The sequence below is a fragment of the Lepisosteus platostomus genome, chromosome 3 (genome assembly GCF_059453375.1).
Source record: "Lepisosteus platostomus isolate fLepPlt1 chromosome 3, fLepPlt1.hap1, whole genome shotgun sequence".
NCBI lineage: Eukaryota > Metazoa > Chordata > Actinopteri > Semionotiformes > Lepisosteidae > Lepisosteus > Lepisosteus platostomus.
In genome coordinates, this window is record NC_142613.1 from 53,298,275 (window position 1) to 53,420,170 (window position 121,896).

General features: G+C 42.5%; 4 protein-coding genes across 11 annotated transcripts; 2 read left to right on the plus strand and 2 right to left on the minus strand.

Annotated features, from left to right (window-relative positions):
* Positions 1-46,140: 46,140 nt before the first annotated feature.
* LOC148675068 (uncharacterized) lies at positions 46,141-56,768 on the plus strand. The gene is made up of 6 exons (XM_088626049.1): positions 46,141-46,207; positions 47,657-47,710; positions 50,982-51,329; positions 51,748-51,822; positions 52,576-52,698; positions 53,487-56,768. The coding sequence occupies exons 1-6, from the start codon at positions 46,171-46,173 to the stop codon at positions 53,831-53,833; spliced, it is 984 nt and encodes a 327-aa protein (XP_088482175.1). The 5' UTR covers positions 46,141-46,170; the 3' UTR covers positions 53,834-56,768.
* Positions 56,769-58,508: 1,740 nt separating this feature from the next.
* supt7l (SPT7 like, STAGA complex subunit gamma) lies at positions 58,509-66,222 on the minus strand. Of its 2 annotated transcripts, none has more exons than XM_088626048.1 (5): positions 66,130-66,222; positions 64,257-64,700; positions 62,104-62,350; positions 60,663-60,900; positions 58,509-60,061 (listed from the first exon to the last, which is right to left on the minus strand). In XM_088626048.1, the coding sequence occupies exons 2-5, from the start codon at positions 64,664-64,666 to the stop codon at positions 59,793-59,795; spliced, it is 1,164 nt and encodes a 387-aa protein (XP_088482174.1). In that variant the 5' UTR covers positions 64,667-64,700; positions 66,130-66,222; the 3' UTR covers positions 58,509-59,792. The 2 variants fall into 2 exon arrangements, with proteins under 2 accessions (XP_088482174.1, XP_088482173.1); XM_088626047.1 differs by having other exon boundaries at positions 62,026-62,350.
* Positions 66,223-66,574: 352 nt separating this feature from the next.
* slc4a1ap (solute carrier family 4 member 1 adaptor protein) lies at positions 66,575-82,473 on the plus strand. The gene is made up of 14 exons (XM_088626046.1): positions 66,575-67,506; positions 68,788-68,992; positions 69,700-69,828; positions 70,557-70,617; positions 71,274-71,413; positions 72,821-72,981; positions 73,809-73,878; positions 74,412-74,601; positions 75,344-75,452; positions 75,577-75,790; positions 76,678-76,776; positions 78,045-78,121; positions 78,977-79,049; positions 81,686-82,473. The coding sequence occupies exons 1-14, from the start codon at positions 66,607-66,609 to the stop codon at positions 81,733-81,735; spliced, it is 2,478 nt and encodes an 825-aa protein (XP_088482172.1). The 5' UTR covers positions 66,575-66,606; the 3' UTR covers positions 81,736-82,473.
* Positions 82,474-84,395: 1,922 nt separating this feature from the next.
* On the minus strand, positions 84,396-121,496 carry LOC148675071 (uncharacterized). Of its 7 annotated transcripts, none has more exons than XM_088626052.1 (6): positions 114,946-115,401; positions 114,736-114,814; positions 99,054-99,135; positions 96,837-97,321; positions 92,837-92,890; positions 84,396-86,051 (listed from the first exon to the last, which is right to left on the minus strand). In XM_088626052.1, the coding sequence occupies exons 2-6, from the start codon at positions 114,802-114,804 to the stop codon at positions 85,935-85,937; spliced, it is 807 nt and encodes a 268-aa protein (XP_088482178.1). In that variant the 5' UTR covers positions 114,805-114,814; positions 114,946-115,401; the 3' UTR covers positions 84,396-85,934. The 7 variants fall into 7 exon arrangements, with proteins under 7 accessions (XP_088482178.1, XP_088482180.1, XP_088482176.1 ...); XM_088626054.1 differs by having other exon boundaries at positions 99,054-99,172; XM_088626050.1 differs by lacking the exons at positions 114,736-114,814; positions 114,946-115,401 and adding an exon at positions 121,396-121,484.
* Between the last annotated feature and the right edge of the window lie 400 nt (positions 121,497-121,896).

Sequence of the window (121,896 nt, forward strand, 5' to 3'; positions counted from 1 at the left end):
TGATAGACAGGTAGATGGTAGATTCATGGGGATATAGAACAGCCTGTCAGATACAGCACCTGTCCTGTAGATGTAAGTGCTAACCCCTCAGCCATCATTTCAGACCTAAGACTCCCAACATAAAGGCGAACTAGCAGTCTGTGAAGTGCACTGCAGTTAAAATAATTGCCTTTCTTTTCATTTATAATACTGTTTTAACAAATTAATATTATATATTTTTCTACAATGCAGAGTATTTAATAGCTGTAGGAGGAGGGCTTTTAATTAAGCCCAGTTTCATGACTGATATGTTTGTATGTATATAGTGGTTCTCAGCGAATGCTTTTAAGATCACAGCGGTACTACAGCTACGTCCTAGAATCCTAATCAGTTTTGAAATAAAGATTGTCACTGGCCTGACATTGGACAATAGGAACGAGGACTGTGGAAGAGCAATCCAGGCAGAGAAAAAGAATTTGATTTGCAGGGGATCAAAGACAGTTCAGAACCACGGACAGAGACTGATTGTAATCAATTGGAATTGACTGTGCATGAAATCCAAAGCATACCTTTTCTTCTGTCACTGTCGTGGACTAAATTGAAGTAGTTGTTTTTATTTTATAGTGTTCATACAAACATAGGCATGGTGTCGTGTAACAAACTGCAGGCCTAGTAGCAGAGCAGTCAGATGAAGAAACTGATTGATTCTCATATTTTCAAGCATATTCAATTTTACTCAATGTAATTCCTGATGTATTTGAACTGTTCCCCAATCTTATTATTGGAGAATTAAATTTAAGAAACATTGTGACTCAAAGGAAAAAAGGTTTGGCCTAGACTTTTCTCTTTGGCTCGATAACTCTACCTACAGTATATTTTGTTTTTATCCCCAGCAGTTCATTTTGCTTGCAGTATTTTGTCAGATCAAATATCTTTGGTTACTTTTTCAGTGAAATTGGGCCATATGTACTCTTACCCTAAGCCATTCTTTAATAGAATGTCCTATGGCTCCTTTCAATTTCTAATGTCACCTTTCCTCTAAGTCTCCTCTCTCCTTTTTTATTGCCACAGAAACAACTACCCCAGTCTATCCTGTAACATCTTACAAGCTCTTATGCATCCTGTGGAGCTGGTGATAACATTCCCTGAAAAGATGTTGCCAGTACTGCAAACAGGAGCAATGATAATAACAAAGCAGGACAAAGCACGTACGCAAAGAAATTAAATAAGAACACGCTGCCAGGCGGCTTTTGTGGATGATGAAGCTCCTGCAGAGTTTACAGAGCACTGCTTAAGTAGCAGCCTGGAGAAATATATTCTTAGTTGTAGTGTCGCAGCGCTGAGCATTTGCAGGAAGTGTTTTCAGCGGGAGATTGCAGTTTCAGGGCTTGATTCATGCTTTCTAATGCAGAATCCCATTTAGCTCTTAAGGTGCATCACAGGACTTACTCCATGACAATGTAGAGGTAGAGGTAGAGGCAGAGGAGTTTATTGCCATATGCACATGTACATTGGGATTTTTATTCTCACCGATCTCTCAGGACATGCACAGTACAACAGATAATACCACACAATGTAGGCATCACATTACAAAATGCCAGCAGCCATATCACCCTGCAACTCACAACTGGAAACCCACTGAAGCTATACAGGTGGGAGCCTGGTCAGTACCTGGATGGGAGACCTCCTGGGAAAATAAAGGTTGCTGCTGGAAGAGGTGTTAGAGGGGCCAGTACCCTGTGATCTGTGTGGGTCCTAATGCCCCAGTATAGTGACAGGAAGCTATACTGTAAAAAGGCACCGTCTTTCAGATGAGACGTGAAACCGAGGTCCTGACTCTCTGTGGTCATTAAAAATGCCAGGGTGTTTCTCGAAAAGAGTAGGGGTTTTGCCCCAGGATCCTAGCCAAATTTCCCATTGGCTTTCACCAATCATGGCCTCCTAATAATCCCCATGTATGAATTGGCTTCATTACTCTGCTCTCCTCCCCACTGATAGCTGATGTGTAGTGAGCGTACTGGTGCACTATGGCTGCCATCACATCATCCAGGAGGGCTGCACACTGGTGGTGGTGAAGGGAAGACCACATTACCTGTAAAGTGCTTTGAATGGAGTGTCCAGAAACAGTGCTATGCAAGTGTTAGGAATTATTAAAATGTTAAATTATAAATAGTAACAATAACAATAAATGCGTTGCAGAGACTAATAATATAGAGAACAATAAATATTGTTGTATTGAAAAAAATCATGGTAGTCAAGGTCAAAAGTGCATAGTGAAAGGTGCACTTCTCTGAGTTCTGAGGCATTATACACATTAGCTGTTTGTAATGCGCACTGCCGTAAAGTCGAATGAGCTGTAGACTAGGGCAGCAGCTCAGGGTCTATAACCATGCAGCATTTTCTAGTCCATTGCGAGGGTCGGCTGATCTCTCCTGGTACCATTCCTGTAAGATGTGCTTGTGAAAAAGATTAATCATTATACTATTGTTTCACTTGCTCTTGGACATAAAGAAGTACTGTACATGTAACAGAACAGAAGAAGTACTTTCTTTTGAGTGTTACAGTCCTCCTGTTAAATGAGATGTTGGTCTGTAACCCCAAAACACTAATATGTGAGTTAATTTTGTGTTTAGCTAAATCAAATTAACTGTGTTTTCGGTTGTAGAGTTAATTACTTGCAATGCATTTTTTATGACAATGTGACCTTCATTAATATCACTCACTGGGCCGAAATAACCAATCCCTTGCCATGGAGGGCCATAATCCTGGAGGATTTATGGATAAATCGTTAATCTTATTGTCACAATCGCCATTTCTCCTGTTAAGGGCGCTCCGACCCTTTTGTGTTTTAGTTGATTACGTACACCTGCCCCCTCTTTTGTCTGTTATTATTAAAGCCCAGCGCTCCCGCTATTCCTGGCTCAGCATTGGAAGATGCAAACCCGGAAGCCCACCTACCAGCGGGTCCAGGAGAGACCCGACGGCATAGGCTTCAGGACAGCGTCCTGACTGTCTGAGACCGGGGCTTGGAGCGTCTGGCCTCGTTATCTTGTTTTTAACTCCCTGTTCCGGATCCCATTTCAGATTTTAACTTTGTCTGTCTTGGATGGTTCTCTCGTCACCTGGACCCTGGACTGCGCCTCGGATTTCCCCCTTGGACTGTTTGGACTTGTTTGCCAGCGCCACGCCCCCCATGCACCGGATCACCTACATCACACCCCCTGTCTGTCATCCCGTCCTGATCCTCAACATCTTTTCCCTGTTGTCCTTCTCCAGTTACTTCCGGATTATACCGTCTGCATAGGGTCCTAACTACGTATCTCACGGGAGCCAGGACCAGCTTTCATTATACTTATGGATCATTCTTAATGCTGTTTTTCTAAAACATGTAAAAACCATTTTGCTTTGAGTGTTTTTGGTGATTCATTCAGCTGTTGAAAACTAAGTTAGAGACTTGGAATGAAAATATGAAACACCTCCAGCAGGACCAGCGCTTGCCTCTGTAGAACTCAGTCAGCCCTGGATCATTAGTGTTAAGAAAGCTGTCAGAAAGCTGGCAGCTGTTGTTGGACTGGCAGTCACAAATTCTTATGAAAAAGTGCGTGGCATTCTCAAACAGCTGGACTTCATAATACGCATTCTGTGCAGAGTTTAAAAAGATTCCCATATGATGTTTGCCCTTTAACATGCTATGATTAAGTGCATGATGTGTCTTTGCTCTGAACATGGCATATTCTTGTTTACTGTGTAACGAAAGCGTTCTTTCCAGACCCTATGCGGACAACACAATCCAGGGTTGAGTGAGAATACACGAGGGAAAAAAGGCATGCGGGAAGCAGGGATGAAAACAGGGGGGTGTGTCCATGAAGCGATGGTGGTTGGAGGAGGTGTGGCCGAGGCAAACTATCCAAAACAGAGTCCAATGCTTAATCCAGGACAAAAGCAAAAGGTCCAAAGCCGAGCGGTCCATCCGAAACTGACGGTTAAAAATGGGAACCGAGTCGGAACCAGCAGGGGGAACGGGAATAGGAACAGAAAAAGAAACTTAAAACCATAACGGCGCATCCAGGTCCCGGACTCGCATGATGCGGAAACCAATGCAGAGCCCCGAACTGAGTGGGCGTCTGGCTTTTAAGGGGGTCTAGAAGGAGGCTGGAACAAGGGGCAGGTGCAGGTCCGAAGTGAAAGAGCCGCAGCGCCCTTAAGGGGGAGGGACTACAATCGTGACAGACTGGGTCTGTGCCTGGTTTCTAGAGTGGGTTTCAGAGTAGACTCTCTGCTCTCTCTGGATGGCTGTCCATTAGTATATTTAATTCAGAACCACACAGATATACGTGACCTTCATCCCTTCACCTCTCCTCGCTTGATCAAAGAAATGTCTTGTTAAATTGGGCTAAAACACATTTTTTCAAGTTGATAATGAAATACTGTGAAAAAAACAACTGGCTACGCTGTCACACTCATTGTCAAAGATTAGTCACCCCTGCCATGCTAACCAGCGGTAACACTATATTCCAGCAAAAACAGTTCCCAGAAAATGGTTCTCAAAACTGATTACAGACCATAGGACAGCTTTGCACTTTGAAATGATTCTCTGATATGTTACCACACCTAGTTTTCTCAATTTCCTGACTGAAAAAAAAAAATCTATATTAATAAAAATATTTTTCAGGAGATTCTGTCCTGACATTTAATTACCTTAACCAATTACAAACTGAGCTGCAGAAAACGTAGTAATTGTTGATTACATAGAATCCACACTTTATTAGAAAGATATTATAAAACAAATGTCAGCAAATAAAGATTATGTGAACTATTTCTTCCATTGCATTGATTTTAAAATGTTTTTTCAAAGGCAGAGCATAGTTCAGTATAGTTTAAAAGTAAGTTTATTAATGTATGGCCATCCAGAGAGCATAATAGACATATCTTTACCCATTCTGATCTGAAACATATTTTAGAAACCAGATACAGCCCGTTCAACCTGTTGTGTTACCATAAATGTTGTGTTTAGGACACAAATAATTCTGAACATATTGTATTAGAGCTCTCTCTATAGAGAAAGAAGGTAAAGAGCATGGTTTTATCAAGTGCACAGACATAAACTATAGAGTATCATAGAATGCAATATACGGAACGGTTGTAGAATATTTTCCAATCAGGTTAAAGAAAAAAAATCATATTTTCTGTGTTAATAAAACAAAACATTTTTATGTCTTCTCATGTTCAAGAACTAGCAATCTTTTTCATTTCTGTACTTTGTTGGATTATTAAATCCTCTCCAAGATTTGAGTTTGGAATGATCCTCAACAGGAACTGGGAAATCCATGTTTTGTGCATTAGTATTCACAGGCAACTGAGCCTAGCAGACGGCTTCTTCAGATGGATTAATTAGCTACAGCAGAGTCTCTGCAGAAGCAAGAGAAAGCTGGAGTTAAATCATGACACATGGTCTGCTCCTCACACAATACAGCTCAGCGTAAGCATGGCTGGGGATTGCAAAAGCACTGCAGGTTTAAGGGGTGTGCTGAAGCATGAGAAAGCAAATTAAATTGAAAAGCTAAACCCGAAACTTTGCAGGATTTTTTTCTATAAGGAAAATGAAGGCCCTAGTGCTCTTGGGCTCAAGAATGGCAATTAAAGCAGGAACTATTTGTTCAGAACTATTTTGCAATGTAGGTGATAACAAAAAAGGCACAAAATTGCATTGAGGTATGCAAAATGACAATGTGCCTAATCCTTTCCTCTGAGACTTTAAAGTGTTTTACTGATGGAGATGACATTTGTAACACTGGCTTCTCTGAGCAGAGATGCTAACCTCTCATGCAGCTCTTGCTCTGCCTCTCCAGACAAATGGTGAATTCAAGTATCTACAGCCTGTATCACTAACACCTGAAGCAGTCTGGCGTGCCTACAGTATTTGAGACTTATACTATCTGAGGCAAACCTCCCTTTTATTAATATTTAAGGGACCCAATTCCCAGAAACACCCCATGTTCAGCCTTAAAGTATCTACAGCCCGTATCACTAACACCTGAAGCAGTCTGGCGTGCCTACAGTATTTGAGACTTATACTATCTGAGGCAAACCTCCCCTTTATTAATATTTAAGGGACCCAATTCCCAGAAACACCCCATGTTCAGTCTAAAGCAAAGGAAATGAGTCTCAAACACAGCTGTAACACGGCTCAGTAGCCTGGGGGGAAGATCAACAACATGCTGAACTGCATCTAACTGGCACTCAGCTGGTAGTGCAGTCTGATACCATGGAACCACCTTTTCGTAGGGAGGCTGGTGCTTCTGACAGGTGCTTAGTCCATGAACAGGAGGACCTCCTGTGGGTTGTAATAGAGGTGCACTGAAACCTCCTCAAAGCAAATCGAGGGGTGGTCACAGAAGTCAGAAAAACACAGGCCCGACAACAACTGCTTGATTTGCTGAAGTAACTCTTGTGCAGGAACCTATTAACAAAAGGAGAGAAAAAAAACATTCTCCCACTGTCACGGATGTCGGAAAGGACAAACCGTGGAATGACAGGTGAGCGAAAAGACCCTATGCGTAGCGGCGAGACTGGGGTTAGCCCGGGCTCAGCTGTTCAGGGAATGCCGTATAGAAACCTATGCCCTCAGGTAGCGGACGTAGGGTGACCTGGTGCTAGGCGGGTTTCAGGACATCCGAACATCAATGCTGAGCAAGTAGCAGAGCAGAAGCAGGAAATAAATAGGCTACACAGCAAGACACACCAGAAAGACAAGAATAATCACAGAGAACTAGGAACAGAAGAGAAGTAGAGCGCCCTCTAGGTGTACTGGGCATGATACCCACTGCTAGTTCAAACTAGCAGTTTCAAGTAATCTGCAAAACATCAGGCTGTGTTACAATCGCACAGACAAGACTAGACAAACACTTACTTGCTACACCAGGAGTGTTATGTTAACTTCTCAGAGCTCCTCCCCCAGCTTCTGTTGATGAACAGGAAACCTCCATTTTCACCAGAGGTGAGTCACCACATGGTGGATCAAACAGACAAGGACGAAACTGTGGATCTACAACAGGGCAGACAGATACCAACACTCAATTAATTGATTCACTTATTTACAATTATTTACATTATACCAAAGTACAAAGAAAACAAATTTGTTCTGAGAAGGACAATAGGCAAACAAGAGAAGGTTTATGATAGAATGTGCACCAGCTCTTTACTATGCTTTGATCGACTGCTGAAACATATCCTAACCCTGTCACACAATGTCCGCAGGGCAGTGAGGAGCAGTTTAGCAAGATTTGGAAGGTGAGATCTGAGATTAGTCAGCTCTATGGAAACTGTTGCTCCACCTCCACCATCAGTGAGGAGAACAGTGTATTCACAGACCCTTTAATGTTATCACTGGCTACCATCAGCTGCTTCTGAGATGCTGAGACATTTTCCTTCATAAAATAACTTGGGGGATTGCAAACTGAGACAATGTTGCTGAGCCCTCAACATTGCACCTAAAGATGCTGAGAAAAGTTTTAAAATGACTCAGCACAGTATTGTGTGTAACCTATAAATAAACAGGAGAATACCCAAAGGTAGACTGCATACAGACGCTCTAGTACAAAATAAGTCTGCTTTGTGCTATCATAAGCCCCTTACTATTACAGTGGATAATGATAATGACAGACCCCAATCTCAGTAAAGTGGGTCTGAAAAATGACATAATAACTTTAGAGATACAGCAAAAGAGTGTTTAAAGAAGAAAATCTCAGCTGACATACACACAGTCTGCTACACAAAGCCTGACCACTACTAGCAGTGTGCATCCTTTAGACAGCAAACAAACCCTTAATTAACCCTGTATGCGAATGTGCAATTCTCTCTAATCACCAATAATCTATTAACAATTCTATTTGCAGAACATAGAAATGCTTTAGCGGCCTCTAGTGGCAGTCTGTGATTGCAGTCCCTCGTGGCCGGGCCTGCCACAAATGTACTACAGTATATAAAACTCAGTCCATACTTTCTGTTCACATATAACACTTCCTACCATGTAATCAGTGAATTCAGGGTCACAGAGGTTTCCAATTACAGTGGTTGTAACCTCTTGTCCAGTTGTCTGAAGTGTCTGTTGATATTAGAAGTGCGAAGGACTCGGAGATGTTTTGAGCAATATGAATTTATATAACAATATAATATAATAATATAACATCACTTTATTAACCCTTTACAATTTCTTGCATTAGGAATGATCTTTTCACATACCCCAGCTTGCTCTCCATGAGACACACAGACAGGGCTATTTTCATGTTTTCAATTATTATGGCCTGGTCTCCACAGGCCATCTGTAACACTGTGACTAATTTTCAGTCCCTTTTAGCATTCATTATCCAGCAGTGCAATTGTGCAGTTGAGGAAAGAGTCCAGGTCCAGTTTCTGTTGTTTTGTTTGACTCTGCTTTGTTTACTTAAACACATTGCTGTTTCCCATCAGTCCTCTCTTATTCTTTACAGTTCTTATTGTAGGGTCAATGCATGCCAGTCTGACAATGACTGTCCTGCAGCTTGTCTTTAATGATCTGCGGATGCTGAGCCATCAGTTCCAAGAGAATGAGCTTTTCAACAGGAGATCTCTATCTGCCAGATGACAGAGGCCTCAGCAGATTTCTCACTCGGGGACCTGTGTGACTTGCCCTGGGACCAGATAAGGTGGGAAACCCTCCGTCAGGAGAGTATTAAGCACACAAGTGTTGTTGCACACACAATATTACTGATGTGAACCACTGGAGATCCAGGATACCTCTTTTCCACTACAAATACATCCTGCACATCTTTAGAACTCCAATACAGAATCTGTTTCCCCTGTAAACTACTCCTTGGTCCATTGATCTGTCCTTGTGAGTACTGGCTGTGTAGAGCAGAATATACAAAGGTTTCTGTTCTGTCTCTTATCCTCTGAGGATCTCATTTCCCCTCTCCTTAAAATGAACATGGGCTCCGTTCTTGAAATGTTTTCTTCTCTTTCCCTTGTATCAAGACAAGCCATTGATCATTTTTAAATCGAAATTTACAGACTCCTCACTGTGGGCATTGAACTGTCCTAAGAGGAGCATTATTGAACAGCGCTTAAGATTAGCTATACATTTGCTTCTTCCTGCTTTTAAACAATTTTCTGGCAATGTGTGTTTTTGTTTTGTTGTCGACTTTCCCCCTGAATTTAAATGAACTAAATCCAATTATTTCTTCTTTATGGAATCTGTGCTGACAAAGCCACGCTAATCTCTTCCTAAGTGAGTGACATTCAAAACACAAATTGCTCGAATGTGCAAAGAAAATGCCCCATTTATACTCTGCTTCATTTTCATTGCTGTGATCACGGAGGTCTTTAATTTGCTTGTCATTTTGAAGGGCTCGTTAACGGCACAAACAATGACAGCAACAACGCACATGAGGTGTAAAAGGCAGATTGTCCTCACAATCCACTGTGCATCTGTGCAGACTGACCTTTGAAGTACATTAATCCTTTAAAATGGTGCGTTCAGAACGAAAGACTGATTTCTGTGAGTGACTGAGCCACAGAAATGGGAAGATGAATATAATGCAAACCCAGTGTGCAATTAAATAAAAAGCTCAGAATTGAAGTGTTTTTGAGGGACCTTCCTAACCTACCACAATTACAGTATATAAACCTCTGCACTGTGTGCAGTTACTTAATCGTTCTTCCTTAATATTTTTACATGCACCCGCAAAATTGTTTTCCTAGGCATGTACTACTTTTCATTTCTTCCTTTCACAGTCGTTGCCAAGACATGTCTTCCAGGCCTTTTCATGGTATGACCTCCACTTAGTTTCGTTTGCAGAACTGTGCCTGCAGCAGTGTGGCTATCACGCTCTCTTTCTGTATCAGTCTGTCAGATATCAGTGTGCTCCCATCCCCCATCATGGCATGCCTTAATGGCAATTAAGCACTTACAATTCTATTTTTTCAATTGAGAATTTTGAAAATAAACTGCTATTTTTCTCAGTCACTGGTCAGCAGATAAAAAACGAAAAAGTAATCCATCCAATTTGTAAATCACTTGATCCAGTCCTAGCACCCAGTACCTAGACTGCTTAGCACTACAGAAACCAGGACGAGATCTGGAGTGGACTTGAGCTTTACCTTAAGATGTGTTTAAAGGGAAGAATGATCAGAAAACCCTTTCAATTAGATTCAGTCTACCCATTCACAAGCTGCCTCAGGTTTAAGACCTGTCTTGCCGTGGTTCATATGGACCAGGACAAGGACAATCACAAAGACCAACAGGGTCTACAGATGAGAGATTGTTGGGTGGACACCATCATCCCCCGTGCCAAGATTTCCCAAGATTCCTCCCTGCAGATGTCCACCATGACATCATGAAGATGAATGCTAAACTCTGAGGTGTCCTTTTGGGACTGGGATGAGCACACGCATGTCCTACGAAATGTTTTTCCTATCTGTCCAGAGTCAAATCTGATAAAAATGCTTCTCACACAGCAAAGCATTAACACAACACTGGAATTTAATTCCAATTGTAGGCAAAAGTGACCTGAGAATTTATAGCATTAATTTTCCTTAAGAGGATTTTGTTGCATTTGTATTGCTTCTTTATATGTGTCTTCATGTACAGTATATATTAAGCAGTTTATCAGACTATTTTAATACCCCTCTTCTATCCCTCTTTGGACAATTTAATTCAGACTCTCAGAAATAGAAAGATATCCAAAAGAGCTCTGATCATACTGTGTTAATTATGGTATATTATTCAAATGCCTGTAGTCACATCATGTTGGATTCCCAGGCTGTAACTACAGGATGTTAAAGCAGTGAAGCATCACTCAGTTTTAAGCTGTCACAGATTTGTTGTATTGTAATTATCAAATCCATCAGGTAAACTGTAAATTGAAGTCAATTAAACTGTCTGAATTTGAACAGATTATAAAAAATGTTAACAAATTCAACTGGACTGAATTGTAACAGATCACTCACATATTTGATGAACATCTCACAGAAAACTGGAAATTGTTTAATCTGGCAGCTGAGATTGCCTTATTGTGGGAGCCCAGCTCTCAGGTACTGTACATACTGCATTGCCTTCTTTCAGAACATCACTTGAGCTTCTCTTTGTGGTAGGTTGAAAAGAATTGTTAATCAGGGAAAACCTGTCACTGCATGTCACCAAACACCTTCTTATAGAAAGTACATAGGAGTGAAAGAAAAGGTGGAGTCCATACCAGAGCCACAGCTCTTCCTGGTTCTGGGGCATTACTCAGACTAGAGAGCACTTGGTTATCAATCCATCACAGTGGGGCTGGTCTCCATATCGACCGGGTAGACTGCAACAACAGTGTCTGCAGCAGGGATTCGAACCCACAACCTGCCAGTTATTAGTCCAAAGGCTAAAATACTACTCTGTGTTGCCCTTTAGCTGAGCAAAAGTATACAAAAATTAATATCTACAGAATGTGTATGAAACTGTTCAGCTGAACAGTTTCATCTGCAATGCAGCCAGGATGCTGATGAATATACAGTGCTGTACTGTCACAGAGCAAGAATCAACAGGACTTTTTGAAAACATTGCTCCAACATTGATTTCAGGGATGTTTATTTTAAATCAATGAGAAACAAGTCTATTTACAACCATATTTCTTTTCTGACGAATACCATGTCTTGTTATGGCTGCATTAGTCAAGGATTTGCTACAGTTGGATCAAAATCAAACATTTTCAAAGGCAGCTGAAAGTGCTAGTCTTTAAGTCATACTTGCAAACTCATATCCATCCATACATTTTATATTGGCTCCACATTCTAAATTATTCACACTTTAGAAAACCTTATTTTAATCTGCTTGCTTTCCATTTATACCCAATGACATAGCTGGGGAAACTGAATCTAAAATAGCTGAGAAAAATCCTTGGGTTTTAACAGAGCACAGAGTAATGCACTATTAAGCAATAAAGCAGATCGTATAGCTTTGAAGCTTGAATTCTCATCACAAATGACAAATCATCAACAAGTTATCTATGACGAATGGGAGAAGAATACTTTTTTCAGAGGCAACTATGTCAATACAACATCCACCCATACATCCTCTAAACACTTTATCCAATACAGGGTCATGGGGGAGCCAGAGTCTAATTAGAAAGCAACAGGCTCAAGGCGTGATACACCCTGGATGGGACACCAGTCCATTGCAGGGCACACACTAACACAAACACACACACACACACTCAATGTGAATAAACATCCTCATGTATGAAAAATATATTTTTGTCTTTTTTGCTGTAATTGTTGCCAACATATTTTCTCAGTGTCTTATATGCTGGTAGCTCTTCTTTTCTAGATGATAATTTGAGATCATCACATGTTAACTTAAAACTCAAAAACCTCTGTGTTTGTCTATGTCAATCCAAGATCTTGAAATCTTCAGGGTCTCCTAGATTTCATTCCAATTCTAACATTTTATATTATCTATCTATCATCAATTTCCCTACGGGATTAATAAAGTATTATCTATCTATCTATATGAAATTAATTGGTTAATTAAGTTATTAGTTATTAATTATTGGCTAATTAATTGTAGCCAAATATCCTAAGTGTGAAGGTGATGGTTGGTAAAAGGTGCATTTCAGTCATGGTAACCAACTAAATGCTTTTTAACACATTGTTGTACTTTTAATTATTCTCTGATAAAAGAATAAGACAGACAGAAGATAATTCAATCTAAAGGACATTTATATATAAGAGCATGAGAAAGGTTAGAAAAGCGGCTAACACTGAACAATGGTTGAACCATTCAGTAAAATCGGATAAAATGGGCCAATGATGATATTCTGACTTCTATAATAAGCTGACTATCAGCAAAACTATTAATAGGTCTGTGTCTGTGCTCCTACAATCCTTAGAATCCAAAATTTGAAACAAGGGGAGACAAGATACTTATCCCTGTTGGGGATCCAATGAAAGTGCAACATACATCAAATATTATCCTCCAGGAAGACCTCTGAAATCCATAGTTTTGTGTATACAGTATGTGTTATGGTATAATTGAAGTGATTTTAATTAGTGTTGTGTAATTGCATTATTTTATTGTTAATAAACAATTAAAATTTGTACTCTATCTCCAGAGCAGTGCTAGGGAATAAAAAAATCAAGGTAGCAGAACTCACATGGCTTATATTATACCTATCATGTGAGTTTTTTATTTTAATTATGTATTTTACTAATTTCCTGCTCCCCCCCTATTAGACAGTAACAATATCACATACACCGTGTGTCAGCTTGTGTTGCTGTTTGTTCAAAGAACTCTTTCTAAATCCATCTTGACTCTCCCCTAGGAGAGTCCTGCTACCATCAAGGTGAACACAGATGTTTTCTAAACCAGTCAGCCAGCATTTAATTTTGCCCACAGAGCTGGAACAATTCCACCTTGTACTAAAATTAAATATGAAGTCTCATACCATAAGATGCAAAATGTTTAAAACTGGGTCAGCTAAGAATTCCCTAATGCCACATTTGCTCCTGTTAATGAGTTTGCATCAGAAAGAAAGAAAAGGCTGTTGTCAATGGCTGTTTAAGTGTAGAACTGTAATACTAGATTCCTGTATTTGATTAAAGGCTGAAGAAAACACTCCTAGCAGTCACAAAATTGCAGCTTGTTCAATGCAACCTTATGAAGATCAGTGTTCTGTACGTCCATGTTGAATTCTCCTACAATCTTGCACTGAGAATTCTGCACTTTACCCTAATTATTTTCTTCAGAACTCTGCATGCATGTTTTATAGATGAATATGTAACTTTAGATATCATTTCAGGCACCTTCAGGATTTGCCTACAACAAAGGACCTCGTTGCGTTTCAGTACTCTGCTGGAAACAACCAATTTGAGCACTGAGCCTCAGCCTGTGAGTGGTTTATTTTCTGTTCATTATTTCCCATTACCTCTTTCAGGACCCCAGAGCTACAATAAGAGTTTTCTAATTTCATCATAGGAATTAAGATTTTCCCTTAAGGCATTTTAGTACATACTAATAAATAAAGAATGAAAGAAATGGGAAAATTGAATATATAATCTTTTACATTTAAGAAGCAAGACTTCTTAAAAGATCCAAGTGAATAATCATCTATAAAATGGCTTGGTGATATGTAGGGTGAGGCACTTTTGTAAATCTGTCCCCTTCATATGGAAATGTTCTTCCATTTAAATCCTAGCCAGGTTGTGTGCATGTCTGAACAAAGGTGAGGAATGACTTTGTCAATCTCCTTCAAGATTTTGAAGATCAGATATCTTTGAAGCCTTCTGTATTCTTTAGGAGGTGGATGTCAGCAGTTTTAGTCTGCTCTGCAGGTTAATAAGGTAGTTTGCAGTGGGTTGAGCTGGGAGCTGAAGGGAAACTAAAGCTTCTCTGGCAGGGTTCCAAGTAGAAAAACAGCTCTGCAGTACCCTCTACATCTGGGTTGTCCAGTCCTGGTCCCAGCGGGACAGTGTGTCTGCAGGTTGTCCAGTCCTGGTCCCAGAGGGTAAGTGTGTCTGCAGGGTGTCCAGTCCTGGTCCTGGAGGGTCAGTGTGTCTGCAGGGTGTCCAGTCCTGGAGGGTCAGTGTGTCTGCAGGGTGTCTAGTCCTGGTCCTGGAGGGTCAGAGTGTCTGCAGGGTGTCCAGTCCTGGAGGGTCAGTGCGTCTGTAGGGTGTCCAGTCCTGGTCCTGGAGGGTCAGTGTGTCTGCAGGGTGTCCAATCCTGGTCCTGGAGGGTCAGTGTGTCTGCAGGGTGTCCAGTCCTGGTCCCAGAGGGTCAGTGTGTCTTCAGTAGAAGCACATAACAGGTATGATACTGCACCTTTTTTTAATGTAGCCGTTAGAGTGGGAAAAAAGATTGCAGGATTGTTAAAGATGTAGTTGTCATATTGTTTTGCACTTTTAATTTATTTGCACCAAAACAAATGGATTTATTGGGTGTATTAGAGATCACGTCATTGGAGACAAGACTGTGTTTCTCAATAATGCAAGAGCAATCCTACACCCGGTAAATACTGGTCTCCTTTTGAAATGAGAATTCTTTTCAAAAGAAACAGATGCCCACTATGCCTGCCGTGAAAGAAAAAAGTTTTCTTGTTGAGTACACCCTTTTCAAGATTTTTTTACACTACTATAAAAAGATCTTCAGTGGGGTACTATAAAAAAAACATCTGAAATTTATCATTAATACCAGATGGCATAACCAACATTGGAAAACCACTTTTACACAATGGCAAAGATCATGTGTGTGGCATCTGTCATAGTGTATGCATTTTAATTAAACTGCTATTTATGTTTTAAAGTAGTTCAGTCAAAATTTAGATAACAAAACCAACAGATGATTATAAAGGGATAGCTTACTTCATACTTTGGCATGAACTCAGCACTGTCACATCCACACACACACACTTATGAGGAATGAACCAGGGAGCTGCCGTAAGGGTGAAGATGGGGTGAAGAGAGGAGTTCTAAAAAAGATTAGCACAGATCTGTAGGTGAGTATTTACACGTGGGAGAGCAGAAGTGCGAGATCAAAATTCGCTCAAATGGTATATCAGAAACTAAGCAGGCAGAAATAAATGACAATGCATCACATCCTGCTATTTATGTTCTGTTCTTATTAGGTAGACCTTGTATAAACATCAATCTGCTTGTTCTCTTCAAACAAGGTCTCAATGCAAGCAAATACAACAAGATTCCGTAATGTTCAGTAACTGTCTTCGAGCCATTCTAAAGTTATCCACATTTCAAAAGAAATTGAAATGAAAGCCATTATCAGGATTTTTCAGTTTATGCTAATTGGCACGATTTACTTTTATCACGCTGATAGATGTCAACTTTGCACACGTTGAATTCTAGTTTCTCATTTTCTGGGCTGTGATAGAAAAATGGAAAACAGCCCCTTTCAGCAAATTGTCCATATTACCTGAAATAGGTTTCTGAGTAATTGACGCTCTAATACATTGACTGTGCAATAAATTTCCTACCTAAGCCGTTTATGACAAAAGGAATGTCAGGGAGTTTTGTAAAATCTGATGATGAAATGCAAGTGTCAGAGACTGAGGGTTAATTTGAATGCACAATAATATTTTAACTTTACAATACGAAGAACAAGCCAATTTCACCCAGCTGTTCTAAATCATAATCATTACTGACATTTGCTATATATTGTACATATCTTGCACAAACACCTCTTTCTTGCTGTTTTTGTCTCATGTATTATCATCAACTGTCTAGGACTGCTCAACAAAATACAATGAGATTACACTGGACACTGTCCTAGGAGCTCATCTGATAACAAGGGTGGGGTTTGATAACCGTGGGGTGTGCACCAAGCCTAGAAATGAGAAACGGAAGGAGAAAATAGAGAAACAAAGCTCACCCTGTATTTGCCAGTCATCATACAATACTAGCCCCCTGAGTCATTGTGCAATCCACTCACAGTCGTAGCCGTAGGCCTGTCTGGAGACAGAGTAACATGGAATACTTGAGCCTCTTCTGGACAAGCTACTATTCTTAGAGTCCAATCATGAGAGATCAAAGACTACAGCAGAAATCAAAACCGTATGGTTTTACTGAAATGTGTTATGACAGGAAATTAATTACCAACATAAGAGACTATAAAACCTGACTTTAACACCCACTAATGGTAATTGCTTTTTGTACAGGAATAAATATGAAATCAACAAAGGCATAAGCAGGGCTCCTGAGAAGTTCAACTAATGGCATTTAAGCATTCAGCATCCAGCAAGGGCTTGGCCAGTAGATGATAGTGGCTGGGAATCGCCCTATGGTGGCGCAGTAATGGACATAGAGAAATTCCACTTAAGAAGGCAATTTAAATATCTGTAAATGCTGGTTACAATTACAGAATTACAACCATCCTGAAACAGAAGATGAGCCTTTATGCAGCCTGCATCACCAGCCTCTGATACTTACCCAGATGTTGCAGCCAGTTTAACATCAGATGGACCCCAGCAAGACCTTGTTTTGAGGTTTAGGCCTCTAGACTAAAGGACCCCTTGTTCATTTTTTTAGTTACACAAGAAAATTGCTCCAGGCATATGCAAGTACGAGTTCAATTAATATAATGCAAAATTACTGACTGAATCCAGTGTGCAAAAATCTTTATGTTCAAGAGTATGAGGCTCTAACAACCCGTTCAGTAGCTGGGTCAGATCTTAATGGACGTGATAGAGGAATGAAATGTGTATAGAGTATTTGGTGTGACTCTTCTAGCTGAGACAATGACAGCCCAGCTGTAAAGATGAGACTGTACTACTGCAAGGATTGAGCTCGGGAGCTGCTGCAAGGGTGTAGAGGAGGAGGTGGGGCGGATGCAAGAGAGGTACAGTATACAAATGAAAGACCTTAAATATGTAGGCAATTGGAAGTGTGTGAGATTAGAATCTAACCTTCCTCCCAAACTTCTGTTACAAGCTTAAATTCAGTATTTGGCATAGACATGATTCACCTACTGTATCTGAAGAAATGTCAGCATAGCTGTGAGAATACGCTGCCAAAAGCCCCCCAAAAACCCCGAAACATGCAGATGTAGAGCAAGAAAAAAATGTCATCCATGAGCATAGGGAGCTGTTACACATTCTGCACGCATCTCTGCCCGATCTCACATTCCCACACGCACTGTGTTTAACAAACGCTCAAGCCGCAAGTAATGTACCTATCACCATTCACTCCCGTCACTATTTCAGTTCCCCTTTTTCCTTCCCCGCTCACTATTGCGGATTCTCCTCAAGCTCCCAAGTGTGCCTTATTTACTCATGCTATCTAATCGGCATCAGACCTTCTTGCCTGCTTCCTCGTTTTCGATTTAAGTCTTGTGATTTGGATTGTTGCTCTCCAGCTGTCTCAACATTATCATACCTCCTTGCATGTTTCCTGGAATACGTTTTGCCTTGTGATTTGGATTGGAATTCTCTCTCTCTCCTGAGTCCTGCACAGGAGCCATACCCCCTTTCCTGTCCCCTGTGACAGGAGTGTCAGTGCCTGGAGAGCTCCTAAGAAGGACAGGGGGAAAATGGAGAGACAAGGCAACAAATATAGGCTGGCGTCTTAGGCATGGTGGGATGGATGCTCAACCAAAAAGGGAGAGAACGTGGTGGGGGGGTGACAAGTGGATATTCTGGGGGAAGGGCAAGTAAGAGATTGGAGATTTGGGATAAAAAGAGGAGAATATGGCCACATTTGTTCCAGAGTTCAGGGGGCAGGTGACATCAGGAGAGCTGAAAGAAATAGGAGGCACCATGATAAGTGCAGGGATCAGTTTTTTTTCCTACAAAGTGGCCGAGGTTGAGGAGCTACTTGTTCGAGATGTCAAGGGGGCTAATCTCCTCCAAGTTTGGCCAAGGTGAACGATGACTGGATTGCCAAATTCAGCTGTGCCAGGGAGGGCAGTGAGCACTAGAGAGAATGAAAATGGAGCCAAGCGAGCAGCAGAGAGATGCAGGAGCAGCTAAGCTAAGTTTCAGCAATGTCAAGTGCGAGATAGCCATCTATTTCTAACCTCAGCAAACTCAAAATGCAAGAGAGATACACAGAGGGAAGACCTGGATGTGAGGTTTACAGTATATACTGTACATAGGCTAGTGGTGTTTGAGATTAGGATCTAACCTTCCTCCTGACCATCTGTTAAAAACTCCATATGATAGAAAGGAGGCCCTCAGTCACGTCTTTAAAATCAATCAGATGTTTCTTGGGGAAACAGAAGAAATTATTTCTCTGGCACCTTCCCAGGACTCATTGGACACGGTTATGGGGGGGACTAGTTTAATGAGATTCCATCGAGCCGAGACCCAGATGGGCAGAAAATCCTGAGGTCGTCAAGGAGACGCACACAAATTGCTCGCAATAATTAAAAATAAGACCTAGCTTTGCCAGGAGCACCTTAATGAAAGAGCCTGTCAGCGCTCAGGAGGCAGAAAGAGCAGGTTTTTGATCACAGCAATGAGCCTTCCTGATGCATTTAAAATGACTGCTTGATCCTGACTCCTGACTAGGTGATCCACTACACTTCAGCGTTTCCAGTGCAGAGAGCCCAACTGCACACCCAGTAAATGCTACAGAGCAGCACATGTGTGAGGGAACAGCAGATCCTCTGGGGTGTGAGCAATCCAATAAGAAATGTTTTTTGTGGGCATCCTGGCTGGATGCAGTTAGATAATCCTACAGCAGAAGCCGACACTGAGGTGACCCTGTGATTTGTAACTGATCACAGTGTTGGAACAGCACTCCTGAAGGATCTGTGTCCTCATTTCCACACAGTTTTTACAGGTGCAAACCACTGCTGGGCAATAGTAGAGCTTGTCACAGTCCTGCAGTTGTTTTTGGCTGAGGGACTCCAAACTTTAAATAAAAAAGGCTACATGTGCAAATAACTAACATGGGGAATATTTAATGAGCTGTTATTCTTTGGACATGTCTAAGAAACTGTTGCCGATTTCAAGTAGAATTTTCTTTAATAATACCTTATTGAATTCATAAGAATCAAATTCTCATATTTCACATTAATGTGCTCTATGCTACTGTACCTCTGTAAGGTCAGTTATTTCTTTTTTTACTTCATGGTAATAACCTCACATGCTCGTAAATAAGGCAAAATTCTAAATTAAAATAGACTTCAGCTTCAGAACGGAGAACTGCTACAGTACCTCTCAGCGTGTCAAGCGTTACTCAATGTAGGATGTGAGAGGCACTGGTGCTTCCCTGCTCTGTGGTCCAGGATTTGAATCTGAACTTGGGCACATTCTGTGTGGAGAATATTCATGTGCCAATGACCTAGAGTAATAATAAGTAACCATTAGTGATGTGATTATTATTATTATTTTATTATTATTAACTGAAGTGAGAAATTTGTGATATAATAATAATGTTTTAATGAGGGCTAGTAATGTATTTATAACGTGTGATTTGCACTCCCTATATTACCATGCCAGCAATTAATAACTGTTTACTGCGTTCAAAACACCATTGTAACTCTTCAATAAACATACCCAACACAATAAAACAAAAAAAAATACATAAAAGGTCCATACAAAAAAAAAACCACATAGCAAAATCACATTTCACACAAACACGCCAGGATCACTGTTACTGTTACTGAACTGCTCCTGCAAAAAGGCCTGGTCCGCTCTCAAGTCCTTCATGGCTTCTTCCATCATTTCCACCTGACTTCTCTCCACCTGGGGTCCTACTCCTAGCTTTCAGATGACACTACTGTAAGTCTCATTGTGAACCTTTTACGAATGACTGCATACCTGTAATGTCATTTGCATAAGTGGTTGTCAAGAATTGTCCATGGTGTTATGATGTGTTATGTAGTGTTTATGATTGAGTTAGAACAGGTTATTTCTAGCCTCATTCAAGTAAAGTGTTACTGTAATGGCGACATGTCATTGTATAATTTCCATTGCAAACCTGTAGCATTTCAGAAAAGGCAAAGAGATTCATATTGGCAGACTGACCTTTAAAGGTCATTCCTTGAAGGTAAAGGCTGACGTTTTTCTGTAACTAGTGGACAATAATTAAACTCATTACTATCAGGACTGCGGCAATAAATAAACACTAACAGATGGTACAACTAATGCTGCTGTAGGTGGTGATGGCAATGTACCTTCAAGGCACATGGCATTTTACATAATTGATTATAGGAGCTTAGACGTTGCCTAAATGTGCTGTTTATCCTAGTAGGCCTTCAAAACAAATTTGAAGCTGTGTTCTGAATTAGGCACTTTCTTGACTTACAGAAACATCCAGGAATGTGACACTTTGCATTTTATTTCTATCTTCAATCACAGTACAGTAATTTTTATGTAGGCTTTTTTATTTTCATACTGAATTAACAGGGCTATTTAATGTTCTTGGAAAGTATGGCATTGAGAAAAGTATTATATAGCACTCTAATATTTAGAATTAGCATTTAATGATCTAGGTGCAAAACAGTGCCTTTTACATAATTCATGCAAATTAAATAGCAGCTGCTTTTAAGGTTACTGTATATAAGCAGTGGGGCAGAGTTCATTTCACTTTTCAGAGGCAGAGCAGAGATCTTAGAATAATTGCAAGTGTTAAGAGTTTTCCTTTTATGTTCAGACACTCAACTGTGACTCACCAATGGAAGAGTCGTTTCTCATACTAATGCTCAAGGCTGAGAGAGAGTTAGACAAAGCCATTCAGTGAAGAAACACAGTAGAGAGGAAAATATGGGGCAAAGAATTAAAGAACAGAATCACACCTAAACACTAAGAATTCTGTTGGGACTTTTAGGTCTTCGATAAGAATAATATCTAGAACCTCTTAAGGGTTCACAGATAGTAGTAGTAGTACATCCAGGCTGTATCCTGTCTTGTGCCCATTGATTGCCGGGATAGGTTCTGGTACAAAACCCTGTACTGGATAAAACAATTAGAAAATGAATTGATGGAAGACAGGAGGCACTTCTTTACACAAGGGTTTGTGGGAATATGAATCAAACTACCCATCCTTTGTTCAAGAATTGGCTTTCTGATCAATTTCTAGATCAATTATCTACTAATTATCAAATATGCTAGATGTGCTAAACGGCTTTCTGACACTGAATGGATGAAAATTACAGTTGATATAACACAAGTTACTAGAAGCCTCAGATTTGTTAAGTACTTTTTTCTTTTTAAACATCATTACCATTTATCCTGCTTCATTGATTGTTTATCCTGCTTTTTCAGTAGATTGCCTTTGGCAGTGCTTGGTCTTTACAGAGAAGTATGAAATTACTCTTCAGTGCACAGATGATGTCTGTGAGGCTCGGGCCTTTGACATGGGGCATCTGCATAATTGAAGTCTTTTAATGTAAAAACATGCCAAGAGAATTTCTGCTGCTCTTATTCTTCCGAGAACAAGAATTTGAAGTCTCTGCATGATAATGAACATAAACATAGCCAACCATGGTAAATTTACAGTACACTCCTAAATAAAACAAACGATTTGTTATTCTGCTTTTTTGTATATTTATTGCAAATATGCCAAAAAAAAACATGTAAATGTGATTAATGAATTTCATGAGCTGTGGAAGTATGAAACAAACAAATTATACCCTGGCTTCTTTCAATAAACAGCTTGATGAGATCCTTAGGTCAATTAACTACCAAATGGGCTAAGTGGCATCTTCTCATTTGTAGCCGTTTTTATTAACTTTTCTAAATGGTATTTTTTCCATCTGAACTGCAATGAATTCACACAATTACTATCATAAGAATATTGAACATCAGGGCTCCCATGTAGTCAGGAAAGGCGTTCCTTCCTACAGCAGCGCAGGGTTAAGCACTGAGAAGACAGTAGTGCTGTCAGAAAACCAACTGGTAGAATTGGAGGATCCTTATTCGGAACCGTGAATCTCACAGGATGCGGAGTAGCACAGGGACAATCCAAAAGATGTAAACCAGGGGCTTGGTCAATTAGGGAGGTAAAGAGTCCGGTAACAAGAGAAATCCAAAAAGACAATCCAAAAACAAAATCCAAAAGGCATGGTCAAAAGGCAGGAGCAAAATTAGGAACCAGTAGATCAGTCAAAAGGTTTAGAAATGCACACAAAACAGTTCTACTAAAGGCTTCTCAATAGGGAGTAAGGGTTGGTGTGTGAGGGAATTCTAAATACTGAAAGGAAAGGGATGTGGTTGGATAATTGGTTTGGGAGTGAGAATCTGTGGAATCTGGTACATGTGGGAATGTGATCGGTTCAATCAGTGGGTTTGGGAATGCAACGCCGTTTGTGAGGGAGAGTGTGGGGCGTGACAATGGCAAGCCAGGGCTATATTCTGAACTGACTGAGATTCCCCGAGCTGAGGTGTGCAATTGCCAGAGCACCACCAGAGCACCAGGGTGGGGTGGAAATAACCAGTCAGGGCTCTCTTGCCTTTCACCCTCTCTTTTGCCTTTTCAGGCAATGATGATGATGTCAGCACAATCCGTGCTGCTTCTCCACCTGCTGTTAACTCTCCTGCCGGGCAGCATAGAGACTGAGGCGGATGTAATGTTAAATGCCTCTGTGGAGGCCATATTGCGGTCTCATTCTCTCCCACACAGGCACAAGGGCATGTTGCTGGAGAGCCGAGCCATGAGAAACAATCAGGGTTTCCAAATTGAGTGGGTATATGATAAAAAAGAATGCCGGTGATCAATCAATGCAGAGCCCAACCTGCCGATAGACTTAAATAATAAATGAGGAAAAAAAGGAAGACAGTGGAAAATAAGATAAATCGAAATCCTGCTTCAATATGGTACCACAATTGCAGTAGCTTCATTTTGTTCAGAGTGCAGTCAGCATCCTTGATTATAGTATAAAGGTGAGCTTCAGCACGAGATTAAATGCTTCTTTACTGTATAATAACCTTTCAGTGGAGAATCAAAAGCATCTAACAGCATTCAAACTGAGCAAGCGATAAATTGATTCATTTCATATCGCAGTTGAGGGAGAAGAACTTCAAATCCACAGACTCCAGGTGTAGTTCAAGCATGTGTTTCTCAGGAGAGGTACAGAAATGCCTAAGGACTGCTCAGCATCAGAACAATGCTCTTTTTTTCTGCCTGTCTCCAGGGGGTGAGGATCATAAGGCATGATGAAGCGTAATGAGGTTTTCATAATGCATTGTGAAGCTTAATGAGATTTTTCTCAAGGTGTTATGGAAACCCCATGAACACTAATGAAGTATGAGGCGGGCTCCTGAAAATGTAAAGAATTTAAAGATATAATATTTATAATATAAAGAGGTTAATAAAGAATCCCGAGCATTTTCTTTAAGATAAATTAAGAGTTATGTACTTAAAAACCACCAATCAAGGAAGAACACAAGCTACCTCCTGAGACAGAGGAATGCTGATCTCTGTATCATAGTGGATCATCCTTTATATAACCCGCATCTCTCTCTTGCTCTAAGCATTTATTTTTAAATCATTTAAAAGGTTTTGTGTCAGCAATCAGCAAACATTTTCTTAGCTTCATCTCTTATGAAGATGCTTGTTTGAACTGAATGCACTCAGATCATAAACTCTGTGCCATAGTATATAAAGTAAAATTGTTAATGAACAATTAAATGTTTATGTTTAAATGGGATTTCATAAAGTCAGGTCAAATTAATTTAGTCATATTTATGTATGTGAGTTCTATAACAGTCATGTCTATGTATGTGAGATTTGTAAGAGTCATATCTATATATGTGGGCTCTATAACAGTCATGTCAATGTACAGTATGTGAGCTCTATAACAGTCTTGTCTATGTATGTGAGCTGCAAAACCTTTATAAAACCCCTTATATGATATGCTCAGTTAACTGGATAAAGAAAGAAATGAGGCATATTCCATTTAAACACGTTCATGTATATCTCCTAGAATCAGCAAGACGTTGGTAGATTTGCTAATATGCAGTCTCTTCAGCAGAGTAAAATAATAACCTGGATTTTAATTGCATCGCAAAAAACATTTTGAATTACAATATTGTGGTCCTGGTGTGATAATAATACAGGTATTTGGCTACATATATTTCAGGCGAAAAAACAACATTTGTGTTAGTTTATGTTCAGATTAAGTTTATAATAAATTTCCTTCCTAAATTAGAATTTCTTCAATTGACAACTACTGTATTCCATGGGCACACAAAAGCTTCATTAAAGGTAAAATTAGTCTGGATTAAGCTCCCTAACTGTTCTGTGAGAAAAATTGCTGAACAAGAAACCAAGTTTGTTTTTCCAGCCTACTCATTTGTTCCAAGGCCACTGATCTGGAAATTAACCTTATTAGAGAAGAGATTGATTAATGCAGTTAATACTGCTGTTACACCCCTATTATAGAAAATGACAAAGACCTTGCACTCGTGTGCAAACTATCAGCCCATCTCACTTTCTGCATGTTGGGCTCCTCAGGAGAGACTTGGAAGAGATTGCCACTGAGGAAAGGTGATGAGCTGGGCTCATGTGGGATAGAGATTTGTTATTTTCATCTTTGCATGGTATTTTATTGTCTTGGGAAAAGCAAAAATAAAAAAATGTAATGTATCATATTTTTCATAGCACTTTTGAGTCTCCCACAGCTCTTCATGTATAGAAATGGAGCCCATTCAGGATCCTTTTTGCACCTGCAGTTTCACTGCTCAGCATTGATTATGGCAGGTTTTACTTCAAATAAAAACTATACAGATGGAGAAGTGGAAAATTACTTTGCAGACTATGAATCACAGACTGTGATAGCCCAGAGTGGAAATTAGTCAGGACACCAGAGCAATAGATTAGCGAGAAGCTTCATTTAATGTCTCATTCAAATGATTGAAACTCCTACAGCAGGGTTATCCAGTCCTGGTCCTGGAGGGTCAGTGTGTCTGCAGGGTGTCCAGTCCCGGTCCTGGAGGGTCAGTGTGTCTGCAGTCCCGGACCTAGAGGGTCAGTGTGTCTGCAGGGTGTCCAGTCCCGGTCCTGGAGGGTCAGTGTGTCTGCAGGGTGTCCAGTCCCGGACCTGGAGGGTCAGTGTGTCTGCAGGGTGTCCAGTCCCGGACCTGCAGGGTCAGTGTGTCTGCAGGGTGTCCAGTCCTGGAGGGTCAGTGTGTCTGCAGGGTGTCCAGTCCTGGTCCTTGAGGGTCAGTGTGTCTGCAGGGTGTCCAGCCCTGTTCCTGGAGGGTCAGTGTGTCTGCAGGGTGTCCAGTCCTGGTCCTGGAGGGTCAGTGTGTCTGCAGGGTGTCCAGTCCTGGTCCTGGAGGGTCAGTGTGTCTGCAGGGTGTCCAGTCCTGGACCAGGAGGGTCAGTGTGTCTGCAGGGTGTCCAGTCCTGGACCTGGAGGGTCAGTGTGTCTGCAGGGTTATCCAGCCCTGGTCCTGGAGGGTCAGTGTGTCTGCAGGGTGTCCAGTCCTGGACCTGGGGGGTCAGTGTGTCTGCAGGTTTTCTAGTTGTCGTCAAGAACTGCAGAGCTGGGTAACGCTGTTAAGCTCTTGCCATTAACCCAAAACCAAGCTGACTGAACAGATTAAGAGCCAAGTTTGAATGAAAACCTGCAGACGCACCAGCCCTCCAGGGACTCAGGTGGGAAGGAAGAGATACTGGTCCACAAATACCATGATTTTTCATGGAGATCTTCCATCCCAAGAATGTCTGGGCCCAGCATTACATAACATCTGAAAGTTGACAAGATCAGGCTATATTAGGCAGGTGGTAATACTGCTGTAATCAAACTCCCTAGGAATCTTATAGCACCTTAGATCCTCAACTGGTTTTAAGCTTTCCCTGGTCTGCTCGGCAATTAATATCATTGTAAAGCAAAAGCTACATCAAGAACTCAGTGACGTGAATACAATACTGAACGCAGCTTGAACAAAGAGCAAGATTTAATAGGTTTGAGGAGGGGAGGTGTGGTGAGCTAGGGACACTGGGCAAGCAGGGATTGGCTATGGCCATCTGCTTGATCTGCGCCTCTGTTGAGCAGATGGAGTGAGCACTAGAGGTTGGGGTGCCCCCTGATGGTTGAACTGTAACACAAGGCCAAATTTCAATTAAGTCAATTAATCTACTAATAAGTCTTTGGATTGTGGGAGGAAACTGGAGTACCCAGATGAAACCAGCACAAACATGGGGAGAACATACAAACTCCATGTAGATAGCACCCAGAATTGAACCCAGGACCCCAGTGCTGTGAGGCAGCAATATTAACTACTCAGACCTATATTATAATGTATCATGTTATTTTTGTGCTCTTATGAAGCACATAGGGAAGGTGAAATACATGTTCTGATGTTTGTGGCATAGTTACAATTCTAGTAACACAAAGATGCTGTTTGTGAAAAAAAAATCATTTTGATGAATTAGAATATGCTTCAAATACAGTGGATTTTTTTGAAATTGATAAATCATGTCAGACATTTTTCCATCTTTAATGTGACCTTGCAACCAACAAAATTCAAGAGAAAAACAAATAGATAATTATTAGGAAGAATTATTGAGACAAAAAAACCTACAACACCCTGGTTGCATAAGTGTGAACACCCTTTTATAATGGGGGCTGTAACTGTGTTCAGAGTTAACCAATCCCATTCAAAATCATGTCCAAAGGTAAGTAGCATACACCTGCCATCAATGAAAGTGATTCTGATTGAACGGTACAGATAAGGAGAGGGGTATAAAAGAATATCAAAGGCATTGGATGTACCATGGCGCACTGTGAAGACTATCATCAATAAGTGGAGAAAATGTGGCACCACAGGGACATTGAGAAGATCAGGACAACCCTCCAAAGTCGATCACAGGACAAGGAGAAAACTTATCAGGGAGGCTACCAAGAGGCCTACAGCAACATTAAAGGAGCTACAGGAATTTCTGGCAGGTTTTGGTCACTCCTTGCATGTGACACAATTTCCTGTATTCTGCACACGTCTGGGCTATGGGGTAGGGTGGCAAGATGGAAACCATTTCTCACAAAAAAGAACATCCAAACTCGTCTAAATTTTGCAAAAAAAAATGCATTCAATCACCCTAAAACATGTGGGAAAATGTCTTATGGCCTGATGAGACAAAGGGTGAACTTCTTGGCCTTAATTATAAAAGATATGTTTGGCACAAAGACAACAGAGCTCATCATCCAGAGAACACCATACCTACTGTGAAGCATGGTGGTGGCACCATCATGCTTTGGGGCTGCTTCTCTTCAGCTGGGACAGGGGCTCTAGTCAAGATAGATGGAATAATGACTAACTAAATATCAAGATATTTTGGCACAAAACCTGCTGGCTTCTGTCAGAAAGCTGAAGATGAAGAGGAATTTCGCCTTCCAACATAACAACCCAAAGCACACATCCAAGTCAACCAAGGAATGGCTTCAGAAAAGGAAGATCAAAGTCTTGGAAAAGCCCAGTCAGAGCCCAGGCCTCAATCTCATAGAAAACCTGTGGAATGATCTGAAGAGGGCTGTGCAGAGGAGATCCCCTGGCAATTTGAAGGAGCTTGAATTTTTTGGCAAGGAAGAGGGGGATAAAATTGCAAACTCCAGGTATGCAAAGTTGATAGAGACTTATTCACAAAGACTTACTGCTGTAATAAATACAAAAGGTGCTGTGCTTCCACAAAGTATTAGTTGGAGGGGTGTGTGTGTGTTCACTTATGCAACCAGGGTGCTGTAGGTTTTTTAATTTCAATTATTTTCCCTAATTATCTATTTGTTTTTCTCTTGAATTTTGTTGGTTGCAAGGTCACATTAAAGATGGAAAAATGTCTGACATGATGTATCTTGATTTCTGGCGTTACATCACAAAAACACCTAATTTCAATAAGGTTGTGTAGACTTTTTTCTATCCACTGCATATATTGAATTTGTGAGCATTCAAAACAAGCAGTTCGTTGTTACATCATTTAAACTTCGCTGAAACTGCAAGCTGTTTTCAGAAGTCATGTGTTTATGACAAACTGCCTTGAAAAAAGAGGACACTTCCCTGGTCTGCCTGAAATCTTGCAATGTCTGTGTGTTGTTTTTCCTCATCTGTCATTTTAACACATATAATTGCAGTTATTGAAATGTCAGATCTTCTGCATGGCTGCAACATAACTTTCTACCTTTAATCTCATTGTTTCCCCCACCTAATTTCCCCTCATTACATTTAAGCACCAGACGTGAAGTGTTAACTTAACTCAGTGCAGAAATGATTACAGTTTGGTGTGTCTTCAATTTCCTTGATCCTGTATCTCTTTGGAAGTCTGTACATTACATGCAGTTCAGTGGCCACATTCATTTTAGGAATGCTGTTTTTTCCACACGCTGGGCACTGTATTCGGACCTGGCATTACATTAGGTGGGATTCTTCTTCCACATCTGTATATTTGAGCCCAGTCTGATATTACCTTACAAAAACATCTGTCCATATAAAGTATTATCACTTGATCTATCACCTAATACAGTAAATGCAACAAGCACTGATCAATATGCAGTATGTTTTCACATATACTGTATGTGTGCAATTAAGCCAGGTGAAGCCTCTCCAAATGCTTAACTATATCCTATCAGTGCTGAGAATGTATTCTTTCAAAATAAATTCTGGTATAACTACTGTACTTTCTGGTCAATTAGAGAACATTCCCAGGGGTAACGGTGATCTCACAGGAAACAGCATCACATTATTGTCATCCTGTATTTCATTCTGGCACATAATCAAATTGATTATGGAAGGTTTTATTTCAAATAAAAACTATACAAGAGCATGTAGAACTAAGAACAGTAGGCACATCTTTATACAAAGCGTGGCCTGAGTGTGAAGCAAGCTGCCTGGTCAGGTATTTAAAATCGATACCCAGACTTTTTGCAAGGAACAGCTGGATGAGATCCTGAGATCAATTAACTACTAATTTTCAAATGGGCCAGATGTGCTGAATAGCCTCCTCTCATTTTTAAATGTTTATGTTCTTCTGAGTTTTGTCATAAACATTAAAGTCACAGCACAGGAAAGAAATTCACCTTCTGGCGCAGTATGAATATTCTGTGTCACTATACAGGGTTTCTATTTCTATAGAGAACTGTTGCATTGCTCCAGTCCAAAATGTATTGTAATCCTGAAAGATGCAAGCAATGTCAATTGGGAGCTGACAGGAAAACATCTTGACTTGGCACTAACCACACAAAATTCCACACCTCATGTCTTATTGATATCTGGTCCTCGGTTTTCTATACTGTTTAGTTTGGGGCAATTACAGTACATGCATATGTTTGTTCATCTTGAAACAAAAACTTTCTGTGTTTTCAATCCAGAGATTTGAGGTGACAATAAGTATTGGGACATATTAACTTTAAGTATATTTCAGAGCTCAGAGTAATTGGTTGTGTATCCCTTTGAAGCAAAAACTGAGACTCATTGATAAATTGCTTGATGATTTGAGATGCTTTGCTGCAGCCATTTTGAGTTCTTGCGTGTTCTTGTTGTGTTAAGACTGTTTTTGTTTTCAGTATGCAGTATGCTGCACAGCTGGATTTAAAGGGGAACTACAATCCCAATTTCTCAGACCAGTTATCAAATCTCATTAAGAAAATACATTAATTTATTAATGTCAGAGCCCTCTGCCCTTCGCCTGGTATTGGTTGTTCTTTGGTGCTCCTACCTCGCCTTTGTTTTTGTATCCTGCTCTCTCTTTGTAGCAAACCTCAGAACTTTCCTTCGACCTCGTTTACTGTCTTTCCCTTTTGGATTGGAAGCCTTCTCATTGACCTACACCTTTTGAATCACGGAACTGCCTTTTGACTACGACTTCAGCCTTGCCCTCTTCTGGATTGGAAACCTACTCGCCTACCTTTTGTTACTAACCTCGGAACTGGACTCGGACTTTGCCTCTCGCCTAGCCCTCCCAAGATCCCGCATGGGGTTCATCTTCCCGTTTGCTCAGCGGGTCATTCGTGACAGGTGTGTGGTGGGTGTACTGGCACACTATGGCTGCCGTCACATCATCCAGATGGGGCTAGACATTGGTGGTGGTGGAGGGGAGTCCCCATTACCTGTAAAGCACTTTGAGTGATATGTCCAAAAAGTGTAAGCAATTATTATAATTATTATTATGTGTGCCATGAATCGCTTTTGATTCACTACTGTCCCACTTCTGGAGGACACTTTACTTGGCTAAACTCTGAATCTGCAAAGTTGCAGAGTCCTGTACAGTAGGTCTGTAAGTTTGAAAATTGAAAACTAACCCACTCAAAGTTTCTTTGATATCTCTCCACCAGATACAAACAAAAGATCTTCTTAATACAGAAGGCAATTTGCCTTAGCTACTTTTGAGAACAATGTCCCTTTTAGCAGCAATACAGTGTTTTTAATATTTGGTGATTGTTAAGGAATGCCCAGGTATACTCTATGCATCATGGAGCAGGGTTTCAAAGTGATATGTGATTAGTAATAGTGTTTTAAATTTCTTTTACTTGGAGTAAATCCTTCCAAAGACAAAGTAACTTCCCAAATCACTGCTGGTTTTAAATAAATATTCCCTGAAGGAGAAGTTTAATATAAATTCATGATTTGCTTGTCAGGGAGAGCAGCAGACTTGAGAAAGCTCTAAGCACAAAGTCTCATTTCATCAAGGGCTTTTCTCACATTGCTCCAGATTAACTGTATTTTAGGCCTTTCGGTCTGTGTGTATGATGTGAGGACGTAATTGAAATGTTAACTGCGAGCAAAACTGAAATAAACCCCTTTGTAAAAGCTCAACTAGGTACCTTAGCATTAGCGTTAAGTTGTCATTTTACATTAATGTAAAAGTAATTCTGCCTTTTACCCAAAGTAAAAGCCAATGCTATTTGTTTAAATGCTTTTCAAATAACTTTCTGTATGTCTTAGAAACACTACTGAGGAAAAAAAGAGCTGGAATACTGTAGATTCCAAAGTAAAGGGGAGAAGGTGTGTCTGCAGACTGTGTAGTCCTGGTCCTATTGGGTCAATGTCTCTGCAGGTGTCCAGTCCTTGTCCTGGAGGGTCAGTGTGTCTGCAGGGTGTCTAGTCCTGGTCCTGGAGGGTCATTGTGTCTGCAGGGTGTCCAGTCCTGGTCCTGTGGGGTCATTATGTCTGCAGGGTGTCCAGTCCTGGTCCTGTGGGGTCATTATGTCTGCAGGGTGTCCAGTCCTTGTCCTGGAGAGTCAGTGTGTCTGCAGGGTGTCTAATCCTGGTCCTGGAGGGTCATTGTGTCTGCAGGGTGTCCAGTCCTGGTCCTGTGGGGTCATTATGTCTGCAGGGTGTCCAGTCCTGCAGAGTCAGTGTGTGTCTGCAGGCTGTCCAGTCTTGGTCCTGGAGGGTCATTGTGTCTGCAGGGTGTCCAGTCCTGGTTCTGGAGGGTCAGTGTGTCTGCGGACTGTGTAGTCCTGGTCCTGGAGGGTTAGGTTCTCTGCAGGGTTTCCAGGTCTGTGCATAATGTGGACTGGGGTAACCAGCTCGATGAGCTGAGCCATTAGTAAGTAATCGTCTGTCTTCAGGAAACGAGTACCTCTCATACTTCAACGCTCTTTCTAATTTTCTTACTATACAGTATGTAACAGTTATAGAATAGTGGACAAACACTGCTGATTCAAGTAAATGCTATATCACGTATCAAGAGCTTTTCTCACAATTCTCCATGCTAAAGCAAAGTGAAGGCCCTAATGGCTACAGGGTTTGATTTTTGTTCTGAACAACCTGTCAATTACTTAATTTAATCAGCATTTTCCTTCATTAGACTAATTTAACCCTTTCTCCATATCTCAGTCAGGTGAAGTATTAAAGACTCTTGGTTGAAACTCCTCAGTAATCCAGAAAGTCACTGCGTCTTGAAGGAAGGCTGTGTGAATAATGCGAGGAAATATTTCCTCCAAGCAAAGAAGAAATAAATCCCTTGTAAAAGCAAAGTGAAGTGGTGGCTGAAAGTATAGTCCCAGAATCACTGCAACTGTGAGAAAGACAAAATCAGTTCTGGAGGACAGGTATGGCTACAGTGTTTGGTACATGGTTCAGGCTGTTTACTACTCTAAAAAAATCTCTATATACAGTATATAGATATTAATCTCATACAATACGATTGATCAGAAGTTCTTCTTGCATTAAAGCAGCTATACTTTGTCCACACAGAAACTTACAAAATAATACAAGGATACATTACATAACAGACATCTATCCATATGCACCTGGAGTGGTGGCTCTGTGGCTAAGGATCTGTGCCTATGATTGGAAGGCTGCTGGTTCAAATCAGCCAGCAGAGGAATCCTACTCCATTGGGCTCCTGAGCAAGGCCCGTAACCCCAACTGCTCCAGGGGTGCTGTACAATGGCAGACCATGTACCCTGGCAATGGTACAACCCCAGGCTCTCTCCCTCTCTGTGTGTCTGTGTCTCATGGAGAGCAAGCTGGGCTATGTGAAAAGATGAACTCCTAATGCAAGAAATTGTGTATGGGCTAATAAAGCAACATTATTATTATTATTATTATTATTATTATTATTATTATTATTATTATTATTATTATTACACACCCGAATAAGGCTCCATAACCGAAACATTGTGTTTCCTTTCTTTTCAGCATGGAATAAACCTTTACATGTTCCTAATCTCTCCATACATATATATTTCCACTCCTACAGGAATTCACACAACTACCCAAGAACCTGTAAGTTTACTCCCTTACAATTACATAAGCCGGTGTACCCCCTCACTTTGCACATAATCCACTGATTGCACTTGCCCCTAAACCATTATTCTTTCATTGTGAACTCATTTATTGATTGAGTATTTTACCTCATTTTGATAAGTCTATACTGAGGGACAAATTTCCATTTGAAGACACGAATTGATATTTTTCACACAGAATTTTTTTCTCCGAATAAACTATAATTTCAAAACTGTTAAAATGGAATAGGTCATTTTACTGTGCTGCAAAGGAACAAGTTAAGGTTTATTCCATTCTGAAAAGAGAAGAAAAGAAACACAACATTTCGGCTGTGGAGCCTTCTTCGGGTGTGTGATTTTACTGTGCTTCTTTGTTCTGTGCCTATTGTAAAATGTGCATGGAGGAAAAAAAAATCTAAAGGATGGGAAGAAGTACTGCAGGTTGCTTTTTCTTTAACTTGACATAGTCTTATCCCTAATGTATGTGTGGATAAAGCTATCAGTCCTATTCCAGTTCAAGGGGGCATTTCTGCATTCAATGTTTTAAATTCTCATAGAAAACAGTTTGACAATTTCTCTAATTTTGCAGCTTAAAATTTGACAGATCCTTGAAGAATAATGTAGTTGAATCTCTCTCATTTTTGGCTTCTCTTTGAGTTGTACAATTTATGTCAAGATGCTGCTCTCAGATTGTGCTGCATGAAGAGGCTGTTTCACATCCTCAAAACTAGTGGCTTCATCCATTGTGCTTCTAGTCACCTGAGTCTATCATCTCAGATAAACAGTATTAGTAGCCCATTAATTAATTATTGAACACGTAGAAACTATATTGAATGAAGGATCCTTTGTTTATTAAGATTCTCTGGCTTTCAGAAGCACATGCCTTAAATCTCAAAGCCACTTAAGAAAATAAACACTTATTCACTGCGATCCACATTCTTTATTTTGATTGGATCTTTCAATCTGCATTCATTTATAAAGTGAAGAATTACTTACTTTACTTCTCAGTGCCTTTAAATCTTTGATGTTCAAGCATTATAAAGCAAAGACATAAATTGTAGTGCTGAGTGAACCGACTTTGTTTCTGTTAAGCTTGTACTTCACTAATGGCTGCCTGTTATCTGCAGGTTATCAGTGGCTTATCAGCTGGGATTTGTACAGACAACTATGAGGGAGGTATAAATTATATAACCAGACCACAGCAGATAGGGGTAATTGATGTCTAAGTGCTCAGATTCTGGGTATCTGTTCATTTGCATAGCATTATAAATCTGTAGGCGTTTTTCACTGTTGTTGTTTTTTCATCGTGCTTGTAAATCAGAGCTAATTTCTATCCTGGAGGCATGCACACATCACCTTTTTGTTTTTGTTGCTACAGCCCAGTGCAATAACACAAAAACAGAACAACATTTCTTGCAGCAATTTGGGAAAACAGTGACAACAAATAAACAACGGCCAGATATTCAAAACAGTCACTGTTTGAATAATAGGGGTTTTCAGAGACAGTAGCCCTCTGTCTCAGCTTTGACAGAGAGTGGCAGTGGGGAGCACATTCCAAAAACAGGGAACAAAGGAATATGTGAATAGTTTTTAATTGCTATCCCCTTCTTTTTTAATCAAAACTCTGGAGGAGGATCTTGTAATTACTATGCAATGCAACCTCCAGGCACAATACAGAGCAACATTTACCCATCTCAGGGCTGTAGAAATACTAGCAGCATGTGTTTGGACTTCACAAGCACTGTTTAGATCAGACGTGAGTGGGTGATCTTTTGCAAAGCATAAAGATGGCTCCAGGCTGACATGGCTACATCAGCAGATGGTAACTGAACAAAAGTAAAGAAATACAGGATGAAGGAGGTTGGACAACACAAAAAACAGTAAAAAGATAATCATTCCTCTCTGGTCTTGTACAATCTGGCCTCCTCTATGTTCTCCCTTAATTAAACCGGTGAACCAATTTCTCACTTACCCTGACCTGCTGCGCATGAGGGCCGCTGGTGCAGAATGGTGCTGTGTGTCTCCAGGTGGGGCTGCTGGTGGTGATTGGTGCTGTGTGTCTCCAGGTGGGGCTGCTGGTACAGAATGGTGCTGTGTGTCTCCAGGTGGGGCTGCTGGTACAGAATGGTGCTGTGTGACTCCCACATACAGGTAGGGCTGCACTGCAGTAGGGATGAAGTGGATACCCCTCTGTATCCTTTGGAATGCAAAATGGTAAATAAATTAAAGTAAATTGTATGTATAGCTATTGTATCACACAAAACAAAGTGGTTCTATCAGGACCAAAACACAAACAGCAAAGAAAAAGCATTCTAATCCTAACCCCCTTTACTAGGTATCGCCTTTCAAATTATAGATTAGATTCTTGGGAGGAAAAGTGCTTTACTAATACAAACGATCATAAACTGTTATCAAATATTGTTCAGAAAAAGCCCTTTGCAGACTGTTACAGATGTGGATCAAGTGTTGACCAGTGGCTGTAGCTTGTCTGGATATCCCCAGATGTGCTGACACTCGGTGTAACGAACAGTTTTTTCCGGACCCTATGCGGACGACACAATCCGAAGAAGTGGGGAAACACTAGGAAAACGTCATGCAGGAATACGGGGCTGAAAACAGGGGGGCGTGTCCAAGGTGCGCTGGTGCACGGGGGAGGTGTGGCCGAGGCGAACAATCCAAAAACTATCCACAGAGGGAATCCAAAACACAAGAATAAGTCCATTGCCAGGTGATCTATCCAAACAAAGAATTAAAACCAGAAACCGGGTCGGAACCGGCAGACAGGGAACGGGAACAAAGATTAAAACCTTAACGGGACCAGGCGCTTCCAGGTCCTGGACTCGCACGGTGCGGGACCCAGATGCAGAGCCAGGATGAACGTCAGCGCCTGGCTTTTAAGGTGGGCTGGGAAAAGGAATCAGGTGCACAGAATTAAGTCTAAAGTGAAAGGGCTGGAGCACCCTTAAGGAGGGGGGACTAATATCGTGACAGTACGCCCCTCCTTTTCAGGGCGGCTCCGAAGCCCTAAGAAAAAAAAAAGGAAAGAAAAAAAAACCGATGGAATCCAGGCTGCCAGGGTGCCGTCCGCGGGGTCCAGGTGTTGGCTCTGCATTCTGTAACGAACAGTTCTTTCCGGACCCTATGCGGACGACACAATCCGAAGAAGTGGGGAAACACTAGGGAAACGTCATGCAGGAATACGGGGCTGAAAACAGGGGGGGCGTGTCCAAAGTGCGCTGGTGCGCGAGGGAGAGTGTGGAATGTGACAGGGACAGAACGGCGTTTCCGAGTAAGAGTGTGGGGCGTGACACTCGGTTTCAGCTGATTGTCCCTCAGGGTACTGTATGTAATATATCACATTTAATATATTATAATTAACTACAATACATTATGATGCGCTTCTTCACAGGCTTTAAAATACAATCTACTTTCATCCCAAGTTAGAAACAACCTCCAGTTCGCATATAGTGTCTTTGACAGTCTTACTTACAACTGAAATAGTTCCTATGTGCCAGCAAGTGTAAGAACTGTGAGTAAAGTCCATACTACATAACTGATCATCGGAGCATTCTGATTAGCCCAGTTCAATGCAGCAACACTGATAAATATTTTTCTCATCAGTCGGCTTACACCATGTGCACATATCCAAACAGTTTTATTTCAGTTCCCAGCAGACATATGGGAAGTGGGCTAATATTTTATACATTTTCTATGTATTAACATGCAGTGCAGTCAGATATTCTCTTTATAGAAATTTCTACACACACCTGGGTAGAAAAAAGCTTTAAATTTAAATCAATTGATGTTAAAATCGTACATTCAATATCATATTTCCAAATTGACATTAGCAATGAGAATGCTTGGATGCGTTGACAATTTAAGGATAACAAAAGATACCAGGAGCTGGTCACCTCAAAGTTCTGAAGAGCTAATGGCAGATTCAATGTGTTAAAAGGACACTTAACTTGTCAGCTTCATTCAAGGACAGTAGATCCACTGCTGTATGGTCTCTGGCTGCTGAGGAGCAGTGGCTGCAAATGTTTTCACCCCCTATCAATGAGGTTTCATATAAGTAAATGAAAACTCATATGAACACATTTTTTTTAAGTGAACACTTTTAATCAGAGTTTTAAAAAATGGAACCTTTTTATGGATGAAGAAGTAATACAGCAAAAAAACGAAACTCTGCTTGTAAACCTTGCTGAGAAACCTTACAGAGATTGTGCTCAGAAAGTGCTTTTAGTATGTTCTTGCGTAGTTGCCAACTTATTAAAGGATAAATACACTTGGCTCTGTAAGGACCCACAGTCAGGGAGTGAATTTAAAGAAAAGATTCAAGACCAAAGAGCTTTCAAAACAGCTCAGTGATAAAGTAGTAGAAAAAATTCAGGAGAAGTGTATATAAACAATTCAAAAATGATTAATATCTCTTTGAGCCTGGTGAAGTCAGTCTTTGAGAAGTGGAAGGCACCCAGACACTGTCTGGAACAGCCTGTCTCTCCACACTGATCAGCTGGGCAAGGAGGAAACTGTGGAGGGACAGACTTTGAAATAGCTACAGAGTTCAGTGGCTGATATGGGAGTGAATGTCCAGGAGTCAATAATATTCTGGTCACTCCACAAAGGGGAACTGAAAAAAGCATCTCATATTCAACAGGATGATGTTAATACTAATCAATAAAGAACTATGAATTTGAATATCTGAATGCATAGTGCATTTATGGTTAGGTATATATTTGTATGGTGTATTTAGAGGTAGGTATAATGTATTTATGATTATAGACTCCAGATTTCAAATCTTTTTATTTCTTGTTTTAAGGTAAGGTAAGACATCTGCTTTTCTCAAAAGAGCTTTGAGAAGATCACACTTTTTGTTACCATGAAAAAGGACTATGGCATAATGTCCGTGGAATGACAACAGAAACTGTGCTTTTATCTTCACCCTCTCTCCCCTGCAGAGAATTCCAGGTAGTGCAGACTTTGAGACGGGAGAAACAAAGATAGAAGCATTTATTTTCATTCCCATGGGATTGTTATGCGCAGTATTAAGGCAAAACATAAAGCTATGAATTTATTCCTATATATTTGTTTAGCTGGGGAAAATTCTGAAATCAGTTGACAAGGAATATATACTGTAACCCTAAGAACATTTAATGTCTTTGTACATAGTGACACCTACTGGTAAAAATAAGTAATGCATTGAATAACCTGAGAACCTGGCTTCTCTAAGGGTCTTTTTAAGATAGAATGGTGAGAGTATAGAGCCAGCTACCCAGTAATGTTATAGAAGCTGAAACCCTGGCTTCTGTTAAGAAACAACTGCATGAGATTCTCACATTCTAAATGATTTTGATTGGCCAAATAGCTGCCTCTCGTTTGTAACCTTACTTATAATAATAATTCCTTACACTTATGTAGTGCTTTTCTGGACACTCCACTCAAAGCGCTTTACAGGTAATGGGGACTCCCCTCCACCACCACCAATGTGCAGCCCCACCAGGATGATGTGACAGCAGCCATAGTGCACCAGCACTCTCACTACACATCAGCTAACTGATCTTCTAAAGTCTTAACGTATCTTATCAGCTAACTAGTCGAGTGATTTGAAATTGCTTATCAGCTAACTTATCTTCTAAAGTCTAACTTATCTTCTAAAGTCCAGTATAAAGGACTCTCGGTGCTTATCACTACATTACTTATAATAATAATCTTTATTTTATATAGAGCCTTTAAAGGTGGCTTCTCAAAGCTCTTTACAGAACAACAACAACAGTAAAGAAATACACAAGATCTGCACAATGAGAATGCACAATGAGAGGAGACAGTAGATGGGGGTACTTATTGTTATTTAGCAAGGGCATCACTTTGAGATTGAAACCTTTTTTCCAGGAGAGACCTGACCCCAACATAAGAGCAGGAACATTAAATATGAGCCTTGTGAAGCACCTGCAGCACACATAGTCAGTAATAACATGAATGTGTGATGCTTTCTTCCAGGGAAGGCAATTATCAAGAGCAAAAGAAAAATGTACAGTAACTTATAACAGTGAAAGAGACGGCCCTCTTCATAACACCTATACAAACAATACAAGTCCAGATGATGTCATAGCTCAAGTTTAGAGATATGAATTCCTGCCCTCTTCCTTAAAGGCCATTGTCCAAGTTTCTACCTGTCTGTAGATTACAGTACAGTATATCAGCCTAGAAAAACCTGTGGAAGAGGTGTTTCTAAATCTGATCCCATCATGAACTATCCTGACCCTTTCACCCAGCTCTACTATTGCTACTGTAAAAAGAATCAGTCAGACTAAAAAGGTGTAACACAGCTTAAAACTGGAATGCAGTGGAGTATCTTTCAATTCTTTCCTTATTTTTCATCGTTAAAAAGTGTACTGTACCATGAGACTGGAATGTTTCTGTCAGATACACTTTCTTTGCTATTCACTCTTCTAGTGTTTCTAGTCCTGAGACATTTGCTTGCTCATTTGCACAGGCCTGTTATGGAAAACGTCTGATCCCAATCCCTTCACTGTTTCAACAATTAATATTTATTTGAATAGCTTGGTTTGAATATTCGTAATAAGAAGATCTCAGAGTCAAAGCATGAAAGTTTGCCGTCAGGCACCATAATGTCTCTATTTTAAATATATTCATTAAACTAAAAAAAAAGTATTGAACACCATATCAGAACCAGGCTAGTTTATGTTCTATTTATTACTAATCATGTTTAAAGACTCAAGCACATGAAACACTATCCAAAAAGCTTATCTATAGGAGTGACGTGAATTTCATGCTTCAGTCAAGTTAAAACTGTTTTTTGTCCATAATTTCACAAAAAAACAGTGAATTACATTTGATGGTGCCAAATATCCCTTTCTATTGTTTTATAAAAAAAGTAAGCCTCACTTCAATCTTGGTGTAATATGATTAATTTATTTCTTAATAATGCTGTAAATAACAGGTTTCATATTGCTTTTCAGAGTCACCAGCATCAGAAGGAAATTGGAGCTTAGGAAGCAAGACTTCTTAATAATGAACTACTTAATAATGTCCGTTTAAATGTAATGCTGTATTAAAGGTACAGTATAGAATATATAACCTATATATAATATAGTATAAACTATATACAGTATGTATATAAACTGTAGGATGGTAACTGTACAACAGTGTGGAAATACTGTATATACTGTATATAAACTATATAGAATATATACATTATTTGCAGTATAGTATAAACTACAGTATATAATAGTGTGGTAACTGTATAATAGTGCAGTAATACTGCATATAAGTAATATGCTTATATATGTATATAAGCAAAAAAAAAGCCACATAGCCAGGAGCTCAGCTACCACAAAGGTTTATGGTACTGTAGATTAGAGCCTGTTGGAGATTTGGACTAGAGGAGGTGTTCAAGCACAGTTGTTTAGTCACCAAATTGATCACATAACCCCATGTGTAATAACAGTGTGCCCAATACGTCACCTTCTTTCTCCCTGTAGAGCCTGAGTTAATAACAACATACTGTATTTAATACATTGAAAACTGTATGTATTGAGACAGTAGAGTGAAATTTGTCATTTTTGCTTTCCACTGGTGAAATTTGTATTTCAGATTGAAAGAAAATACAGAGTTTCAGCTTTTGTTTCTGGGTATTATTTTGCATACATGTTAAGCCATGTTTAACCTCCTGTACCTTTGCCTCATTTTAATCTTTTGATCCGAAATACAAATTTCATTAGTACACAGCAATAATGACAAATTTCAATTGTTCACTCTTCTAATCCTTATGCTTTTCCTAGTAGGTAGAAATATGGTTTGTTTTGATCATATGCTTCTGTGCTCAAAATTATTCATCCTTCCATCCAACATCTGAAAATACATTTTCTCCCGTTTCCGAGATGCAGATGTTTCTAGTTTCTATCCTGGGACTGTAGTACAGTCAGCATGGATTTATAAAACGTGCAGTAAGTCTTGCTTGATTAATTGCTAGAGTTCACTAGAGTTTAGAGACTTTGCTACAGTTCTTTGAGCAAACAACAGCAGTGATATATACAAACAGAGCATATGATATGGGACTGCATATGGAGACTTTCAGAATCCTTCTAATAAATTCCTCATAAAATATTAATAGACTAGACTCTGGAACAGTTAGTATCTAGTAAATATTGATATCAGTGTAGGAAGATGAGAAATCATGGTAGAAGCTGCAAAAGGACTTTCAAAAGGATTTACCTAAGATTTAAGACTTTGGCACATGACGTAATATAGACATGCAGGTAGCAAAAACAGAAACTGGAAATATAAAAACAAAACTTGGAAACTAGTTTGAAAAGGCAACTACTCTGAAAAGGCAGAGGTGTTTATGCTGATGTTTTTTTTAATCTCCTAGACAGTATGGGGAAGCACTAAAAAGAAAACTGACTGTTAGGATAGTTAAAACTTATAATGTAAATACTGAGGTGTTGTGTTAAAGTTGTGTAATGAGGAGACACTTCTTTACACAAAGTAATGAGGGGTACTGAAACAGATTATTCATTCATGTTGTCAAAGCTGATGTTCTGTCTTCTTCCAAGAAACTCCACATGTCAATTAGTTACTAGTAACCAAAGGATGTATACAGTAAAAATGCCCTACTCTAACTTGTAAGCATTTTTATGCTCCTTTTTCTCCACAACAGGTGGACAGCAGTGCTGATCGGTGGTCAAAGTGGATTTGTAACTAGAAGAGGGTGGGTTTGAATCCCAGATGAGACCCTGCTGTTGTACCCTTGAGCAAGGTACCTCACCTGAATTGTTCCTGTAAATTACCAAGCTGTATAAAGGGGTGCAAATGTAAGTATCTACGGATAGAAGTGTAAGGTCAATGGATTAGTTAGGTAGATGAGAGGTCATCAAAGCAAGTAATCCAGTAAGTAGTATGCTAATGCCATTGTATTTCTGAGGATTTTTGTGGGGAACTCAAAGCACTACACAATAACACACACAATGCAATACACAACAAAATCAAAAAGGAAGTAAAGAAAGAAATTGTGAAGTTGTGTTCAGTAGGGTTGTACATTAGATTCTAGGGAGTTACTGTTAAACCAGAGGGCTTCATGATCCCAGTGAAAGTTGATAAGAGGCTGCACAGTCTTTTCCACAGACGTGTCCAGCCTTTGTCCTGGAGAGATATGATCCAGCAGGGTCACCCTTAATTCATCAGCTCCTAATTCCAGTTCTGTTCCCACTTGGAACAGTTTCATTTTGACCAAGGATACAGGGAATTGCTCACTTAAGCAGGTTAGAGGTCACTTGAAATGGAAATTAAAAAGCCTACACCCTGTACTGTACCTCTCAAGTACAACTGGATTTTCTTGATTTATCTGAACTAATTATGTAACGATATTGATGGCAGTTCCCAGTTCCTGGACTTTACAAATGTATTGATGACACCAATTTAAGGGGATTAGTGAACGCTCTAGAAGTAACAAATGAACTAAAAAAAAATCAGATATAATTCATGACTGATAATACACCTGCGTGATAATGTTTAATGCTGACTATTGAATGCAGGTAATAAACAATAGAAATTTTAAATACAAAATGGGAAATGCTGAGCTAGAAGAGGCTATGTACTGCATGAAAAAGACTTTTACAAGTCTTTACAAAGGCAGTGCCCAGTTAAAATTGTAAACCACACCAGTAAGCCCTCATTTAGAATATTGTGCACAAGTCTGGTCACCATGTTATAGAAAAGATTGCTGCTCTGGAATCAGTTCAGTGAAGAGAAACCAGATACACTCCAGGACTTACAGGACCATCCTACACTGACAAGCTCATTGAACAAACATGTTTAGTCTTGGGCAGAGGAGACCTTTGAGTCCTACACATTTTTGAGTATTGCCCTTTATTTGCCCTTTGAGTATTAAAAATCCTCAAAGACATTAACAAAATCAACACAACAAATTTCTTCAGAAACAGTGAAACATGAACAGTGAAGGACACAGGCAGAAAGCATCTTGAAGTTCATTTAAAAAAGGAGAACAGGAGACGGTTCTTTTTACAAAGAGTTGTGGGAGTGTGAAACAAGATACCCAGCCATGTTGTTCAAGCTGAGACTGTGGTGTCTTTTGGGAAACAGCTGGATTCTTTGGTCCTTGGCTTGATGGGCCAAATAGCCTCCTCTTGTTTGTAACCATTCTTACTGTAAGTTATTACTGTATGGATAATTCAAGGTTAGAATGATTAGACCTGCTGTTAGACCTGCTGGACAGTGGCTATCCAAGACTAGAGGAGCCCAATCCTATCCTGACTGCTTACATTAGATCAGTGGAATTGATCTATCTGCAGAAGCTGCACTAGCAGACCAGCCCTACTGCTTTTTCAGTCTCTGAGCATGCAGAGCACTATAGCAGACTTAATGCAATAAATACACTAAACTCAATAAACACTCTTACTGCTTTCTTAGTCTCTTTGCACACAGAAAAGTACAGCAGACCTCATGCTATAAAATCACTAAACTCTGTGAACACTCCTACCACTTTCTCAGTCTCTGAGCACACAGAACACTACAGCAGACCTGCAGACCTAATGCGATAAACACACTAAACTCTGCTGTATGACCATTCCTACTGCTTTATCAGTCTCTGAGCACAGAGATCACCACAGCAGACCTTAAGGAATAAACACTCTAAACTATTTAACCACTCCTACTGAATTGTGCTTCACTTGAATTTAAGTTAATGCCGGCAGCCACGGATAGCTGTTTCATTCTTAGGAAGGGTCTTCAGCATGGTATATCTGTACTTTATCAGGGTTCATCAACAGGGTACAGCCATACATCATGACAGTTCTTCTGTTGCACAGTTTTACTTTGTCAGGTTTCATTAGCATATCAGCATACTGTAGTATAGCTATACGTTAGACAGTGAAACGGGCTTAATACAAATCCTGTAAGAAACCCCATTACTTCGATCAATGTTTATTTGCCGATAGATACAATATTTTAGAATTTGAAAAGTATTTGTTTTGTTTTGTTTTTTGGTGGATGTAAGTCCACATATCACACATTTAAGCTTAAAGATATTGTAGTGGTCTGCAGCACCAGCAGTGGACTGGACCATGACCCCCTCCCTTTGCCCCTTTACTAGACTCAATCTTTCCTCTTCCTCTCCAATAATATCCAAGGGAAGTACTTACTCAAACCCTTTTCTCTCATGTGCATCCACACGCTGATGCTCCTACTCCGTGACTATCACACCCTGCTCTAATGAAAAGGGCAATAAACTGGGTTGTGAGCCTGAGCAGCCGTCTCCTGCCTCTTTCTTACCCACACCACTGGAACTGGCTAGCAGATCGCCACTATATGTACTGTATACAGTATGTCATTGCATATAGAGGAGTGTCGTTTCCTCAGCGTATTCCTCTCTGATAATTGTATTTCACAATCTCTATGCAAAACAAGTGATTATAATGACTTTAAGGGCAATAGACAAATAAATAAATATGGAAAAGAGGTGCATGCGTGACTTATATTTTTACTACATGTTTACATTTTATGTATTTTTAAGTTTGAGATTATATGATATGGGTTGCCCTCCCATCTATACAGGACATTTAAGACAGATGGTGCTTGAGGAAAGCTTTAAGCACCATCAAAGACCCCACACACCCCAGCTACAGACTGTTTGACCCTCTACCATCTGGAAAACGGTACCGGAGTATTCGGGCCCGGACTACCAGACTCAGAGACAGTTTTTACCCCCACACCATCAAGCTATTAAACTCCCAGCCTCTCTCACCTATGATCTGAACCTCACAGTGCCTTCTTTCTTACCAAAAACTCAAACACACATTGAAATCTACCTCTACGTTACATGTCAAAAAGCTCACTCCCCATAATCTCTATCCTTTCATTTCATTCTGTTGACGCATGTTTTTGCACATCTGATGTTGTTTTGAACATTACCTGTTACCTTTCCTTGTTTTGCACACTGCCTGTTGTCTCTGTCTTTCTTTTATTATACAATTGTATTGTTGTTTCTTGTACTACTTACCATCTGAGAGCTAGCTAAATAGCATTTTGTTATACCATATACCTGTAAATGAGTATAATGACAATAAACTTGAACTTGAACTTGATATGTCGCAATGTCTTTTTACCAATTTGATTTAAAGGATAGTGACCTTATTTTTAAAAAATAGAGGCCGGTGATTGTATTGTTGTGTTTCTCCCCAAAATAGAAACCATCCACGGTTTTAATTGTTTGTTTTCGCTTAATTCTTTAGAAGATCTCAAAAGTTGTCAATTAGCCGTATGAAAGGAGTCAGGGTCTTTTGTTCTCCGAAACAGATTTATATTTCAATTTAGTGAAAGGATTAGAGCTGCATTGACAGACCAGGCTTTTCAGGGTTTTGAAAACAATGCATCATTTGTTTAAGCTCACAGCTAATCCAGCAAGATGTATAGTTGACAGTACAAAGCCTAGCCTTCTTAGGATCATCTGAATTTGGTGGGCGGAACAAATTATGTTAATGATGAGGAATACCTGACAATGATCCGATTTGATTTGATTGGCAAATGTAATGGATTAGCTACTTCAATACTTCATATTGTGTGTTTGTAATCATTTTTGAAGAGTTTAATCAATACAATCCTAAATCAAGTCAATCTCCCAAACTAAGCTTAATTAATAACAATAAAAGTCAAACATTAATGTAACTCTTCATTTGGGTTTAAGACATTTAAGACCTTTGCACAATAGTGGAAGCACATACATACAGTATAAGTCTTTCCAGTACTGTAAATATGATTTTCATTGTACTTCACATTGGAGGTTACTTAGTTGGGAAAATGCCTGCTTGTGTTTTTTCAACATCTCAGAGATGAATCTTTTACTTCCTTTTTTAACAACCAGGGTTTAACAAACCCAAACATATACAAACAAAGACAAACCACAATCTACTTAGTGTGAGTCATTTTGTATGTGTTGTGATGGAAAGTCTGTGTCTGCCACAGAGCAGGCTGTCCTGTCAGAACAGATTCTTTTTCATTCCACTACACTCACAACAGACACACAAATGCAGCTTGTGGCAGTGTTTGTCATCTTGTATATGGGTAAGGTCTCCTTTCTTTCCCTATTTTGATGCTTTACAGTTCAAACAACTTTGACCTTAATCAGAGACAGACAGACCAGAATGTAATACAAAAGACAATGAAAAGGAGACTTGAGAATGAGAGAAGGTTTTTTTATAAAGTCCTTTGATATTTGTTTGTTATCTATTTTTGTACTATTGATTATATTGTTGTTGTTATTATTAGTGTATGCACATCATCTCATAGTTGGGTCTTGACATGTCTTAGCATCATACAGCTTGGGCTTTTTTAAAAGATGGAAAATAACTGGATTTCATGTGCAAGGCAGATTGTAATGTTTAAGAGAAACTATGGCAAGTTAAGTATAAGCTTCTGGCAGAATTATTTCTATGTTAGAATCCTGGCAGGAAATTATACATGCTGAATTAAACTCTGTTTATGCAAGTAGGCGTTCAGAAAAAAATATTCAGAACTATTAAATGTTTCTTTATTTTGATTAATTCTTTTTTTGATATTGATGGTTCATGACAGGTACGAAAGACATACTTTTGCATAGGTACTTAATTGCCTCATTAGTGAGAGGGTTGACGGGGCACAGGTGACAAGGTGATTTAACCTGCTGTGTGCCAAAAAGGTTGAAAATCAAAGAAAGAAAAACATGACGTTTTCATGCCCTGTGTGTTCAAAGGTTTATTAAATCACTTCAGCTGGGCTTGCCAGTTCCAGTACAACTCTTTAGCAGTAAATGAAGATTTTGTACTGACCACCCAATGGCTGTCATGGAGTGTAGCCTAAAGTACTTAACGATCCTACAATTGTTGTGCATAGCTGACCAGTTCCTGGGAAAGTCCAAGTGTGATGGTCTGGGAAGTTCTAGTTGCTATAGAACTCCTCTTACAGAATTGCCCTTCCATGGGCTCAATCAGTCTTGAAAAAATTCCAGTGGGACAATGCAAATCTTCATAGCTTTCTTACTAATGGGAGAATAGTTCTCTCGTAGTTAGCCCAGATTTGGGCAGATTTGAGCCCTGATGAAATTGTGCGGTTGAGCTGGTTGAGCTCAGGAGCCATGTAGCTTTCAGCACGTACAGACCAGTGAACTGGCACATACTGACAAAGTTATACGAGAGGAATGAGCCAGATTCCTGCAAGACAGCACCTGCAACCTGGTGTGATGCACAAGTCCAGAACTCTATTGCTCTGTGACCTTCAAAGTAGATCCCCATTGATCACAACTGTTGATGTCTAATTTTAATCAGTATATTAAATTTACCTATGTCATGTCTGCCCAATAAAATGTAGAACACCACAACACAAGTGATTTTTGCCATTTTCCTGATACTCATTTTCTGAATTTGTTGCAACTGTACGTTCTCTGTTTCTTCAGAGGCACAGTACACATGTAATACTGATCATTAACAGTTCTGTTTGCTGGAACAGTACCAATGTCACTCTCTGATATCTGTTTAGGCTGGGAGAGAGCTGAAGGCACCGCCTGTGATGATCCTCTCAGCCTAACTGAAGGTAAGGTAACCTCTTTTCACTCCTTCTCAGCGGCAAGCCTAAAAGTGCTTTGGAACTCATTAAATGATCATTTATTGTTTTGACTAATGTAGCCTTGGCACTACGGGCAGAGCTAAAATCTGGTTGAAATTTCTGCTAAGATTTTGTAATCAATCATTTGAGGGAGTCTGTATGGATCTTAACCTTCATGCATTTTAACAGTTTTTGTCTGTAGCTTCTTCTCGGGATGAACTTGTTCTTGCAGTCCTAATAATCATTCTAGTTCCCCGCACTGTTTTGTACAGAAAGAAAGTGGATGTTGCCAGGATACAGGAATCTCATCTCATTCACAATGAAACATACTCTGTTTATTTTGGGAAAGCAATGGAGAAGAGAGGACTGCTTTTTCAAAGACATGTTCAGCAAATTAAAGTATGATTTTGTTTCAGTGTGTGCTTCAACAACTTTAATCTCAGATTTCTTTGTTTCACTGACCAAACTGTTAGCAGATCTGATTATAGTTTAATTATCCTCACTGATATGAATGCTGTATTTTAGAAAAAACAATATCTTACCTTAATGTGAGCATTGGCGCTGAGAAGCTTTTTAAGTCTCCAAACAGCAAGTCAGCAGCCTCAACAAACGCTTTTTTTTATTACTTCTCGATCCCTGAATGACTTTTGTGTTTAGCCAGGACGTGGCTCACACGGAATGATGCGATAATTGCCGCTTTCCCTCTTGGATTAGGCCTTGTGAAAACTGACTGCTGCTAGTTGAGATTTAAATTTTTCCACTTTTCCTTTCCGTAACTTACTTTTATCGAGAAAGTCCACATCATACGTTTTGTGTGCAGTTTTGAAATGTTGTTCTACATTTCCCTTTTTCGCATAGACGCTAGCATTGCAGATTTTAATGCGAAAGTACAAAAAAAATAATCACGCTCCATTCCTTGTGGTAACGGTAAGTTTTCGGTCTCTTTGCTTCATCATTTTCGCTCAGACACTACAACTATCAAATAGGCAATCAAACTTATCAAACTGTTGGCGAATGTGTCACGGCCAGTCTGTTTCGCTCCACTATGCACCGTAGCGAATGTGGGGTTCGTGCAGCAATAACCAAGAGAACGTTCTCGGGCAGCGCCCACAACACTATTTACGGAGCTCCTGCAGCCTTTTTTTCAGTGTCATCCAGCACTCAAGGAAGATACTTTAACAACCCATTCAACAAGGGTTAAATACACACAATTGCAGTAAAATTTATGACATTACATGCACAGATCTGAATGAATTTTTAGGCTATCAAAAAAGTAGTCAAATGGCCCATTTATTTTTTGCCAAACATTCTTGCAATCCACTGGCAAGCACTCCAAAATCGACTGGTATATAGAGTGAACCAGTTGCTTTGGCATCCCTGGTTTCTCTGGTGAAAAATTAAGCACCATGTGTTTTATGGCATGCCACCTAGTTTTTACTCATTTTTAAGTATAAACTGGGGCCATTACATTTTAAGATGAAGCAAAAGGATGACAGGAAGGAATCCTTTATTAGAGATTTCTAGTGTGCTATTATTTCAAATATGGAAAAGGTAAGGGCCCCTCTTTAATTATCTGGCTTTTTCTTCTTATTTATAAATTACTCTCTCCCTATCAAATTCAGATGCTAAGCTATCTTCCAAATTGCTTACATGACTTGAGACTTACACAACTAAACTGATTCCTCATAATTGAACAGGGCTTCTTAGAAATCTGAAGCAGACAAATTAATTGTCTGTCTCAGATATACTGAAGGTTAAGTATACTATATCTCATTGTTGAAATGTACTGTCTTCACCTACAACTGTGTTACAGTAATTCATTTCAATACCACAATTTGACAACATTGAGCCATATGTAGAAGTGTGGAAGCAACTTCCCATGTTTTTCCAGGTGAATATTTCTTCAACATCTTTGAAGAATATACATCTCCTGACAATAAGCACATTTTATTGATTTACATATACTGTATACAGTATTGTAATAAAGATACTGAACATTGCTACGTGAAAGAGGTTGAATGTCAGAATAACCAACAAAAAAAGAACTGAAATGTATTGATTGTTTAAATATTAATTCCCCTACATCTGAATTTGGTGAAAACACATTTGGCAGCATTTGCTGCTGTCAGTGTTTCTAAATAAGTCTCTACCAGATTTGCATGATGGGGTAGTGGAATTTTGCCCTTTCTTCTTGACAAAATGACTCCAGGTCACAATAAGACCTTGATTAAGCCACTCAAGAACATTCACTGTCTTCTTGTAAGACTTTGTGTGGCTTTGGCCTTCTTTATCAGGTAATTGTTTGGCTGAAATGTGAATTTTTTCAGCCAGATTTACCTGAGTCACTTGAGTCACTAAAGCAGGCTTCCTCTTGGATTCTCCTGTACCTTGTTACATCAATTTTTCATGTTGTCATCACCATGCTTGAGATTTAACTGAGTGTTGTGTTGGACTTGTGCTGGACAATGTATCACTTTGCATTTAGATTTAAAAGTTCATAGACCTTAAGTTCATAGACCATAACCATAAAATCCATTCAGATGTATTTCCATTTGTCATATCACTATGTGAGCTGTGGTTTGCATTTCAATATCTATCTGAGGGAACTTACACAGACAAATGTATTGAGCCTTTCAACATACTCTTTTGTATCTGAATTAATTTAGGTGTGTCCTAGCAAAAGGGCTAGATGCTGTGAATGTTTTCAAACTATTTTTCTTTAAACAATTGATGTATTAATTAATTAACATACAAGCCTGTAGTACTGTAGATTGGGTGGATTTTAAAGTCCAGTTTGAAAGAGCTATGATTGTGAACTACGACAGCAACAACGTTTGGAAACTCTGCAGGTGGGAGAATAAATTTGGAAGAATAGGCAACATTATTTTTTCATTTTTCATCTTCTGCATTCTTTCTCTTCTGTCCAGGAATAAATTGTACCCAGCAAACCATAGATTTGTGTAGAAGGGGCAGCAGGCATGTGTACAATTCTAGATGTTGCAATCAGTGTTTCTTATGTATTAAGATCTGTATTGAACAAGATGCAAATTTCCAGTCGTCGATAGATAATTAAATCTGAAGTGTGACCTCAATTATAAGTGTGCCTCTGTTACATCGGGGATAAAATCAACGGAATCTAGCGGTTTTTAAAAATCCATAATTTTTTAACCTTTGACACCTTAAGTGTCAAAATGCAAGTCAGAATTTCTCATTAAAAGAATTCTATTACATTTGATTTCTCTCTTTCTTTCTCCCACAGTGGTTGATCTCCAGACGAACAGCTCCTGTGGCCCCCTCTCCATCGTGCAGAAACCCTTGGATTGGAACAGCGCTCGATGCTTCTGCCAGAAACACTTCACTGACCTGGCCGTCCTGTCTCCCACAGCACGGAGAAATGTGCAGGGGAATATTTCTAAAGACAAGGACGTTCTCTGGATCGGACTGGAATGGCGGAACACCAGTTATGTCTGGATCGACAACACAGTGCTCAATGAGTCAGACAGAGGAGACCTCAAGGAAGATTCAACAAAAACATGTGTGATATTGGAGAAGGACAAATGGTATCCTGAAGACTGTGCGAACACTACTAGTTTCTTGTGTTGTGGGGGTAAGACAGTTTTCCTCTTCTGAATAATGGGATATATGGACATTAGTTCTCTCTTACCAGGTAACAAGGTATTAGATAGCAGAACCATCTAAGGGGACTTCTGATCTCCCAAATAAAAAGGTTTCCTATAAACCACCAGGTAAAAGATAACTTATAATTAACAAAGAGTAAATACCTGGAAGAAGTTGTGATGAAGACCATTAAGAGAAAACATTAATTCAAATTCAGTCTAGAATGAATACCAGAAGAGACAGTGTCCTCCCAGTTCAGGAGTAAACGTCGGTGATTGTCTCACCTAAAGACACTGTAGCATGTCTTCAGTGCACTGGGGATACTGGGGGATCATGAAATATTACAGACAATATTCTTCACTTTACTGTACAATTCTAAGATTTATAATTGACTTCTGTGTCTCCAGCCACTGTCTTTCCCAGCTTGACCCTCAACATTCCCTTGATCCCACTCTCCATCAAGCCAAACACACCACTCGCAGGTGAGCTGCAAGGCCTTGTTCGGTCCTTGTACCCTGAGCACAGGTCTCCTTCCAGAGAACATGGATAAACCTTCTCCCAATGCAGACACAGCGCTTATCACTTATCACTTAACACTTATCACAGGAAAATTAGTAAAACTCTTAAAAACGAGTTACCTGGCCATGTTGTTGAAGCCAATATCCAGGCTTCTTTCAAGAAATGTTTGGAGGAGATCATCGGATTAATTAGTTATTAATTACCAAATGGCCTAAATGAACCAAACAGGCTCTTCTTGTTTGTCTTATATTCTTAAAACCACATTTCCAGATTCCTTTTTTTACAGACCAAAACAAAAAAAATTTAGAGACTTGAGTATTACCCAGTGCCAGATTTCCCATTAAGCACTGTAAGCACAGTGCCTAGGGCCTACGAACACCAAAATCCAGCCCTGGCATTACCCAGTGGTATTTGACAATGTAAAAAAGAGAAGCAAAAGCTTGGGAAAATGGCCTGGTATGTGGTCTGAAGCGATGAGTCTGTACTGTCCTGTGCTCTGGCATAAGGGAAGATATTAAATACAGAGATGCAGATGGTTTTAGAAATACTGAAGTTGAAAAACAGTGAAGGGTCACATTTAAGGGCTGATCAGAACATCAAAGCCTTAAACATTTACAAATTTTAATTCTTTAAAATATGAGGAGTTTCATTAGAAAAAGGAGTACGGTGTTGCCTTTGGTGCTGTATAATATGGAACTTCTTTTTCTGTTATACAGTATATCCAACATTAAAGCCTACTGGTGTCAGAACCACTAAAAATACCGTCCCCGCCTCCCCACACCAGACTCCAGCCTATGATGAAACCACTGCTGGCCCCAAGACAGACACTCCTATCACAGGTAACCTCACCCCACAGCCTCAGTCTTTTCGCCTGAGAGAGTGACCTTGTCTCCTGGCAGTTAATATGGACAGACTGTCTCCCACAGTGAATAAAGCAGTACGGGTCTTTTTATGGCTTTTTTTGTTATTGTATTTTGAGCAAATATACAGAAGATTTGAAACATGACATTAGCACTTCTGATTGTCAAATTTAGGACTTGGCTCCTAATCAGAGAACTTAAGGGAAGCCAATTTCATTCTCAGAGTCTATAATTTCCAGAAGAAGGGTTGGATGGACTTAAAGTATGAAACAAGGCTTTTTAAGCGGCTCAACTGGTAAAGGTGTTCTCATTGTGTTTTGATTGCGGGTTTAAGCCTGGGATATTACTAGCTGACTGTGACTGCTGTTCCTCACTCAAGGGTAGAGTGGGATTCTTGGCCAGTGCTCTCTCAATGAGCTCTGTAGCCTCTTGGCCACTTGAAGGCATGCGGTGCTATCAGTAACGGACATGTCAGTAACTTCTCCTCCACATGGATCTCAGATCATTTAACTAGCAGACAAACGAGCCTGATAAGCAATTAGCTACACATTACCAAACCAAATGGTCTCTTTCAGTTGAAATGTTTCTTAAGATTGAATCTTCCACATGCAAAAGATCCCACCTTCCAGTCTGAGGATGAACATCCCAGTGAGAGCCCTGATAGTGCATACATACAGTATGTGTGAAACCAGTGAAACCTGATTACATTTCTCTGTCAGGACAATGAGCCTGTCTGGTTGACCTTTGACCCCATGCGTCCCATGCAGCAATCGCAGTGCGCCAGGAGATGACATGGCAGGAGGCTGGCCAGTACTGCCTCACCTTCCACCGGGACCTGCTCAGCGTCACCGGTCCTGACAACCAGAGGATGCTAGAGGTCGCGGTGCAAGGCCTCTCTGGTCCCGGGGTGTGGATTGGCCTGCGCAGACACGCCCTGTGGGGGTACTGGTACTGGGCCGAGACCAGGGAGCTCCTCAGCTATGCCCGCTGGATGGCGGGTCAGCCGGACGGGAGCCTGGGCCAGCTCTGCGGGATGGTCTCTCTGGATCGGAACCAGAATTACACCTGGAGCACCGAGTGTTGTGAGAGACGCCTCAGCTTCGTCTGCCACTAGTGGGCTCACTGGAGCCCCCCACTACATGCGAAAATGAAGCTGAGGGAGGGAGATAAAATCAGGAGTATCACTACAGAGCTGCTGCTGCAGTTGACATAATTCATTTTTCTTTAAAAAAAGAAAGCCAGTATCACGTAAACACTGTATAATCTGCTTGTTGTTCAACTATTTTTTGTTAAATCTGAAAAGGTTGCTAGGGCTTAAGTAATTGCAATTATCACAATGTTTCGTTCATTCTCACACATTTTATAATCGTTTTTGCAACAAAGGTCCATTGTAGGACCTTTTTCTTAGTTCTTATGCATTCTGGAGATAAAGCATTTTTTCCATACAGTACATAAGCATACTAGCATGATAGTATAAAGAAAGTTTCTAGTGTGTGAGGGGTGGAAGTAGCTGCAAAGCTGTACATAACTGGGTTTAAAACACTGAGGTTTTCAGTGCCAGGTAGTTTAGAGAGCATTTTCTGTCCAGAAAAGGTCAAGTGCTGAAGAAGGTGGAAAATTAATCAGTGCTGAATTGGAGAGAATGATGGATATTGGTGCCAATGTCACATAATTGTGCCAATGCGTTCCTGCAGCTACAGCTATAGGCATGCAAGTCTCCACGCAGGGAGAAACCATGGCTTGCAGACCTTACAGTGACTAACCAACATCTCCAGGGAAGAACTATTAACGACAGCAACAATACTTCACTGTACTCATGTTTCTGTTACATGTCAAATCATGATTCAATTTTGGTACCAACATGGAGAACGTTGCTCGCCCCTGTCAATGTCTCTGTATATCCACTAGGGGTGTGGGAGTGTCATGGCCTGCCCATGACAACAGCACTCACATGCACATCTGTCAGGGTAATGTCAACACATTCTATTGACACAAATGCAGTTAATTCATTGTCATGGCCACAGCTTCATTCTTGAGATGACAAGACTCAAGCTCATCATGCTTTGGAAAAATTGGAAATTGTAGCTTCCTGTGGACTATTAGGCTGCACAGCAGATATGTGAGATGCCTGAGGGAGACCAACAGGGTCATGAAGCTGAAAACAGTCAGTGGGAGATCTGGAGGTCCATGACCTGGAGTTTTACATGGGGTTTTTAACATGTGCCTACCCTAACCTTCTCTAACCTTCTGCTACTTTCACACACTGAGTGTCCACATTCTTTTTCTCTTTTTAAAAGTATGATCTACCCACAAAGTTTTTGCCCCCTTTTCTCCTCCACCTCAGCCCCACTCTTCTGAGTTTCAGAAGAGCATCTCGCTCTTTCGCGATGCTGCCCCTGCTGGGGCGGGACCCTCCCTGAAGACACTTCCATGAATACAGACCAGTAACTCGGCTTTCATCTGACCTACTCCCTCTGTGGGACGCAATCAAACTTCAACTTTTCAAACTTATTGATTTCTCATAGACAGTTCAATCCAATTTTATTCAATCACAAATCGTTGAGGTGAAGAGAGTATATTGGATTCCAGCAGCCAGGCCTGCAGTTCTGTTTGTGCCACATCAGTAGCTTGGAGAGTGAGGAGGAGACGGGCAGAAATGAAGGACCTCAGGTTTGACCTCAACCAAATTTCAGGTTCGAAATGTTCAGAGCTGGAAGATCCTTGCAACACTTCCCACGTACAGCATGTGCAATGACAAAACGGCCCGGTGTTTAACAGCAGGTCGCTCCCTGGCTGCATGTGTCTGCCAGGGGACGTCCAGAGGATTCTTGGCCCTCTACCTTTAAAGGAGAACTGCAACGCTAGTTTTATTTTTCTGGGTTAGAAAGAATCAGCATGGATGAGTGCATTTCACACCGGAATAAAAGTAAAATGTACACAGTAACTTGTAGAACCTTCATATTACATCAAAAAATAGACTAAATTTCCAGGTATGTGCAGCGCCATCTAATGCGATTCAGAAATTGGCCACAAAACATCCAGTGACAGGAAGCAGCCTTATCACATTGTAAATGAGTAGGCTCGTGAATACGTCTCTTTTAATCCAATAGAAGTATTGCTCTCAACTTTTAGATGGTTTTGTAGACAAATACTACTTGTTAAGTGTGCATGCAGATCACATTGGAACATTTCTGCAGTGAAATGTCTGCGGTATAACCTGTACTTACTGTCTCGTACATCACATTACAGTAGTCATTAACGTGACTAGCGAGCCATTAATTCAATTCAAAATTGATCATTTTTTCCTATACCACCAACAAATTTATTTTGTTACAGAGATTTAATAACCGGTCTGAGAAATCAGAGCTGCAGTTCCCCTTTAATGTCAGATTGTGTCTGCTGGACATCATCACTGCACTGTATCGCAAGACCAGACAATTAACATGTTGTGTGCATAAAGGTGAAGAACTAATCATTTCATTTTTACACTGGGAACAAACCAGATACCTCCCATTCGTCACTAACAGCCTTTTAATATTTTATTTTCATCTCTTTAATTAACGGATCAGGCTGCAGGGTGGCAATGCTGTTGTCAGATGTCTAATTAGTCTGGGATGAATGAGAGGTTTCAAAACTTCCAAATTCACTGCAACATGCTGTGTAATCCAGAATGAATGAAGGCAACAAAAAGAAATATAAAGAAAATTATGGGATAAAAAATATCTCATATATTAAATATAACTAATTTCATAATGTGATTTTTCCTTAGAATCCAGTCAGAGACAATTGCTTAATTGGAATAGTCCAAATACAGGTTTCTGACAGTTCTCACATTAACATGCATGTTTATGTAAATGGTAATTAATTCACTGTTCCTTTGTTGATGAATGTATTTCCTCTCTTTTGAACAGATGCCAGGCAATAATTGCTGTCTGTGTTATTTTATTTGCAACTGTATCATTGTAAACAGAAGCAAATGTGTATAGCATTGTGAGATGATTGCAGAAAATAATTGGCAGAGATAATGAAAATAAATATCTGAGCACATATCAGCATGTTTGTTTTTATCTCACAATGTCTTCCCAGCAACAATCAAGGGCAAAGCAGCGACACAAGGACCTGAAGCTTTCTGTCACTACCACCCCCTGGTTAGCAACAAAATCTATTTATCCAATTTGATTGCACACATTTTAGATGAGAACTCCAAAATGTCATTATTTCATGCATTTCACTTACTTTATTTCCTAAAATATTTTAGGGAACAATATGGCTTCATTACTTTATTACCGTATTCTGTTATTAAAAAGTAGCACATCACATCAAACATTTGGATTCTTCTCCTTGGTTCCACGTTAAGGGTCACTGGAGAGGGCATCACAAAAAAGGGGCAAACTTGCTTCTTTCTTCACCAATGACTTTGAGTCAACAAATCCCAATTAAAACTGCATTGTTTATTATGTGAAGGACTGACCATCTACTGTGTGTAGCCCATTACACCGCGCCTAGTAAAAATATCCACCCCCTTCCATTGATGTCCCACTTGCTTGACTCATAGGTGATGTATACACATTTTTTAATATGAAGTTTTTATCAGATTTTGAATGCTCAAAATGAACACTTCTCTGGGTGCAAATACAAAATCCCAAAGTAAAAAATTTGACTGAATGAGTATTCACTCCCTGAGTCAATACTTGGTGGAGACATGTTAAGCAATTACAGCTGTGAGTGTTGTAGGATAAGTCTCTCTATGCACACTGGGGATGGGGCAATTTTTCTCTCATTCCTTCTTAACTTGCTCAAGCTGCGTTAAGATGGTAATTGTGTACATATCACATTTAACACAGTAACCTGTGAGGAGGTTACAAACATTTAAGTTAAACTACGGACCAGAAGAGTTACTATTATACATTACAGATGGTCCTAGCAAAATGGCATTTGAGATAAATATCTAAAATATATAATGGTCAACACAGTGGTCAATAGTAATCACATAGATAATAATTAAAGGGCATAAGGAACTAAAAATTTGTCTTTTCCATCATAAAACACAAGGGTAGATATTCAAATACTGTACCAAACTCAACAGTGTTCCATTGAAAAAGTTTGCTAAATAGAGTACAGGAAAAAAAATCAAAACAGAGGAAACGATGGCAAAAAAAACTTTCAAAGCAAATGATCAAAAGGACAAAAATTAAAAAGAACAGCTTTTGTCTCTCTCAATCAGTTCACAAGTGCTGAATCTAAACACAACAGCCCAAGATGAAAGCTGTCCTTTGAATTAAAGTGAAAACACTGCAGCAATGAGCCTGGAGGGCTTCTTTATTAGAACACATCTCTTGCTGACAATGTTGCCCATTTCCATCAAATTAAGATCCTTCTCTTTCATCGAACACATCAACTTCACTTGCTCAATGCCTCTGACAATCACAAAAGGGCTTGCATTTAAAAATATTTTGGATTTTTCAAACTACCAAAATATGTCCATCTTGAATTTAAAATCAGATCTCATGATGGCTAAATGCACCTGGGTGGGGATGCACTCCACTGGCGGACGAAAGGGATCCCCTCTGTTAAGCAAAGAGCTATAAAGAGGTATAAAGAGCTATGAAGAGTAAAGAGGTTACAAAATACTATCAAATCAAAAGCAATTATATACAATTATTATATCACACAAATCAAAGCACCTCCATTAGCGTAAACAGCAAAAGAAAAGTGTTAGAAACCCTGCCTATCTGCCAGCCAAGATGATGCAAAAAGAACAGCAGACTGCAAATGAGATGACCACAATGTTTCGTAAATTGACATTTTTATTCAAAGCTGCACTCCAAACCTGTAAAACCATGCAGAGGGGGAAGCTAAGATAAATGTCTTACTGCTACTGTATGCAACAGTCCAGAGATAACAGTGTCAAGGCTAGTCTTGTATATGAGCGCTGTACTCCGTATTACCACACCTCAGGGATCCACTGAATTAGGCCTTTTACCAAACCCTCATAGGTACACACACTACAAAATAATTCATCTGTGGACAGGTGATATTGCCTTCTTAAAATGCACAAGACTGCATTTTATATAATCTAATTAAATGCCAGAGATCCATTAGATTTGATCTGAACTGAGGGATGTTTTTAATGGTTCCATTATTGAAATAAGTAATTCCTTCTGAGGCAATGTGGATACAAGACTCTGAGGGATGACTCTACTTACTGTGAAAATGTGTTTTAGAATAAAAACTAATTGTAAATCATCTGATTAATTAGCTGCATATTAATAAATGTTTACAGCCATCACAGGTGGAGGCTACCAGTGATAATTCATTTGAAATTTGCACAGTCATAACGTAGCATTTTTGTGGCATCACGTAGGCCTTTAAAGTTCAAAATACTGTACATATTGGATTTTACTCTACAAAATTCGTAAGACTTCCTAATTGTAACACACAGCCAGAATCAAATGCGACACGCCAGGAATCTCCAGCTCTACTGCTCGAGATCCCCACTCCAGTTAGTTTGACTGGTTTTAGAGACTGGCTCCACCTCTCAGCTATCGATGAATCAAACAAGTACTCTGTTAAATGAAAAGAGCTGTGGTCCTTGAAGACTGAAGAGTACTTAGAACCTAGACTTCAATAAACTCTGTGGTACTTAATCTAAGACATCACTTGCTTAATGATCACAATGCAATTGTTTCATATTTTTAAAAATTGGTGATTTAAAGGTGACCTATACAACCTGCTGAACTGGAATTCATGAACAGATGCTTTTGGTTGGTATTGCTGTTTGTTCTTGTTTCTCAGTTTGGTAGTGTCGAGACCCAGGGGCTCTGCCTGTTTTACTCTCCAGTCCTGCAGAAGCCATCATGAATGGATTGGGCAATGTAATAAGAAGATGCTGAGCTCTGAATCAACTCTGGAATGGCCTGAGCTGTAGGACAGGAAGGGCTAGTTATATTAACCACGCCTCAGCTGAGCTAGACATGGGCCGGGGAGGAGATACGAAGCTGTGCAGACGGAGTCTCAGATAGATGCAAAGAGAAAGTGAGGGGCCGAAAAAGAGACCGGGTCAGCACCAGCTCTCACATCTTCTTGAGCCGTTTCTTGGGCCGCTGGTTAAAGACAGGGGAGGTTCCCATGAGACTGTCCGGGGAGTGGGAGCCGTAGCTGGCTTCAGAGCCGGCCCCGCCGGGTGACGGGGGCATGCCGGCTTCGCTCATTGTGGACATGGGCTCTTCAAACACGTCGCCCCCCAGCACGGCGTGCCCTGACACCTGCCCCTCCTCCCCGTCCTGCGGTTCCATCTTCACCTGGGCCAGCTGCCACAGGGGGGAGCTGGTTCCCGCCGCACCTGCGGACACAAACCACACCAGCCGCTCAAGGTCCACCCAGACCTTCAGACCACCTGCTGCAGGCCAATCGCCAAGTACCCTCGGCTCCATCACAGGACCACAGTGAGATTGGTGCTTTATTCACTTACTGTAACTGGTCCTCAGGTAACCAACAGTGCTGCCAGAGTTAACACAAAAAAGTGTGTCACTTTACTGAGCGCCACAACTGTGTTGAAGTGCCTGGATTACAAGAGTCTACAAACTTGCGTTTTCTGATTGGCTCCATCATATATGAGCCAGAGACAGAGATAACAAAGAAATGACAAACAGCTATTAAGATCAATAATTTCAATTCTATATCATCTCTACAGAATAGGAATATTTTTAAACCGCACATAGATAAACAGGCCAGTTAAAATTGGGATTCTGATGCCTTAACTATTCATTTTCCACATTTCAGGACATTGTTATAATCAGATCTTACCAAATTGGTGCTGCAAACATGTTAAGATGGGCTGTCAAGAGATGCGGACAGACACGTCTACCAATGAGCTCTTCAGCGTACAGAAGACAAAAGGGCGAGTGTGTTACTCAGTGTTATGCACAATCTTTTCAGTGTACCTCCAGGGTGTGGGGAGTTCTCCCCTTCCAGCACTGTGGGCAGTCTCTCACTGGGGGCCCCCAGGACCCCAATGGGCAGGGCCTGGTCCCCGGAGGCCAGATCCGCCTCTGGCTCCTCGCTGACGGGGAAAGCGATGTCGCTGAGCGGCTCTTCTTTGATCTTCACTGGCTTCGTGTCCTCGGTGGCCTTCTCGGGGTTCACCAGTCGCTCGTACTCCTCCGAGAGCTCCCTGCTCACCTGCACAGCCAGGACAGAACGCACGCAGCCATCATGAATTGCTGACGACAAAGGGCACGATCGGGCACTGGCTAGGCTTCGAGTTGGAACGTCCAAACGAGCTTTTGCAAACTCTGTAGTGTTGTCAGGCATTCGTGCTTTTATTTTGATATTTAGTTGTATTTGAACAGTGCTTTTCATCACAAAACCACCCCAAGCACTTCGCATACACAGGAGGGGAACCACTTCATCTGTCAATGAAGTGCTGCGTCCACAAGGGTGGTGTCATACAAGCATTCCACACCAGCCGCCCCCCCACACACCAGGTCAGGTGGAGGAGTGAGGAACTGCTTCACCAATTGAATGGAGAACTGTGACTGATCCCACTTTATATGCTAGCCGAGCACAGAGGATATATACATAACATCCCACTTCTCCAACCTGAATTAGGTGGTGAATTAGGTTGTTCCTGTTAACTTTTTTAATCCAAAACATATCCGACACTTGTACGCCTCCTCCCTCTTGTCCCTTATGAATTAGTAGCAGTGGAAATACTCCTCTACGCTCGGTTACTCACTGTCGCAGATAACACTGAGGGTCTAACTCAAACCTGAATGGACAACTTCACTTTATCCTGGGAACCCCTATGTAGGGAAAACCAGCTTTCAACAGGTGACACCAATTCCCTAAAAAACATGCGTGTTTAGATACTTAATTTTCTCCCTATTTCTGGCGAACGTACACATTATTTACTCTCTGAATGTTGCTGCTCTGTCAGAGGAACTTTAGGGAGACTGTTTAAGTAGGACATAGCCAGGTCACCCTAATTACCCCCCTTACCAATATGAACTATGCTGACCAAGCAGAGAAGACTCATGGGCTCATTTACCCGATGATGGCACCTCCTACAATACAGTGTCTTTGCTGTGCAGTGTCTCGAAATACATCATGGAGGAATTCACATGTTGATTTACACATTCAATAAACACACCAAAAATGGAAGACAAACCAGTTGAGATTGGTGCGATCAATGAATCGGACGGCTGCCACAAACTGCAAAAGCTTCTAAAACCCGCCGCTGCCGGTCAGGGCGCCGTCGCCAGCCTCCCGCCTCTGCGGTCAGAAGGGGAGCAGAGCAGCTCTCACCTGCAGCATGTAGCTGTGGTAGTCCTTGATGCGCTGTTGCCAGAAGCGCTGCAGTGCCAGCACGCTGCCGATGCCCACCTCGTGGAAGACCTGCTCCACCACGTCCGGGAAGGGCGTCGTGCCCAGGCGGGCCTCCCGGTCCACGCCCACGCGCAGCAGCCGGCTCAGGCGCAGGTAGTGCTCGTGCGCCACGTCCGTCAGGGTCTCCAGCACGCTCTCCTGCGCTGTCTCGAAGCCCGCGTGCGCCAGCACCGTGGCCACGGACTGGTACAGCAGCTGGCGGCAGGAGGGCCAGCTCAGCTCCGTCACTGGCTCTCCTCGGCCCCTGAGCAGCAAGCACAGACTCACAGCAGGGCGGCGCGATACTACAGCAAGTTATTTTACTTCTATAACTCTGGTGGCACGACTTCATTACAATGATTTTCATTTGCGTATTTTATTGCTTATGAGCTTCAATTATTTGCGACTGCCAACGTAATTTGTTCACAATGGTGACACCGCAAGGAAAATTTAAGCCGGCAAACATTTATTTTTTAACAGAATTATAATTTTAAAATATATAAATATTCCATAAAGATAATTTTTAAAAATCCAGTGACAAAACGGGGCAGCAGCAGTTTCCTTCACTGCTTAATTGCTGAAGAAATGAAGAACCACATGGAAGACACACATGGAAACTATGTGGAAGAGCATTTAAAAAAAGAACAGGATCCACTATATTACACAAAGGGGTTATAGGAGTGTGAAACAAGCTGTCCAGCCATGTTCCTGAAGGCGAAACTCTGGTTTCTCTCAAGAAACAGCTGGTTGAGACCCTCGGCTCAATTAAGCACTAGTGCGCTGGATGGGTCGAGTGGCCTCTCACTTGGAAGTGTTCTTCTGATCATGTCTATACTAGGCAGTGCTCTCATCAGTAGGTGTATGAGGGCTGAGCTGGAGGCAAGATGCACTCTGGGGCTCTTCAGGAGAGCCGAAACACATCAGACAGCAGCAGAGTGACTGCTGGCTGCAAAACAAGACTGCCAAACCAGAGCGCTACGGAAACTCACGAGCCAAAGTGAAGGAGCGTGTCTGGGGAAATGCTGTGGAAGACAGGTTTTTTTTCAGTGTGGGCACACTTTATTTTAACCCAGAGACTTTCCTTGTCATTTCTTCTTCAGCCTGTACCAGGGAGTTACTGAACTCAAGTTATTCCATGTCTTAACACTTACAGCTATTGCATAATTTCCTTCTATATACTTAACAATGTTTCCCTCTTCTTGTTTGTGTACTCAAATCCTAGAAAATACAAGGCACAAAAATCTGTAGGCAAGCCGATTTGGTTAACTCATAGTTTGCTCACAGAGATGCGGCCAGGGGAGGGTTAACACCATTTCAGCGTTTGGCTGGTTATCTTAACTTCTTTCATCTCTTCCCTGTCTCATTGCAAGCTTGTGAGACTGAGGCAGCAGTGTTCAACTGCACGGGTGGTGCAAGGCACTACAGCGGGTGGTCAAAACTGCCCAACACATCATCGGCAGTGCCTTACCATCCATCCAGGAAATATACAACACCAGGAGTCTGAAAAAAGCCACCAAAATTATGTCTGACCCCACTCACCCAGTCATAAGTTGTTTGTTCCCCTACCATCTGGCAGAAGGTTCCGGTCACTCCAGTCGCACACAACTAGACTCCAAAATAGCTTCTTCCCCAGAGTTGTCAAGTTGGTGACGCCCCCACTCCCTCCCACCATATTATGATCTCTCCTACAACTTCCTGTACCCACAATGACTGTACTCCTACACCACTACACACACATGTAAGCCCAAATTGTACTGTCCCCTCGATAGCCCAGTAAAACTGTACCGGTCGTAATAATATTTAATATTTAATAATTAACCATACTATTTTTAACCATACTATTTTTGCACTGTTCCAAGAATTACCTTGCAGTGTTTTTGTCCTGTTATATTTTCTCTGTTTGCAGAATTTTGCACAGTTTTGATTACTTGATTACATGTTAATTATATTATGTTATTACATGTTACTGTTATTGCTATTGTGTTACTGTCTATTGTCTTATCTTCTGTCCTATTTATATAATGCACCTGAGTGACTAATGAGAAACACTTTTCATTATACTATGCACCTGTGTAAGTTTAATGACAAATAAAGTTGAACTGAATTGAATTGAAACTGAGAAAGGAAGAAAGTGCCCTTAAATTGAAAAGGCAGACCTAAACCACACTCACTTGTAGAAGTCACTCTCGGGGTCACTGTGGCGCAGCTGGAAGGGCTGGTGGGGGGCCTTGCTGTCGGGGGGCAGCAGGTCATCGGGCAGGGCAGGGGTGGCGGGCCGGGGAGGAAGGGCGTCGCTGTCCTCGGGCCGCCCCGCCCCCTCGGCCTGGGGCTGGCCCTGGGCGGCGGCCAGGAGCCCCCGGAGGCGGCGGGCGTGCTGGCACAGCTGCACCGTGTGGATGGTCAGGCTGCAGGGCTCCGAGGGCACGTCCAGCATGGTGGTGGGGCGCGGGCGCTGGGCAGAGGGCTGGTGCAGGGGGGGGTCCTGCACCTCCACCGAGCGGAACTCCCGCTGCAGCAGGTCGAAGGAGCTGCGGCTGGGCGGCGCTGCGGGCGCTGGGATCTCCCCCCAGTACCGCATCATCGTGCCACCTCAGCCTCGAGACACGCTAGCAACACTGCCGGACACACACACAAAACAGTAGATTCATGTTAAACGGCACTAGAATCAGACATAAGGCTTTGCTCTCTAAGGTAGGGGTTCCCAAAACGAGGTGAAAGGACTGTGGGTGGCAGAAAATGACAGTCTAGCACAGGAGATCCCAACCTGAGTCCTCTGGGTCCAGAATCCAGCAGACTTTCTATGTCTCTACATAAGTTCGAAAGATACTCTTCACCTGGGTGTTAAACTGACTCAATTAAGGTTTAACTGGGCTGATCTTTTCTTTCTCCACGGCCTTAAGCCTTATCGACGACCTAAAGTGGCGTTGAATATCCCTATAGATTCCAGACTCCCAGGTAAAGAGGTGAGAACCTGTGGTTTAACATGTTCCTACAAAATCGTGTTTTGAACCACAATACGATGAGAGTTAAACCAGTTGTCTTCCTTCAGGAGCTTTCTTCTAGCGAATGGTAATTGTTTAAGTATGCTTATTGAGGATCTGACGGCTGTCAAATCCTGGTCCTGGGAGCTGGTGTGTCTATAGGTTTTAAATCCACCTCAGCTCTCAACACTCTGATTACTGTGTTAACAACCATTTCCAGCTCTTCAGGTGCTGCTGCTTAAAAAAACCCACAGACACACCAGGCCTCCAGGACCAGGATGCAAGAGACAGCCCTTCCTGGAGTATTGTGCCTTCGATTACTTCCTAGATAATAACAGCACTAAAATTACTATATAGTGATTAATTTTTCTTGTATTTTAAAAATCATAAGTTCCTGAAAATTGAGAGTGTGTACAGAAGTTAAACAGCTAGTAAAGAGAGAATTACTGTCCATGTTGCCGATACACGTTAATGCGTTTAGTCCCTAAAGGATCTGCTACAGTAACGACAATGTTACTGCACTCTATGCATGCATATAATATCTATTACGCCTATAGCGCAATTTCCGTCCCTCGAGTTAATTATGTTTTTACTTTTTTGTTTTGTTTTGTGAATTCATATCCTACAATTAAAGTTGAGGCTATAGGATTTATTCTAGAGAAGTACTATAGAGTCAGACATTAGTCTACACAACGCATCATTGTCATTTGTCCTTGGATTGGGAGTTAGGTGACGCTTAACACTATATACTATATTTTTAGTTCGTTATATATTTTTGTTTCGGCGTCTTTATTTCGGACGAAACCATACTTTTTAAGTTTACTGCAGTCTTGTGAGATTGACGCGTGGTTTTCAACTCAGCGGACAGTGTAAAATTTGAAAAAAGAACACAAATGTTAACATAACCGTTGTAATTATAGTGTATAAAAAATCGTATCCATACAATTATTGACTTGCAGTCATGATACCCTACTAAAATAAAATGTGTATTTTTGCTTACATTACAAAACTGAAACTTTTCAACCATCAGTGTTTAAACAATAAACCACACAAAACCACTCACCTTAATACGATTTCTTTAATCTTGAATGCCGAACAGACAAATTTCAAAGTGTCCAACTCTTATTTTGATTCGTATGGAAACAATTACTCATTATACAATAGTTCCTAAATTATTCGTCGCCTTCAACATTATTATGATTTAGTGATGAGATATAGTAAGCGATATCTATTGTGGCAATATGAATATTTCTAATATTATTAGTAATTTTATTACCCGTGTTTAATAAATTAAGAGAATTATAGACCAAATAAAAAAGTAATAAAAATCCATGCTAGTGTTTTCGGTATTATTGTTCTCACAAATAAGGAACACGTAGAGGTTAATTCCACGCTGAAAACCAAAAATAATCAGTAATAATGTACACAAATATAACCTTAAACGTTACTTATTTAAAAGTCTTCTGATGTGGAACCTTTCTTGATTAGTCTCTACTGTCCCCAAAGCGGAAGGAAATATTTTGCATTTGTACCAAGAAGCATGGCGGAAGAAGTAAATGTAACACGAACACTAGAGCAGCAGCGTGAGCTTACTGAAATTGAAATGAGTGAGAAAGAAGAAAGAGAACAGCCCGATAGGGTTATTTTGGAGACGAAGGGAGGAGAAGGGACGAATGAAACCCACGCACTGGAAGATCCGTTTAAGAAACCTGACGTTTTCAAGGCGCCTTCCTTGCCTGTAAAGAAACCCGGAGCAGCTGCCCCGGTGTCCACTGTTGATGAAGAACCCGTTGTGGAAAACAGTGTGAAGTCTGTAATACCCGAAGCCACGCACACAGGTAAAGAAGGCTTGGAATCAGAAGGGGACTGCGGTACATCTGGTGATGGCATTTTAGAAAACGGCAGCGACACGACAAACGACTGCAGCCAGACGACCTCTCCGACAACCGCGAAACCCGTAAAGGATAACGCAGCCAGCGCAACTGTACGAGGTCTTGCAAGTGCGCAGGTCCTCAAAGCCAAACTCCCATCCAAAGTATCGGACGTGAAGTTTAAACCCTGCCCTCCTTTGCCATACACCGAGCCGCCCTGGGGCGGTCTGGCAGAGACATCTTACTACTTTGAAATTCTGAAAAATGGCACCATCCTTGACACGGTACCGCTCACCGAGAGCAGCTTCTTCGTGTTTGGTCGGTTACCAAACTGTGATGTGTCCCTGGAACATCCCTCCATCTCTCGCTACCACGCCGTGGTCCAGTACCGGCGGCGCGCTGGAGAGGAGGGCGTGATCGGGGAAGAGAAGGGCTTCTATGCTTTCGACCTGAGTAGTACACATGGCACCTTCGTCAACAAGAACAAGATTCCGCCCAAGACCTACATCAGGCTAAGAGTGGGCCATGTGCTCAAGTTTGGGGGCAGCACCAGGCTGTTCATCCTGCAGGTAAGCCTGCAGACACACGAGAGTGTCTGATTTCCTTTAAATCTCTTGCAGAGTTAGATTATTCAAAGGTGTTGCACTCTGTGGTCTTCCATGCACAGTAAATGCTTAAATGAACTTCGGCTTCAACAACCTGGCTGATTAGTTTGATCCAGGCTCCCTGAACCCAAACTATAACTGTAACTTGGATATAGATTAAGTGTTTAATCAGGATTTTAAACTAAATGCCCTTTAATTGCATTTTCAAGTGATGGAGAATCAAGTTCCTAAATCCTTGTTAAATGTTGACTTTGCAAATAGGGAAGTTGTTAGACATAACATCAATGTGGTTCAGGTGGGTAGCTGCGTCAGCATGCTAAGGCTGCAAAGGAACAAGTAATAGGTTTATTAAATCAATGTGTCACACTTTTCATGGTAATTATGAAACACATAAGCACTCACGTACAGTCCAGTGTGAATGCGATACTGCTTCTTTCCACCTACAGTTTCTGTAGACTATAATAATAATAATAATAATAAACTTTATTTTATATAGCGCCTTTAAAGGTGGCTTCTCAAAGTGCTTTACAGGATGACAATAACAATAAATAAGAAGACTACAACAATAAATAAGAAAATTTCACAAGACAGGACACAATTATAATTACAACAATACAACAATAACAATAGAGGAGACCGTGGAAGATGGTATTAAGAAGAGCAGAGGGGTGAAGAATGGAACCAGTTAAGTAAAGGCTTTTCTGAAGAAGAAGGTTTTGAGTCTGGATTTGAAGGAGTTTAGTGAAGGTGACTCTCTAATATCCTTGGGCAAAGAGTTCCAGAGCTTGGGGGCATAGCAGGAGAAGGCCCTGTCGCCCATACTATGTACGAAAACCCTCAGTGACCTCTTTCAAATGTTGCTTTATGTATCATTTAGATAGGTACCCTTTCTGAATTCATATCTTAATAAATAAAGCATGGCAATGAATAAAGATGGGCTTTTGTTGTTTTGTTTATTCAGGTTTTTTTCTTGGTACCAAGAGCACCTGTAGTGTCGTCCATCACAAACGATTTTCAAAAGGCTACAGCTGCTCAAATGATGAAATCATTTAGCTTTTGGAATGTTTTGAATTGATTAAAAGACAGTTTTTGGTTAAGACTCGGTCCTGTTTGTTAAGCCAGGCTGATGTCCATTTGCACGCAGATTGGGAGCCCGTGCCCTGGTCTCCTGTAAGGCGGTTTTTGAAGGAGACCTAGTCCCCTGCCTTCCTCGGGGGAGAACTGACCGTTTGTCTCCCGTCCTAGGGCCCAGAGTGTGACGCGGAAGCTGAGTCGGAGCTGTCCGTCACGGAGCTGAGGGAGCGCAGCCAGAGGCAGCGGGAGGATCTGGAGAAGCGGATGATGGGAGACGGCTCGGACGAGGAAAGGGAGGGAGAGGGAGAGGAAGAAGGGGAGAGCAGCACCAGCGGGAGCTGTGCCAGTGAAGAGGGGAGCTGCACCTGGGGAATAGGTGAGCCACTGGAACACGCAGCACAGCCCCAGTGGGACCTGCTGAGTCTGGTTCTTGGCCAGTGCTCTTACTATGGCACAGGAACAAGAGTCCTCCTGCCTTCTACCTTACTGATGGCCCACTAGTTAACAGCGTTTCATGATTTGCTAAGCACACACAAACACTGGGCTTGAAAATTAATTTCCACTGGTCCAGTAGTAAATATCCAGGAAAATCAAAATTGTCTGTGTATGTTTACACAAACTGAGAGGTTAGGCAGGGAATCATTAATACCACTGAAGCCTTACACAGTCGGTGATTTCAGCTCAGTTCTGCTGTTTGCTGACACACTATTAAACATTCATGGGATTCTTGTATTTTACTATAAGCTGCTTCATTCAGGGAAGTTTCTAACTTAGCGTTAGTTTTACTGCCCGAGAAAGGTGTCATCAGCCACAATCTTGGGGGGCATAAATCCTGGAATCAGGAAAACAAAGCAGGTTCAGAACGAAGAATAGCAGCTGTCCTCATTACTAAATAAGGGTTAATACATTGATTTCAGATATGCATGACTTTCAAGAAACTCAGAAGTCTTCTTTCTGGGTCAGCAGGGCTTCTCTTAATCGACCTCCTTTCACGTTTTTTTTTTTTCTGTGAAGGCTGTTTGAAGTCCATTTTCTGTCTCACCTCTGTCTCTTTTTTGTTCTCTCCGTTTGTTCTCCCCCCAGGGGAAGATGCGCTTCCAGAGGAGGATGAGAATGCCGAGAATCCCTTCGCCAGTGAGTTCCAGGAGGACCCAGAGGCCCTTTACTTGAAGGACCCCAAGAAGGCTCTGCAGGGGTTCTTCGACAGGGAAGGTAGGGGAGTAGGTGCTCTTCGCTCAGTCCATGGACATTAGCGCTCTAACACATCCACACTCCAGGAATATCAGTACCTCGTCCCCCGCCATTAAACTGAAATCACCTGGTTGCTTATTATTTCTTTGGAAAGTGTGGGCCAGAATTGACATAGTCTGTATGTGCAAGTCTTGTGCAAAAAAAAAAAGGTTTACCAAGTGACGCCTTGTGTGGGACATAGTGAGTGTAGTTATACATTTATATTTATTAAACATTCCCACACCTGAAGAAGGCTCCACGGCCGAAACGTTGTGTTTTTTCTCTCTTCTTTTTTTCAGCATGGAATAAACCTATTACTTGTTCATTTATATTTATATCTATATCTATATTTACATCTATATTTATATTCAGATGTGTGATACGATTTTTCTGCGAACTGTTCTGTTATAGTTTGTTCTTTGTGTGTCCTGGACTGTGAGTAACTCTTTTAGTGCACCCCTCACTGTACTGATTGTATTGTATGTATCGTACTATTATTATTATTGTATCATTCGTTACACTGTGGCTGTGTTGTCTGTGTTAAGCTGCTGTTGCACTGCAATTTCCCTCACGGGATCAATAAAGTATCTACACATTCTAGCATGTTGTTAATGGTCTTGACATGTATAGCCTTGGTAATTATTTATTATGCGAGTCTAGTAGATGGGCTGGGAGCAAACCGAAGGCTGAGCTTTGCATGGTGATTTCAGGCGAGGAGCTGGAGTACGAGTATGATGACAAGGGCCGCAGCACATGGGTCTGCAGAGTCAGGTAAGGCTGCCCACCTCCTTATTTCTCACACCCATCCTATCCAAGTACTGTCCTGCAGCTGCAAGAGACAAAGATCTCCCTGATCTGCTGTGCAGAGTGGCTGCTCTGTGTTGCCCAAGTGGGGCTGCTGGTGCAGAGCGGAGGCTGTGCGTCTCAGATGGGGCTGCTAGTACAAAATGGCTGCTGTGTGTCTCTCAGATGAGGCTCACTGGTAAGACAAGACTTAATGTACAAACCCTCTTTCATCACCCTTCTGTTACTGTGTTTCTCTGTAACTAGTTGCTTGATTAGTGAATCAACTAGGTCACAAGTCACCCAGTTTGCAGGAAAAGACTTAATGATCTTTAATTTTTTTTTCTTTGTCATGTTTGTGGAATTATTTCTTACTTTAATTATTAATTATTGTTTCTTTGACGTGGGCTAGGTGTTTCTCTCCTGAGATAAGTTGTTTTTTTTATCACATATGTCCATCTGGAAAAGAAGAATGTTTCTAGTTGAATTCTGTCAGAGAAATTAAACTGACTTCTCAGTGTGTTGAAATGCTAGTTGTCTTTTCTCGAATATTTTAGAAATGTTGACAACCCAACCCAGGGCCTTGTGCTTTGTGAACTCAGTGTGGTAATACTGAACTGACAGCCGCCATGTGCTGTGCCCAGGTTACCAGTGGACGACGCGGTGGGCAGACAGCTGGTGGCAGAGGTAACCCACACGGGGAAGAAGAAGGAGGCAGCCATACAGTGTGCCCTGGAGGCCTGCCGTATCCTGGAGGCTCGTGGGCTTCTGCGCCAGGAGGCAGGTGGGCACGCTGAGTCATGTCCACGCTACAGTGGGGTGTGTTGGGGGGGGGGGTCTGGAACAAGCTGCCCAGCTGTGTAGGTGAAGCCTCTACACTAGGATTCCTTCAGGTAACAGCTGGACGAGATCTTCCAGTCAGGGCAGGAGGCACTTTTTACACAAAGGGTGGTGGGAGTGTGGAACAAGCTAGCCAGCTATGTTGCCGAAACCTACACCCTGACTTCTTTCAAGAAGCAGCTGGATAAGAACCTTGGATCAATTAGCTACCAAACAGGCTAGATAGACAAACAGCCTCCTCTCGTTTGTTACCTTTTCAGGTCCTTATTGTTTTTGCTCTGTGTTTGATCTTAACTGCACTGTTCTTGCAATCATGCATCTCTGGCTTTCCCAAGCAACTGTTCGCAACGCATGAGGACTTACTGCTGCACAACTGTGCCCTCTGGTGGCCTGTGAGTCTCCTGATTTTCCTTCACTCTGAGTACAGTCGTACCCAAGCACAGTATATATTTTGTGGAACAACATATAACAAATCATTTTTCCCCTTGTAAGGGTTAATGTAAAAGAGGGGCTTAGGTCGTGGGCCTCGGAATTGCATTCTTCACACTCAAACAAGAGGTGGTCCATTTATTCTTACAATAAGTGGGGACAGCATGATAAAAGTTATCATTTCCCTTGTTTCTTCACACAAAATGTTGAATGTAGTACTTACACTTCTGCTTATGTACACTGCATAATCCTAGTATAGTGTGGTAATACACATAACACACAGTGCATTAGAGTGTTAAAATGAAAGTACAACACTGTGTTTACAGTGAGATGTAAAGTAGATCTGTGAGTTTGTTGTCTTTACTGAATTCTCCCTTATCACTTGAAGACCGGGGCCACGTATTTGCAAATCAACAAAGAAAGAATCACTGTAAATCCTAGGTACACTTGCACGTGCATGTCTGGCCTGCTCTGGGTTACCATATTAAACACAGCAGTAATGCCACCTGAATCTGTGGGAACATCACCTTCTGATTGCTACAGCATTACAGGTGAAATTACAGGGCTTTTATGTAACATCTTGGAGCTGTGGTGGCTCGGACGGCAAGGGTGTCTTGCCCCTGCCTGGAAGGTCCCGGGTTCAATCCCAGGTAGGGGCAATCAATGTAGTTTGCTCTAATTCCTTCCAGATGGTTCCCAGGTCCACTCAGCCTGCTTTCCAAATGAGTACTGGGGGTTAATCCTTCTGGGGGTAATAGGCCGGCCGGAGTGTGCTGCTGACCACATCACCTCCACTTCCAGTGTCGGATGGTTGAAGAAAATGGTGGCCCTTGCCCCCCCCTCCCCCACGGGCCTTTAAGGCGTGAAAAGGGGACCTAACCTACCCACCTTATGTAACATCTCGTTTCTTTCTGTCGGCCAGTGTCTCGCAAAAGGAGGAAGAAGAACTGGGAGGAGGAGGATTTCTACGACAGTGATGATGATGCCTTCCTGGATCGCACCGGAGCCGTGGAGAAGAAGAGGAAGGATCGCATGATGAAGGCTGGCAGGATCCAGGAGAAACCTGAGACCTATGACTCCCTGGTGAGGAGAGAGAAGACCTGGGGTCTTGGAAACAAGTCAATTATTACAACTTGGACCGGTGTTGCACTGGGCTGTAATTGTTAGGAATTCTTTCCATCAGTAGCAGAATATAATTCAAGTAAATAATTGATCCAGCAATCCTGACCATTTAAATCTGAGAACAGGGGGTCACGTCTTTACACAAAGGGTGATGGGAGTGTGGAACACGCCACCCAGTAATGTTGTAGAAGCTGGTTCCCTGGCATCTTTCAAGAAATAGCTGGATTAGATCCTTCGATGAATTTAGATACTAGCAGACAAACGAGTCAGATGAGCTGAATGGCCTCCTCCCAATTGAGACCTTTCGGATGTTATGACCTAACTGATCCATAGCAAATAACCCCCAACAGTTTCATTTCTCACCTATTTATTGCTTGTTGTATACAGTGTATATATATTCCTTTGTAAATCTAGGTTTTTTAGCAAGTAAACAAAGCTTTTTGTTTTCCCAGCTAGCCATCTGTGATTCGGCTGAAAACAGAGTTGAGTGTTTTACATGTCATGTACATTTACATGATAAATATCCGTACCTTCTTTGAGAAATGGCCTGCAGTTTTGCTTGCTGTTTCTAAAAGGGCAGTTCACCACGTCTAATCCCTGCATTAGAAATATGTAATAATCTTTGTTTTATATAGGTTACAGGTCTCTAATCTCAGCCGTCTAATAATCTTTATTTTATGTAGTTTACAGGTATCTAATCCCAGCCTTGCACCTAAGTGGGCCTGGGTGATTGTGAACTTTCATGTGGTTTCTTTAAATAACACTTTTTGAAACGAATGCACTTTCAGGTGGTCAAGCTGGAAGATGTGGAGAGAGAGCTGGCTGAAACCGAGCAGAAGCTCAGCAGTTCCGGAAAGAGTGAGTCAACACCACCTGGGTTTCACGTCTCCTCATGCAGCACGGCGCTTGCTGGCTCTCCACCGCGGGCACTGGGCACTCTGCTGCACCGTGGAGAAGCCATCCCGATTAAAGCAACAAGATTTTCCTTGAACTAAAGCTCCCAAAGCATGGTTTGCATGCCCAAAGTCAGACCTGATTTTCTATCATTTTCAGCAACTACTTCTTAATAGTTATAGTTTCACCTGCGTGAACTGGAGCAGTTTTAGAATGAGGATTTAACCTTGACCTACAAAAAACCTTATTTCATTAGGGTTTGTCTCAGTTGTTTCTGTGTGTGTAATCTCATACGATTATGTACTCGTAATGAACAATTCTACTAATGGATTTGATTTGCATAGCTGATATAACATCTTGTTCCTTTTTTGTTCTTTCACTTGGCCTTTACAGTACAGTCACAGTAGGTGTTACCGCAGGGCGGCAGTTTTAAACGAAAAGTGCTTTGATGTGTTTCTCACCTGGCGCCTGAGTGACCTCTGCCCTGTCCCTCCCAGGCTCTGACCCCTCGTCCTCGGAGGACCCCCTGGACGCCTTCATGTGTGAGGTGCGGAGCGGGGCTGCCCTGGACAGCATGGCACGCAAGAAGCTGCACGTCCGCATCGCCGAGCTGCGCAGGGAAAGGCAGCGTCTCCAGAAACTCGTGGAGATCACGCGCCCCGCACAGCTACCAGCACTGCAGCCCACGTGAGAACGGGGTACATTTGGGGTTCTGTCCTGAAGAGCTGCTGAAACCCTGCTTCTCTTGTCTCAGGGTTCTGTCCTTCTCTTATTCACACTGGGTTTCTGGACTATTAAGTAAAAGCTGTATGAGATACTTCAGTTAAGGAATGTGTGTGTTTTATTGATTATCCTGTGTGTTGTAATGTTATTCTGATTGATCATCAGAAAATCTATAATGGTGGAATACTTTAAATGAAACTATGAAAAAAGATTAGTTGGGATGAATAAATTCTGCGGTTCTGATTCTCTTCATAATTTATCCCCACAAGAATCAAGTCAGTGCTAACTGCTGAGGTCTTATTGGTTTAAATTGTTATATTGTGTCAAGTGATATCTAATGACTTTATTGCACTTTACAGTTACTTGACAGATCAGTTAAGGAGTGGAAATTCCTCTAGCATTAGGCTATGATCAAATGTAGCAGAGTCATAAAATTGGCCACTGTAATACTGCCCTTGTGTTCTGGTAATCTGTCCGTCTCCAGGTCCTCAGCCAAGCTGCAGGACAGGAGCTGCACAGTGAGCAGACCAACAAGAAACATGCAGGAGCTGGTCCTGTTGAACTTCTGGCCTGCAGTTGCTAGGGCATTTTTTTCGTCCAGTGGCTCCCAGTTCCACTGGGTAGCGAGGAGCCGCTGCAAAATGACGCAGAACAACATCTGCAAATTAAATTCTTGTTTCTGTGCATCTCCACCTGTTCTCCCCAGGGGTGGCAGCCAGCCCACGGAGACAGAGAAGCCCAGGAAGCTCTGCTTGCCCATGTTTGGTGCCATGAAAGGAGGCAGCAAGTTCAGGCTGAAGACTGGCACTATAGGGGTGAGTAAAGGGCACCAGAGCAGGGCAGGTGGTAGAGATGCACTGTCAAATCCCAGCCGCTGTCTGTCACCTTGTGCTGGTTTCTTTAATGCCTGCTGTGCTTTCGTTCCCTCTTCCTCAATAGTGCTTGCCCCCGAAACGCACAGACTTGCCCCCCGAGCTCCTGAACATGAAGGAGATGCCACCAGGGCAGGAGGAAGAGGAGGAGGAGGAAGAAGAAGAAATGCCTGCATCGCAGTTGAAGGACAAGGCATCGGACAGGCTGGGGCCAGAGGAAGCTGGCATGTCCTTTCAGGAAGAGGAGCCATCCGAGACGCACAGCTCTTGGGATTCTGAGGGTGAGGATTGAAACTGTAGGGCCCAGAGAGCAGCTGATGCACAAAACATGTGCAAACTGGCTGTAACAACAGTAAAAGAGAGGGAGGCTATGGTTCCCAGGGTGTGTAACTGAATAAGACAGAGGTAATTCAGACTACAAATGAGCCAGAGACTCTTAAGACTTTACTCTGGGCTTTGTTACTGCTTTTTAATTTGTTAGAGATTCAATACCGATTCCTAGTGATTGTATTGATCATTTGCTACTGATCTTTATGCCACTGTTATTATGCCTTATGAACAAAAGCAAACTGCTTGGTAACATAAGGTAACACAGTCAGTATTACGAAAATAAAAACTTAAAGAATAAAAAAACTCTGAATTGGATTCATCTGGGAGTTCAGATCACCAGAGGTCTCAATGATTGTTCTTCTCGTCTTCATGTTGACTGACACAGCACTTGTACCCAGTTCAGACAGCAGGTGGCAGCAGACTGCTGAGTGGCGAGCTGCCTGGGGGATTGAATTGAATTAACCTTTATTGCCCCTAAAGAGAATTTGGATGCAGGGAGAGCTCAGGACAGCGTCATCAGCATTTAAAGTAGTGCTGCTTACCTCATGTAAAGATAAACAAAATTACATATTAGCCTCTCTAGGTCTTTTTATTTTTTGTGGATTTAGTGATTCACTTTCCTAAGAAATGTCACGCAAGCTTTAAATGCTTAAAATTGATAGTTAAAATGTTGGCTTACCTTGTATTTATGGGAAATTTACTTTGCCTCGTGTTCTCTGTGTTGTAAAAGAAAATGAAATCGGCCTCCGCTGCCGAGGAGGCGGCTGAGCTCTCTGGAGGTTGAGTAGCCCTGTGATCCCCAGCAGGCAGGCTGCTGACTCCATGTCTCTGTGTTCAGGGAGGCCCCCGGCTGCTGCCCGGCTGGAGTCCGATACAGGGGATGGAGAGATGAGACCCCCTGGCCCTGAAGCCCCCAGTACTGCCTCCACACCCCAAGGTACCTGTCTCCCACCCAGAGCCCCTGTTGGCTTAGCCTGGGCCCTGTTCTCTCAGTCTGGCCCTCAGCCCCTCCTTCCTGATACCGACTGGCTTCAGACAGTAACGTGCCCCTGGCCTGGTCATTTGAGTTTTACACCCGCACCACGTAATGGTTCGCTGTCTTTTACATAGTTTCTCATCCTTCAGCAAGCTGAATAGAATTAGATAGGAGGGACAGTGATAATCTTACTTGATCACTAAAGCAATTATAGTAATGACAGTAAAGAAAAAATATTGTACAAGTGGGGTAAAGTATATCTTTGTGGTTTACAGGTTCTCAGAGGGTTTTTCTAGTATAGGGAAACCTACTATTTTAGAAAACAAAATAATTTAAACTATCAATATATGACTGAAGCCAGTTAATAAAAGGTTTTCAAATGAAGATTACACAGAAGAGCATGTAGGACTAAGAACAGAAGGCACTTCTTTACTCAGAGGGTGGTGGATGTGTGGAATAAAATTCCAAGCCATGTGTTTGAAGCTAATGCCTTGATTTCTTTCAGATGAGATCATCGGATCAATTAGCTACTAATGACCAAATAGAATATATTAGCCAATAGCCTCCTCTCATTTGTAACCATTCATATGCTCTTCTGAATCTCTAGATTTCCTGTTTCTTCTAGTCTGTATGAACACAGATCTGTGTTAGCAAGAATTGTACCATAAAATAACAGTTACATTTTCTCTGGACAAGGTGGTCTGCAGTATGGGTAGTTAAGGGAGCTGTGTACAGTGAGGCTGTGAAGATCAGGTGATCTGTGGAGTGAGATGCTGGTGACTGAAGAGTTGTTGAAACTATGGACAAGGAGGCTGTGGAGAAGAAGTAGTGGAGTGAGATTATGTCAAGGAAACAGTGGCAGGAATGATGTGAAGATCAAGTGGTCATTGAAGTGAGATGAAGGATGATTTGGAGGGTTAAGGACACTGGATAAGGAGTCTGTGGAGATCAGGTGGTTAGTGGAGTGAGATGATGGTGATTTGGAGGGTTAAGGACACTGGATAAGGAGGCAGTGGAAATCAGGTGAGTTGTGGGGTGGGGTGATGGTGATTGTGGGTAATTAAGGGAGCTTTGATCAAGGAGGCAGTGGAGATCAGGTGGTCTGTGGTGATGGGTGGGTCTGGGTAAAAGGTTCCATTTGAGTGGTCATACTGTAAATTACCCTCTTGTGATGTGTGTGTATATATAAGCTCCTTGGCCTGAGAACAGTGCTGTCCCCCCATGTGCAGGGCCTGTGCGGACTGGCGATGCGAAAGCAGCAGAAGCAAGTCCCAAGAAGAAGAAGAAGATGTGTGGTCCCAGCAGGGTGAGTTCCTGCATCACCTCAAGAGTAGCTTCATTATCCTATCATATCCATAGTGAGACGCTGCCCTGATTCCTGGTGAATCATCACCCAATGTTTTGATTAGATATTTTTTTGACTGGAGCCTTTTGGACAATACAAGGCTAGTGACTTGAGCACTATGAGAGTACAGGTTTGTTATCCTTAACTAAAAGAAACATCTCTGTAGTGGGGTATTTGTAATTGGTTGTGAAAATGATATTAGAGAGATAGGGGCTCTCTGGACACAACCATACAAACTCCTCTCAGAACCCCAGCTGCCCTGTTACAGTCTCCTGATACAGGGTTCCCACGGTCATGCAAATCCTGGAAAAGTTGTGGAAAATGACATTTCATTTTCCGGACCTGGAAAAGTTTGGAAAATGATAAAAATATCCATTAAGTTCTGGAAAAGTCATGGATTTTTTTTAATTGACCCAAAATTATCATGGCTGTATCATATTATTTTGTTCATAAGTTAGCAAACTTTTAAAAAGAGGTCGCGGCGTTGCCGTTGCTGACATCACACGTTATAGAGCCGCTTCAGATCCTCTCGGGGCAATTTTATAGTGAGCCGTAAGCTAGTCTAGTGCCCATGTCAAAACGCCGGGTAAATGTGTTTTCAGCATCCTCTGGTTAGCAGATGGAAAAATCCAAGCTATGGCTCCAAAAAGATGTAGACCCAGGACGTGCGAGATGTAAATTATACAGGAAAAGAAGTTATGGGAAAAGTCCTGGAAAAGTTTTGGAATTTTGTTGGTAAAAATGAGTGGGAACCCTGTTGATAATACTGCTCTCTCTTACCTGCTGCTGACCATTGTTCTTCCTCTGTCTCCCCAGCCGCCCGCTGGCCTCCTCTCGGCCCGGTATCCCGAAGATGACCCCGACTACTGTGTGTGGGTCCCGCCTGCAGGTACACCCGTCCTGGCAGGCTCTTGTCACAGCCCTGGGGGAGTCGGGGTTGCGGACTGCTAGGCCGTCAACACGGAAAAAATGCTAATTCATGTACCATTAAGAAGCAGAATTAGTTCAGAGACGTCGCTGCTAGCTCTGGTGCCCCAGAGTACACTCTCCAGAGGTCGTGCCTCAGAGGTTATGTTTGGGAAAATCAATGTGTGCTTAGTCATACTGGAAACACACGAAGCCCAGAGATCTCATGCCATCTAGATTCCTGATTGTTTTGTAGAGTAGCTGTTCAACTGAGAGCATCTGGACACAGATCTGAACAGTCCAAGAATACAGAGACCATTTACCAGTATTGAATCAGTATTAGTATCAGTATTGATAGCTTAAGTCATTATGGGATTACAGGTGACAGGCTAGAATCTCTCACAGTTCACAGTGCTTCTATATAGAGAGCTCTGCATGTCATCAGTGCAGAGCAGCCTCACAATCTTCAGGACTCTTGTTTTTTCCTTTGAATTGAGTTTGCATGTTCTGCCCCATTCCCATGCAGGTTTTCTCCAGGTGCTCTAGTTTCCCCCCCCCTCCCTCTAGACATGCTGCCTGGGTTAATTGACATCTCTAATTGACATAGAGGGCTATTGACACCCCATCCAATCACCCAAGCTCTGTATGCTTCTGAGATGGGACCCCTGATCATAAGCAGGTTTGCCGATGATGGGTGGAAGGTTTATTTTTTTAACCTTGATATTATTAAAGCACTAATAATGTGGGTATGATAATCCACAAGCACTGTTTATGCGGTGTAAATGACACATTGACTAGACACTGGTCTTCTGTAATTTCACATGTTCCCAGGCAGCATTTGAGATCTGAGCTAGCCCCTTTCAGAGTCAGTCACAGTGACAGAAACTTGTGCAAATATGCTCCAGCAAAGGTAAAGATTTACATACAGGTCGTGGACAGAAAATGGAAACACCAATGTAAAATCACTTAATAGGGTGTTGTACAGCCTGTATGTACCATGCAGTAGTCTGAAATCTAATAGAAATGGAGATGGAAAACACTATCATAAAAGCACAATGGGGCTCAGACATGGTGACTGAGAAGACCCTGATAAATGGCTAACATCTGTGTCAGGCTCAACATATGGTGAACACATGTGCTCTGTGGATAGGGACAGTGTCATCCTGGATGAAACCCTTCCTGGCAGGAAAGAAACGCTGCAGAATGGGATGAACCCTGAGATGATCCCTCAGTACCATCATTAGCGATTAGCAGACCTTCTCTTCAAAGGGAACGAGTGCACCCAAACCTTGCCAGTAAAAGCAATGGATCCAGAGCCCTTGACTGCTAGAACTGGCACTCAGAGCTGTAGGCACTAGGTTGGCGCCACACATGCACTCGTCCAATTGTTGAGGACATGGTGAAGGATGATTCATCTGATCTCATCACATTTCTCCACCACCTGTGCTCTTTGCACTACTGGACTCTCAAACATGCATTTCCAGGGGAGATGAGCAGAATGAGCTGCAGCCTGACTACGGTGGAGGTCTGATGACAGTTTATAATGAAACAGTCTGCTCATGCCCGTGGTGGAAATTGGCAGTAAAATGACGTGCAGTTGCTTGTTTGCTTTGCCTTGGTCTTTGAATTAATGCACAGCTATCACGATCCTATCCTGCAGTGTGCACTTCCACCCCCAGTTTTCCTCTGCTTGATGACTTTCCCTCGGAGCTGCGTGCTGACATCGCCTTTGACACAGCTGCTCATAAAACATCAGCAGGTTGAGATGTCCTGCTCAATTAAACATACCCCAGCTAGGCCTGTCCAGCATGTTTGTACATGACCTTAAGCATGCTAAGATGCAGTTTGCTTAAAGAGTTGCAAGTCTCGCCTGTGTGGAAGCCCTTGCTTTCTTTAAATTTGGTGTTCCTCATTTATCCAGGTGTTCCCATTTTTTCTGTCCACTGCCTCTGGTGCACACAAGCGTCTGGTTCACATTTTCTGTTCCATTTCAGGCAGCATGGCCTGATCTGGTCGGGGTTTTTGTTTTACTTCTTTTTTTGAGAAATTGAAAGAGCTAACAGTTGGCAGAGATGCAGAGGGAGATTTTTTTAAGATGGAATTTGAGTCAGGGACTTTTGGGTCTTCATGTTTCCTGGAAGAAAAAATGTTTTCCAGTGATACTCATGTCTTAAGAGGGTAAAAGGCTGTAGGCCATGTTTATTCTTAATAACATGTTAATTTGGTTACTGATCTGATTCCGAGTTTTAACTCAGTATGGCCAATGCAAAGACAAACAGGGAGAGCAAGTGTTGCTTGTGTGACAGGGCTCGGGGCAGATCTTCTGGTGCGGCGGTGCTCACCGATGTCTAGGGAGTGGCGCTGTGCCCTCAAGTGTTCATCGAGTCCCAGCAGGGCCAGAACAGAGCTACACTTGTCACACTAGCTCGGCTAAGGTAGACAACCCTGCCAAAGTGAGGAGGAGGCCACGCAGGAATTCTTTTGCATATGGTTCAGAATGAAATCCCCAGGGAAGCGCTGATTTGTGTGTCTCCTCCCACTGGTTTCGCCTCTCTGAGGACAGGTAGGTGCTCTCTACACTTGCACTGGCTAACCACAGTTTCCTTTGTGTCCCAACAGGTCAGACAGGGGACGGCCGGACTCATCTTAATGAGAAGTATGGGTACTGAAGTCAGAAGTCGGACACCCACACAAGAGGGACTTGTTCTTTCAGGGACCTGGCGCCAAGCAACAAAAGCCCTGGCTCACAATTTTTCTTCTTTCTCCCTCCATCACTACATTTTCCCTGATCTTGCAAAACTGCCACCTCGTTAAACACTGCACAGGAGAAAAGGGACTGAGAGTCTTCCTCGCACAGGAACGTACTGCTAGACCTGTCACAGCACAGCAGGGTGTCTCGCTGGCCCTCATGCCTTCAGAGCCAGAGGTAACGAACCTGTCAGCATGTTAGTGTGGACTCGCAGATATCACAAGTCATCACCTAGCCCTGGGTGACCTTTGACCTCCATTTAATGTGCTTCAGAATGTCAGTTTTCTCATTTTGCAGAAAGAGTGAAACAAATCATTAGGCTGTTTCATTTGAACCATTTTTGGTTTCTGAATTATCGTTTGGACTGGAAGATGTAAGTGTGCACTACCTTCAGAACTGTTCTCTGCATCTTTAGGTGTTTTTTATTGCAAATGTTCACAAGTGTACAATACAAGCTTGTTTTCCTGGATCTTAACTCTCTGACAGACTGGAGGGAATTATGTCCTCAAGCTATTGAGAACAGGAATAGTTTTTCACCCAACCTTGCTCCAACCACCCTGTAAATAACGTGAAGTCTCATGCTTAATATTAGAAGTCAATCTTATCTCTGTATATTTTGATATTGCTGTTTATATAATAAATATTATACTGTATATAATGCTGCCATTTTCATCTCGTTAATATACTGTATGTAATACTACAGATAAGAAATGTCTGTTCGAAACTTCATTTCAGTTTCAAACTGTAGAAAGCTTGTATATAATTTAATTTTAGATACCATAGGTACAGTTCATGTACTGTATAATATGATTGAATTGAATTGAATATAATTCTTGATATTAAATCATAAACACAATTGCATAGATGCATGTTTTCAAATAGAATTTGAAAGCAGAAACTACTTAACACATCCTCTTAACTTATTACACACACTCCATCTTTGATGATGTATACACCTATTTATGTGTACTATATATACCAACCATGGTCTTGCACTCAGATGCCCAATTCCAATGGCAGATCTCCACCAGCCACGCTTTTGACTCGTTTCTTTACACGCCACTGATGCCTGTGTGCCGCTTTAGTTGTGTGCCGACTGTATTCAGTGCTACAATCTGCACCGGCAGCGTGTGCAGCGCAGCAGCAGGGCAGTAAAGCAGGAGGCTCCACATCCTGTTTCTCAGGTCTATTTTTCTGCACATTACATGGAGCATAAAAATCCCATTATTAAACTTTGTAATACAAAGTCAGTGTTTAATTTCCTTTATCCCATCCCAGTAGGGTGTTCCAAAGGCCCTCTTGCCTCCTGGACATTATGGGATGCTTGCAGGGATGCAGTCATTGTGTTTGACCAGTTGGTGAGGTCAGGGGCGAGGAGACACTTGAGGTATCAAGCATGATTATGTCCCTGATCCTGCTTGCTTGCAGTGAAATGTTTATTCCACAGATGGACAACATGAAACATGCTGTTGAGGTGGAGAAGAAGATAGCGCTCTAGTGCTCCCCTCAGTCCTTCATACAGCAACACCACAAAAAAGATCTTGTCTGGATGACTTTCTTCTGTCACCGGTGCATGGCAAGAATAAACTATGTGGCAGTAATATAATGCAATTTAAATGTAATCTGGGGCAGCACAGTGGTGCAATGATTAGTATTGCTGCCTTGCTGTGCTGGGGCCCTGGGTTCAATTCCTGGGGTACTGTCTGCATGGAGTTGGCATGTTCTCCCTGTGTTCACACGAGGGATCGGCTGAGCCCCCTGCTCCATCCCACATAAATAGATGACCAAACCAGAAAGGATTAGAGACAACTGGAAGAAGACATTCACATCAGCCTCTGTCCCAGACCCCACAACACAGTCCCCAGTCCGAAGGCTCCAGCTCCTCGACTGCTTCGCCAGTCTTCAGCCTGAAAACTGGCTGTGCTATCATGGTATCAGCTGTGTATTTAGAGTGCAGGCTACTGGCTCAACCAACACAGTCACAGGGATTTAGACTGAAGCCTCACAGCTACCTACACACCCCACTGCTACTCTTTGGGCCATCTTGGACAAGACATCAACCACCCTGGTGCTGCACCTGACACAAGCTGGTGTTGTACATATTGTTCCAGCCAATAAAGAGCAGTCTGACTGTAAGACGTGTGTGTGTGGGTTGTGACTTTGATCTGTTCCCTACTGAGTACCTCTCAGTGCCTCTAATGTGAGCTACCTCACATGGCTTCAACAAAGTCAATCTGGCAGACTTCTTCATAATGAACAATAAAACACAATGGAAGCACTTCTTTAAGCAAAGGGTTGTGGGGAGTGTGAAACAAACTACCCAGACATGTTGTTAAAGCCAGTACACTGGATTTTTTCAAGAAAAGGCTAGATGAGATTCTCAGATCAATTACTGTAAGTACTGACTAACAATTGGGCTAGATGGGCCTTATCTTGTTTGTAACCTTCCTTATTACTTACCTTTCAGAAGTATGGATAATCCATCGATGAAGAGAATTGTTTACACCCAAGTCCCTCTGCCATCCCAAACACCGCTGCACCCAGCCCATGTACAAATGAAACAGGGAAGAGCTCCACCCATGTGGTCATAAGTCATATATTTTTACTTTGGAATATATGCGACACTTTCACAGGGAAGGAAAAAAATAATGACTTCTTTCTGATAGTACAACATTGCCTCAAACCATTACCTTGTAACACTTTAAGCATTTGATCTTCATACATTTGCATTGTCATCAAAAGGCTACATTTATCTGCATAAATACAGTACATCTTACGTTCATTCATCTGCGTACTGTACATCAACTTTTAAAAGCTCCACATTCACTTACACAACTGGGCCAGCCCTCGGTGATTGGATTGTCTTCTCTGTGTGTGCCGGCAAAAGATCGGAGGGTGAGAGCAGACAAGCTGCATAAGTCCATAGTGCACTTTCTTTCACGTTGGGTCGTCACTGGTGACAAAGGCCTTGTTCATACATCAGCTTTTGCTGTTAACTCCACAAAGTCACAAGTAATGGTGACCGGCAACAAATGTGTGGTTTTATCCAAGCATGGTTTTGTGTATATCATTACTATAAATCTTATTACTGTAGAATGTTAAGGTGCATTCGCTTTAAGGGAAATGTGAAAAATGCAGATTGTATGAATGTCACTTGTAAGTTGAAACACTGTTGTTCTGAGGGTAGTGCGGTGTAAAGAAGTGTCTACTTCAGAAATGTGGGAGAATTTATTTTTTTACTAGCAAGCTTCTTTTATCTTCAAGAGGTTAGTTTCCCTCACTCAAATTCAAATTCCAATCTAGATGAAACCCGTCTGTGACCAGCACTGAGTGTGTCCCTACCCATGAGCTGACACAATGCTTACCCCCTAGTCTAGAACAAGGCGTGATAGTTTCGTTAGCGCCTTCAGGTACACTGCAGGGAGCTCCTGAGCCACTTCTCAAGCCCCTGCAGCACACCCTCATTAATTCCCCTGTGCTTCGTGAGTGCCCTACAGCAAGGTGGCAGGTTTGAATGCAGCAGTTACTGCTTTACCCGATGTCCTGACGGCTTTCTTCAAAATCCCTTCTCCCTGCCGCTGGGCAGGCCACTCTTCTGCGGTCTTGCTCCAATCCTACGGGATGCCAGCAGGATTTCTTCGGAGGCAAAGGGCAGCAGACGGAAAATACAGTAACTAAGAGATCTGAAACGATCGTAGGTTGGCAGCTGAAGCTGGCTGATTCATGCAGCTGGCCTGCTTTGAAAGGGAGGAGTAATGCTTCCCTTGAAAGGCAGACAGAATGTAGGACCAATTCCTTCTCCGGCTGCGTGTTTCTAAATAGTCTTGATCCAGAACCTGAGGAAAGGGGTGGAATCTGGTTCCTGCTGGTTTCTGTGTAATTCTGTATATAACTCCACTCTGTTTACTGCTGAGCTTATATGAGATTCCTGAGAAAGAGAGAGCAATCTGGCTTGCAAGACACTTCATTGCTTTTGTTTTTTGTTTTTAATCAGATCCTAACTAATATTAAAAGTAACCTTCCCGATGGAAAGGTTCCTGGGAGGACGAAGTGAGCCCAAAGTTGTGTTCTCCTCCTGGGATGTCTTTGTCTCAGGGTGGAGGTGGGGGCTCCTCCACCTCAAGCACAGGGAGGCTCCTCTGGGGGGCTACAAGGAGGGGCAGTGCTCAGCGAGCGGAAGGCGAAGGTCGAAGGGTCGTAGGTGTACCTGGGAAGGGAGCGGCTGCTGTTCGAACCCTGAAAGAAAGCAGAGGATTGACCATGAAGGAACGCGCAGAGGTTAATTCCACGAAAGAAGAAACACAACCTTGTCTTTCAGGCGCGCAGGAGAAAAAGGAAGGCAGCAGGGATATAAAAGCACAGGAGGATAGAGGAGGGGGAACGAAGGGGAATTTCAGTCAGAGGCCTGAGTAGGTGAGACTGGGCAGTGAAAAAGACTATGAGCAAGAAGAAGGGGAACTGGGAAAGAGGTGGAAAAAGCTGGAATCTGTAAATGAGCAGAGAGGATTTAAAAAAGAATGTCTCAGTCTGAGAGAAGGTGGAAGGTGTGATGCGTGTGTAAGGATAATCTAGGATGCCAATGTTTTCCTGCAGCAGGAGTCCTGAATCCCTCCATGGTAAAAACCACAGTTTGTTGGACCCTGCTGGTCACACAGTGGCTGGAAATCACGCCTGGTGTACCGGTCAAGATCTCTTTGTCCTGACCTGAGGTGTGCAGCTCTTCAGCGCCAATTGCTCGCTGCACACTGGTACCCTGAATCTACCCTTCTGTAAACCCGGCCTCTCCAGGACTTTTAGCACAGCATGCAGGAAAGCAAGCAGAACTCGGTGTAATGAGAGACATTTGTCCCATGTAACTATAGATCAATATATTTTATTACCCTCACTTTAGCTGGATGTAAAAGGAACGCTTTGTTTAGAGCAGGTCTGTCTTCTGTTCTATAATTGCATTAATGGTATTCCCCTATCCGTAAGCATGGTTCAGAAAGTTGTATTCCATATTTAGAAGGAAACGCTTTGTTGGCTGCTGGTGCAGACACAGCCCAAGTGTAGTAAATTAGGATGGCTTTTCTCTTCCATAATTTGTCAATTTGCCTCACACATCTCCACCCCCATGGTCTCGGAGACCCCCTCCACGGCCCCATGGAGACAGGTCAGCCGGCCTCTGAACTATTCACGATGAGATCAGACCATTCAGATGACTAGAGGGTATCGTTTCTGTGTGCTGAAGTCATGCTATGACAGTATCGAGCTGAGCTCTGAACGGTGCCAGCACAGTAACAATCACACAGCACTACCAAGCCAACACTGTGAAAGATCTTTCAAAACAGCAGGATTTTGGAGCCAGCTGGCTCCGATTTTATATTAATTTAATTAGTGTAACAAGCTTCAAGATACCACTCTTAGTCCACTTAAGGACTTGAGATTTGAATTTGTGAGGGACGTTTCATTCATTCTGGCCTCAGGGGTTCCTACACGGAAAGACTTGTGTCTTTTACCAAGTGTTACTCGGCACATCCTTCACTCCCAATAAAGCTGTAAAAAATACTGGTAATCATGCTAATAATAGTTCACACTGGCACAGTGCTGCACCTACATCCTCCATCACGAACTGCAGCTACAGCAGTCCATCACAGGACACTCCAGGGCCAGCAGGTATAAGAGGTTAATGTTATTATCTTAATGGGTGCAGTATTAATAGCCAGCTATAGCTCTGCTCTTCCCCAGATTAAGAGCTTATGCAGAGCGAGGTCACGATGTGCATCCTCCACACTTGGTTCATGAGTGATTACACTACAAGCAATCAGCATGTCTATGCCAGTTTTAAATGAGCTTGCTTTAGCCCAATTATTGAAAAGAGTTGCTCACTGACATTTACATTTGGTGGCACATGCAGGTCCCAGTGTCAATTTTCCTCTCTATTTTAGCCAACGGTAGTGCAGTGGTTAGCACTGCTGCTTGGCAGCACTGGATCCCTGGGTTCAATTCCTGTGGTGCTGTCTGTGTGGATGTCTCCTTGTGTTTGTGTGGGTTTCCTCTGGGTGTTCTGGTTTCCTTCCACAGGCTAAAGACAGAGGTTAATTGGCTTCTGGGAAAACTAGCCTTGGTGTGAGTGTGTGTATCTGTGTCTGGGTGTGCCCTGCAACTGACTGGCATCTCATCCAGGACGTATCCTGCCTTGTATCCGTTGCTTGTTGGGATGGGCACCGGCTTCCCTGCTATCCAGTACTGGATAAAGCTGTAATCTCCATGAATACATTTAGGTATGCTAACCACACAAGGACAGACTGGCGTACTACATTACGACTTTGTTCAGAATCGTCAACAGCCAAGAATGTCTGTGGTACTGTCATTTGGTATTGAATTTGCACATTCCAAATACCTATATTCTCCAGGCAGCCAGCTGCACAATTTAAAAACTGCTCTGTATCTCAAGAGACTGAATTTATCAGCAGAAATTCTCCAGAAATTGAAGAGAAAGGTTCATTTCTGGAAGCACAGTCTCCAGTCACATACTATATTTTTATACACTAAAGTAGCTAAACACTTTTCCTTTAACAAGCCTGAAAATAGTGCTGTGTTGGGGACAACTATACAAGCTCCTAAACATTAATGAGACCATTCGATCAAGAACATGCTCTGATCCAGTTAAATCAAGGATGAATCATTTATTTAAAAAAAAAAACAGGCTTGCAACAAAGCTTTTTGAAACTGGAGAGGCCAGGGAACCTCAGTTTATGGAAGAAGCAGGCTGAGCTGATCAGATCGTTTCTAAAATTAGCCCCCGAGTCATTTTCATCAGCAGGAAATGGCTTGTTGACTTGGCACGGACACCACGCTTTCTCTGGCCTGAACAGTCGCTGATGGCGCTGCGTCTCGCGGTCAGCCAGGAATGTGCCGATGGACGATAGGACAGAGCTGCTTATCTGATTGTGCCTCAGCCCAGGAGAGCACATGGGGCTCTCGCTCTCTCTCCGGGACAAATCGCCCCAAAAGGAGACGGATTTTAAAACTTAACCATCTGCAATTTGCAACAACCAAAAAGTTGAAAAAGTTCAAATGGAAGCAGTTCGAATGTAGCTAAGAGGCTCACAGCCTGCCCCCATAATGTTATTCAATACGGTTTCCTGAACCTGTTTTTGTTGCAAGACTTGTGTTGGATTGCAAACTTTTTTTTTCCCTGAAACAACAACATCTACATCTATCTAAAACCCAGCTGGCTTATCTTATGGATTGATCCAGTCTCACACCCCCCAAGGCTGTCCTGAGATCTGCTTTAATCAACATCCTACCCTCTGTACTGTAACTAGGACATATTCCACTAAAGAAGAGGAGATTTGATACAAGGATATAGACAGCATTATCACAGGGAACTGTTTTACACTCAGTAGCGGAAAGCATACATGTAATCACAACTAGAAACTAAATAAGAATTTGTTTTGAACAGTGAGCAGTAAACACTACTTTACACAGAGTTGTGGGTGCCCAGAACAGAGTTCCCATCCAGCTGTTGTGGCCCAAACTCTGGGCGATTTAAGAAATGGGCTCACATAATTCCTGAAGAGGTTTGAGTGGTGATCTGGGAGGAGGCTGTAGAGGTTAATATGCTGAAAAGTAGTAGGAAACAAAACACACAGAAGGGATCCAGAGGCCAAAGCAAGCCAAACAAATTTCATGTTGGAATTAGCCTCTTATTCACACATCAATTTTAATAACCATTTATCCAATCCAGGGTCACAGAAGTCCGTACCCTATCCTGGGAAGCATGGAAGGTGCAAGAAAGGATACAGCCTGGAGAGGACTCCAGTCCATCACAGCGCACCTCAGGCGCAGACACAGACAAAAGTGCACCAGGGCCAATTTTCCCAAAAGCCAGTTAACCTAACAGTATGTCTTTGGAATGTGGGAGAAAACTGGAGCACCTGGAGGAAATCCAGACAAACACAGGGAAAACAACCAAACTCCACAAAGACAGTACTCCAGGAGTTGAACCCAGGGCCCAAGTGCTGACCGCTGCTCCACCGTGCTGCCCCAAGCCTCTTCTTGTCTCTGTATCAGGCTGTATTGCGAAGGAGCTGCAGCAAGGTGTGCTCTTCTAAATCCAACATCCACCCTTCATTCTCATTCCCTTCATTCCCACCCGCAGTCTCAACTCCAACACGCCTGATTCTGGGGCAACCCTCTGCACGAGCCCACAACCGCACCCCTCACCCCTGCCCCGACAGGAAGTACCTACCATAGACAAGAACATGGAGTCTGTTGATGAACTTTGCGAGATTAACACTTTGCACGCTTTAAAACAAGGGATAAGGGGTAAAGATACACAGAACATCTTTCATTAAAATGTCTCAAGACCTGAGTCCAGATGATTTCACCAAACTGTTTCAATATGGCTACAGGACACACAGATGGCCTAGCCTACAAGTGTCAGTCTAATGATCTCGCACTCTTTTACTTTTTATTGTTTAGACCTCATGCAGTACCCCCAGCGTATGATATGGTTATCATTAGCCATTGCAAATGCATCGCAAAGAGGCCAGCCTCAAAAAGGAACCATATGTTTTCTGCCCAATTTGCCCAGTGCGGTGGGCTGGGGGCTGGGATACAGCAAACTCCATGTGTTATCAGAAATCTCTCCTGGTTCTCCACAGGGCTGTGCTGGGCTGGGCCTCACTCAGTTCGGGGACAGACACTCAAGAGGAAGGACAAGACTATTCCTGGTGCCACGAGGGGGGCCAGACACTGTCAGGGGTTGATTAAGTGGTTCACACAACCATGCAAAAACGAAATCACAAAAATGCCGGGGTCTTTGGTTTTGGGGTACGTCTATCTTTTCCAGGCATGTAATCTATACAGAAGTTGAGGCAATGAAATGAAAGAACACTTGCCTACTTTCAGTTCAGTGCACAGAATTATGAGTCTGGGTGAAAGAAAGACTGAAGTGAATCTTCAGAAAAAGTACTACTCTGGTACTCTAACATTCTGGGCTTGTTTTGTCCCTGGCAGTGTGTCAAAGACACAAAAACTGCTCTTCGGTGATCTCAAAACGCACATCACTGACGGACTCCACCCAGTACAGCTGTTTCCCATGCACAGCAGTGCCACTGGCCAATTTTTATTTTAGCTCTTCAAAGGCACAACTAAGAAGGTTAACATCAGTTAACATCACTGTATACTGTATGTGCTCATCGTGGGGGAAAACACTGAGAAACTGTCCCCGAAAAGATTTTAAATCCCCCCCCACAATCTAACTGACTTTTTTTTAATCGACCAAATTCTATTTAAACAAAAGAGTCTGTTTTCCTCCAGTGTGGAGTTTCATTCCGGTGGCGTGCAGAACAGTAAATATCAGTCGGATGAGAGACAATGCGTGTGCGTCTGCTTGCGCATGGCCCTGGTCTGCCATTGGGCACGAACAGAACTAGTGCTGACGCAAGCAGAGTCGCCCACATGAGTCTCACACGTGTGCTATTCACAGGGAAGGAAGTTCACACAGCTCCGAACGATCCACACGGACACCGACGTCATATCTCACCAGCTCCCCATTCTGTTAATCCATCTGGAAACACACAGGACACTGCCAAAACCCCTTCCCTCAGAGTTTCTCAAGCTGTTTGAGCAGTTCTCCACTTACTCAGCTCAGGACCTGCGCTGGCAAGAGCCTCGAGCTACACTCTTGGGTTTCATTCAAATACAGAGCCGTGAAAAAGTTTGTGAACCCCCTGGGCTGGTCTGTATTCTGCTATAATTTAGTCCTAAAACATAATTAGATTCTCATGAAAGTCTTAATAAAAGAAGAGGAAAACCAGATCAAAAGACATAACACATAGACATAAGATATATCTGGATTATTTAAAAACATGATCCAACAGTAAATATCCTCATGTGTTTTAATATGTGAACCCTTGGATTCAGTACCTGTTGACAGCTCCCTCAACATCAATGATCAGAACTTGTATTAGTAAATAGTCATTTTGGCCCTTTATTCATTACAGAACTGCTTCCAGTCAGATGACAGCTGAGTGTTCCCTTGCATGAACAGTTACAGCAGGTCCTGCAATAACTTTTTTAGGTCTGGACTTTGACTTGTCCAATCCAAAGGCAAGAGTTCTTCTTTAGCAGTGCTGCTGGTATGTTTAGGATCACTGACTCCAAATGGCTGCATTGCACTTTCTACTTTCGGCTCAGTTTCAGCTGATGAATGGAAGGCCTGACAGTCTCCTCCAGAATGTGCCGACAGAACTCCAAATTCATAGTTCTGTCAAAGATGGCAAACTGCCCAGATCCTGAGGCAGCAAAGCAGACCTAAACCATGATACTCCACCACCCTGCTTGACAGTCAGGATGAGCTTCTTCTGTTGGAAGTTTGGTTTTCGTCACACAAACCGTTTCTCACTTTAATCAAAAAGGTCAAGTTTTGACTCATCTGTCCAGAGAACACTCTTCCAGTAGCCCTGTGGATCGTCCTGGTGCTCTTTGGTGAACTTGAGACGTGTGACAATGTTCTTAGAGAGCAGTGCTTTCTTCCTGGCTGTCCTCCCATGAAAACCATTCCCGTTCGGTCTGTTCCTGAGGGTTGAGGCATGAACACTGACGTTAGCTGAGATCCTTAGATGCAACTTTGGGGTTCTTTGTGACTTCCTAGATGACTTTCTGGATTTCTCTTAGGGAGACCTTGGCAGAACAACTGCTCCTGGGCAAATTCATTGTGGTCCTGAATATTTTCCACGTTTATCTAACAGTGAATGTATGGAGCCCCAAATGTTTAGAAGTGATTTTGTAACCCTCTCCAGGCTGAGGGGGTAGAGTAGTTGATGCATTTGGCAACTTTGATTTTACTCCGTCCAGCAAGAGGGACAGCGCACGTACCACGCAGCTAAGTCTTTAAAGGAAGTGGGCAGTGTTATCGCTCTCTCGTTTCTTCCAAACAGTTGGTTCCCTTGGATCACTTGGATTCCATGCACTGGAAATGTCCAGAGCCGTACAAATTTACACCAAAAGAGCAACAACTCAACACTTACCCAGATTTTAACTGTTCTTGTTTTCCCGCCACAGTTCTTCTTAAGAAACATTTTCTACAAAAAAAAATAAAAAAATAAAGACAAACTGAGAGGCAGGGATTTGGCACCAACATGCAGAATAAGCACACTGTACCCCATTCTGGATTTCTAGGGAGAATTTTCTGCCGGGACTAATCTCAGTTTACACCCAGTTACAGTCGCCCATGTTATCGCTAACATCACTAATGTCATTTCACAGGCAGGGCTGCATGACCTCCGATATCACGTCAGATCTGAACCGGGCCATTACATTTCCCCACTCCCCGCATCTCCATTCAGACTTTAAATAAGGCTCATTTCCTGCCCTGCACTCCTTCCTGAGCTGTTCCCACAAACACAGCCCAGCTGCTGAACGATGCCCTGGCATGGAGGGGTTTTTCATTTCCACCCCAGACAGGTCTGCAGTTTGAGTGATTACCGCTTCATCCCACAGAGCTTTCACCCACTGGAAAAGGCTCAGCAAGCAGCAGAAAAAGAAAGATGCAGCTGCTTTATTTTCCGTGAGGGCTGACCAGGCTCTCCTGGTATTTCTACATATTTACCCTGCTTACACCATGCACGTACATTCTTGTGCCTTCCCTGTACTTTATTAGATTCACTGTCTTCCACGCTATTCCTCTTAACTGTTATAAGTGTAATCTCCTCCCCCTACACCAGTAAGAGGATTCAGTGGCTGTTGAACTCAAGGGCTAGTGTACATTATCTGCACTGCTGAATATCCTGTTATGTATTTGTTTTTGTATTTTTTTATTGTCTTTACTCAAATTACAACTGTCCATGTTTCCTAAACCATTAACATGTATTCCATCGAACAAACAAGTACAGTACAGTTTGTTAAGTAAAGGTCTACAAGGGGCACTGATTAAGCTGACAGTCGAAATTAATTGGGGACGCAAAACTAGTGTCGCACAAAGCACCGAATCCCACCGCGCAGCTCAGTCACACCCTCTCGTGAGGAACACCAGCATACAGTACTAAAATGCTCACAGATATTTTACTGCTGGGACACAACACCAGGCAGAAAAAGGAGCAGCAGAATATCCACTCTTGGCCGCCAGACCTTGTGCATCATGCAGAATCTAACACAGCAGACTGTGCCAACAAATGAACATTGTTCATTTTAATATGACAGTACTCGAGAGACTTGCTGCTCTGGAATCGGTTCAGTGGATAGAGAGATGGAGTTGTACAGGAGGAAGTGGCATTATATGTTATATACTAGCATGTTCTAGAGGGTATAAGTGGAAACTGAGATAAGGAGGAACTTCCTCACACAAGGGATTGTGGGATCATGGGACAAGCTACGTAGCCATACTGTAATTTCAAGAAATGGCTGGATGTGATTCTCGGATCAATTAAGTTGCCACTGCTGTCAAGATTATATTGTATAAAATTTATGGACAGATCTGGCCTTCCGCAGTACCCCAAATCATAATGATCCCTCTCTATATTTGCAGTCCCCTACCACATACTCTCATCTGTGTAATCCAAACAAAAATGGGGCCTCCCAATACCAGACCTCCATGTATCCTGTGGCTCAGTTTAGCACCAAGGAAGACGTATAACCAGCTTCTGTGACCTCCATCCTGTAAAGCCAGCATCAATCTGTGTGCGTCTGCGGTTGTCCGTGGCACTCCGTAATTTGTTTCTCAGCTGAACAACGGTACAGGGACCTCCCCCCGACTTCATCCCCACAACAGGATCCTGACGTGCTGGTGTCAACCTCGCATCAGGGATGGTCAGACATGGACAGGTTAAACGGAGCTAAATCTCTGCAGTCTATAATGGAATCCGAACTAAGCAGATGAAATCGTAAATGTCAGCTCTGGGGACTACTTCACTCACGGTAGGGAAGCAAGGTCAATAAAACTAAAAGGGATTTATTTTAGGATGGGGCCACAACGTCTTTACCCAAAGAGTGGGAGGTGTCTGGAACAGGTTTCACAGGCAGGTGGTTGAGGCACATACTCAGAGCGGTCTTAGGAAATGGCTGGATGAAATTTTAGATTCGTCGAATGACCTACTGTCATTTACACCCTTTCTGTTATTCTTAGAAATGTGTGCAGAAACATCCTTGTAAAACCTGAATGGGTAAAACCAGTATGCCATTGGAAACACATTTGTTTTGCGTTTTTTTAAAGAAATTAAGGACGTGTGAAGAAAATTGGGCCTGTGTTTGCTTGTGCTGATCCTAATAGTTCTTCTTCTGCAAACAAAATCAACCAAGCTCAATGTAAGAGTGTCTCAGGCTCCACGCAGCCTCACAAGATTGATTAGTTATCCTGTCAGGCTGTTTCTTGACGCATTCCAGTGAGTCAGCTTCCATAGCATAGCTTGGTAAGTTGTTCCACATACTCAGAGTATCTTTTCAATCCTAAATCAGCCTGTAAAGTGTGTGTCCTGTTTTCCACTTCAAGTATAAAGCAGCCACAATTTAAATGAGCTTTTCTGCGTTTTGAGCTCCAAAAGCCTCTCTGCTTTTTAGCACATCCACACGCACTGTGCGACACACACCTTTCAGTCTTGAATTTATTCTGGCTGCTCTTTTTTGACCGATTTCCAGGATAGCACAGCATAGTTTGCAATGTGCATGTTCCCCAGCCACCAGGCAACGGGTGTTAAAGCAACGCTGGCTTCAGGGATTTCAAGATTTCACCGTTTTCTTTTACAAAAAATAAATAAAACACAAAATCAGAGAAACACCCATCCAGACACCTTCTTTCTGAGAGGTTAGAAGGCTGTCCTCCAGCTAAACTAGTGCAGATCTGGTAACGCAAAACTGAGGAGGTGCGGGGAGGTGGTGTGGGGGAGGGGGTCGGGTGTCACTGGCTCGGGGCCTGGCCAGAGCGTCTTCAGAGTCTGCTCTGCGCCTCGCAGAGTACAAGTGGGGGAGGTGGATTGGGCTGCAGCAATAACATAGAGCGCTCAGATACGCCACACTTCACGCAAAGGTGCTTCGTCACGCGTTACAACACGATGAACCACAGAGCTTTTAGCCCACCTCGTGACATGTGCCATGCAGACGACCTCCAACAAGTATTTTCCCCTATTATACAATGCCAGCAGATGCAGACATCGTGTCATTCCCAGTACTGGCTCACAGCGAACCTGACTTGCAAGTTGCTTCAAAGACACCCCTTCCTCCAAGACTGTTCTGCGCACAGAGAAGGGGTAGCCAAGGGTTAACGTGAGACTGCGTGCGAAGCCGCCACACGGGCCCCCTATTGTCCCATTCCATCCATCCCATTCCACTTGACTGGGCGGCCCCCTGGTCCCCGCTTTGTGGGCCTGCCGCCACTCATCGCCCCCCGACACCCCGTCATCTGTTCAGCCTCTCCGCACTCTCCCAGAGACATATGGACCCCCCACAACCCCTCGTCTGTCAGCCTGGACCCTGGAGGCTGTTGGATTTGAAGGCCGCGGGACCGGCCGGCTTCTGAGTTATTGTTAGGTTTGGCCCTGCTTTCAGTCTCTTCAGCTTTCGCAGGGGTAGAGAGGACATCTGCCGTTCTTCCCCAGCCCCCCGGGGGACCACACGCTAGCACGGTCGGCGTGCCCCGCTCGGAGGGGACAGCCCCGTTTCCAGCCCCACCTTGGCGAAGGGCAGCGCTCTGCATCTGCAGCACAAGCCGCTGTTCCCAACTGCCGTCTTCTTCAACAGGGACAGCTGGGGCAGAGGGGGCCATCTTGGGAGTCCTAACTGGGGTTACCCACCTCGAACAACCCCCAGCCCCCTCACCTGGGACACAAATATTTCTGCACTCATTGGTGTTGTCCTTTCTACTTCAGGAAAACATGGGAAAAAAACGGCCTTTAGGTCTACCATTTCTAGGAAAGGCATGAGGAAAGAGGAGAGAGATTGCTAAGGAAAACAAAGAAGCTGCACAAGGGCGATGGAGGTCACAAACAATAGCAGGGAGGGAAGGAGGAAGAAAGCAAAGATTCGAACCCCAGACTGTACCTGCTGCATCTTCTCTAGGTCCAAGCTGGGCCTTCGCTGCTCCCCTCTGGAGCCGTGCCGGTGTCGTCTGTACGGCGCTGGCTGGTCCAGATGAGCCAGGATGATGGGCCGGGCCTGACCCCGGACCAGGGGCTTGAGTCTGTGTGGCGGGGAGGCACTGAAGAGCACAGGGCTGGAGGAGGTGGCCAGGCAGGGGTCGTGCTCCGCCAGCTCGCAGAGATCCTTCACTTCCTCGTCGCTGGAGGAGGTGCTCGGCTCCCCGTACCAGCCGGGCCCGCCGGCCCGCCGCAGGCTCCACTTCCTGCCCTCCCCGGGGGGCTGCAGGAAGTCCCGGCTGATGCGCTCTAGCTCCTCCTCCGAACTGTGGCGGTCCAGGCCGGGGTCCAGCAGCAGCCGCAGCCTGCGGAGCCGCGCCGGGGACAGCGCCTCCTGGTTGTGCTGCTGGCTTGTAGCTAGAGGGGTCAGCCCGCAATTCCTTCTCCTCTCTGCAGGGGTCACCAAAGAGAGGAGCTTTTAGTACGGAAGGTCACTCCCCGACCCATGACTTCACCCTACTGCTGTGCACCAACAGAGCCTTGGCAAAACTGAAATGAGCGGTCCCAATGCACAACTTAACATCAAGCACAAAACAGAGAAGACAATAACCCTTCTGATACCATGCTCTTGTGCTCCATACAGGGCCTTACATGAGACTGATGTGTAAACCAAGTGCATCAAAGTGTTTCTGGAAGCCTGCTGATCTACACTTCTGTATAGAAGTAATCAACATTCTGCACTGCGTTTATCAAGTGCGTTTACAACACCAGTCCATGCTTTTCCTTCTTCATGAAGAAACACAACTCTGTGTGTCTGCAACTCATCATGTACAGAAATTGTACACCTTTTGTTTTAAGCTATCACTCAATCCTGACAGACTTTCTAGTATTTTGTAAGATTATAAAATCTTTTATAGTATTTTAGCAGATTTTATAGTACAAACCACAGCCCTTTAGCCTTATGCATGTATAAGGTGTTGAATGAAAAGGAGCACTTGACAATGAGTCAATTACATCTGACTGGTAAATGTGATTGGCTACTACAACACCTCATACTGGCTGTAGATGTCAAGTTTACATTGAGTTGTGATTCTGAGCACAACAACTTATGGCTTGAATTAAACATCACTAAATGACAGGTGTGGTTTCTTCTCACTCAAACTAAGCAGTGTTAACAACAGTCAAACCTGTCACATTACTAGATGCTTTGGCTAAACTGTTGATGTTCACAACATGCATATACTTTTAACTCCCTATTTTAAGTAATGTCTAAGACTTTGAAGAACAATGAGCTGATACATAAGCTTATACAAAAGAAATGAACTGGACTTTGGCCAGTCTCCGCAGGTATACGGTCATTCAATCTCCTTGTCCTACTGTTCTATATTAAGAGTGGAGGTGTCCATGGCAACAAACCAGACAGGGGTTCAAATGCGTTTGCAAATGTCTCTCAGACAGTTTTAGGAACAAGAAAGGTTTCCAAACTATGCGAGGTCATACGGCCCTTCTAAAGCTTGCCAATGGTACAGTGTAGGTAAAATAATCTCATCCTGCCGTTACTTGTCCACATATGACAAGATGGCAGGGTAGCTTGTTCCATACCCCTAAAACTCTATGTGTAAAAGTGTGCTCCTTATTAGTGCTCAAGACCAGACACAGCCAATATATTCAGCCCTGTTCATCAAGAGAAGTAATAACAAGTGAGTACGTTCTGTAATAGAGAGTAGTAACAGCAATAACAAGTGAATAATGGCAGTAATAACAAGCCCTTCGACCTGCCATGCAGACAGCTCCCTCTCACTTGCCTCTTTGTTTGCATTTCCCTTAGCTACTGACTGTGAGCATTTTTAAGTAGCAGAGAAGGCAAGGAAAAGAAGAGACTGGTTGAGCTGAATGGAAAGCAATTAGTAAGGGTAAAGGTAACTAGTAAGGGTGTGATTAGCAGGTCTCAGACCTAGATGAATAGGGGATGTCTTCAATCGTATACCATTCTGAACACCATTCTCAAATTAATCTGAGCCCCAGTCTGCTGCTGAATGTTATATACTCCACACACCTGAAGGGTAGGACCATACGTTACCTACAACGGCAAGAAACCCAGCAGGGGACGCCTTTGTGAGGATTTCTTTTTATATTTCTTTGACATGCCGACAGTATCAGGCGTGAGAACTGCTACGCTCACCCCTGTCGATCTGCACGAGCTCCTGGTTCTCCCCCTCCGAGTCCTCGCTCTCCCCTCCCTCGTTGCTGCCATGGTAGGAGATCTGCAGGGAAACACAAACACTGGCTGAGCCTCCTCCCCTGCTCAGAGCAGTGCAATGAAGATCAAAGGTGAGACGGGCCACCGTATGAACATCGCCAGGCCGTAAAGCCTGTCCTGCATGCTCCGGGGCTGCAGTATCACCCCAGCTCCTACCACTTTTTAAAACAGGCCGCTGGGAGCAGAAAATCAGCACATTTACAATTCAAAATAGCAATGAACACAAAAAGAAAACACTTGGCCTCCATTAGGTTACTACTCTGGCACCAGGCGGCTCGGGGTATTTGTTAACTATCAAGTGAGCAGAAGGACAGTGGGCTTAAGAGAGAGAGAGAGCCCTGCTAATCATAGCCTTCCTGGTCCTGACTCAGAAGAAACAGAGAAACAAGAACCAGAAGGCACAGGTGGAAGTGCATTTTAAACCGAGAACAGGAGGTACTTCTTTACAAAATAGTCATGTTGTTGAAGCCAACATGCTGGTTTCTTTCAAGAAACCACTGGATCCTCCAGTCAGGACAGGAGACACTTCTCTGGACAAAGGGAGGTGGGAGTGTGGATCAAGCTGCCCAACCATGTTGTTGAAGCTGATATCCTGGTTTATTTCTAGAAACAGCTGAATGAGATCCCCAAATCAATTAACTTCTAACTCATCAGGATCTGAGTCCTGCCTTAATGAGTCAAATGAGATGGCAGAATGATATGGCAAGGAGGGGAGCTTTCCTGGAAAGAGCTTCCAGCTGGTGAGATGACACACACAAAGAACCTTCAAGCCTTCGGCCTGGAAGCTTTTGTTTCCATAGTTACCATCATCCACAAGCAGGTTGCACACGAACAGAATACAAACCAAAGTCTTTGCTTCCGTCTCCTCACAAGACCTGGCCTCTCCACTCCAGGTACAGAGATTGACAGATCAAAACAGACTCCTATTTTATGGACACACAAACTGTCCAGGAAGGCAAACATTTTGGATGCTGCTTTTTAAAGCTCCCTTAAAGACGCTACTTTGAAACAGCCAGAAAATCTGAAAAAAAGAGATGAAACAGGTACGGAAAACATTTTTTTAAACAACTTAAAGAAAAACTAGGTTAGAAATCCCAATGACATTACATATCCAGTTTGTGCCGATACTCTCCATCAACGCTGAGAGGCGACAGTGCCAGGACTCACATGCCTGAATAACGTCGTTCTGTACCCTAATAAACCTACCTAACCTTCAGTCGTAGCTCTGTGGCTTGAGCTTCATTTGACTACGGAAGCTGTTGCTTCAGAACAACCCAAGTTTTAGTCGATTGCTGTGATAACGTTAAGCGTGTGTACTGTAATCACCTCAGAAAAGCACAGCACAGGCCGCTTTCGGAGAACAGCAGCTCTGTAAACGTTACTCAGTGCAAACAGAAAGGAAGTTGCCACAAGGTTATTTCTTAACAGAAGTACAGATCGCAGGCTCTGTTGAGCCCGCAGAGCTGACACATGAAACCGTGGTTTCAGCCACACAAGCCACACTTCAAATTCTACGATCACTCCTGGAGATAGGCGAGCTGACAGATGGTTTCAGCCCTCCTTATCGTGTTGATTCCTCACATGCAGCACTGAAAAAGAGACTTCATAAGGGCCCTGGCTTTTTTTTTTTGGAGCAAGAACGGCTGTGCCATTATTTTAGTTTTTTTTTTTAATCGCCATTGGACTAAAACTCGACTTTTTCGTCATTTCAAATAAAGATGGCTACATTTTTCCACGTGTGGCAATAAGGAAATCTTGGAGCAAATGCCCTGGCTGCTGTCTACAATATGTGAGCACGCAGAGAATCAGATGTGTCTCCAGCACATTCCGAAGAACTTATTCCACTATTGCCAATTATGAAAGAGGCAGGAAATGGCTGAGCAGAGCATGAAGAGAATTTACCAGAGGAAGTCTGAAACACCCTTATGGCTAGTTACTGTTTCAGCCTTGCCAGACAGTACAGCAAGGAGAGAGGTGACAGCGAGAGGGAACTGTGGAAAAAGCAGTACTGCAGGGAGGAGAGAAAATTCCCTCACATCTTCCTAGCCTGCATCACACATTCTGTGTGCTCAGAAAGTGCTGATTATCCTACCAGTAAGTCTTTGGGCACTGCTACTGCTCACATTCCTCTGTGGCACTGTAGTCATCATGCCAGCTCCCTTCCTGGTCCCACTCGCCTATTCCTGACCCTTGACCTCTAACCCCTTCCCCCTTGTCATTAACACGGCCCCACACCTCCTAGAATGGACAGCTTTGTACTGATAACTGCCCCCCACATTCTAACCCAAGTAGTTACATATAGAGCAGCAAGGAATAATACATACGTACACACGTAGATCGTCACAAATCACCCCCTTTGTTCCCGGTTCGGCATGTTGGAGTGAAAGCTCTGCAGCTGTTAGAAAAGAAGAAGACTTTTCTCCAGCACTATCAGAGAGAAAAACAGCTTATCGTCTACCATCAGGACACTGTATTTGGACTCAGTCCCTGTCCACTCTCTTTGAAACCAATATATTCTGCCCACTGTTTTTCTTCCCTAGATTAGGTGTTTACATTTTTGGTAAATAACTACATGCCTGTTCTCTGAGCCAAGCATTCTGAAGCAACAGAAGAGATGCCCCAGCTGAACCAGCAGTCATTGACCAGGCACCTCTGAGTCTGAACACAGCAGCCATTCAGTGCCAAGGCAGACCGCTCAAGAGGGCTGAGGCACTAAACAAACTTAAGGAGTGCCAGGAAGTACCAGAGATTAATGAGTGGAATTTCAGTTCTACTACTGCCAGAATCCTCTCTGACAGGTATTAATGTTTATTTTCTAAGGCAGCTCCTAGTTTTGCTATAGAAAAATACATTGATCATTTTCTAACCCCTTTATCCAACATATCACAGGGCAGCAGCGCTAGAGCCAATCCCAGCAAGCAAGGGACGCGAGTCAGGATACACCCTAGACAGGACACCACTCCATAACACGGCACACACTCACAGCTGGGCCAATTTTCCCCAAGCTCATTATCCTACCAGTAAGTCTTTGGACATCATCACAGCAAGAAATCAGGAATTCACCAGAAAGTCTCTGGACCCATGAGAACATACAAAATCGTCACAGGGACTCAGAATTGAAGCCAAGACGCCAGAGCTGCAGGGCAGCAATGCTAACCACTGCGGCACTGTGCCGCCCACAGAAAGGTACTGTAATTGGCAATATGTTTTATTTAACGTGCTTGATTTCCCAAACCCCTTGATTCTCATTCATTCAAAATAAGATGCTCTTGAGATATACACCGCCTGAAGCTAGCCTACACAAAGGCTAGCAGCTCACATGCAAGGGACTGGACTTCTAGAACTTAGGAGACTAATTCCAGATCTTTTTTTAAATACACTTTAATTTGGTTTCCATTTGTGAACTCTAGAGTGGCTTACTTGTAAAGCTCCACTCCATCTCTCATTTTCTATCTGCTCCTGTATCAGGGTATGCTTCTGTTCTGTTCACTGCTAAGTACCAGAACACACCCTGTTGTTTATATATCACAGCCAAAACACTATCTCTTCAGAAGACGGGATGAGAAAACGCACATGAACCTGCTATAGCTGCTCCTGTCTAGCCTCTCAACAGTGCATGGCAGAAATTGGTAGAATATACAGTGACTTCCAAAAGTATTTAGACCCCAACACTGTTGTCACAGATTGTTGCTTTAAAGCTTGTAGTCATGTCAATTTGTCATATAGTGCTCAACCTACTCCACACATTCAAAGCAAAAAAAGAATCGGGAAACATACAGTATGAAAGAAAAATGGAAAAGTTATGATTGGATACTCATTTCCAACCCTTTGCTGTAAAATCTCATTTAATACAGGTACACATAATTAACAAGTCACACAATTAGTTGAGTAGCTTCTATCTGTGTGCAGTATTAACAGTTTTCATGACTTCAAAATAAATACACCTGTGAAATACACTCTGCACAAAAAAAGGTAACATATCAGATAAGTGTATAAAATGGAGCCCCAGACACTGCCTGGATCAGCCTGTCTCTACACACTGAGCAGCAGGAGGAAACTGGTGAGGGACAGCACTGTGAGGCCAACAGAGGCTTTGAAAGAGCTACTGAGTTCAGTGGCTGAGATGGGAGAAAATGTCCAGGAGTCAACAATATCCTGGACACTCCACAAAGGTGAATTGTATGGAACTGAAAAAAACCTCTCAAATCAACAAAGCACCAACGTTATACTACAAACACAGTAAAAGATTTGGACGCAGATATGACAGAATTGGATCTTTTTGGTCTGAATGCAAAGTATGATACAAACACAAACACAACACAGTGCATCACTCATTCAACACTGTCATTCAACATTCCTGTTAAGCATGGTGGTGGCAGCAGTCTGTTCTAGTCCTGACTCTCGTCAGCAGGGACTGGGAAGCTTGTCAAGACTGATGAGAACATACTGTAGGTGGACCAAAGTACTGGCAAATACTAGAGGAAAACCTGCTTCAGTCTATCAAACACATACAACTGGGATGCAAATTCACCTTGCAGCGGGATAAGGATTCAAACGACCAGGTCACAACTTCTGTACACTGGAGTGGTTTAAGAATTAAGAAACTTAAAAGTCCTTGAGTGGCCCAGTCAAAGTCCTGACTTGTATCCTATTCCAAAGATTCCTATAGAATCTGTGGAAAGACTTAAAAACCACTGTTTATAAGCAATCCCCTTCAGTGTTTTTGAGTAAAGCTGGGAAGGTAGTAAATTGTACCGTGCTGGTGTGCAAAAGTGGTAGAGGTTTACCCCCAAAAAACTTGTGGCTATAGATGTTGACAAATGTGCTTCTACCAAACACAAACATTGAGTTCATTGAAGAGCTGAATACTTATGCAACTAACATATTTCAGTTTTTCCCTGTAACTTTTAATGACATTTACTTTAACTTATCTTACCCTTGGAAGTCTTTAATTTGAATATTTGGGTTTAAAATAAAATATTAACGCTTAAAAATGCTTCATTTTGTAATTTGAGAAAACAGGACATCACAGGCAGGGTCAGAACACTTCTGCAAAGTACTGTACCTCCACTTTGAAACAACATAGAACTCACCATGCAAACTACTTACACCTCTATTTTATTAATACAATGGTATACTCGTAGATACTGTAAGTAATATCTAACTCAGGGGTACAGTATCTATGCAAATAACACATCATTAGCAGCATTTGAATAGATAGTCTACACCTGTAGATTATCATGAATATCCCATCAAAGGCTCTTTTCTTGCAAGTCACAAATAAGTTAAACAGAAATAAAGAAATGGCTGATAACTTTGGATGATACTCCAGACACATCAAATGATCACTGCCCCTCCAGTGCTTCCAGTGCTGGGAGATTAACCATCAAACCCAATTATCTCCCCACTGAAGGCAAGAGATGCTTCAATCTCTACAATACTGGTGGCTCAGGCAGTAGAAAATAAGTAACCTTGCAAACACCAGGAGGCCCATTTTCGGAAACACATCATGGTACTGGGCTTCGACAACCTTTTGTGCCTCCTATTCTCCATTCTTCTCAAATCGTCTCATTGATCTTGGAATTGAGGAACAGACACAAACAACAGGAGGCCATTTAACCCGTCTAGCCTGTTTGGTAGTTAATTGATACGAGCACCTCATTCAGTTGCTTGCAGAAACTAACCAGGGTATCAGCTTGAACAACACGACTGTGGTGCTTGCTTCATGCTCCCACAACCCTTTGCATAAAGAAGTGCATTCTGGCCTGGTTGAAGGGCCAATTCAACAACTTAGCCAAGCTCTTTGGGTGCTGGTGCTTTAGAAAGACCCACATAACCTGAGACACATTAGCGCCATTCTCAGAAATAACTGCACTTTGAATAGTTTCCACTTACGCCATAGTTTTCTTTGCCTTGTCACTGCCTTTGATGACTGTTACCACTGTAGGCAAAAGGCCTGTGGATGAACATTTCCTCTTGCCACCATTTATCCAGCTTCCAAAAACATTGGTGCTTTTCAGTTGAAACTAAGATTAAATCTACTGAGCGACACCATTTTTCATATCTTAATATTAAAAATATTTCAAATAGTCCTTTTTGTAAACACAATGAAGCAAATAAAAGCAACAAAGCTTCAACAGCAACAAAGTTTCAAAAGCATTACATTACATTCAACATGTACATGTCAGCTTTGCAGGATGCGAGATAAAACAGGCAAGAACAGCTGTTTGCAATTGTTTCCTTCAAAGGAGATCATTAGCTGTAATCATGATAAAAAACATAAGAAAGTTCACGAATGATTAGCGACCATTTGGTAGTTAGTAGCTGATTGAACCGCAGATCTCATCCGGCCATTTCTTGAAAGAATTCTGGGCATCGGCTTCAATAACATGGCTGGGTACCTTGTTCCACAATCCCACAACCCTTTGTGTGAAGAACTGCCTCCAACTTTCAGTTTTAAAACACACTTCCACATGGTTTCTACTTGTGGCTTCTGGAATAGCTTATTTATAAATGAAGTGACAAAGAAAATGCAAATTGTTGCTTCCTTTAGAAGAAGCAGGTTATCTTGGAAAAAGTGCAGGAAAGCAGATACAATTTTCATTTTACAGCTGTCTGATCCACTTCAAGCTTTACCAGGTGAAGGCTCTTCGTACAAATCGCACAGAAGAAGAACAGCAGGATCCTTCATGTTATTTCAACTCTGCGGTCACCTACTGTAAGCAAATATGCTCAGAAGAAGGCAGCAGAGCGACATCGGGCAGCACCTGGGTTGGTTTATATAACAGCCCTCAGCTCACAGAAACCAGAAGGGGCTAAACTGGTTTGTGATGGGATTCTTATCTGCTCCCTTGATCTGTCTGTGTCACTCACTGACTCGCGCTCACACTCCACACACTGGCCCTTGTGCACATTCAGCATGCATACTCGCACGAGCAAAACAGACAGGACAGGGGGGACAACATCTTTTAAAAACTCCACCTTTACCCTTCCACAAATATCTCCTGCCTGCTTTTTAAACAAACACTTTGAAATTCCACCTTTTAACACATCCATCAATAGAAAACCAACTTGCCAACTCACACTATAGTTTAGTATTCAACAACAACAATGGCTCAGCATCAGTCTTGTTTGCTGCCATGTTCCAGAGAGCACAAGTGGAAACTATGTGGAACACTTTATCACTATGTGTTAAAACTGAGAACTGGATGTCCTTCTTTACACAAAGGTTTGTGGGAGTGTGGAACAACCTATCCATCCATGTTATTGAAGCCAACACCCTGACTTCAATCTGGCTGAGATCATCCAATCAGGACAGGAAGCACTTTTTTTACACAGATGGTTGTGGGAGTGTGGAACAAACTACGAAGTCATGCTGCTGAAGCCAATTTCCCGATTTCTTTCCGGTGATACTCTCGGTCCATTCAGCTATTAACTACAAAATGGGCCTGATGTTTCTAGTGCTGCTGCAGCCTGAACTCACAACATCAAGCATGCAGGCATTGCAGCATTGATGCAGGCCTGATATGTTGAGTCCTCCTAGCTGTCTGCGGTACCACAACATGCCATACAGCCTACCAAGCTCCATCACATCAGGACCAGCTGCTGGAAAAGCTGGATAAGCTCTGCAAGAGTTTACCACAGTCACTCAGCTCAATATTTTAGCAAGTCAGGCCTGCTTTCGACACTCCACTTCACTCTCATACTCTTTGCATGGACTACAGAATACTCTGTCGTTTCCTACAAAAGAATTTGTTCTTCTTTGGGAGGGAAGGTCACACCTATGCAGTCAAGTTCACTGTATTTATTTAACAACTGTAAACAGCAGTAAGAGCCAAAGGCTAAATGGCTGGAGGCCAGACCCTTAATCTAAAACAACCTGCCTGACCACATCACTGCACACCATGCACAGAGCATGCCGGCTGACCAAAAAAGAAAAAGAAATTCATCTGAACAGCTCTTCTCAGACTTTAAATCTGAAAAATTACTCGAAAAAAATTCACAAACAAACTTGCGCCAGTCGCAGCCTGATTTTCAAAAGGGGCAAGATAGGGGACTAGATTCTTTCAGGATTCTTAAAAAGGCAGATCCCGTTATTTTGATTTTTTAAAATGGTAAGAAAATGCACGGTTTTTAGTTTATTTTAAAATGCATTGCAATTTATACAAATTACCTCAAAACTAATGAATTTCTTATTATCTCCGGCGGGCTCAACCTGACTTGATGACATTCTAGTAGACCGGCGAAACTCATGTAACAACGGCTTTCTTATGAGACGAGACTGAGTTAAGCCACCAATGGCCTTCTCACCTGACTTGAGTGTCATTGGCCGAACGTGGGACGAGCTGTGATGACATGTGACACCTGGGACTCGTAGAGACTAGTCAAGGGACATTTACAGAGGGTTTGAAAAGTAATAGAAACACCACGCAATATGTGGATATTTATTAACTAAAAGGGAGTAAGGCTGCCCTTTGCCTTCCGAATAGCTTCAAACTGTCATCCTGACTTTATGAAACCACTCTTGAACCAGTTTAGCTGTGTGTACGGGGGTTGTTATCATCTTGAAATATGGGAACATCTTGAGGAAACAATGTTTGCACCATATGTTGCACAAAGTCGCCTAAAATGGCTTTGTGTTCCTTGGCAGTAATTCTACTATGCAGAGTAATAATCAGACCCAATGACTCCCATGGGATGGCTGCCCAGACAATAACAGATCTGCCACCATATTTAACAGCTGGGAACAGGGCTGAAGGCTTCCTTTGGCTTTCTCCAAAGACAAACCTGTGCAGATACAGGAAACAGAGTAAAAGGCAGCTCATATAACTTTCTTCCCTTCTCAGGAGTCCAGGATTTGTGCTCATTACACCAGGTTATGCATTCCTGCGCATAGGCCTTGGTTACAAGCTAGGTTCTGAATGGTAGCTCTACCACAAATATCAGCTTTGTGACGCGCCTGACATACAGCGTTTGTTGTGACTGGGTCATGGAGGTGTAAGTTCAATTCTGTGGTCATTTCTTACTTCTTTTTAGCACTTAAAACAGGACACTTATCCTGTTAAGTGTCCATCTATCCCCGTCGGTGAGCTGCAACTTGTGACCATTGTTCCTCTTTCCTGCTTTCCGGCGTAGTTCATCACAGTTTTCGACACTGTTCCTCTTTACCGCATTAAATAAAGTTGCTGTTCTTGTGACTGGCACACCTGCAATTCGGGAACCAACTATTTCACCTGTTTCAAAATCTGTAAGATCTCTCACGTTGCTTTAGAAACTTGCATATTGAAAGTGTTGATTCTCAGTCTTTTAGAGAGGAAGCATATGAGTAATTAATATTGACATAAACATGAAACTCAGGTGTAGATTCCTTGATTCCTTTTTCATTTTTGTTACTTGAAAATTAGTCCTTTTTCGTTAGTTGTTTCCATTATTTTGTGTCCACACCCTATACAAGTCCCTGCTCTAAAAGACAACATTAGCAATCTGATGTAAATCGTGTCACAGATGTACAACTTGTTTTGTTTTCAGCAAGGGACACAAAGTCTATTAGCCTGTAACTTTCACAGTAGAACTCCTGTTGGAGGCAAATATTGATCCTCATAATGAATTTAACTTTCATATCTGTCTATTTAATATCGATGCGCTGAATCCAAAAACATAGTAATTTTCCTCAATAGACGTTTGTGAATATGTTGCAGTAATAAAATAAGTTTCTTATTCAGAATATTTAGCAAAAGATGACAGCAACCAGTCTTGCACAAATGTCCTGTGCACCTTTTCATCTGTGACACAGTGACCCTTTCCTCCGTCGAGTCTTACAGTAACTGCTTGTGCAAAATCAACTGACGACTTGGTAGCTCTGACAGTTTTCCAGAAATGTCAGCAAGGTTTAATTTCTCACGCGCTAGCAAACAGAAACCGTGCCAAACTTGCTCTCCCCTGTGACTGCTTCATTCTGGTCATCTTATCTCTGTTCGAGGCCCACTTTCTCTTTTCATCAATTTTGTACCTTGCAGAGTAAAATTAGGTTCTTTTGCTTCTTTACAATCTCTGGATAAATGTTTAAGTTAGCATTGGACTGAGTCCCTGTTTCTGTTGCTGTTGAAACTTGGTCATAGTTGATAGTTCCCTATCTCCTACAGTAAATTGCTTTTCTGTTGTGCATTCACTATCATCTCCTGACACTGTAAATAACTGATCCTGCAACTAAAATAAAAAGGCACTCCATAAAACACACCTGATTAATAGCAGCCATATACATCAGGAGATGACACAGATGTAAACCAGGGTTGTAGCCCCTGCCAAACTACACAAGCTGTAATCTACAAGCTCTCTCAGTACTGGCTGCTTCTCACTGGGTAGCACACAGTCACAGCCCAAGGTACAGGAAAGGAAACATACAGCATTTCCCAAATACCAATTTGCAACAGCAGGGAGTTAGCATTCACACATTTCATAACTCTGCCTCCTATGCTTCCCAGAGCATGTGTGCATTTGATTCTCTGCGAGTGTGTGAAAATGTGTGCACGAGTACATACTGTATATTCCGTGTATGCTTACGTGAGATTCTGTGCGAGTGTGTACGACTGTGTGAGATTCTGTGCGAGTATATGAATCTGTGTGTGCGATCCTGCAAGAGCCTGAAAGTGTGCATATACTGTAAGTCTGCATGAGTTTGTAGGTGTGCATGTGTGTCTGTGTGAGTGTGTAAGTGAGGTTTTGGGTAAAAGCTGAGTTCTCCAAGCCTGAACTCCTCATTGAGATTGCGTGTGAGTGTGTAAGTGTGCATGCAATTCTTTGTGAATGTTCAAGTACAGTATGTCTTCATGCACTTTTGTGCAACTGCAACAGAGAATGACTACGTGCAATGCTGCATGTGAGTGTCCGTGCAATTCTGGGGGATTATGTGTATATAATAGGCAATCACATCGCACCCCACTCCTGATTTGCACAAACATCATCTTTTAGCAGAATAAGTGAAAATTGGAGATGCAGACTCGGGTGCAACCCGACCCTAACACCATAATGTGATGGTGACAAGCTGAGGCTTTGGCCAATGTGTCCTCTTGGACACACCTGGATTGATTTCCTGATTAGTGTCTGTTATTGGAAGCCAGGGGAGAAATTAAGAGCTTCTATAATTGGCCCCGTCAATCCAGTGGTTAATCCGCAGGACTATCAGTGTATATTTGTGGCCAGAATGTGTATGAGCTGGGGTGCAATTCTGTGCAAGTGTACGAGCATGACCGACCCTGGGCAAAGGTGAACTAGGCGACTGCCTAAGGTCCCGAGGCCAACAGGGGGTCCCCCCAATGTGCAGCACAAACTATTTTCAAACGTGAGCTAAAAATTCCCTATAGTGGTTCTTTCTGTTGCTGCTGTGGATTTTCCTAATCATGTAAAAAAATGACCAATAATCGAGTATGTAATATGTTTCTGAAGCACAGAAAAGAAGAGCGGGATAAGCTATCTCAAAACAGAGGTACGCTCAAGAAAGATTGAGTCTGTAGATACATGTAGCTAGCGAATGGCAGACATGTCACATCTTCAAGCTAGACATGTACTGTAGACTATTGGAGGTGTTTTACTGGACGTTAAAAGGTTCACCTTTCCTGCAATTGTACACATGACGTGTGGGCTGCCTGGCCAAACAAAAGCGTGAAAGCGAATAAAAATGCACCGTTTTCCTTGCCCTTTCTCCTGTATTTCATTAAATGGGGGTATTGTGATCTGAACCTGTTGCCCATCGGATTGCAGACAGTGACAGCAGCAGGAGCAGAAAGGAGTTTTTCAGAGCTCAAGTTGATTAAAACATACTTGAGATCGAAAATCTGGGCAAATTGATTTATACAATGTATTTTTGATAAAACTTTCCCATCAGCCGGGCCTCACTGTTCTCACCTTCCTTGTTATTGAGTCCATTTGTTTTTTTTTATTTCTTAATTTTATATTTATTTCTGCAATTCCTTTATACAAAGATCAGCGCAGGCCTGTGTATGAATATGACCGCATGCGAATCTGTGCAAGTGTACGAGTATGACTGTATGCGAATCTGTGCAAGTTCACGAGTATGACTGCGTGCGAATCTGTGCAAGTGCACGAGTATGACTGTGAGAATCTGTGCGAATGTAGAGGTATGACTGCGTGCCAATGTGTGCGAGTGTACGAGTACCACTGTGTGCCAATCTGTGCGGGTGTATGAGTATATATACAAGATCCTGTGCAAATACACACAATAAGTAAGTGCGTGCAACTCCTGGTGAGAATGCGAGTAGGGATGGAGGGTTAATACACAACAGTTTAATGTATGGAATATCAATGTTTTCACTTCAAATTAACACCTGGGAACTAAAACTCGGGCAAGGATTCTGGCTGTGTGAAATGCAACATGCTGTGCATGCGGTAGCTGTCTCTCTCACCACTGCAAACTTCTTTTCTTTCACTGAATCTGGAGATGTAGTGCTAGCAGGCTCTTAAAGACTAATTTATTTTCTAAAACAGCACCTCGATTTCAATGTAGTATTCACAAAAGTCTACTTTCTCCGAGAAACTCCAAGAAAACTGTAATCAGTTTTCATATTTTAAAAAAAAACTTTGCAATAAGGTATACCTAGGAGATTCTAACATTACCCGCCAAAGCTCAAAACCTAAATCCCAAAAGTTCTATTATCGCTTTGATTAAATGTATGATTCAGAACTAGCTCATAAAGGACATTTCTGAAGAATTCATGATATATTGTGAAAATTTAAATATCTAATGTAAGGTACTGAATCCTTGATGACGAAGAACTTTAACCTACAGTATATAGCTCTTATAAAAGCAACCATCTCAAAGTGCTTACAGTATGTGCAATCATAATCGTAGCACTTACTGTTTTAACGCTACAAAAGATTAGAAATCCCTAGTTGGGCAATATCCTTAGAACTGGGGTAAAAAAGCTATGCTGTTCCCCGTGCTTGAACTCCTCACTCCGTGTAATTCATCTACCTCATCTGTTTAGCCATTTCCTGCCCTAACTTCCTGTCCAGCAGCTCCTCTGCTCTTACTGGCAAGTTGCCCTGTAAAGAATCAGAAATGCTTGTATCCAAAGATGCCCACTCTGCAGACCACTCCTGTCTCACTCAGGGCCTGTCTGCAAAGGTCTTCAGTTGGAATAAAAGACTGCAGAAAATCGATAGAGCCATTTGTTCAACCTAATACAAGTGGAGAAGCTCTGGGGCTGATGGCTCAGGTGGGTGCTGTGCTTCAGAAAGGGAGAAGTGTGACTAGAAATGTGCTAAACAAAATCCAGAAAACGTTAATTATTCATTTTCAACCCACGGATATTTGTTCCATCGCCTCACGGTCGGTCTGTGGTAACAAACTAAAGTTTTTAGAATCAAACTGATAATGTACTCCTCACTGCAGCTGTTAACCTTGCTTTTACATACCCCTGTTTTTTATAGCACAAGGGACACATGACAGCAAACAAGAGCACACCCCCAGGTTAGCCAGGTCCACTAACAGCTGGGGTAATGTGCCCTTTGTGCTTGTGTCAGGGATTTTCGGTAAGGATTGGAAATGTGCCCTGGTGATCTTCCATGCAGTTACTGTAACACTCTTTCCTATCTCTTATTTTCTCACTGCCTGGACAGAACCCAGTGCAGGGAATGTGTGCGACATCAGACCCTGGGATGCCAGAACAAGGACCGCAACCACTGGGCCTGGGACCCCCAGAGGTTTCTTCTCTTGCGCTGGCAGTTTTTGCTTTCCTCTCCTCCATGCCCACACAGTCAACTGTCGTTATATTAACTACAATATTGATCTGTAAAGTGAACTGCGGCAAAGTGTTGGAAAGGACATGATAACAAATAAGTCCATGGATGGATGGATAAGCAAATGGGCGGACTGACAGATGGATGGATAGAAAACAGGGAAGGGTTGGAACAGAAGGATGGATGAGTGGATGGAGGAATGGATAGACTGAGGGATGGATGAAACAGATGGATTAAGGATGGAATAGAGGGATGGGTGAATAGACGGATGGATGAACAGAGGGATGGATGAAATAGAGGGATGGAGGGACAGAAGGATGGAATGGATAGACAAAGGGATGGACAGGAGAGTGGGATGGAAGGATGGAGGGGGAGAATGGACTGACAGATGGACAGATGCATGGAATGGATGACCCATCATTGCCGGCCTTTGGCGAGAAGGACTTTACTCAAACGCGGTTTAGAGTCCGCTCCAAGAACAACATAAAACAGCAGCTCTGTCAACAGCACAAAAACCAACTTCCTCAATGTGTCAATTATTTACAGTTCCACACTGATTATCTAACCTCACACAGATAAAGTAGCAGTCCAGTTCAGCGTGACAGCTTACAATACAAATAGCAGCAAATGAACTTAATTGCAAGAACAGGTATTTAGGAAAACAGCAAAGCTTCACCTGTGCCAATTCTGAGGAGAGCTGCACTGTTTCATGGGTAACACCACAATGGACTAACATTTGGAGATTCTGGGACAAGGTGTATCTTGGGTTTTTTGTTTTCCAAAACTAAATTTGTTTTTCTCCATGTCAGGTACAGCACCTTCAGTCAGCTATTTCACTAGCTTTGCATATTTATTTCAGACAACCACACGCTGGATCATGTTAATCTGATCCATATTGCCCTTTTAACCTCGGGTTCTGTCACAAAGCTCTCCACAACCAGCTCTATTACACCATATTCAAATAAGAAAGCTCATAACGAAACAAGCAATCTGGGCCCAGCAGCCTCCTCTGGTTTGCAACCTTTCATGGGTTCTTATACAACTGCAAGTTATAAAGGTTACCAGTGCTGAACTTCAGCTCACACCCCTGAGCTACTTCATCACCCACTTCATCTGGTGAAACCACAAACGCAGTAACTCTGCTTCAGCTTTTCTCATCCTCGCAGCAGGCCAAGGAAATGCAGTCTAAAGTCTCAGAGAGAGGAACCAGTGTTCTGCCGAGTGCAGACATGTGTATGTACGTTCACAAGCTGCTGAGATGACAGTCTGTACTGAGGGAACCCTTGTGCAGCTGTGTAGTATGTACACCAGCAATCCCCCAAACTTTTCAACCCGGAGAGACACTGCCAGGAGGAAAGTGAAAGTGTGCTGTGCCACACGCCACAGACAGTACAAGCAAAAAGTGAAACTTGTGCACATTCTGAACAACAGTACCTGTACAGCACTGGAAGGAGAAAACCATTGCAAACGACTGGTGCACTACAGCACAACAATGGCTGTTAAAGTAGCACAAGGCACTGATGTGTTGTGCAGAATCTGGGTTCTATAAGCCTGCATAGAAAGTCATAACCATCAGCTTATACACAGAACACCAGTGCACTGATTGTGTTTGTCATTTGTAGAATCAGATAAAACAGATACAATTCCAGACCATATATATATATAACAGAATGCACCAAAAACAACCTTAAATTGCACATTTCGTGCAAACTAAGAGGAACGCAGAAAAGGCAGTTCCACCTCAAGTTTCAGTTGGAAATGTCCTTTCAGCTAGGTGTTTGGGTTAGAATATGTAAATACTGTACATGCTTCTCTGTTTTTTATACTTACTGTACACTGAAAGACTTACCTTGAACTGAAAAGGGTGAATTTCATTTAGAGACTGTCTTCTCAGCTTTTTCGTTAAAGTCTTCAACATCGCGGTTGTTCTTTTTTAAATATATAGAAATGTTTGATTTAGGTCGTGGAAAAGAGAGGTTAAACCAAATAACGACAGGGATGATGGTGTAACTAACGTGACAAGCCTGCACAGAGTCGAGAAAGGCACACAGGCAGGCACTCAAGAAAGTTCTGTCGTGGGGTGAGAGAAGGGGGAGACGTCTTCAGCCCCTCCGTCCGATCTGATCAATACTTCAAGAAGAAATCTGGCCACCTAGCTTTAGTTTTCATGGAACGGTTACGGCGAGAAAATAAAAAGTCCACATTGTCCTCTTGTTACCGTGTGAATGATTTACAGTCTCCCACGAAAATCGGTTCCCACTGGCTCCATAAATTACTTTATCTTACTTTTCCAATCGTCCCTACTAAAACTCCAGCTACACTTATCGCTCCCCCTTCCACACCCCCCGCAACGCTGTCCAAAAACTAAAAATGATAAACGCGCAGCTTCTTAGGGGTCTCGAGTCGATGTCAACGCGGTTGCACACAGACACGCATACACCACACATCCCCACTCTCACACACACGCACTCGTAGCAGGAGCGTACACTCTCCCATGAAAAATACACACTGTGCGTCTCGCAGACACGGATCTAGCACTGCCATTGGTCCTTGAAACTGATGTCATTTTTTTTTTCTAAGGGGAGGGACGTGGTTGCATCTTAAAGGTGTATTTGCTGAGCCTACGTTTCCTTGATGATTAAAATAATTAATTGCGATAATATAGCGCTTCCCGGATTCCCAGAATCCCAGAGCGCTCTGCACACAGTAGTAGCTGCAGCGCTTGAAGGAAGTGTATACTTGTATAATAAACTGCTGAGCTAAGTAACGCTCAGCGTTTTATTTAATTTCAAAGGTTATTTGAATATTGTTTTTTATTTCTCTCAAGCGTTTGAAATACACTGCCCGTCTTTAGTAACGTATATATATTTTAAAAAAAAACATATGCAGCGGTTGACAAGGGTCATTAGTGGCTCTTCTGTTTTAGAAACTGTCTCGAAATTAGAATATTCAAACTTTCAAAAGTATCACACATGACTGCCAGTGGAAATAAAGGCCACACGAGCAGTGATGGTGCAGTCTCTCTGCGTGTCTAGGGTATCCTGTTTCTGGACAGGCTCTGTGGCATGGGATATGCAGGCTGGCCTCAGAAATGTTCAACAAGGTCATGTCATGTGACAGGGCTGTCCAGGGAATGTCCCAGCATGCTCTGGTGCACCTTACACCAAACACACAGGTATGCTGCACAAGGAGTGTTTCCTGACATCCAAAAGCATCTCCACACTCTTCAGTGACTTAATCCTCATGCCTAACTATATATTCACAGACCAGCCAGTGAAAAAGTACTAGGATTTATTTTTTCACCCCCTCTTTGTCAACTTTATGTTTTGAAGAAGCAAGGCATTTCAATTTTGTATGCAATATATTTCAGTTACACCACTGTTCCAGGCCACCAGAGTCTTCCAATTTTAACCCCAATTTGAATACCTTTTTTTTTCATAATGGTACTTGAAAAACACAGTGTCATGGCTCCCCAACACCAAAAGATGTGAAACATGAAATACCAGAGTAGCAATAAACATTTTGGTACTCCTGCTGGTTACAAGGGTTAGAACATTAAAACACGACTGGCACAAATTGCTCCTCCTGGCTCCTCTTAGATTGTGATGTACAGTACAGGGAATCTTAAATTGGCAGAAGACACAAAAATGAGTATGGCAGCACAGTGGTTGGCATTCCTGTCTCAGAGCACTCGGGGCCTGGGTTCAATTTCTGGAGTACTATCTATGTGGAGTCTGTATGTTCTCCCCACGTTTGCGTGGGTTTCCTCCAGGTTAATTAACTTCTGGGAAAATTGGCCCTGGTGTGAGCGTGTCTGTGTGTGCCTTTTGATCTGGCCTTGCACTTATTGCTTGCCAGGATGGGCTCCAGCTCCCCAGTTATCCTTTAATCCCAGTGTTGGATAAAGTGGTTAGAAAATGGATAAAAGGAAGGAAGAAAATCCAGAAGGGGGGAACAGCAGCAAGGAGACAACAATAAAAAAGACTAGAGATTTAAGGTCATGGAGCGGGCAGATACTAGGAAAAAGAAATTCAATATTGATCAGTTTCAGGAAGTAGGAACATACTGTACACTGAAGATAGCACATGCCTGACTCAGACCTGTATGAAAGGATTCTGTGTGTTTATACAGAGCCTTGCAGAATTATTCAATCAATCCCACGTGTTTCTCATTTAAAGTTCCAGACATGACACTTTGTAGTCACAATTAATATCTGTTATATACCTAACCCGCAAGGCACACATTCAAGGCCAGTAAGAAAGATAGAAATGCATAGCTGATACGAATGAAAATGGAAAAATCATGAATGCAGAAGTTTTCAAACCCTTTGGTGTGGCAAACCTAACTGACTTTAGGTGCACAAGACTACCCTAATAATTACTTACTCTGTGCAGTATTTTTTGTTCATAAGATTTCAGAATAAGAACACCTGTCTCTGTAAGGACCCGCAGAGATGCAGACAATTTCAAAGCTGAGATTCAACCGTGAAGACCAAGGAGCCAAAACCACACAGGGATAAAGTGGTAGAAATAGACAAATCAGGACAAGGGTCTTAAAATATTTCCAAGACCCTTCATATCTCTTGGAGCACGGTGACGTGGACCATTAAGAAATGGGAAGCACCCAGACACTGCCTAGACCTGTCTGTCACTCCGGCGTGAATAGCAGGAATCTGGTGGGAGATGCCACTGTGAGGCCAACAAGGATTTTGAAAGAGTGGGGAAAGAGTGAGAAAGCGCGATAAACTGAGAGCCCCAAGCAACTTGAGAGAGCTTGAGCCAATCTGCGAAGACGGATGGGAAAATATTGCACCATGCTGGTGAGGAGGGTTGGTAGAGACTCATTCAAAAGGACTTGAGGCTGTAAATGCAAAGGTGCTTTTGCCAAATGCTTTCAAGGGCCTGCATACTTAATAATAACATCTATGTCTTAACCCTTTACAATTTCTTGCATCAGGAATTATCTTTTCACATACCCCAGCTTGCTCTCCATGAGACACACAGACAGAGAGAGAGCCTGGGGTCAGAGTGCAGGGTCTGCCATTGTACAGCACCCCTGGAGCAGTTGGGGTTAAGGGCCTTGCTCAGGAGCCCAATAGAGTAGGATTCATCTGCCAGCTGCAGGATTTGAACCGGCAACCTTCTAGCCACAGGTGCAGATCTTTAGCCACAGAGCCACAGCTCCACCCCCATACTTACCTAATCAACATATTTTGTTAGGTTTTGCTGATATTTACTGTAACATATTTACTGTAATTTTACAAAGTTTAACAAATGGGTATGCATCATGTTTCAATTTTAGAAAAGGGGACACCACGGGTGTCTGAATAGTTTTGCAAAGCACTGTACTGTCGGTTATGTCCTTATTAGGATAAAGTGGAGAAACATTAAAAAGCAAGAAGAAAGCTTGGGTTATGAAGCACGGAGCGTGCAATTCAAATCCAGTGAAATTATGGTCAGACAATACAATGCTCAAATAAAGCCGAACTTAGAATATTGTGTTGAGCTTTGGCCAACATAGCACGAAAAAGGAAATTTTAGCCTTGAAAAGAGTTCAAAGAAGAACAACCAGAATGATTCCAGGTCTCAGAGGATATGCATATACAGTACTGACAGGATAAGGAAGCTAAATCTCTTCAGTCCAGAACAGAGGAGACCAAGAGGAGAGCTGATTTAATTGTATAAAATCCTGAAGAATACAGAACTGATGATATGGGGGAACTGATAAGCTTATGTTTAGTGGTGAAACATCCCTGCCAGCTGCTTAAGATACAAAGATACCGTTGGCCTCTTCAAGAAGCCCTTGAGTTTTGACCAGGAGAAAACCTCCCAATCTTATTGCATTCCAAGCTTTTAAAAGCATAATTCATTGCTAATGTTGCAAAATAAAATGTTGTTTTCTTACAGACCCAGTATTTTGTCAGTGCTGGTGGTGGCTGTTTCTGAACATGTGAACACAGACACACTCGGATATGACAGCCACCAGCTCCCCAGCTCTGCCAGTATGTCCATGTGATTCCAGAGACCAGGTCTCCAGCAGCAGTGTGGGCCTCCATCCTGGCATCATTCAGTTGTCCTTTAAACCCAAGAACGTAGGGAACTTTCCGGTAATAGGACCATTATTCAGTGATTTGCATTGAGCAATGTAAAATTGCTTGGCTTATTGAATGTTCTGTAGTTGAACACAGTTTTCTGCTGTCACTGTCGATACAATCTTAAAATCAGGTGTTTTTTTGTGCCTATGCAGCATTTACAAAGGTTATACATGCCTTTGCCTACAACTCTATATACAAAGTATTCAAAGTATATAAAGTCTTATTCTATCCTGATAATGAGTTTCCTATCAGGCACATAAGAACATAAGACAGGTCACAGACAAGAGACAGCCTATTGATCCATCCAGCCCCTTTAGTAGTTAGTAGTTAATTGATCCCAGGATCTCATCCAGGTGTTTCTTGCAAGAAGCCACAGTATCTGCTTCAACATATTGACTGGGTAGTTTGTTCCATACTCCCACAACCTTTTGTGTAAAGGAGTGACTCTTGTCCTGATAAGAGAATCTCATCCAGCCGTTTCTTGAAAGAAGCCAGGGTATCACCTTCAATCATATGGCTGGGTACCTGGTTCCAGACTCCCACCACCCTTTGTGTAAAGAACTGCCTCCTGTTGTCTGTTTTTAAATGCAGTAACGTATCAGTTCTTTCCAGACCCTATGTGGACGACACAATCCGGGGTAGTGAGGAAACACTGGGGAGAAAAGCCATGCAGGAATCGGGAATGAATACGGGGGGCGTGTCCAAAGTGCGCAGGTGTCCAGGGGGTGAGTCCGTGGAAAACAATCCAAAGAAGAAGTCCAAAGGAGAATCCAAAACAGCACAAAAGTCCATGGCCAGGTGATTTATCCAAAACAAAGAATTAAAAATGTAAAACCTCGGTTTTACATCTCAGTTGAAGGATGGCGCCTTTTTACAGTACAGTGTCATCATACTATACGCCTCCTATTAAAAACTGGAACCGGGTCGGGCCGGACTCGCACGATATGGAGATCAGATGCAGAGCCCGGATTAACGTCAGCGCCTGGCTTTTAAGGTGGACTGGGAACAGGCTGAAATGGGACAGGTGCACAAAATCAAGTCTGAAGTGAAAGGGCTGGAGTGCCCTTAAGGGGGAGGGACTACAGTCGTGACAGTGTCCTTCCACACAACAGGCAAACAAGCATCTTCAACATCAACTTTGAGGATTTACTTTGTTCACACTACAGGAAAATGGGAGGAGAGGGGCATAGAACACAGAATAACTGTACCTACTGCAAATATATTGTGTGGCAAAGCACTAGCAAAAGCATTTCAGGACCTGGATGACAATGTCACCAAGTTATCTTTTAATAATAATAAACACTTATGTAGTGCTTTTCTGGACACTCCAAGTGCCATACAGATAATAAGGGACTCCCCTCCACCACCACCAATGTGCAGCATCCACCTGAACGATGTGACGGCAGTCATAGTGCACCAGAACACTCTCCACACACCAGCTTTCAGTGGGAAGAACAGAGTGATGAAGCCAGTTCAGAGATGGGAATTATTAGGAGGCCATGATTGGTAAAGGCCAGATGAAAATTTAACCAGGACACTGGAGTAACACCCTGACTATTTACAGGAAACGTACTGAGCTTTTTAATGACCATGGACAGTCAGGGCCTCGGTTTTACATGTCATTTGATGGATGGCGCTTTTTTACAGTACAGTGTCATCATACTATACGGCCCCTACTTCCAGCTACACATCTTCCAGCACCAACCAAACTTACTGAAAGGCCTATACGTAGTCTTTTGGTGGCTTGGCGATCTAGGGTGCCGATTAAACCCCACTGATGATATTGTAACAACCACAGAGTTCGGTACGTAATGGAGTAGGCGTAGGACTCACGCAAAAGGGGTTGAACAACAAATGTATTAACCAGACCCGGGGAAAGTTACACACGCTGGGACAGGGGGTTACAGCGCTTCACCTACATTGATACAGACACGAGAAGGAAGAGCCCCCCTCACAGCCCCCGCCCCGTTATATACAGTCCGGTTCCCACAAGTCCCGCCCCTCAGGCGCTGTTCCCGGCCCGCCCTGCGTGCGCATGGCCCAAGGGGACGGAGCAGCCGTTAAAGCGCCCCACGTGAACGCCACACTGTCCTGAGGCAGTAGGTGTGAATAGTTTTTAGGAGCCTGATAAACTTGTAGGATTAATAATAGGTGGAGACAACCTTGAGCAACATCTATGAAAATGCTTTGAAAATATTCTGCTGTAAAAGCGGGTGCAATTTCAAGTCTCTATGGATAAAGGCATAAAAGCACCTATGTAACATAAAAGTTTACACGTTGATTCGAATTCACATTCACACAAAAAAACAGCGAAGAAGCTCTGATGAAACGGAAAACATTCGAATATAGATATAGGCTTATTAAACGTCTCACATGGCGCAGTTCTGTGTTTCTTGAAAAGGAGAAAAAACTCACGAACACCAAGGTTCGGCAAAGGTTTTGTGAACTGCCGAGGTCTCGCTGGTACAACACTGACTCGGCTACCATGGCCTGTTATGAAAGAGCAAGAGGGCACTCGGCTGATCCTGATTTTCAACCTCTGCTGTGGCTTCCGAGTGCGCATTGGGAGGTATTGACACCGAACAATGGACGGGCAGAGGAAAACAGAGTGAAAACAGCGCTGGTCGCGGTTCTGGCGCGGACTGGCTCGGTCACTGCAGAATATTGTCACTGTATTTTCCCGAGCGAAGGGTAGCATAGTGTAGTAGGTAAATCTGGGGTCTCCTAACTGCCAGATTGCAGGGGTTCGCGGTCCCGCCGCTGAGCTCTCTGTTGTGTTTTAATGGAGGTACATTAGCCAGGTGGTCTAATCCGCCTAGTTGTAAAAATTGGGACCAACAGTTTGGGCCGGGGTATAATCCCTGCGATAGATCAGCGTCCCCTGTGGAAGTGGAGGAGGGGGGGAGTTACGTTTTC

Excerpts from the sequence above, each read along its gene's own strand:
- LOC148675068 (XM_088626049.1), top strand. The coding sequence starts at position 46,171 with ATGCAGCTTGTGGCAGTGTTTGTCATCTTGTATATGG. Across the intron at positions 47,711-50,981 it reads TCCTCTCAGCCTAACTGAAG|TGGTTGATCTCCAGACGAAC; the intron begins GTAAGGTAACCT and ends TTTCTCCCACAG. Across the intron at positions 51,330-51,747 it reads TAGTTTCTTGTGTTGTGGGG|CCACTGTCTTTCCCAGCTTG; the intron begins GTAAGACAGTTT and ends CTGTGTCTCCAG.
- supt7l (XM_088626047.1), bottom strand. The coding sequence starts at position 64,666 with ATGATGCGGTACTGGGGGGAGATCCCAGCGCCCGCAGCGCCGCCCAGC. Across the intron at positions 62,351-64,256 it reads CCCGAGAGTGACTTCTACAA|GGGCCGAGGAGAGCCAGTGA; the intron begins GTGAGTGTGGTT and ends CTTGCTGCTCAG. Across the intron at positions 60,062-60,662 it reads GAACTCCCCACACCCTGGAG|GTGCGGCGGGAACCAGCTCC; the intron begins GTACACTGAAAA and ends TTGTGTCCGCAG.
- slc4a1ap (XM_088626046.1), top strand. The coding sequence starts at position 66,607 with ATGGCGGAAGAAGTAAATGTAACACGAACACTAGAGCAGCAGCGTGAG. Across the intron at positions 72,982-73,808 it reads CTGAGACCTATGACTCCCTG|GTGGTCAAGCTGGAAGATGT; the intron begins GTGAGGAGAGAG and ends ATGCACTTTCAG. Across the intron at positions 78,122-78,976 it reads AGATGTGTGGTCCCAGCAGG|CCGCCCGCTGGCCTCCTCTC; the intron begins GTGAGTTCCTGC and ends CTGTCTCCCCAG.
- LOC148675071 (XM_088626050.1), bottom strand. The coding sequence starts at position 121,467 with ATGGTAGCCGAGTCAGTGTTGTACCAGCGAGACCTCGGCAGTTCACAA. Across the intron at positions 99,136-121,395 it reads TTTGCCGAACCTTGGTGTTC|ATCTCCTACCATGGCAGCAA; the intron begins GTGAGTTTTTTC and ends GTTTCCCTGCAG. Across the intron at positions 86,052-92,836 it reads CAAGAACAGTTAAAATCTGG|GGTTCGAACAGCAGCCGCTC; the intron begins GTAAGTGTTGAG and ends GCTTTCTTTCAG.